General features: G+C 43.8%; 1 protein-coding gene across 1 annotated transcript; it reads right to left on the bottom strand.

Moving 5' to 3' along the window:
- Positions 1 to 51,710: 51,710 nt before the first annotated feature.
- Positions 51,711 to 123,305, bottom strand: LOC120841602 (nose resistant to fluoxetine protein 6). The gene is made up of 15 exons (XM_040212529.2): positions 123,047 to 123,305; positions 90,181 to 90,383; positions 87,625 to 87,745; positions 85,759 to 85,846; positions 85,605 to 85,696; positions 82,522 to 82,698; positions 80,633 to 80,726; positions 76,419 to 76,520; positions 75,814 to 75,979; positions 73,630 to 73,712; positions 71,383 to 71,505; positions 69,244 to 69,364; positions 54,655 to 54,841; positions 53,982 to 54,124; positions 51,711 to 51,893 (listed from the first exon to the last, which is right to left on the bottom strand). Exons 1-15 carry the CDS (start codon positions 123,303 to 123,305, stop codon positions 51,711 to 51,713), a joined length of 2,142 nt encoding a protein of 713 aa, XP_040068463.2.
- Positions 123,306 to 144,179: the final 20,874 nt, after the last annotated feature.

The raw sequence follows: 144,179 nt of genomic DNA, 5'->3' as shown, positions 1-144,179 counted from the left end.
GTCAAAATTAAAAATTCGACCCTAAATCCGTGCCTGAGTTGAGATGAAATCACCCGTATATAAATTTATCTGGGTATTCGTCTTTGCCTTATCAATGAATTTAGCTCTGCCTCATGTCTAATTGGAGAAACAAATTACATTCGCTTGAAGTTAGAAAAGATAAATTGTAGAGCCAAATTTTTTATTCCTTCAATTTGATAAGCTTGATATTTCCTATATACATTTGATATACGACATGTATATTCTAATACTAGACGCGAATAGCATTTGTAAGCAGTTTGAAGAACATAACAGTTAGCATGCCGACGATGTTTGATTAATGAATATTTGATTATTGATTATTTCAGCGTAACGTATTACAGATCAAAACACTTAAGTACTTAAACTTTTTACATCAATTTATTGCGTGCTACCAATTATATACTGATAATTTATGATACGTTGCACGTTGGTAATGCTACAAAAATGTTTAATCGAAATGAATTATCATATCCCATCTCTCACATGGTACTGAACAAATCTTGCTCATCAATCGTACGCATTTTGCAAAACAGCCTGCAATAATCTGCAATAGTTGTGGCCGAACATTTGAGGCATACCATTTCCTATGCCATTCACATATACTAAGAACAAAAGCGGGCCGAGCGCCGATCCCTGCGGCACTCGTAAATGAAATGCTAAAGGGACCGAACATGCGTCGTTACAACAAACTTACTCTGTCCTGTTACTTAAGTAATAACGGATCCAAAATATTATATTTTTATTCAACCCCCCGTGATTAAGGCCATCAATTAATTTTCTATTTGGCAAGCGGTCAAACGCCTTTGAAAAGTTCATAAACACGACGCCGATTTCACCCCACTCGTTAAGAAGAGATGCAAACTTAAGCGTAAACGTGATTAATGGCGTGACCGTTGATAAACCTCGCCTAAATTCATTATAATTCTTATATATAAAGTTATTGTTCCGAGTATTAATTGACATTTTTATAAATTAAGAGTTCCAAAAGTTTGTAATATGGGAATGTTAGAGATATGGGACGGTAATTTTGAGCATTTATTTTCTTTCCAGGTTTGTGGATAGGATCGATTTTACCACATAAACAGTCTGCCGGTAGTTTAAACTCTTGGAGTGAAGCCTGGAATATCAGGTAAATAGAGCGAGATTCCCAGCATATGGCTGGAAAATTTAATTCGGAATATCTTCTGGTCCAGACATTTTTTCACATTAATATTCAAGATCAAATGAAATGTTCCACTTTGCCTCAGCGACAGGCAAAGTGGCAGGGCTTTCTGTTGAATCACATATTGTAAAAACTGACCTAAAATACTGGTTACATTTTCTGGAACTTAATTAGGACATGATATACAACCTCATAATTTATTTTGACTTGGGTAATGGCTTCTTTCCTCGACAAAACAACAACAACAACAATAATCAAAACGTCTAACTTTTTGCGGCGATTCTAGCAAGAAACGAGAGAGCGCATTGCCACAGTAATTTTCTCTAGCTTAAGAGAAACGTTGCTTTAATTTCCCCATACACTAGCCATTTTTGGTGCATCCCTTGTTTTAGATTTCCTTCTATGCGTAACCTTACACTTCAGTTGCAAAATTATCCTCGTTTACCATGGATAGTGCGATTTGCTCTCACGGTACTTGAGGGTACGATGTGACGCACACAATAAGAAACAACATTCCTAAATTTCCCCCACTGTTCAGTGACGTCGCTCAACTGGCTAATGGCGAATTCGGGTAGTCATTCGTCGGTAATCTCTTTTTTTTTTCTGGAGAACCGGCAAGAGTGTTTGCTTGGTGAGTTCTCGACAAGCGCGTAACGTTCGGGTAACAGTTCTCCGGCAGGCGCCGGCAACTTTGCGGCGTTTTTTTCGCCCGAGCTTCGAACGGCCGGATCAGAAAACGCCGTTCAATATCCGGTGTCGTCCCATCCGGATTAGAAGAGCCAATCAGTGAAAAAATTGGGACAAAATAACGAAACTGATCTCAGGTTATTTGGCAGCCACAACTCGAGCCAAACCAAGCCATTGTGGTGATTGTGGAGGCCACAACAGTCAAGCAAAATGGAGGACATGAACGACGTCGCCGATAACCGCGTCCCATATGGCATTGTTGACGCTGTGGTCATAGCAAGTTTATTTCTCCTTCCGTAATTGGACGGTAGTGAGAGCGATGAAACGAAGGAAGGCGTCTTGCTCTTTGAAACAGTCTTTTTTTTTTCGTTTCCTGAGCCGAGACTTAAGATTGAGCGGTACATCGAAAGCGTAGTTGCAAGTTACAGCAACGAGGCGCTATGTTTTTTGTCATTTGTTCTAAGAGCTCGATTTTTACAGATGTCCCCTCCGTTGTTCCGACGAAGCTTCAGGCACCTCAGGAGTACCTGAGAGAAATTGATCATCGACTTTGCGGCATCAAGTGTCTACCCAAAAATTTCGTATCGTGGTGCAGCTCCTCAAAGGCACCTCAATACCACATGATTGTCTTCTTGTAATAAGAGCCTACGATTATGACAGTGTGATGTCTTGAGAGCGTGTTGTGCTATCACCCTTGTAGCTACAGGATATCAGTATTTGACATGCGGCACAAAACGTATGAAGAGGAACGAAACAAGTTGAGTTTTAAAGTTTATTAGGCCTTAATGACTCTGGCTAGCCAAAATATTGGATTTTTGTTCTTCGTAACCTCATTGCCCCCCCCCCCCCTCCCCCCGTACAAGACCTGATTTTATTTTTATTAAGCGCCATCTGATTCAATGTTATTATCATAGCTTTGTCTGTATAAATTCTTCAACTCCAACCGACCATGTTCGTTTCGTAGTTTGTGTGGGATGGAACATCTTTTTGTAACACCGAGCTTTAAGGTCAGATATGCCATATACGGCAGGGTTGAAGATATATCTACAATAGCTACTCGAGTAATTAACCATCTGCTTATCAAGAAAGCTTGATCGTCCACATTCCCCTGAAGCAGGTGAATCCAACCGTAGTGTTTGACAAAAAATGTCCAGCAGCATACGGGAAAGAGATAGTGTCGTCAGCGAAGATTTTGTTTGCTCAAAATTTTGTCACAGGTAGTCGTTCGTGCCTTTTCATTATTCGCTACACCTCGCATATATAATTCTATGTTTGGTTGTGCATCTGCTCTGCAAGCAAGTGCACGCACGGGCCTTGTTTATAAACACTGCGTTGATTCAACTCCTTTTCTGTACCAGAGGCCTGCCAAGTGAGCTCCATTTGTTAAGACAAGCCCTTTCCTGTTATCCTTCCGCGAGAGCTTGCAAGTCAAAACGCTGCCTTCTCGCAATTGCGTGATAGCATGAATATTAAAGCAATTTCAGGCACACATCGCTTCTACGTTACAATGCCGTACAGTTAGGTTGTGGAAACCACTACCTAGAAACCACAAACATCTTCTAATTATGCATTTATATTATTTATTACGTGTCCTAGTGAATAAAAAAATACCAATCTCGACATATTGCCAAAATAATGACCACTCAAATAGTGCCTGCCCCTGTCACTGTGCCAAAGTGTTTTAAATGACACAGTTGCGTGGAATGACACCATGTTGCGAGAAACAACGGAAACGAAGCCAGCAAAAGCGTCTGTGTGGATTTCATTGTTGAGCAGGCATCTAAACACACAACTACGTCGTCAAGACGAACCGATTCTGTTAATTTTGGAAATATCTTCATTATAAAATGAGTTCATGGCGTGTATTGTGCATATCTTTTTATAAAGTTCAAGAACAAGGAACTCAATTATTGTGACTTTTCTTAAAGTTGCCCTTGAAATGAGTTATTGTCATTGGGTTTAATCTTACTGTAAAACAGTGCCCCGTAAAGGCGAAAAAGACACGTCTTCGCATATACTTTATTCGCTGGGATATGCCGGCGATAACCTTCTGTGGCATATTAAGCGCTGGGAATAACTTTCTGTGGCATTTCCGAAGAGAAATGCGCGTGCACCGATTTAATCGATGCTCAAGGAGCTCGCGTGTACGACGTACTTTCGTACCTTGAACGTAACTGCCATAGATCTTTGTCTCTGATTATAGAAGCCATAGATTGAACTCGACGATAACAATGCTTCGTTTTACCTTAAGTACCGGACGGAGTCAAAGCTAAGAGATAATGAGAGCACTAAGACAGCGTCAGAAAGCTTACCAGGACGGTCTTCGTAATGTTTCTGGACATGTTCTATCATCGCCGAACTGGTCTTAAACAGAAAAGGCCCATATACTCGCACTCTTGACGCTTCTTGATTGGCCCCATCAGCTCGTAGCGTCGGGTGTTTGAGTGTTTTTGTGTGGTGTGTGATGTCATTTCTCCAAATGACAGAATGACGAGTTCCGACTGACGACTTCACATTGCCCGAGAATATGCCGCTGCTGCCACCATTGGACCACACTGCAATATAAAGCGAACTAGCAAAAATAAGCCTCTCGTTCCTTCGGTATCATGTTCTGTAGCACGAATCGTATCGTTAAACCTTTGATCGATAATAGATTTTGGTTTTGCAATCGTTCAGAATCACCCTCGCTTTATATGTGGGGCCCTAGTGTTTGTGCGAGGACGGTTGCTCAGATTTTTCAGCGTCGAAAGTTTCTTTTCATTGGCTCCTTAATTTCTCGTGACAGCATAGCCTGCCGGTAACAGCCATATAGCGGCGCCAGTAGAGTGAGAGCCGAAGGTTATACACTGCCTTGGTGTAACTTGGCAAAGGGTGAACGATAAGCCCACCATTGCGGGCCGACGGCTTCGATATCCGCTATGTATACGAGCGCAACGCACACATATGGGAGCATGACGCAGCGAAAAGCCGTATACGTCTTCGCAGTAAAAGCGCACTCTGCTGATACGTAGTCATGTTCTGATCAGACTGCCAGGCCATAGCTTCCGCCGTACTTGCATGATATGTGATCACGGCTTCCTGGCCTACCCAGTATTTCTTGGTTCAGGCACTAGGCTATACAGCGGCGCAACCAGAGTAATATATCGCGTTTGAACAAGGCAGCTGCCACTCCCAGGCGTACCCAATGTTTCTTGCTTCAGTCACTAGATAGCGTAAAAACCAAACAGCACGACAGCTATAGACCAGTGTCTGAAATCCTAGCCCCAGCGATAAAAAGGTGAAACAATAATCTCAAGCGCAGGCTCTTGTGAAGAGAGTTGCTGCGCATAAAACAAGGTTTTTACTATTTACAGCACTCTCGGCATTGCCGTTGTTCTGGGAGCTTCGTGATTGCCTTTCCGACGCTTTTGCACCACGATATGCGCGAAGGTATCTAAAAAAAACACTATAGCAAAAACACTATAGCCAATCAGATTGCGGCATTAGCAGATAAGAGCGCTGAAGAGCCAATCACGAAGCTAGAAGCGTGAGCATGATAATCCACACCCTTCATTTGTCAAGTTGTCTGTGTTTATAGTTTTTGCGAGTCGAGAGCGTCCGATACAATGAATATATTCGACCCATAGCGTTATTATAATGTACGCTAGAGGTTCAACTGGCGCTAGTGTTTATGCGACATCCGGGATGCAAATTGAAGCAGACATCAACCAGCCCATACGTTTGCTGTGCTCCTTTGCATTCCCATGAGAAAACGCGCGTGTGTTTTCTTTGTTCGCCGGAAAATAACTTGAATAACTTCTGTTATTTGGATCGTTCCGGAGCGTATCTACTACCTTAATTGACACTGTAAATGTGTGATAGCTTTAGTTAAGTCATTTTTTAGGGCAGTGAACGATGTTAAAATTCGCTATATTTCCGGCCCAGACCTGTGTTCCACGGCAGCTTGTGTAAACACGAGCGACGTATTAAAACAAAATAACAATCGGAAACAATATGGAGTATGTTCATGGTTCGCCAGCGTTCCGGTGGCGCTTATATATTGCTTATATGCCAGGCTTGTCACTTACTTGAAAATGACCCCGTCGTGCATGTTTACGAGCGGTTAAACATTCAAAACATAAGGAATATAGTACGAGGGCTATGAAAGATGTCTCCTTTTATTCTTTACTATTCCGGGCAGCTTTTATCGGGCACGTCTTTTATGGGTTCTGTCTATATTCAAACGCCGAGCGCTCGGGCGATATTTGGAACGCAGAACAAGCATCTTCGCACATATGCACGAGGAGATAGAATAAGGCAATACTTACTTATTGCAAATCGGACTATATTAACTTTGCCTTCACTTTATTTCAATCGTCTTACATGCACAGGGAGTTAGCGATCCAGAGTTACTAAGTAATTTCTTGCTTTTTTTTTTTTGGTTTTCCACATTTCCTTTGTTCGCTTGGAACGTAAATCCCCTATTCTGAAAAGCGCCGACGCAATGCTCGCGCTAATAGTGTGTTACAGTGTTCATAAATGCATGTATGAAGCTGTTCTAGCACTGTGCTTGTGACATAAATTAAAAAAAAAAACACTATAATTTACAAATATTTTTTCTCTATGTGATTGAGAAACGTTCCGAAATTCTTACTACATTATAATTATTTCTAATATTTGCTCTTAAAAGAAAAGAAAAACGCACCCGTTTTTCCTCGTAGAAATGCATTACGGCAAGTCAGTTTTAAACTGGTTGTCGTCTGCTTCAATTTGCAATGGCACACTAGCTCAAGTTGAACCTTTATGGCGTACATTATATTAACTCCTTGGTTCGATATAGGCAAACTCATAAAAAAGTATGGTCTTATTGACGACGTGCGCGATCGAAAGCATCGCTGTGATTGGCCTTCCACGATTCGCCGAATGTTGATTATGACGTCAGCAAAGGATTTCACATGGACGGAAATAAGAGGAATCCAAGAACTTCCATTTTGACGGTGTTGGCAGTGTTGGTTTCAGAACAAAATGATTTTAATTTTCCACCATGCCCAATACATACAGCCATCAAACTTGTTGTTCGCGAGGTAATGACGTCACGAGAGATAACCATATGACTGCGCCACCAAAACATCTCGCTTGTACTTTAAGGCCGACCACAGCTGACACTGCGATTAGATTAATCGAATCAAGCAGCGCCAAAAATGCATCGTTACTTCACTCGTCTTCATGAGTTTCCTATCACTCGTAAGGATAGAAAACTGGGCAAGTTGGTAAGAGTTCATGTTGAAAAACAGCGCGACTGGGATGAGTACTCAAAGACGAAGAGAAACAAGACCAGCGCTGACGAACAACTGGTTTGTTAACAAGACATATGGAAGGAAGACAATAGAATTAGAAAAAAAAAAATGAAGTCAAATGTTTGCACGCTTGCTGGGCGCCTCGTGGAATATGTCACCTTCTTCTTTTTTCATCTGATTGCAGGACTTCTCTTCTTTCTTTCCTCAGAAACTGGTGTTACCCTAAATCCAGAAAGTTCACTTCGCTGGGGCTCAGAGTCACCGAAGGTTGGCTCTGAGCCCCAGCGAGGTGCCCCAGCGATGAACAGCTGTTCTTCGTGATGCTGTACGCTTCAACCATCTCTCGACATGTTTTGTCTTCGTGTTGATATAATATAATGGTGTCCTCTAAGCGTGGCGCACCCGCAATCTCGGCAATGTACCGCTAGATGTGACTACGCGGTGCCTTCAAGGAGCTGTAATGCTCTCTGAGGCGGATGCTTAAGCGCCGGCCAGTCTGCCCGATATAAGAGCGCCCACAAGAGAGGAATACGGTAAACCACGCCCTTTACGCATGGCACCAACTTTTCCCCGTGTGTTACCTTACATGCGTTATTTTTTTCCCTTGCTTTACTTTACGCAGTTCGTCTGTGAGCCAACCTTCAGTGATTATGACGTCCAGCGAGGTGAACTTTCTGTATTCATTCTTTCTTTCCTCCTGAGGAAAGAAAGAAGACAACAAGTTCTACAATGAGATGAAAAAAGTAGAATGTGACATATTCCACGAAGCGCCCAGCAAGCGGCGCGAACATTTGACTCCATGTTTTTCATTTCATTATCTTTCTTCCTTATGCTTTATTAACAAACCAGTTGACAGTCAGCGGTTGTCTTGTTTCTCTTCATCTTTGTGTCCTCGTCCCAGTCGCGCTGTCTTTCAACATGAACTCTTATCACTGGCTAAACCAATCATGCACAAAAAAGTTCACAGGGCCTCTTATGTTATCTCTTAGACGAATTGAAGCTTAGGCGTCGATGAATTAAAGACAGACACATGATTTACTCGCTGAGTCATCCCTCTTAATGTGTTGAGCCATGCTTCTCAATGCGCTGAGTAATCCTTCTTAATGTGCTGAGTCATCTTAATTCGCTTAGTAATCCACTGAGTGGTCACGCAAACGCTTTGGTACCTTTTGTGTGCCGACGTGTTTTCGCTCAAGGATTTTGAAGGTCGACTGAACGCATAGAGATCATACATACTAACTCTAGAGGAAAAGGTCCGCCATTTTCCCATGCATTCTGGCTGCCGCAAGCGGCGGAGTATGCAGGCAGACCCTCGGGGTCCCACATGGTTACCAACTGCCTTCGATTTCACAAATATATCATCAGAGAAGTGTCAAGAAGTTCAACTGTACGGCCTCCCGTCAACATTAAACTAAACCAGATAACCGGCTTCGGTTATCTGATTTAGTTTCGTATTTCCGGACGCGGCCATCCGCGCCCAGAAACCGGGCAAGTACCAGATTTTCGAGATTTCGACACAAGGGAAGTTAATGCAGAGTAATAAGTATGCTGCTTTTTATAAACCTCAGAATAACTCAGAATTTAGTTTGCAACATTAATTTATCACTGTTTATATTGCGGAGAGTTTTCGGTCCCCGCGATTACCATTGCGACTGTCGTCCTTCAACTGGGAACATTGGTTTCTTTCTCTCGTGTTCTGTCGCTCTCTTTCGCGATCTTTCACTCGGGACCCTGGATGTCGGCGCGCGGGATTTGCCACTCCTCCTCACCCACCTTTACCTTCCTTACTGAACGATAAGACATAAGGGGCTTTCACCTTAAAATAAGAAAGTGCAGGATTACGGGGCATTTAGAGGGCATGATTGGTTCACTCGGGCGTATAAAGACGTACGTCGAGTACCATGACGATGTACGTTTGGCGCTGCTTGGTTGGCTCTCTAAAATCGCAGCGTTGACTGCGGTCAGACTTTGAGAGGAATGGAGTAGAGCCGACCCACTGCGAAGTGACTTAATGAAAACAACTACTAGGCTACGCGGCGTGGTAAAGTTGTAACTATTACGAAGGGAAACAGAGGGAGAGTACGAAATGAGAGCCCGTTGGGGTATTTAAAGCACCGAGCTCTGATTGGAAGAATTAGAGGGTAGAAGCAAAAGCTTGCATCTGGTTCATGTTTCAGTTCGGATACGTAGAGAGTAATGTATGCTCGTTTTTCTTTATACAGCCTAGATTTGTTGATGGGCTCGTGCGTTACCTGTTTATTCACCTCGACGCCAGTGCTATACTCTTCGCGACACATGTTCTTTTCGTACATGATAGTCTTAAGACAAACAACGTGAAAATGGCTTCTCTTGAGGTCTTCAACGTGCATAACTCGATAGTGTCTACGCTATAGCGTGCCGGCACGGTGCTCTTTCATATAGAAACGAGTAAGGGCGGGAATCGAACCCAAGAATAATCCCCAGGTTCATTCCCAGGGGTTATTTCTGGAACGATTCCCGGTAAAATAATCTCAGGCATCTTTTCCTCTAGTGATCCCTGGAACTACGGTGCATTTCCGAACCGTGTGGCTTCGCTGCATTTACTATCCTTGCGCACACTGTATCTAATGTTAGAATCACGGATTTGCTGATAAGAAGAAAAACTTTAAATATCACCCTTTAAATTGTTTACTACTTGAGTAGCAGAGGAAACAACAACACACTTCCCAAACGCTGTTTTTTTTTTTTCGTTAATGCGTTTAATTAACCTCGCTAACTTTCTAGCTCAAAATACTCAAATTTCCGTCGTCTTACACGTTCACTGTTAAAGCAAATGAATTAAAATATAACGCGGAAACTTTTTATGATTATGGTTACATACGTGAGAACAAACTATGGTTGACAAGCATCACATTTTCAGATCACTAAAATACTTAATAGAACAGATATCAACATAAACTTTGACGAGCCGTTTGGTAGTTTCAAGCATTTTTGCAGAAAAATTATAGTGGGAAGTGACGTTGCATTCTCTTTGGTATAATTTTTTTTCTGGGTGTAACGTTGTGCACTTTTTTTCTGCAGTTCAAATTTGCATTGCAGTATCTGTTTGACCTTTTGAATATTGTGTTATTTGCCCATAAACAGAGTGTGCAGATGTTTTTGTTTTTATCTTCAAAGGATTGTTTGACCTGTTTTTGTCAACGCTTCATTTCGTGTTTATTAATTATATCATCAATTATGTTATCTGTGCAAATGCGTTGTTTTATCTCGTTACAGCGGTTATTTTTTATTTATTTTTTTGTTTGATTGTAACTTTTGTTGCTCCATGTTGAACTGTACGATGGGGGGGGGGGGGGGAGGGGGGCAGAGGCTATGTTAGGCACTGTGCCTTTATCTCTACCCCCTCTGCGAAAACAACTCCGCAAAACAAATAAATAAAAAAAAAAACAGCCACTGCATTGGCAAATGTTTTTTTTTATCAGGACAAAGTATTTGTATTCCGGTCGCTTCCGTACACGCGTAACGGCAAGCGAAGGCTTGAAGCCTCGGCCTCTGCAATCGGCACGTGGTGCAAGGCCAGTTTTACAAGCTTAGGCCTCTGACAAGTCTTTCACCAAGGGTCGGCGACTGCATGATTACTCAGATCTCTTGTTTGAGATTGCAGTCCTTTTGTTTTTCCGACGTTTTTTCCCCACTCTAATATAGATACCACAGAGAAAGCATCGTCAAGCCTGCTGGCGATTACACATGCCACAGGAAAAAAACACAGCATCTGCCGACATGTGTAATGTGGGCGGTATTCTTTTGGAAAGCTTATGATTTTCTGTAAAATGTTTAATTGCAGATATACTACATGAAATAAAAAAAAACTGAATCTGAAGAATATGAATGATTATAGAGAAGAAACGATGGCATATATTTGACATGTGTTGCAGATCTAACATTAGCCATGTCAAATTCGGGATGCTCTATTTGAATAAATCGCACCTTTATCTAATCCATTAATGCCCAGCATGCGGCACACGCAAAGCGATTATTGTCGACGTTATCCATTTAATACTTGGCATTTATTTTGCTAAAGTACTTGGCGTGTGTATATTACGAATTTCCTTGCGTTTGGTGCTTTTAAGCCAAACTGTACGGGTAAAAAAAAGAAAAGAAATTTAATTTCGCGTTCTCCATTTTGTTTTAGTTTAGGACACAGATAAAGATACACAAATATTTGGGCAATTTCCTTCCAAATTGTGCAAGAAAGAGTGGTAATGTCTCAAACATTTTTGTAAAACATATATGCTGGGCAAGTCCTTCACTAGGAAGATACTGAAAACCGTTTTCGCGTAATACTTTTGTTCTCAAGCTTTTTGGTGTTTTGGTTTTGGCTTCCAAAGGACCAAAGACACAGGGCGCGTATTTTGGAGCTTCGCCAGGGTGAGTGAGACTGCCTCCGCACAACAAAGAACGCTTTTACATGACTTTTTAAATTCCACTCAAATTGTCAAGTAATCTTAAAATGTTTTGTTGTTTTTACTTATTGTTCTCAAGAACTAAGAACCTGCACTTTTGACAATAATTTGCCGGGTTTAGAGGATGAGAACCTTTGTTACACTTAAATTAATGACATAAGAATTATATCACATAAAATCTCAGACGAACACCTATTCAACACGTATAGTCAGAAAATTTCATCTTGGCGAAAAGGTCTTCGAATACAAGAGGAAACTCTTGATGTACAAGTTACAAACCTTCATTTTTGAAACTAGTTTATTTTTATTATTTTAGTGTTTTTCAAGGGCCCTCAGTATGTCTTTTATCATTAAATAAATATCAGATGTAATATATGGTTGAAAAATAAAAATCCGTACATCTGAGAATACGAAATATTTCAAGTGCTATTTTAAGATGCAGAACTCAATCGCCGTCATTTGTATGTTAATTAATTAATTAATTAATTAATTAATTCTAGGCACTTTGTCTGAGTATTCGTTGGCTTCAATTTATCTGAAAATTAAAAGAAGTAAAGCTGATTTGCGTACAAGGGATGTGGTGTACGAGGGTTTCCCTACACATGCCCAATTTATTATAACTTAAAAAAAAAGATCGCAATTAAAAGGATATCTTAAATTTTCTTATATGGGTTAAACGCTTATAGATATTTCCCTCTAGATGTTTAATGAGGAATGCTACATGTTTTAGAGGAAATAAAATATTTATGATCTGCCTACAGCCCCTATCACAAAATTTCCACTTTTCACAACTCTGGCTTCTACACGCACTGAAAGCCTTGTTTAAAGGTAGGCTTGTATGAATTTGCTCATTTGCTCTTTTTTATTTGTAAATTAAAAACCTCCGTACACTGTATGGAGGCACATACAATCACAAAGAATATTAGGCCAGGCAAGCTCGCGAGAATGTTTAATATAATGATTTTTTTAAAGTGGATTACAACATTATAATCGATGCTTAGCTATTTGCTTAACAGAATATTGAGTAACTTATTATTCTTTTGATCTTCTGAAAGGTGTCAACTGGACGTAAGAATACACGAATAAAGACAAAGGAAAAGGACAAACACACTGCTGGACTAGCAACGATTCACCGAAGATAAACTTCTTGTGCTACACCCGTTCCTCCTCGTCGGGTGTCTTATCATTATTTGTTGTGTTTTTATATTCAGGAGGAACCTTCTTCCTTGAACTCTCGGATCGTTGGTGTTCGTTCTACTGTCTCTTCGACATTCTTATCGTTAATTTTGTATTTGTATCCGTGGTGAAAAGCTCGCTGGGGCGCTTCTGTATTCCTCACTATGGGCAGTGCACGTCCCACCAAGAGCCGCTGAATGAGCTGCGCTTAGATTGTCGGCACTCTGTTCCCCGACATTGTTGTGGGCGCCACCATTTTGATGTTGTGCAGAGCAGACGCAACTGCTGACCCTCATGATTCAAAAGTTCGGCTTCCTCAGCATTAGATTCGGTGTTAGGAAGGTCATGTAATATTGCTTTGCTCTGTCGCGAACTGTTTAAACATTTGTGGAGGACGGAAAAGCGTTTCCTGTGATTTCAAATAAAGCTTCAGGTAACTGGCAACCATGGTTTTAAGCCACAATTTGGCCTAGTGTCGTTACTCTGAAAAGTAGCTTATTTAGTGGCACTAGTCCTTCCACGCGGCTATGTTTTAGTTTTCATATTGCATGGAAGCTTGGCATTGCACGTGCTTACACTAGCACAGGAGGTTGAAGTATCCTCACTCTGGGTTGGAAAAAAATTCCACCAGGCGGCGGTACCCAAACTTTTCGCCGCAAGTATTCAGAAAGCAAGTTGTTCTGCGTTGGCCTCCCGGATCGTTGGTCTTCGTGTTCGTTCTTCAGGTCTTGTTTGCCGTATGGAGTGCGCCTCGTAAGTAAATATTTTCTTTAGGATGTGGAGCGATGGAAGCGACGCTCACGCATTCGTCCTACATCGCGCCAATGGCCAATGCCTCTAGAATTTTACTTCCGAGCTGTTCTCGGTGTATTGCCACGATGTTGATATGGTAGAAACCGGGGGCACATTGGCAGACACGACAGTGCCGCGGAAGATTCACCACATCAACCTCGAGGCAAGGCACTGAAACTGCTCGGAAGAGAAATTCTGGAAGCTTTCACCATTGACGCAAGAAGGACGAATGCGTGAGCGCCGCTACCACCACGCCACATCCCAAAGAAAATATGTACCTGCAGGGAGCAGTCCATGCGGGAAACAAATCCTGAAGAATGAAAACGAAGACCAACGATTTGGGAGGCCAACGAAGGAGTTACCACCTTAATATAGAAATGCAAAAATAATAATACGACAAAAAACCCGGGGGGGGGGGGGGGAGGAGGAGGGGGTGGGGAGGTTTCATATCTCGGAACTAATCAGTGTTGAAGAAGAGGTTTATTTTCAGTAAATGGTTGGTGGGCCTGCTGTACGGTTGTCTGCTTCTCTCTCTCTCTTTCTCGCTCTCTTTTTCTCTTCATTTTTCTTGACATGTTCAGTAGGCATCTTTCAGAAGCATGAATCACTATCTAGCTCAGCTACATGCAGTCACATTGTTTGGAGCTTTCGTCTATAAGTGGTATGACCGAATGTTCTTCCCTTGCCGTGGCGGTAGTGGGCGATACATGCGGTGACGCCACGCGGGGAGTGGTTCCAGCTGTATCGCTACGTGGGGGGACCTTTTAAGCATCAAGCCCCCTTAAAAAACCTCAGGTTGACAGAACTTGAAACGGCTGGACGTGTTGAATATTTCTTTCACCTATTCACCCCTGAAGTTCCTGGAATTCTTTTTTCGAAAATTAATGCTGGCACATCTAACCCACTGTTACGACGCAAAAAAAAGGAGAGCGGAAATATTTTAATTTTATCAATATTATTCAGCACATTATCTGTGGATGAAAACTCGAAATAATAAATTTCCCTCAATTTCCTTTTAAAACGATTTGCAAAGCCTTAAGGGTGAACCGTTGACTATTTTTAACGTCGCTTTATGGTAATAATAAGCGTTCTTGTAAACTTGCATTACTATACGTAGTATACATATTCGTATTTTATGTAATCGTGTGAACAGTGCTTATCACACTTAACTACGCCACAAGGTTAGCCAAATATCGATCCATTGCCTTCTGCACAAAGCTAAATTGATAACTGCAGCAGCTGTTATGTCTTCTCCGTGCTGGGTTGTTATCGGAGTATCTATATGACACCACGTATTTGGACCGTTAGGTCTGCAGGAATAGCACTAAAAATGGTCAAAATGGACCATCTAACGGGGGCCTAAAGTTTGGGGAAACTTGAACTTTACCATGGTGTATGAAAGCTTTCCTTTTATTTTTTAAACAAAAAATGAAGATATGGAAGTTTAAACGATCCTAGCTTTTCATTAGGCTTAGCATGCGTGGCGAAGTGGCAGTTGGAAAGGGCGAAATTTAGCGCTATGCGTGACGACGCATCAGTAATATTCTTGTTGCCCCTAGTGCCACCCTGTATTTGTTGATTAGGCATTTGCTTAAGCTTTTATTTTATATAAAATCTAAGTAATCCAATTGAATAAAACAAAGGCTATTATCGTCCAAACCATATAAATTACCAACAAACGACCGAGTTCTGGATTTTGTACAAAAATAAATAAACACAACAAACTTTTATAACTATTAAACGCAAGACACACATATATAAAGATACAAACCGTGTTTAAAGGGTACGCTTCCTTCCCTTCGCCAACAACTACGTATAAGTGACATTCACTTGACGTCACTCGCTAGGTTCGCTGGCATCGTCCACCACAGTCGCCATTTTCGAGGTCTTTTTCTATCGCGGGTGTCGTCTGGCCGGATCTTTTGAGCGTGATTTAGCAGCATTTTACAACTTTAAAGAGTCTTTTCGACCGAAACTAGTTATTCTTATACTTGGGTGCTTTTCAAACGCCGTAGGAGCATTTTTTGTGTGTTCTAGTTTCTTTTTGTCGCTATCGGACTCGTTCACCGCGGCCGCGTTGCTCCCCCGGCTCCATGAAGCGCTCCGTGTCGCGCGTGCCGTGCCCACGGCGGTAGCTCTTGCAAGAACTGATTTTTCTACTTTGGTGCTTCTGTAGCACGGTGTGATTACTCTTTTTTTTTGTTTCGCTAGTTTCTTTATTGTTTTTTTGTAGCGGATTTTCTGCACTACGGCCGTGTAACCGTGTTGCTCCATCGCCTCTGTGTCGCACATACGTCGTGCCTTCGGTGTTCGTTCCTGTGCAGAAACATACCATGCGGCTCACAGAGTGCGCAGCTTATGAAAAATCCGGCTCATTTTACATTAGCCCAAGCGATTTAAAAACCACATCTAACCGATTTGGCGAGCGGCGCGAAGCGACGGCGACACGCTTCGCTCCCGCTCTGCTGCCGCTCGGTCATTTCTACAAATCCCAAAACCGAGCTACGCGACGAGCGACACTGAAGGGGGAACCGCATGTAAGCGATTTAGCGAGCGAGGGCGACAGCGACGGGAGTCGGCGACGAGCGACGAAGATTTTTCACGCTCGGTCGTCGCGTCGCTCGGTTTTTAGATTTCTAGGAAATGTCGCTAATCACCTTGGTCGCTTGCTCCCGTCATTTTCATGCGGTTTGCCTCGTCGCGCGAGTGACCGAGCGAAAGCGAAGCGGGTCGTCGTCGCTTGTCTCGTCGCTGTCGCCGTAGCTCGTCTCGTCCCGTCGCTCGCTAAATGGCTTACATGCGGTTCAGCCTTTGCACACGGTACTCGACGGCAACAAGGAAACTAAAACGGCTCGCTCCCGAGATAAACCTTTTTCTCTCTTTTGTTCAATTCCTTCAACTATACGAAAGTAGCACACGCTACCAACGTGCGTCCGCGTACCCAAGCCATGTCAAACTGCGACCTCGAAGATGGCGGATCCACGGTCGCACCGCGAGCCACCGCGCCTGTCCGCAAGGACTCCGCAACGCAATCAACGACTGTTTTTTTCAGGAGCGCCCCAGGACTCGGTACTCGGTCTTTTGCTTTTTTTCAGTGTTCAATAATGATCTGCGGGTGGTGAACCCATTAGTAGAGTGTAGTTTTTTGCTGACAATTGTGGCTTGTTCTCTGAAGTATTTTGCATTGCCGATTAGGAATGTTTAAATGATAGTCTAATTAAGGTATTTTCCTGTTGCCGGAATTGGCAAATAAATTTAAACAATAAGTAATGCGTTCAAATGATTCTAACACTAAAGAGGTCTCCACTTGTGTTTCACTACGTTACAAACATAGTTCTTTTAGAAACAGACACTTCATATAAGGATATAGGAGTAATCATTACGCCGAACAAGTTGCTCTGCACATTAATACTTCCCGTAAACAGTGGCCTTTACGAAGGAATACGTGTCACGTACTGTACTGCAGAAACGAAGCTTGTGGCTTACACTTCTTTGTTTCGTCCACTATTGGAATATGCAGGTATTTTGCATTCTCAGACATCCATTGATCAATCCGAAGTCGTTCATAAAAAGGCACTTCGATTCATTTATAACGCATACGACAGGGAAAGGACCATACCATTCTTCTATGTCTAATCTAAATTACAACGGCTATCATGTCGAAGGAAAGTCACGCGCTTTAAGTTTCTGCACAATCTAATGCACGATAAGATAGGGTTAAATTTCAACGACTATCTGAAATACAACGAAAGCCGTGACACATTGCGGAAACAAGAAAATTTGCTTCACGAGTTTGAATGGAAAAAAAAAATACGTTTTTAAATATTCTTTTTTTTTTCCTGGAACTGCCTTTGATTAGAATGACATGCCTTAAAGAGCGACAAACCTTGTTACATATTATTGTTCCGCTAGAGCTTCCGATTATTTGGTATGTAAGTGAACATCCACAAAATTATCGATACTTTTTTATAATTGTTAATTGTATGCCACATTTCGTATTGTATATTTTTACAATGTTTGCCCTGAAAATGTACATGCAGTCGTGCCTTGGCCACAAGATTGAACTGTCCGTGTTCCTGAAATTAATGAAATAAATGAACAAACAATTTACATAAACAAACAAGTAAACATTTTTTTTTTGTTGTGCGGACGGTATCTGACCCTGGCGAAGGTCCAAAACACGCTACATGTGACGATCGCCCAAATCCAAAAACCCACCTTTGGTACTTCAGAAGCCCTTAACTGAACAAGAAAATATGTTACCCAAAAATGGTTTCCAGCTTTGTGGTAGTGAAAACATGTGCCCAGCACGTATATATTTCTTCAGAAATTTTTGGTAGATGTCCATCTGTTGTTGCACGATATGAAATGAAGTCATCCATTTAAAATTGTTACGCCAGGCCCTTTCTGAATTCTTTCTAGCAAAACTAACTCGCTTTTTGCTATTTTGAGGCGTAAATGTCAGAAATATAAATCAAATGCTACTTCCTCGAGTTGTTTTCTTGGTAGACGAATAGCAGGTCTCCAAGACCGCGTAAAAATATTTTTTTTTAACATATACGTAAACTTTAAGCTTATCCTCTGGTATAAATTCAGTTAAAATATCACGACGTGCAATTTACAGAACTAAAAGGCTGTAATATACGTAACGATCGTGTTGGGTTATCTATTGACCCAAAGTGATCAATGTCACCTAAATAGGCCACTGCTTGTTAAATTTCGTAAAAACATAATTTGGCACGCGATTTTCACGATTTTTCAGGGGAAAACGCAAACGTTACGCTGACTAACGACATTGACGCATCTTAACTATATAGGGCGCTTTTAAAGCTTTAGACACTTGCTTAAAAAAATAAGAGAAGCCGTGTAAGCTGCATTAACAGGGTTTTTGCAGGCGAGCTGTTCGACCAAAGGGGCATATTATATCAGGGATTAATTGTTATGTTGAGTCAGATTGTTTACCAAAATTTTTTCACTAACTTTTCAATTTGTGCAAAGACACAGAAGGTTTCAATCAGAAACTTGCTGAATGTAATCGAAAACCACTAAATGAGTACATTTTGTAAAGATTTGGGGCGCTTAAAAGCATGGTGGCGCGATAAATTCACCACTCGTGCAATAGTCGCAATGCTGGCAATGCGAAAAGGCCGATGATAAAAGACAAAAAAAACCTCGCGGAGGGAGGGGGGAGGGGAGGGGGAAGATTTTCTTTGCGCTTGTTGCACGAGTGATAACTTTAGTGCACACCGCGCTTCCCGCGTGTCCTAGTTTTCTAAACATTTCACATTTATTGAGCTTCTATGGTGCTCAGGAAGTGTCTGATTGAAACCGTGTCCTAATATTTGATGATATAAAAGTTAATTACCATATTTAATTCGTTAACCTACTTATTGTCATGATTGTTTCCTATAATATGTCTTCTAGTCGTATAATCACTTGCACAGACTATATTAAAACAGCTTTCTCGGTTTTCTCTTTGTTTATTATATAAAGCCATAAAACGAGCCTGTAACACATACGTGTATAAAAAAAAAAAACGGTTAAGCTAATGTATTTGTTAGATTAAGAAAATAAAACCCTGTTATTCGGTCCGCATAAAGAAACTACGCTTCGCAGAATTCTGGAACTCTGTGTGAATGTGATGCCAGCGATTGTGATAAAGTGTGAAATTTTATAGCGCATGTTACTGTGAGAATCGGCCCCCCATCACCATGAAGGGACGCGGGAACAGACTGTTTTCTTTGCGTGTGTGCGTTTGCACGTGTGCCCCGGTGTGTGGGTGAACGCTCGTGCGAGCTGGGGCAGGGGACATTTTGGAGAAGAGGAAGACGAAGAGCAGAGCACGTGGTGGGACCTTTTTGAGACATTCGGAAATGAGCTTCGCCTGTAAATAGACGTTTTTTTTTCTTCCTCCTATCCGCGGAGTCCTGTCTGGTTTTCTCTTCCGTCAGCGACCACCAGCTGCCTCCGTCGTCGGGTCCCGGCGCAATCTCGAAGAAAGAACATCTTTACTGGCGCAGTCGACAGGATTGCGTCAGCGGACCCCGGCGGCGTGATCTTCACAACGGAATCGGCGGACAGCGACTTGACGCGGCACTGGTGGAGCCTTCTAAAGAGAAGACTGGACCACTGAGCTCCTTGAAGATTGGACCACCGAGCTACTTCGTGGTGGCAGAGCTACCTCTGACCGGATGCCGTCCCACTCCAGCGAGGAACGCTGGAGTGTACAGCTCGGACATCATTTTCGTGCCTGACTATTCTGAGGAGCGGGCTGCGTCTGTGATCCAGCGGCAGTCGTTGACCTTACGGTAAGGTGATTCTTTAACGTGTGCCCGCCATGGATACAGACAGCGCAGAGCGGCAGATGCCGGTTCTAACGCCAGAGCAGGATAGGGTTCGGAATAGGAATGTTGACGGGCCAGGTGAATTGTCACCTTTGAGTGGATTAGTGGCAAACTCGCAGACACAAGGGGATGGGAACGGAGGAGTCCGATCATACAGCTCAATCGAAAAGGAGATTGAACTAGTAAGGGAGAAAGAACGGCTGTTACGTCTCGAGCTAGAACATCTACGCTCAGAAAGCCGAAGGCGAGCCAGTGGAGGCGGCATGGAGTTCAACCTCCGAGATGAAGTTTTTCGCTTTTCGAGATTGATGAAGGGAGTGCTGACTCCCATGCCGTCGTCCGACATATTAGTGCCGAGCTGGTTTGATGGCGTAGAAAACGTTTTCGAGACATATGAAGTCCCTGAGCGGCTCAGAGGATATCTTGTGCGACCTTATTTCACGGAGAGCATGCGTGCTCTTGTGAATAGGCTGAGCACGGGTGAGAGAAGTGGGTATGGTGCGGTCAAAGAGCGGGTCTTGTTAGAGCTCAGACTGTCGCGAGCTGAGGTCTGGAGGCCCTTTATTGAAACCACCACTTCTCTCAAGGAAAAACGCGAGAACCCAAGGCAGGGCATCGTACCTGAAAATTATCGGGTGAAGTGTTTTAAATGCAAGGAATTGGGGCACTATTCCCGCGAATGTCCCCGGACGAAGACACTAGACAAAGAACTTCTGTTTCAAAAAAAAAAAAAGTAGACGCCAAGAAAGTCAAAGTGGAGGAAGATTGCAGCCGTGAGCCCGACAAGGTGACGACCGTGGTGGGCAAGACCGGCGGTAACAACTTGGACCACCAAGGTCAGAAGAGGTGGGACCCATCGATCCGCGAAGCGCCTCAGATTCTGTTACAGGCCGACGACACGGAGCGGTCGTCGAAGAACAATCGCGGCTGCGTGTCTGTGCAGGCGGACGTTGACGGCAGAAATGAGCTGAACGTCTCGTGTGCCTGGAGGACGTCCCAGCGAGCCGAGGATGACCACGACGAGCAGGTGAACGTCGACGACGAAAGGCCGTGCACATGGACTGGGCGGCAGGCATCCCGGTATTTTGACGACGACCCATGTGTGAACTTCGACAACGTCGAGGCCGGTCCCGACATCTTAACTGAATTGCACAAGTTCCTACAAGCCAAGAACGACCACGTTGAGAACATGGGCGGCGGTTACAAAGAAGAACCGAGGATATCTTCTGAGAGGCGGAAATGCCGGCAAGCCGAAGATGACGACGGCGAGAACGTGGACGACGACAAAGGACTAAACTTATCGCCTGGGCGGCAGGCGTTTCGGCGAGCCGAGGACGACGATACCGAGAACATGGATGACGACGAAGGTCCGAACTTATTGCCTGGGCGGCAGGCGTTTCTTCGTGCGGAGGATGATCACGACGAGAACGTGAACGTCGATGACGAGAAAGAACCGAATATCTTGCTTTGGCGGCAGACGTTCAGGCAAGCTGATAGTGACCACGGCAGGGACGTGGCTGTCGACAAGAAGTCGGACATCTTGTTAGGGTGGCTGACGTCACAGCCGGCCGGTGAAGATGTCAGGGAAAGTGGGGACAGCGATGAGGACACCGACTTCGAGATGAATATGTCCCAGAATATAGCTATGGACGCCGATGAAGACTCGACCACCTGCCAGTCGACCACGTATGAGAGAGCTGGGAGTGCAGAAGACGTCGACAACGGCGACCGCCTGCGAGGCCCCTTCCTGATTCGTAAATCAAGACAGAGTATAAACTGTCGTCGCTCTTGCGCGGAGAAATTCCGGAACCAGCTACACACCGTCCGATTCAAGCCCCGCCGAAATCTGGGTGGCTTGAATAACCTGTCGGGAAAGAGGCCTAGGCTAGGAGGCTAGATGCTGCGCTAGTCTCGGCGCGAGATTTGTCACTGCTTTGGAGCCGTGGCGGGCACAGTAAGAATCACTTTACTAGCATGGGATTTGCATTTGGTGTAAATTTCTTCTATAGTTTGGATTCTTATGGGTTGAGTCACTAACTCTGTGCAAAGTGTGACTGATACGTGTACGCGTTTGAGTTTAGTTGTTATATATCATTTTTGACATTTCGGGTCTAAAAAATATACTTAGTCGGGAAGTGTGAGAATCGGCCCCCCATCACCGTGAAGGGACGCAGGAACAGGCTGTTTTCTTTGCGTGTGTGCGTTTGCACGTGTGCCCCGGTGTGTGGGTGAACTGGCGACGCTCGTGCGAGCTGGGGCAGGGGACATTTTGGAGAAGAGGAAGACGAAGAGCAGAGCACGTGGTGGGACCTTTTTGAGACATTCGGAAATGAGCTTCGCCTGTAAATTGACGTATTTTTTTCTTCCCCCCTATCCGCGGAGTCCTGTCTGGTTTTCTCTTCCGTCAGCGACCACCAGCTGCCTCCGTCGTCGGGTCCCGGCGCAATCTCGAAGAAAGAACATCTTTACCTAGATCAAAAGATACAAAGAATAGCAAAATGCCTCTACGAGCCGACGTCCAACTATTCATCAGATCGCGATTTTAGATTGTGGGTGCCTGTAGCATTTACTTTTGTAAAAACATTTGTCAAAAAAAAAAAAAAAAAAACGCTTCCTGTGTTTTTTTTTTTTTTTTTTTTTTGGTGACAAGTTTTTTTTATTGAGGTAAGTTTTACAGGCGCTCACAATCTCAACCTGAGGTTCGATGAAAATTAGGCTTAGGTGAGCGTCGTCTCATTAAAATACCTTTTCTCTTCTTAATATTTTTCTCGAGGTGACGTTCTATGCTCAAAAATTTCGCATTTCAGTGCCAGCGCTAATGTCACATTCTCACTGAGGTTCAATTTTTTGCGATGCGTTTATGCGGCCCGAAAAGCTGGATTTCGTTTTCCTGGTCTAAACCGATAGATCAAAAAGCCACATCGGAAAGTTAATTAAAACATGTCACGTGAAAGAAAAAAAAAAACAAAAAAAAAACCGAACTACGGTTTTTTGCAGGTGGGGAAGCCGCGGAAGAACACCCCTCTTCTTCGCCGCCAGGCAGTTCTAAGTTCTATAACTAGAGAAGAAACAAATCATACAAGCGTGTGGTTTACGAAACGCCACACACACAAAAAAAAATCCGTTTTTTGTTCTTTTTGTTTTCGTATGGTTTCAGATAAAAACGCCCAGCTACAAATAGTTTTCAGAGATGCAAAAATGCATACTTTTTCAATACTCGTGTAGCTATGTTTCAATAAATAAAAATTGGTGGAAATTTCTAATTACATTGCTATCGGTTGCTCCATTGTTAAGTTGCCAGGGCACTAAAATTGCTTGTCAGACTTCAATTTTGCTTTCGGTAATCACAAAGACTACAAAGACATTTTCGCTAGGTTCCAGATTTTAATATATGCAAACCCTTAAAGGAAAGAAAAAGTAAAAAAAAAAAAAAAAAAAGAAAGATCGCTGAAAGGAGTTATAGGGCGCTTCAAGCTGAATTACGCTCATGATTTAAGACAACCCTGAGACTGGGGAAAACAAGGACAAACACGACGAAATCTCAAAGTTGAGATTTCGTCGTGTTTCTCCTTTTCGTTTTCCCCAGTCTCAGGGTTGTCTTAAATCATAAAAAAAAAGATCGCAAAGTGAACAGACAGATGAATTGAATAAAAATGCATTATTTCCTCAAGAAAACGATTAAAACAGTTCATATGATTTTGTAAAAAGAATAAAAAAATCTTTCCTTCATAAGTAATTATGGCCAAGGACGTAAATAAAGCTTTATTAGGCACCATTTGAAGTTTTCTCGGATTTTTGCGGTGGTTCCAGACTATAAACTGTGTTGTGATACCTGATGGACAAAAAAACATGGCTAAATATGCGCACAAAAAGACAGGGACAGAGGCGAGAAACACGTAGACCACAAACAAGCGCAAACTCAATACTTACATTTATTTTGAAGAAAGAAGGACATACAGGAGTGCAACCGGCAGAATCAGCTTGAACGAAGGCCACACAGGAACAAGGGCACGTGAGCGCAAGGGGAGGGGGGGGGGGGGGGTACTCGGGTGCAGCCATGCGAAAAGGATTGCAGAAAAGCCATTTCCTCCTCTGTTAAAGACACGGACGGCTGGCTGACACATTGCTCGCCCATGATACTGATGTTAAATGCTTTAAAGAGTTCCCTGGTGTGTTTGTCATGGTATTTGTCTATTACTTTAGGTTTTTCTAACAATGGTGTACACGAGCAGGCTTGAAAGTGCGGAGTAGACGATCCCCTACCATATATTTTAGAGACAGATTCTGTTCTCGTACCTTGTCGTTAACAAACCGTCCGATCTGTCCTACGAAACATCTACCACGTGAGAGCGGGATACTATAAATGACGCTAAAGGAACAGGGTACATGGGGGTGGAGATGACTTGTTGGAAATATGTTTTCTGATATTTCTTGCCTTAGGTGAGACCTTTGCACAAATTTGAACCATTTTTGGGAGGCTGACATCACTCTGAGGGGACATCATACCTGTAAGCTCAGTTTTCAAGATTTTAGAAAAAGGGAGAGAGAGTGGGGTTTAAAGAAAGGAATGGAGAGGGATTTCGGAGGCAGGTGATTGTGTTGCTTTACTTGCAACACAATCACTTGTGCTGGTCTTTTTCACCTCATAAAAAAAAAAACGCAGTCTTGACTAGACGTTATTACACTCTAAAGCTGTAAAAAGAGGTATAGCTCTCTCCTGCCTTACATCTGCCTTGACAAAGTCGTGTTTTTGTATCACAAAATGCAGTTACAACGCTCCAATTTAGAGGCTGATATAGCATCCCTTCCTCTGGTTTTCCAACGCAAGTGTTGACTGAGCCTTAAATTGAGAGGCTGACCTAACGTCCTTTGTGCTTTCCAACGCAAGTGATGAGTGAGGTGGTGAGCACTTTAATAAAAAAGTGAAGGGAGATGAAAAAAAAATGCACAATTCACAAGAAATGGCGGTAGTTCAGTATATGTACAAAATTACCCATAATCTTTAGCAGGTAACAGGTATGGTGACACCCTAGTGATGTCAGCCTCCCGAAATAGGTCATATTCGAGCAAAGGTACAATCAGAAAACATATTTGACAAATCATGTCCACCTCTATGTACCCTGTTTCTTAAATGTCACTATAGTGCCCCGCTTTAATGGGGTAGATTCAAGTAGAACAGACGGGACGGTGTGTTAACTACAGGCTACGAGAACATAGTATTTCTTGAAAATTCACGGTGGGGGTCACCCATCCCAGGACTGTCAAGCCTACTCGTGTAAAACCTCCTTGGAAAAAAAAATTGCACGAGGACGGTTAAGCTTTGCCTTTAAGAGAGGAACGCGATCGCTAAAGATATTAACCCCCGCTCGTTCCCAATCCGTGTAAGCTGTCTGCGTGGCCTGGAGAGAAAGAGGAACACGCTGTTCAAAACGGTCGCGTTTCGACGTTCTCCAGCGAAAACAGGCCGGCCACAGGCCCGGGAACTGCTGAGGCTTCGAGCAGTACCACTAAAATGACGACTAAAGAGTATCGGACCGTCCTATCCCGTCGACGTACAGGTAATTTGAGCCTCAATGCGGTATTTCTGCACGAAGATCTAGCAGCGAGGCCATATTGAGAACCGTACTTCCGAGACGACTTACGAGACGTAGTCGATCGCCAGGAAATCATCGGGATAGGCTTGTTCCAGATGAGTTCAAAAGGATGATGACTTGCGCAAATGCACACGCGAAGGCCAAACTCGTCAACAAAGTTGAACTCCGCGTAAAGGGACTCAGGTGCCTTATTATTGACCCGGACACCAGATATGTAAAACTGAAGCTATCACAGCTCCTCGCCCACACGAAAAGTCAACGTATCGAGGAAGCGCTGGCACAATTCGGTACAGTTCGTTCCATCGTAAAGGAAAAGTGGAGATGCCCCGGAATGGAACAGATGTAGACGCTAAACAAAGAAGTGACCTTGACGCTTCGTGAAGCGATGAACACAGGCCAACTTCTAAACCAGCTCACAGTCTTTGGCTCCCGAAGCTTGGTGCACGCGCCGGTCCGTCTCCCACTATGCCTTCGATATTATCGCATAGGTCCCATAAGTCGCGAGTGTAGAACTAGCCAATTAAGAAGCCCAAATGACATCGTCCAGGAATACTTCATACCTCATGGACATCAGCGAGGTTGTCGACGCAACAGGAGAGGTCATCGTTCATACTTCCTCGACCGCGAAACTTGAGCTGGAAACTTCGACACAGCAGCCACAGTTCGTCAGCCCTAAGGTGATGAAATCTAACGCAGGACCAGGACCGATAGCACAAGGAAACATAATCAAGGCAACAGAGGAAGATTGGTCAGATAGCGACCTCCCTCTCTAAACACGACTCCGGAGCTTTCTTTCCAACAGCTGCAACCTCGACGAGAACGTCACGCCCCGTAAAGCGGAGCACCCGTCAAGCTACCCACTCCTTCAACAACGACTGCGTCCCAGCCATCTACAACAGGTGCCTCGGAAGACAGAACGACAACGAGAGAGGTGACGTGAAACGCAAGCCAACCACGGTGGGGAACACCCACGGAGCAAGACCCCACAGCCTGACGACGTGATGAAAGACGGCGATGCACTGCCCCCCCCCCCTTACTAATATCTCTCTAAATTTTCCTCTATTCAGCTTCGCTACCATGAACGTCAGAGGACTGTGTTCACGAGCACGACAAACTCAATTGTACAGTCTCTTCCCAAAAGTACATTTCGATTTTTTTGCCATTCAGGAGACAAAGATATTGTCTGATGAGGTGGGGGCTCGTGCACTGGACCCCTTCATCTTAAACTTGAGGTATGTGTTAGTCATGCAGATGAGTTGTCGGGCGGGTGCCTTTTGTTTTTAAGGAAGAGGCTAGGATATACATCACTCTCGCCAGTGGCGTAAACAGGGGGGGAGGGGGCCGAAGGGGCCACGGCCCCCCTCCCCCCCCCTCCCCCCCCCCCAATATTTCCGGGTGGGGGGGGGAGTCGGCGAGGTTACTGACTCTCGGGTTTATCAATATCAGACTTTGTGGAGAAGTTGTAAAAAAAAGGAAATAAAAAAGGAAGGGAATGCAATATGGGGGGGCCATTTATGACATAGTAAAAATAATAAAAAATGTGTATGTTTTACGACTTTTATTTAATATGACTGCAAAATAATCAATTAACGAATATCTTCCTTTACTTCTACTTTTGTTGTTTCACGAGTGCCCCATGTCCCTCTCGCGGAGCCGCCAGGGCTGGTTTGTCGTCGCCACGGAGCGGCCCCCGTGTCCCCTGTCTTAATTGTTCCTCGAGGACCCCGCTCTGGGTGCGCACCATGCGCTGTGCCTCATTCGAGCACAGCGGAGCCCCTCGATGTTTTGTAGCCTTTTTTGTTTATCTTGAGAAGAAGCGTCTGTACTGCTCTTGCACCCCGACGAGGAGTTTGTCTTTGAAGCAGTATCTAGCTGACGGTCGACAGCTAGGGCGAAGGTTTTTAGGCGTTTTCGGGGGTCTATGCACGTGCCCTTTCTTAATTGGATTTTGTATTGTATGTGCTTGTTTTGTACCGCGTGGCTCCCATTGGTCTAAAAAGAGCGATATCTGATTGGCTCCTCGGATAGCGGGAAAAGTCTTAGAAAAGTGAATATAGGCGCCTAAAGGCGCGGGATTTGCGGTTCAAGGTTCGAGTACGGAAGTTGTCATCGGCAGTTTGAGAACCGCGCGAGATAGGGGCGCGAGTGTGCGACCTGCTGCCTCGGGACGAGAGCCAAGTGCAATATGTGAGTGTGTAAACCATTTTACATCGTCCCTTTGTTGCGTTGTGTGACTTCCTTGACTTTCTTTTTTAAGCGGACTTCGGAAACCTTAGAAATCGACAGGAAGGAACAAATCACGTGAGATTTTTGTTGGTTAGATCAGGTTAAGATAAGGACTACTTTATGGTGGAGCAGGGGTGCTTTGTTGCGCTTTTTGGACTCCCAGGAGACTAGAGAGAAGGAAGTGACGTCAACGATACAGCAAACGCAAATAGGATGTTGACAGAAGAAAACAAAATCAACATCCAATCTGCATTTGCTGCGTTGTTGACGTCACTTCCTTTTCCCTGGTCTCCTCGGATTCTAAAAAGCGCAACATAGCACCCCAGCTTTCTAGTGCTTATCGTCTATCCATCAAGATGTACCGCGTTTCTACTTATGCATCATTGTTTCATAAACCCCGATGACGAGGCTTTGTGCATGGGAGTCGTGCTTCATAAAATATTTGTTTTTATGATTCTTGTTTTCTGCTTACTCTGGTGCCTTCTTTCGACGTGAATTGTAAATAAAAAAAAGTAAAATGCAAATTCCTTCCTGGTGGGGAATTTCCGGGGCATCATTTTTATGTATCATAATCATCCCAAAACCAATATGACAACTTTATTTTAATTACTTAATAGAAGAATGCATAGTTATTGGAAAAAAATGAACATGCTTTTATTTTCTCTTGGACTTTCTTTTCTTTTTATCTTGTCCCCATTTACTCTCGTTGGTCCGGCCCCCCGCGAGATGAAATCCTGCGTACGCCACTGACTCTCGCATACCGTCGGTGATGAGGAAAGTTCGATCTGTTGCGATTTTGTGTTGCAAGGTACATGCTGCTTTGATTTGTATCGATGCTCATAACAACGTTCGACAGCGATGCTAATTCTTTGAAAACCTGGCACCATACTTAGATACCGACAAAGATATCATTTTGATTGGCGACTTTAATTGTGTGTAATATACACACCAGTGCTCCCTTCTTGAGATGACAGAAGTGCTGGCAGTCTCAACACTCCCACATAGGAATATCACCTATTTGATGTCGGAGCTTCTCAAAGTACTTCATTCTGAGACACCTACTTTATGTAATGCCAGACTTAGTCGCATTTATGTTTCAAGCTCTGTTGACAAGTGACTGCATGTGATGTGAAACCAGTTCAATTTTCTGATCATTGCCTTGTAGGCGTCCGTATCGGAATAGACGCGCAACGTAAGCCAAAATCAAAATGGGCTTTGGGAAAATTTAAAACGAGACTTTTAGAGAACGCAGATTTTGAAGAGCGTGTGCGCGAATGTCCTCAACAATGCAACAACAAATCATAAATTCGGAATTTTTGTTTAATCAATCTCTTTCAAGCGGGAAGTGAGAAACGAAGCAATTGAATGCACGTGCATTGCATAGTCTCATGCAAAGAAAGAAGAATCTGCTATTTTAAAAAATTTACGCATTCTTCATGAGCTGGAGTGTGAAACACCCGGCTTGTTTCAAGAAGTAATTACACGCGTGAAATGTCAGATCCAGCGTTACGAACAAAACCGCTATTTAGGTGCAGTAGTACGGTCTAGGTTCAGACGATTTCTATCCTCTGAGACACCTTCGCGTCACGCCGTTGACTACGAGATGCGAAATGGACTTTCGGGGAAAGTGAAACTTTTAAATGATAACGGGACACTCTCAGCAGACGAAGACAACATTATGAAAACGTTCGAGTTTCACTGCCAAAACCACTTTGGGCACAAAAAAATCCGTAGACAGTTAGAAACGTCCTTGGACTCTTTGATGCCCCAGGTTGACCAGCTTCAACGCCACCTGCTTAGCGATTCAATAACGCTAGAAGAGGCCTGATGGGTAGTAGACCAGGTACCAAACTCTAAAACACCCGGACCTGATGGACTCCCATTCGAATTTTACAAGAAGTACAAAGAGCAGCTGTCCCCTTTTCTACTCAAGGTCTTCTTGGAGGCTTATGAAGTGGGAGCTTTGCCGCCTACATTTTATAACAACCACACAGTCTTAATTCAAAAAGGTAAAGATCCAGACGAACTCATACACACTTGAAAACTACCGGCCAATTACTTCATGCAATGTGGACTATAATGTATTCGCTAATATTCTGACAAAAATACTTTGGTTTGTTACGTCCAGTGTTGTTTGTGACCACCAGACCAGCGAAATTAAGAGGCAATGTATACAAATTAACATATACAGAGCACGTGCAGTAATAGAAACCAGCGTTATGCAAGCTGCACAAGTTTCCATGGTGCAAGTAGACTTGACGAAAACATTCGACCGGGTGTCCCACACTTTCCTTTTCGCTATTCTTCGTCACGTAAACCCAGGATCCGCAATTTTGAAGGGTATTCAGATATGTTACCGTAACTTTGCCACCAGGCTCATGATCAATGGTTCGCTTTCAAGTCTGATTCGACTAGAATCATCGGTCAAACAAGGATGGCCGTTATCCCATGTTTTATTTTCCCTTTATCTGGAACCCCTGTGTTTAAACATGCTTAGAAATCCTACTGTGGAAGGTTATCACTTCTACTCCACAAAGTTTAAGACGTGTTAGCACACGCCAATGATACTGTCTTTTTTGTTCTGATAAGCGAAGCATAGGCAATGTCTTCACTTTAACTCAAAACTTCTGTGATGCTGCCGGTGCTCTTATTTATAAGATGAAATGCGTTGGCTTCTGGTGCGGAAAATAGGTCACAACACCCTCAGAATATGCTGGCATATCGTTGACCTGCGCTACTCCCCGGTAGGGAGGAGTGCCCCTCAAAATTATTCGGAACAGTGGCAACTACTGGACAGAACGAGTGGCAAAAAATCAAAAGTCAAGCTAACATTATAAAAACAGATCAGCACTTTGTTTTGGGGCAAGCAAAAGCGTGTAAATATATACAGGGTGTTTTTTTTTTATTCTTACACATTTGTTTAAAAAGAACGTGAAAGCTACACTAATGCAGTTTGTGCAGGTGGGTTATACTGTCAGGCGGACATTATGTGGGTGGCTAATCTTTGCGATAAGTCGGCTAATTAAATAAAATTCGTTAATTAACTTTTAAATTAGTGGAAATAAACATTTGGTTTCAATTAGAAACTTGTAGAGCATCATCGAAAACCACTGAATCAACTATTTTTGGAAAGATATAACGCCGGGGAAGCATTTTACGGCGTTCTGTAAAAGCGTTCCATTTGGACGCGTTTCTAGATTTCGGTTTCTTATCGGAGCGCATCACCGCGCCCGCGGTCCTGCTCCCCAGTGGCTGAGACGCGCAACACACGTGCGCCGTACTTACCTCCATTCTACGAGGGAGGCGAGGAGATGGCTTCGCGCCGCGACCGCCGGGAAGCAGGATCGCGGGCGCGTAGATGCGCTCCGATAAGAAACCGAAATCTAGAAACGCGTCCAAATGGAGCGTTTTCACAGAACGCCGTGAAATGCTGCCCCGGCGATATATCCTCCTAAAAATAGTTGATTTATGGGTTTTAGATGATGATCAGCAAGTTTCTAATTGAAACCATATGTTTATTTTCACTAATTAAAAAGTTAATTAACAAATTTAAATTAATTAGCCGACTTATCGCAAAGATTAGCCACCCATATAATGTCCGCCTGGACTTATAACCCACCTGCACAAACCGCATTACTGTAGCTTTCACGTTTTTTTAAACAAATGTGTAAGAATAAAAAAACACCCTATATATATATATATATATATATATATATATTTTAATATGTATTTGCAATTTCAAGCAAAATATTATTAGAAAATCTCTTTGAGATATCTTTTCCTGCACCTTTGTGTTGAAGTATATTCAATCATGGACCAGGACATGTTCTTAGCCGTTTCCAAAAATAGCGTGTCTCACGCACGACCAACTCTATACTTACGACCACTCCATCTGAGCGCTCTCTATGGAAGAGCCTGCTCCCGAGTGAGGGCCGAGTTTTAGCACCGTCTAGTGAGAGGCGTTCTCACTAGGCGGCACGAAAACGCGGTCCTGCTACCTAACTCCTACCTCATCGGGTTCTTCTGTTATCCGTGGGTGCGTGAAAGTTGATCGCGCTTTCTTGTTTCAAGCGCGGTGACGCTGTAAAATGTTTTCTCTATGTAAAGGATACTGAAGGAGTCCTATTCGTTAATTAGTTTGCTTTTTTTTAGTTTGTGCAGCCAACACCAGGTGGTAATGACTGCGCCCGCGCGCCGCCAACGCCATAGAGTCCAACACAACCCTGTGCAGCGCGGAAAAAGACAAAAGACGAAAAAAAAAAAAAAAACGAGTTCCAGGCCCGGTACGAGGCACCGCTGAACCTCGGCCCTCCAGAGGTGCGTGGTGGGGTGTTTCCAGATGGAGTGGTCGAAAGTATAGAGTAGGTCGTGGTCTCACTTAACGCAGAGTAGTTTTTCATTAAAGTCCACACATCAACGTGGCCTGTGAAGCCCTGGCTTCGCGAACGAGGAATTTTAGTAGTATGATCAGTTAATTGTCCTTTTTGTAACCAATCAGAAACAATACAACTTTTCTGCACTGACGCTACCTCCTCTGGGACGTTTTACAGAGAACACTGAAAAAGAACTGGACATCAACGCCTACACAATCCGGTTTTTGCCTTTAAGACCCTACGATAGTTTTTCTTATGATTTGTTCACGCTGATGGGTTTTGCATAGTCTATGGAAGAAGAGAATGATCAACAAAATTACCGATCCACCCCATATTACAAAATCAAATTTTATAGATACTGTATCTCGATCACGGACTGGTATGTTGTCATGGATCGAGGTCTTCATTTATCCGATTTTTAGCTATGCAAGTCATTCTGAAATATTCTCTCCCTTTCACGAGCGTAAACAGATAACATTACTTTGATGTGATTAGGAAGCGATTAATTGTTTGTACTGTTATTCTTAGAAGTGATAACTTTGCCAAACTGTATGCTTGACGTTGTGTCCTGACACCTTGCATTGGAATAAATACAAAACAAGAAAAAAGTATCTGCGTTGCTTAGTCGGTAGCGTATGTGTCTCACAACTAAAGGGTCGTGGGTTCCAATCCCGCCTAAAATTCTTCACATTTCTTTAAAGGCAAATTAAGTTATTTTTAAAGTGAAATTATTTGAGACATGCGACAACGCACAATCAGATTTTTCCCTTCCCACCGACGCCAACGCATGCTTTTCTGCGGCACAAACTCCTTAACATTATCACTTCCAAACCAAGATAATAGCAAATACCGTGACAAACGGGCCAGGCAAATCTTCGAAGCATTTAACATCCGTAGCACGGGCGAGCGATGTATCAGACCAGCCGTCTGTGTCTCTAACAGAAAAGGAAATGGTTTTTCTGCGATCCTTTTCGCGTGGCTGAATCCGAGTGCCCCCCTCGAGATAACGTTTTTGTTCTTGTGACGGCCTTCGCTCGAGCTGATTCCGCCGGTTGTATGGTGTTTCCCAAGTCACCAGGCTCGACTTAACATGAACCGGAAAAATTGACACCTGCACATAGCAATCTAAACTCTTCGTCAAAGGTGTATTTCACAGGTCGGTTTTTTTCGCGTAAAAATATAAAGCGTAGCTCCCTTCCTTAAAAACACATTTCTAAGAAACATGCCAGGGTCAACGGCGGGCGGCGACGCAGACGACCAAGTCGAGTGGCGAGTCGCGTTTGGCGCTCGTATTGATAGATGGCGCTACCTCCATATAAAGACTGCTCGCGATAACCGTGGTTTATTAAAATGAACATTTTTTTTGTAATGTACTTTTGGTTTAAAAATAAATTCGGGATATTAAAATCAAAACTTAAAGTAAAAAAAAAATATAACGCGTTTGCATATCGACGTTGCTTTTGCTGCTAAAGGATTTCGTCTTCGTGTCGTCATCTTTCTTTCGCTGTCGGCTACACCTTCGGACGGTGCTCCCAATGCCATCTATCAATACGCGCGCAATACACACAAAGCAACTCGACTTGGTCGTCTGGGTTGCCGCCCGCCATTGACCCTAGCAAGTTTCTTGGCCCTATTTTTTTACAGAAAGGAAGCTACGCTTCATAATTTTACAAGAAAAAACCGACCAGTGAAATACGCCTTTGACAAAAAAATTATATTTCTACGTGGAGGCGTCGGTTTTTACGCTCTATTTTTGATCGAGCCTGGTGACTTGGGACACCCTATACTTCTTTTTTTCCTTCTTTCTTCAAATATATCTGAGTTGTTAATATGCGCTTCTCTGTTGCGTACGTGTTTCTCTTCTCTGGCCTGGTATTTTTGTGCTCATCTTTAAGCATGTTTAATCAGTACCAGCTCGTCCAACTGACCACCTTACTACAGTTTATACCTGGCGGGCCTGAGTGGCATTTCTACAAGCGTCCTAAACCAATAAACGATCCCGACGACTATCTGGTCAGTTTTGTTTTATGTACTGTGGCTTACTGCAAATACGTGCGGTCGGGCGTTCCTAAGTAATCCTCCCATTCATATGATGGCGCATCACTTATCGTCATATCTTTCAAAACTTCGAGACAATTTCCTAAAGTTTCTTTGAAGTACATAGGCATACACCCAGACAACGCACACACATCCAGTGGACATTCTAAGGAAGTCCAGATTGGGACGTTAGGAATGTCCCATGGATGTTCGAATCAGGCTTTAAAAGCGTCCCAAGTGAAACGCCAAAAAACACCAGTTTGATGTCCAACAGCGTATGTTTTCTGGACTTCATTAGGCCATTACATATAATTTTATACGCGACAACCTACAATGTGGTTATATGAACCTACCTGCGAATAAAAGTTCTAACGAGCAATATAATACAAAATGGAACCTCTTAAACCCAGCACTGCTTGCAGTTGCGACATTTAACGAAGGAAAAGAAGAGGACCTTCGAAGCCGGTGTCCTATTCCTCAGCTTTTTTCTTTAGCTGAGAAAGAGGCCACCGGCCTCGAAACGTTCTTTGTTTTTTCATCGTGAGAAGTCGCGACTTCAAGCAGGGCCGGGTTTAACAACTTCCATTTTGTATTACGGCTTTGTATGGTGCGAACATATAGGCACGGGATAGTCTTGTTTGAAACAAATGAAGCTTTATTAGGAGTATCACTGATAAACATGTCGTTTTGAGGGTCGTTTCGCGAACACGTCCCTCTCTGGCACATTCGATGCCAGAGAGGGATGTGTCCGCGGAGCGAGAGGAGGCACCGGAAGCAGTGTTGTACTCGTTACCGAAATTACGAAATGGCATTACTTTTTCGCTTGGAAAAAAGCTAGCGCGTTACAGGGCTCCGTTACCGTTTTGCAAATGTAACGAAAAAAAAGATCGCTGTCGTTACTTGCCATGACTAACGGGCGTTACTTTTACGTTAGTTTGTTATTACTCTGTGTTTCACTGGTAGTATATGACGGCTGTTAGTATATGACCGTTAGTATATGACTGCAGCGTCTCAACCACAAATGTCTCCACAAGATTGTCGAACCGTTCTTGAGAAACGGGAACTTGATGCATACGGTCGATCTTCATCTGCTTCAGCAAGGGCTCGTCGGGTAAGCGGGTTGTAGTCTCGCTCTTTCGTTTCTTTGAAAGCACCTCGAACTCTAATACCTTCTGCGAATGGAGGGACTGGCGAAAAAAAAAAAAACAATTAGTACTGATACCAATCACCGCTGTTACTTTCTTGTTATCAGTGGTGTGGTACAACGAAATATTAACTATATAAACTGCATTATGAATTGGTACAAACAAAATACTTTCTAAATAAAGCGCAAACTTAAACAGATATCAAATAGGCGTGTTTATATACAACTTCCATGATTGATTTACCCTCCTTCTGAAATATACAAGCAAACTAAATTAAGCCTTTTCGAAGAGTTTTCGCTAGCTAACATTAATGAGCATTGTTAGATGTAGCTGAAAAACAAGGAGACTTACAAAACGAACTCGAAAAAAAGGTGCGTTCTTTTGGCTAACAAAACGTAACCACGATATTTTAACTGAAAAAAGTGACATTGAAAAGTAACTCACCTTAATGTGCTTTTCGATATTAGAGTTGGACTTCCCAGGTGTGCTCAGCAGCTTGAGTTTCGGAATACAGAGTACATTTATACAGCGAATTGTCTAACTTCGTTTACCTCAGTTCAAAACATAGCACTTAGCCCGGGCCGTGGTAACGGAGTTTCGGTGGCTGTTGCCATCTCAGGGGCGGATCCAGACCTCCATTTTAAGGGGGGGGGGGGGGGGGCGGTTCCTCGGTGTAAAACGGCGGGGGGGGGGGGGGGGGGGGGGGCGAGAGAGGGGGAGTGTTTATATTTTTTGTGGAATTATCGTTTTTACTAAACTCTGATAACATAATATAGATCTTGAGAGCTTTTGTATCGGTTTACCTGTCAGGGATGAACTCTTTGAATTAAAACCTTTCGGGTGACCACGCTAGAGGTAAGTATCTCGAAAATTGTGGTGACACTATCCTTTCTGAAATTTGGGTTTCAGACCGACACTACGTGAGCAGTCGATTTAGGGCAGCTTAAAGGCATTGCCTTGGCAGACATTCTGGTTAGAGCTAGTGCTCAACTGCGGCGGCAACAAGAAGAGCGGCTTAAATCAGCGGAGCGAGTACGTTGCAAACAAGCGACAAAAATGGCCCGGCGGCTTCGACGCTGCTCGCGGCGTCAAACACTGTTGACGCAGCGAGCGAAACGAACACTGCCAGACAAGTTCGTTTTTTTTCGCCGTATATTTGGAATGTCCAGAGCGTAGCACATGCGGCATTGCCAATACGAACTCGTGTTTTCACGTGTTCTGGATGCAACTCGAGAGAACGAAAGCGAATAATTGTTGAATATTTTTGAAAGCAAGTTACAGTTCGGCAACTATAACTTTTAAACTTAGACAAGACCTTAAACCACCAATGGATCCTTCCAAATTATATTCAGTTGCACTTTTTCTGGATATTTTCCGTGTGAAAGGAACACTTACTTGTCTCTGGGTATTTAGCTCATTCGTCAGGGTCGAGAGGACAGGTGCAGAGATATGATAAGGCAGAGCGGTTGTAAGGTCGGCGACTCTCAACTGGGCTAAAGGCCGATCACGACTGCAGCATGGATGTTTGGGAGTCGGTGCTCACTTGAACGGGCTCAGGCACTGTCTATTTAATTTATGTCTAGCCGCATCTTTGAAAGGGCTCGTTTTCCTCAAGTCCGTTCGACACACACATATTCGCTCCTGCAAAGCCGCGCGAAAGCTCTGCCGTCAATCCACAGAAGCCGCGTTTAACTGGAAAAGACAGCGCCAAGGGGAGACAAGAGGTAGCGGGCGCCTTTCCTAAATTATGTCCCGCCACCCTAAGTTGAAACGGCATTCTATACAAACAAATGCCTACGGCGTCGGCTTGAGGACCCCGTGTAAGCAGCCTCCAGCCTTTAGAGTGCTTGTACCGTTTATCTTTCTTTTATTAGCTTCCCGCCACGAGAAGTCGTACCGCAGGCAGTATGAAGCCCATTAGAGGAAACATCTCCCCCTTCTGGCGCTCGTCGGCTTCTTTCTGTATTCCGCGCTGCGGCGCTGATCCTCAGTGAGGGATGGAGGCGAGGTCGAAAGCGGGCTTATGTTTAAGCTAAGGTCGTGGGGAAGTCCGGAGCGTCTTCAGGAGAAGCTCAGACCCAGACTACACTGTACCCAAAGTATTTGCTTCCTCTCTCAGTTGAGAAGAAAAGCAATTGGAGACTTGGTTGTACAAGCTGCATCCCCCCCCCCCCCCCCCCCCCCCTGGAACGTCTCCTCCCGGTACGTCCCCTCCGCACTTCCCTCGGCAATGAGCACACCGTGCCAATAAGATACCTTTAGTGAGCCCGTGGGCGACAGCATCTCAAAGCGAGCCAAAAAAGACATGCCAAAAGACAAGTCCAGAACCACGAAGAAACCATCAAACGAAAAGTGATGAAAAGGCGGCCGCTAGAGAGGAAGGATAATCCGCTACCCTTGAGGAAGGCTGCTTGACGTCTGCGTTTGGGAGCTTTCAGTGCACAAATTTTTCGCAGACAACCCCCAAAGAGAGAGAGGGAGACAGAGAGAGAGAGAGAGAGAGAGAGAAAGGGGACTAGATATGTTGAAGGTATTTTCCCCTCGTGCTCGACGTGCTGGCCTTGTTTGGAAGTGTGCCTGCAGTCGTGGACCATGATATTTGGTGCGCCTCCCCACTGTCTCTCCACTTCGAAATTCCTGGCGCCGTCCCTGTCGGGAAGACGCACCGTGACCTTGACAGAGATAAACCCCACTTTGGAAGCGCCCAGCAGGCGCGTCCACCCACCGCTGTTTTAATCTTTTGTTTCTCGCGTCGATTGCTTACATTTTTCTTCGAGCTGACGAAGAACCCCGGGGGAGGGGTGGGGGGTTGCCTGGCGAGGCGTTTGGGGGGGGTGGGGGGGGGGGCGATCGCCCCCACCGCCCTTCCCTTGGATCCGCCACTGTGCCATCTTGCTAGAAAAGTGAGTGGGATATGGCAGTAAGAGGGGTTTTTATAACAAGAGTTCCAAATCGGCATTGTATGTTAGAGGCAGACGTTACATGACGAAGACAACTGTTCACACACGGACTGCTCACAAACAACACACCTCATAGCCACGCCGGTTTTAGTAACGGTCCGTTTTAGGTTACACAAGCAACAAAAAGAGAACACCAATCGCTTTTTATAAACAACAATTATAACCAAAGATGATAATGGGTAATTATAAACTAAGTATAGCGCCGGCCATACTTTGGTTATATTCATATGCGTGCTCGTAGTATATTTAGGTGTATATATGACTAAACATGGTGTCGATTTTTTATAAGCTCTTTACCCTAAGTTTCTCTTTACAACCGGAAGTGTGTTTTTTTTTTTTCACGCCGGCAGCAACAAAGTAAGGGTGAAGCACACAAAAGCCATCCATATCATTGCTACAAATGTGTCTCTCTAGAACAGTGGTTCTGAAATGGGGGTCCGCGAAGTAGTTCTAGGGGTTTGCGAAGCCTTGCCACATCAGGCGAGCCCGGCCATAAAAGTTGTCTTTTTTCAGATCGAGGAGGACTTTTTTCATTTTCAGGCGAGTTTTCTCGTGTGTATGTCTATAAGAGAAGTCTACTTTACGTTAGCCCTCAGTTAAATTCATTTATTACGTCCTTATTGTATTTAACCCATACCTTTCCCTTCTCCCTACCACTAACGGGGTCCTCCATGATCTCCGCTGAATCGCAAGGAGTCCGCGAAACATCGAAGGCTGAGAACCACTGCTCTAGAAGAATGGTACAGTAGCCTTCACACGCAACCAAGAATTGCGAGAAGGAAAAGGCGGGTGCAGCGTCCAGCAATGGATAACTTGGTCTTTGACTGCCAGGAAGTTGGGTGCATGATTTCTCGTGGAAGACTATGGTATTTATGTCTGGCGAACTGCGACACAAAGAAGGTGCCGTACATGGTTGTGACGGAGTCTTTCGTCTAATCTTGGAGGTGCTATGGGAGAAAGGGTGCCCTGAGGATTTGGTGGGAGGCGATCTTCTGAACGGGAGTCAGAGACCGCACCTTTGTAGCACGGCGGCAGGGATTCTAAAAGATGGTGACATCTTTCTGGGTGACGGTCGCCGTTCAATGCTGCGATAACCTTGCCACTTGTTTTGTTTTAAAGCGTGAAAACTCCAACGCTTCAGAGTTTATCCTTTCCGTTGTTGACAGAACAAGAATTTATTTGTTTTGAAGAGAAGGATGGTGACCAGATGGAGTAGCTAGGGACGCTGAGGCAAAATCCTTCGAGCGGCGGCAGACTGTTGCCTTCTGAACGGATGTCTCTTTGCAGCGTGACGGTTGCTCCTTCAGAGTACGGCGACGGTGATTTTACCAGCTTCTTTACAAAGACTGCACCAAGGACACTAAGGCAAAATCCTTCAAGCGGCGACAGACTTTGCCTTCTGAACGGACGTCTCTTTCCAGCGAGACGGCTGCTCCTTCTGGGCAAGCGCGACGGTGATATTAGCAGCTTCTCTACAAATGCTGCACCAAAGACACTTAGTGTTTCTGCGCAGAGGTCGGCCCGCTCGCGGGAACGTTTCCGATAGAGTTTGAAATAACACTGTTTATAGATAGCTTTGTTGGGGTTTCATTGCCTCTTTTACGCAATGCACAGAAAAAAAATAATTTCGTTTTTAAACAATCATGCGGCCATTTCTCATCGACTGTAAAGAGTAGCGGGTCCGTAATTTGATAGGAGATACTGTAAAATAATAACGGTTTTACATGACTTGTTAGTCACTTGCAATTCTAACGAGTACGGTAGTATACGTAATAAAAAAGTAATAAAAAAAGTAACACGTTACCAGTAACGCCGTTATTTGAGACGCGTCAGTTCTAACACTCATGAAGGAAAAAATATACATTTTAGAACGCACCCTCAAAGGCTGTTTATACTCTATCGTAACGTGAACGAGTGCACGCGCTCGTTCACGCTCGCTAACGCTGTCTGCGAACGGGTTGTCTATACTCCAACGTGAAGTTGAAAGCGGCGTTGCGTTGAGCAGCTCGACGCGCGGCAGCGTAACTTACGACGGACTTGGACATGCTCTACGTTCGACGTTGGACGACGACGGCGCCGACGGAGGCTAGCCCAGAAACCTTCACGCGAACGCCTCATTTGGGAATCCGGTAGGCGGGGTCGTTGGGGCGGTCGGAGTTTTCGAGATGCTCATTTCTGGGGTCTGAACCTGTCGTTCTTGCCGTGTGTCGTGTGTGCGTCTTGCTCCCGTGTTGGTGTGCGTATTTAACGTTCATGCGCTTGACTGATCGAGTGTTTGCGTGGACGTGGACCGCTCCGAGGATGCGCTACCCTCGATTCTCGATAGGCCTATCGACCTAACGAGCCGGTTGATGGGCCGTGGTGTTAAGGTGCCGGCAAAAGCTGGAAGCTTAATGACATGGCAAAGGTAGGGTTAATTAGAATTAAGGATGACCAAATGTGTGTACTAGCGTAAAATACTGCTATGATGATAACACACCGGCTATCAGTCAGAAAGAGGTCTCTGTGGAAGATCGAGTGCATCGAATTTATTAAAGCATCCTGGCGAAATCACCGGAGTCGCTTGGCACGATTCCGTCGAACCCACGAAGCAGGTAGGTTCGAGAAACGCGATATCGTTTTGTTTGTTTTTGCTTTTTTGTATTTTTGTTGACATTTATGTGACATTTAGATTAAACTAAATGCTGGTTTTTACTCGTTATCACCATGATTTGCTTGTTTTTAACTGCTAACTGCTACCCGGAATGGTTGTTCTGATGGGTGAGATGGCAACACGAGGCCGAATGAGACTGACCGATTGCCTCTAGGCTAGCTGGCGCAAGCTACCACCCATAGATAACCCGTAGAGACGACGCGGTTACCATGGAGACGCGCACGCGCAAAGTGGGGCAGTTCGTCGGGGGTGCTGGACCAGCGTTGGTCTACGGTGGACTGTAAACACCACAGTTCGGGCGCTTCTCGGCGCGGCGTAGTGGCCGACGAACGTCGGTCTGCGCCGGCGTGCATTGCGTTCGTCGACGATGGAGTATAAACAGCCCTTTAGGCGCCCGTTTCCCGCTCGAGCGGCGTCGCCGTAACTGCGAGTTGCATTATGGTCAAATTTCCCCGCTAAATTTAGCGGAAAATTTTCAATGCTATATTTAGCGTAAGAATAGGTTAGCGGAAAAATTTCACCGCTAAATTCAGCGGAAAAATAATTAGCGGGAAAATTTACCCGTGAAGTTTAGTGGAAACAATTCACCACTATATTTAGGGGAAAAATTTCCCTGCTAATTTAGCGGAAAAATTTCCCCACTAAATTTTGCGGAAATAATACCCCGCTAAAATTAGTGGAAAAATTTCCCCATGCAATTTAGCGGCGAATTTTTTCCGCTAAGTGTAAAGAAAATTTAGCAATAATTTCCCGCTAAATGGGAGGAGAGCAAATGAGGAGAAGGGGAGGGTACAGAGGGAGAGGAGGGCATACCCTCCCCTCCGTACCTTCCCTTTCTCCTTTTCAAAAGCTGCGTGGCAACTGCGCTCTAATTCGGCGTTACAGAAAAATGTAAACGTCCTTCAATTTTTTTTTGTTATCAGCCATAAGGCTATAGATGTGTGCACCACAAGATCATTGAGGCATTGTGGCAACATACGGGGAGGCTGGGCCGCACTATGCGACGGGCCAGCTGAAGGAGCTGCAAAACGAGACAATAGCCTCGTTTACATGAAAGCGACTTCAGCGCATCGACTCCACTCGTTTTTCAAACGAAGCCGACGCGGCAACATTTACATGAATGCGCACCAAGCCCTACACGAAGGTGGCGCCACGCCGTGCCAAAGCTCGAAGTTATGCAGTTCCGGCACCAGCCGCACCCCTCTTTCCGGTGCATCGCACGTGGAGGCCTTTCGACGCGTTCAGTGAACGTAAGGATTAGCCCGCTGTCTTCGGTGCTGTGGAAGAAGTTACGAGACGGAAGAAACATCAAAACCCAAGCGTTTAGAGCTCCAAACCGGGCCGCCGGGTCACTCTGGACCAGAGGCGACGTGTGTGCGCCAGACATGTACAAATTACTCAAGAAAGGTAGTTAAGTTACTGAGTATCGACGCCAGAAGTAATTGGAGCAGAGTAGAAATTACGCATTTGTTATAGTAATTAGGTAAAAAGTAGCTAGTTACTTTGAAGTTACTTTCGAAGTTACGTTTTTATATTTTGTGGTAGCAAAATGAACAGCAGTTTTGATCAATGAAAAACCCTGCGAGCCTAAAATAAATGCAGTCCATTTATGGCTTGCGTTTTCGCCAAAATAGTTTATTTGCTCGCAGAAGCAATTGAGTTTCAAAGTTCTTGATGGGAGAGTTTTTCCCTTTTCCTTGTAAGGACGTCCCCAGCCAAGCTAAATAGACGGTTCACCGATGGGCTGGATGGAACGGCAGCGTTGAATTAGAGAAACAGGCTGTGCAGGGTTGGGTAAGCGAATGTCGGTATCATAGGTGTCCATGACTAAACACGTGAGGTTTGCCTCGGGTAGAAGGTCTTTTATAACAAACTTTCCTCCTTTTTTTCTTTTTTTCGTCAGGTTGAAATTGTTATGATTGGCCCCTCTTTATTCCGACGTCGTTCTGAGAGTACGCTGAGCGAGTGCACCAAACCGTCAAGGGTTCAAGTCTCGCGCCACGACTATGAGATCATCCGGACGACTGCTCATCCCGTTGTAGTGCTAGTGCTACGCTACTGAAAAAAAAAAAAATTGTTTTGGTTTAACAGAAGATGAAAAGAAGTATACTCCGCCGCTGACGCCGGGTCCAACAAAATGGTCTCCCGAGGGTAACTCGCAATCCTCGCCGGCGACTACAATATTCTGATGCGCATGACACGCCTGACAAGTAAATCATTTTTAACAAAGAGGAGGTTTCCCTGGCATGGATGGTTGGAAGGACGCGAAGGATTACGTGAACAAGCATCGTCGCTCCTATTCGCGACTCCAGCAAAACGGACGCCGCCAAGCGGAAAAACCGGGAACCAGTCGGTCCAGGTCGCTCCGCGACCTGGACCGACTGGTTCCCGGAGATTTTCCGGAGCCCATAGCTTCGGTTTCGATCGAAGTCTCCGAAACGAAAGTTGGACATGAAAAGAACAAAAAACACCGGCAAAACAAAACTATGCTCGGCAAGTTTATGCGCACCGGCTACACTTAACTGTCTCAGTTCAAATACCCATAAAATTGGACATTCAACAAAAGAAAATTTATTAAACTGAATGCGCCACCCATTCAGGCGGCGCGGCCGAGCCGACGCGACCTGGACTCAGCTGCCATGTTTGTTTGGTGGTGGCGCCCCCTATAGGTCGCTGGAGTAGCGAATACGGTTGCAGCTGGAAGCGCGAGCGGGCTCCCATGAACGGATTATCCGTGCCAGGGTTTGTGCGCGGGGCAGTCCGGCTTTGCAAAGGCGTATGCGCTGACAACAAGGCAACCATAGGAACAGGCGCCCAGCTGCGAGGTCATTCCAGTGGCGCCTCCCGTGGAACCTACCGCTTGAGTCAGAACTCACTAAAGACAGACAACACGAAAACAACAACTCTCGGAGTGTCGCCGTCTTTCACGGTTGCAGCTGGAAACGCGGCGCCTGCGTGCATTACCGGATTAGGTCAATACCCGACCAAGGCTTGTTAAGCATCTTTTCCTGCGTTCGTGCGTGCCGGTGTTATATTTTGGCTGTTTGTCGCCACCTTGGCCGAAGGACGCCTTCCCGAACAGGGGGGCCCTTTTTTCGGGAATGCCACTTTATCTGCTGGCGTCTTATTCATTTCTATGCTCAAACTTTCGTGATGGGCAAAATTAGCACTATATAATTTCGAAAATAGTTAGTAACTTGAGTAGAAGTTACCTGAAAAAGTAGTTAAATTAAACTGCTAATTATCCAAATCAAGTTGTAATTGAAAGTTACCAAGTTAGTTGAAAAAGTACTTAAACTACAGTAGTTTGAGTAGAGTAGTTGAACTACGTCCAAGTCTGGTGTGCGCACGCTTTGAGGACGCCTCCGCGCTCCGCCGCGCCAGACCTCGCCGATCGCGAGCGGACCAACCGGACCCCAAGTCCGAAAGGCTCCTGCACAGCCAGGAACGGCACCGAGGTAGCAGCTGCTCGTTGTGCACAACCACGCAGTGCTACATAGTGCTCGGAGCTCTCGGTGTAGTTCGTGCTTGCGCTGAAGCCTTTGGGACCCCTTCGGCCGCGCAAGTCGTACTTCGCAAGGCTTGGACGGGGGCCACCCTCAGCGAGCATATCACTCTAAAAAAGTCCGTGCGTCTACTTTCCCGCACAACACTCGAAGAGCCAATCAGCGCAACTTAAGGAGGCAGCTCAGCGAATGACGATGCCGAAGCGCATGTTTAGACCAAAAAACACAGTCTGAGTTGTGACATTAAGCAATGCAAAACGTCACGCTTGCATTGCTTAATGTCACAACTCAGACTGCGTTTTTTGGTCTAAACGTATGTTTCGGCATCGTCATTCGCTGAGCTGCCTCCATAAGTTGCTCTGATTGGCTCTTCGAGTGTTGTGCGGGAAAGTAGACGCGCGGGCTTTTTTTAGAGTGCAGCTCCGCTATATTCCGCTTACTTATGATGGCAATAAAAGCTCGCGTTTGTTCTCGGAAAAAAATTGCGGGCGACCATACGGGACTGCTCCCCACACCGCCGACGATGTTGGCCGCCGCCATGTTCTCAGCTGCTCACTCGCTCCCGCAGCGAGCGCCTTCAGATAATCCTCACCGCTCCAATATGCGATGCGACCTCCGTTTACATGGGCTGAATGAATGCGCACTCGCCATCTTGATCCGCCTCTGTCTAGCGACTTGAATGCGATGCGCTTTCTTTGTGCATTATGCCGTTTACATAGCGCATTGCATGCGACATCGGGATTCGATGCGACTATGTAAACGCGGCTAATGAAGGTTGTCGCTGTTACATCAGTGACTGTTTCATAAATGTGGTGAATGTTTACGCTCCAATATAAACCGCCAGTCGACACAATCAACCCTATGGCAAGGCAGATCCTGGCAAAACTGCGTCGGGCATAGCTGCAGAACACTAGTCTTTTCTATAATTTTTCATAATACTGCAGGGCAGCAAAGTAGGCAGATCATTTCAAGAGACTGTTTAAAAACTCACCGCCACGCTGATAACGCTTGTGTTCTTGCAATAAGTTTAGGGCGATAATCAAAAACGTCTTCGTTTAAACTTTGAACTTAATGTCAACCTTAAACTTAAAACGGTGTGCAGGCAACTGTGTACTATTGCTCGCATAAAGCCAAATTTACCGATTGGCACTGCAGCCATGTATATGAAAACAGTTTTAAAGGATGTCATAAATTACTTTTGGGAGCTGCAAGTAAAGCAATGAAGATTAGTAGTTAGACTACCAAACACCGGCTTCCTACCATCTGCAATGTTGTGGACAGTGAAACTGTTGTAAATGGAAAAAAAAAGTTGTATTCACTCTTACAGTGAAGAGAAGGCCCTGAAAATTTCCAACTGTATATAAAAAGGTCAAATATACTCGAGGCAAGCCCACTTACACATGTAAAACATACCAGCTTGCTGTAATTTCATGTAAGGCCACGCGCCCTAAAAGTAAGATGTTTCTGAGGACAGTCACATACATCTGAATTTTTGGAGTACTAGTTTCAGCTTAGATGGTATTGCAAAAGACGTGAACAATTTAATCTTTAGAAACCAAACCTTACCTGTGTTCCGGCCAAATGCATGACGATTGCACATGAGCACGCGACAGAGCAGCTTCACACATGAATAGTAAAAAAGCAATATAAATTAGTTATTATGTTAGTGCTGCCACTCAGCTCTGTCGCACGACGGACGTGGTGATAAGCTGTCAATTTCGGTACAACACCCATGGTGTGCCCACTTCTCTCGTACGTACCTCGCCTGGTTTTATTTCGTTCTTAAATTTTACGACCTCTTCGAGGGATGGAAGTGCCGAAAAACTTCTATTGCTCAACCTAAGATCATGCAGGATAATGTGAGCGTGGTGTATCTCCAAACAAAAGAAAATTGTACTTACATTTTCTAGTCATGACTGTTTTGTCAGTTTCCTGCACAGCACGCGTTCCACTAGAAATGTGAATGAAAACAAAATAACGCCAACAAAGACAAAAAAATGCTTTCAGAAAAAGTTAACGATGTTCAGGGAAAGCTAAAAAATATATTGAGACGCCCTATTAATTCTTTGCTAAAGGTGGTAGCACCGGATCGCCGGATTTCAGAGTCCAGGGTTCTTCCAGCTCAGTTAACATGCCACCCTCAGCTATTGCTTCATTATGATAATGGTAGCACGGTGGTGGCAAATGCAAGCAATGCTTGAATTACGAAGATTATCGTACTAAATTTCATAGGAATAAAATCATAAAACACAAATTAAAAATTGTTGCTTAAAAAAATGTTCAGTGATTCCAAACAACCGTAATCTCACATTCAAATTCATAGCACACTGCCTAGCCCGAAAGCCCGAGCCCGGCCCGGCCCACGAACCGGGCTCGGGCCGGGTAGCACGAACTTTTCTCGGACCCGGGCCGGGCTCGGGCTTGAACAAAATATTTTTCGGGCCGTCGCGGCCCGGGCCAGCCCGGACCCTGGTTGGGAAGTCGTTCGCCGCAAATTCTAATTTGTTGATAACAAAAAGTGTTCTGATTAATCTTTTAGGTTCAAGCGAAATGCAAAATAACTATGGCGCCATTCAAAAAAGAAAAGACGTTTTAGAAACAAGTGAAATGCAAAATAACTTGGCGCCGTTCAAAAAAGAAAAAAAAAAACAAAAAACGTCTTGCTTTTGGAAGGACTTCACATGAATAAAAGGAAACGTATGGATTCCATCAGCGTAGTGGCAAAGTGCGGTCAAGAAGACGAGGGCATTCCAGTCGCAGGGTGCAACATGAGTGTCTTTTTTCTCTGCCTTTCACACTAAAAGGAAAAAAAAAAAGAAGAGAAACGTGAGCTTGACTTTTCACTTTGTGCAGGGGACCTACTATGCCACCAAAGATAAGCTTATTCCATAGGTACTTTTATGCTAATACAGCCTTTTGAAGATGCACTAGTGGGATTCTGAGTGTTTCTTCACAAAAGCATGTAGAGTGGAAACTTCTCTGTGAAACGAATTGAACGACGAAAAGTCCAATATTTCTTCAAGAATTGCATACAGTAAATAAAATATTGCCCACTTTTTGTCTCTAAATCACTTATGAAGTACATACGTCGCCAATATTCTCAAAAATACATCGTCAAAGTCAAAATATTTATCGTGTCAAATACAAAAATAACAGCAACAATAACTCGGTTTAAGTTTAAAATAAATTTAAGTCAAATATGCTGGCTTTATGCTCAGTCAGTTTTTAGATTAAAGCCTAGGAACTTTTTCGTGCTCATGTATATAATCTGTCGGGCTCGGGTTGGGCTCAGGCTTATGTTAATTTTTTTGTTTGTCGGCCTTTGTCCGGGTTCAAGCTTCTGTCTAAAAATTTTGCTGGGCCAGGGCCGGGCCCGGGCAGTTTCTCTTCCTGGCCGGGTCGGGCCGGGCCAAGAAATTAAATATTCTATCGGGCTCGGGCCGGACCCGGGCCGGACCCGGGCCGTGCCTCTATCGGGCCGGGCCCAGAAAGTCCGGCCTGTGCAGTGCTCCAACACTGCCTGCTGAACCGAAACCGATGACGCTGGCGATGATGATGGCTGTGGATCGGTCAGCCTCAGGACTTTGCGGCAAACGCCAGAGTCAGTCATACACCAGCCTCCACGAGTAGGAGCACACTACTACATTGCGACTACAATGTACAACGACGGCACAACCAAGGTCGCTCATCGTGTCCGTCACACTGAGGAATGAAGCGGCTATGATGCAACGAATACGAACATTGAAAGCTTATGCAGTGAAAGCGCCTGAACAGATGCACTTGGAACTCATTCAAAACAGAAAAGAATCACGCTTTTTTTGTTGTTTTTTTAGGCGGAGTTGTGGAATTGTGTACTTATATTCCATATCCTGGTCCCAAGAACTCCGAGACATTTTTCGGATAGTCCTTCCTGAGACATCCGCGGGATGTCTGTAGGACGTCGGCTTCGGGACGTCGGACTTCAGCACATTTTATGATGTCCACGGAACGTTAGGTCTCGTCTGGGCATAGACGGATCTCACTCAGAACAACGTACCCTGCCTAGGTACGACATGTAAATATGGAAGCATTTTGGAATTGTTTTTAAATTTGATCATAACTCAATTTCCCTGTCAGAACGGCTTGCTTCTCTTCTCGTGCGGTATCTTTCAAATATCACGTTCCTTTTCCTCGAAGCTCTGAAATACTGACATGCGGCGGAATAGTCATCACCTCGATACATGCAATTATCTTACCAGATGAAGTTATATGAAAGCCAATCGTATATAAGTTACCAACTTGTCAGCTGATGGTGTCTTCAGAGCACGCTACAATACACTGTTCTCAGTTTCTGTAAAAGAGGGCGTTTTTTTGGAAGTAACCTTTTTTGTAGAATTTTGAGAATACATGGGTGGTTACAGTCTGCTAACAAATTTCTAGTTGTATATTTTATATATAACAAACCCCATAAAACAGTTTTACGTCTGTCCTAGTCATGGGCGATTCTGGTGGACAACTTTATGCAGTACTATTTGCACAGTTTTACTGAACATTGATGCACAACTAGGAAAATGGGGTGAATCCAAAAGAGAGAAAGTCAGGAGAAAAGGATAAATCCTTGAACTTAAGCCGATGATGCCAGACAGTCTTTGCCAAGATGTACTGATGCCCTTGACCAGTGTGCAGAATACATTTAAGGACTGAGAAGCTAGCTTAATTGGAATATGCTGGCTTCATTTGCGAAAATCGAATTTTTTTCCGGCGTACCCTATAGATTTTCCAATGCACGCCAAAAAAGTGCGACTTTCGTAATGAACCATATTTGTGATTGAACTCTTTGATAGTTTTGATTCAATATAGGGCTGCACATTTCTAGATCGCAATTGCCCACTGTTTTTTTATTTGGAATGTTTTATTCTAGCCATAGATTTTATTCTTGAATTACAATCGTAATTTCGCCTACCTGGCAACAACGTAGACAAAATATTTTCTATACAAGGAGAGAAAAAATTATAGTACGGATAATTCATTGTTGCCGGCCGCCCCCCTCCCCCACCTAAGAAAAAACAACACACTTCAAAGTATTGATAACGTAATTCATAAATTTATTTACAATATGATGGAAAGCCAGACAAAACAAACACACCCGAAAGGGGCACGAAGCTTATTATAATTTGCAACTCCAACCGGAGGTTTTGTTTTTGCAAAAGTAAACCAATTAATGTGTCTAAATTTAATTCAGTCTAAGTCTCAAATTTATTTATTTCATTCGAAGGTAAAGCTCGGAGTAAATATTGCTGAAGTATAACTAAGCTCCTGTGAAAGACCCTTGAATATTTTGGTGTCCAAGTAAAATTGATACTGTTTTAGAACTGCTCAATATAATTTTCATTCGTTTCATATACACTGCAGTAATAATTGTTTGGAAGCTCCTTTCGCTGCATGTTTAAGTGAGATAATCAACTTTAGCTTACGAACGTCAGCTAAAGTCCCAAACTATTTATAGTTCTATTTTGTTCAGTGTTTTTCAATGACGCATATAACATCGAGTAAATGGCCGATGCAAAAAAAAAAAAAAAAAGTGCGAACAACTCAAAATGTCATTCAGTGAACGTAGTAAAGTGCCGGAAGGTAAATTCACACCTCCACACAACAGACACGAAACAATTAACACACTTTCTCTCAATTTGTAAATTCTCGTCTTTCATCATATTCTTAGCAAATATTTTGTCAATTCAAGGACACCTTGAAGTAATTTATCGGAAATGCAGTGCTGAGGGTAAGTTTTCGATTTTGATAACCTTCTTTTTTTTTGCAGGTTCAAATATTTTGTTAGTCATGCATACTAAAACCTTTCGCAGTCCCCTTAAGCTAGTAAGCTTGATTTTTGAGGGGAAAAATTACATTATAATAGACATATCTACACTCCACGCATTATCTATACACAAACATAAAAATATAATAAGGTCTAGCTTTGTTTCAAATGTCTGTAAGTTTTGTTGCCCTATAGTCAGTGACAGATTTGATGATTGGTAGTTCCGTGCTCTTATCAGGTAATGCCACAATCTCATTGGTAAAGTTGCGAAAAACCACTCCCTGCATTTCTTAAAATTGCAGTCACCATAAGCCGTTTTTGCGTTGGGGTTCCTTGAAATATGACGTAGTCGGGTTGGGCGACCAACAATAAAGTAAATAGTTCAAGTATTACTGAAATTCAAAAATATAGTCAAGAACAAAAATGTAGAACTATTGAACCCTCGATTTCTAGCTCATTCCTATCGGCAGATAAAGTAATTTTCTATTTTTCGCCAACTCAGCTACGTCAAGAATTCATATGGTTGCCGTCACAAAAAAAAACATCTATAGTAATTTGAGTTTCGGGTAGGTTTTCTCAAGATCTACATCAAGAAAATCGTTAGCATACTTATTTTTGTGCGTTGATTTGCCTTTCTTTTTCTTAAAAATTTTATGACCTTTTTAATTATTGGTTACTAAGGTAAAGAGGCATCTAGCTTTGCCGACGAGGGTAATTTAATCGTAATTATACACAGAACGTAATATTTCTAACCACAATGTGAACGCGAGAAACCTAGGATGATCACTGCACGTCCCGGCCTCCCATGCTAGTTGGGAATATTGCACAGTGAAAGGATGTTCAATGACTAACAGTGAACAATTTACTGCGGTCTTCAGCTCAGTTTGACCAACAAGGCGGTTCCACAAAACCCCTTCACCTTCCGGCAAGCCGCGCAACACCATGTTGATGAGCAGCGCTCCCCACTTTTGCCATTTGTTTTACACGCGAAAGCTTATTTTATTTCATGCGTGTTGGGGAAGCGCTGAAGCGTGGCCAGCGGCTCTTTTAACCAAAGAACTCAGCGCATACATGAAATCATGGCCATATTAGGGACGCATAAATTTTAGCTTCATCCGATTTCTTTTCTTTCGAGGTTCCTCCCCCAGCATCTATACAAGGGCAATTTCGGTCGTCGTCGGGTCGACTTCACGGCCTCCGGCTCGATTTAAATTAAGTCTGAATAAGGACCGGAATCTATTAAAATCAAGTACCAGATGACGCTCATTTGAGTCGCCGACTATTCTGGTGGCCGCATTTGATCAGGACGCCAAATACTAAACCGAGCTGGAAAGCACTGCATTAGCGCATCGAATGACATCGGACGAAAGTTCATCAACATGGCGTCCGAGGAGAGTTTGAGCTGGAAGTACGTACGTCATGTGAAGCTGCCCTTTATGGTTACTACTCCCTCTTAACCACTCATATCACATGGTGTTGACAGGTTTTTAACATGTACGGTAAACAAATACATAATGCACAATCATAGCTGTGACTTTTCTGAATCGGCGGCAAAGAAAGGTTTGCCGTTTGTTTCTGAAGCTTTCTTGTCTTTGGTTGGTCCGAAGATCAGTTTTTCAAGTTGAATGACGGGAGCCTCGGCGGTCAGGTGGAGCACGTAGCCGAAGAAGATGCTCAGGGCGAAAACGCCGAGCGACGTTGTGAACTGCACATAAACAATAGTTGTGTGTCCTAATATTTAAAAAAAAGAAAGATTAACGCAATCGCAGATCTCGAGCAAGCATTCAAAATATGCAATCAAGCTATTAAAGAGAAGTCTGTAATTCATTTTTTATTTGTTTCTGAAAAAAGAGCCCGTTCATAATTGTAAAGGTTGTCCCAAAGCGAACCTTCCGCTGTAAAACGAGCCAAAAAAAGTACGCCTGCCCATAAAAATGATAAGTTGTCACTCAATCTGCACTGAGTAGGTCAGTTTGCCCATGTGAAGTTTCAAGGCGTAGCTTTCCTTCTGTAAAGAATGGGAGCAAAAAACTGGGATGAGGACGATTCGTCACATGCGCACTCGTCAGAGGAAGATTGGTCACAGGACGATTCGTCAGATAGGAACATTCGTCACAGGATGACTCGTCATGCGGGCAACCGGTCACATCGATCGGGCAGGGGACGGTAGTAAATCGCAAATTTCAACAACTGCCCACATTCCCTGATGAGGAGTTTCACGACTTCCCACTTTCACATAAACCAATGGTTAGGAAAACTAATCTTACAACACTCCTCCGCTCTTACTTTCATTATATTACGAGTCTTCAGCAGGTTGATCTCAGTCGCTGGCTTGAACGAGCAATAATCCGACTGGCAGCCAAATCAGCTTTTACTTTTGCCTTGCATACATCTATTCGACAAAATCAATTAGTATCGGAATTCTTTCTGCTGAATGTGTACGAGTACCCCTCGTGCAGCATCATGGCTCTCTCTGTAGCGATCACCTCCATTATTTTGAATATAATCCGAGTTCAAAAATAGTCGCTCTTATATGGCCTCCACATTCACTGTTTGGGACGGACCCAGAAGCTAAAATGTCTGTTACAAACTATTGACCTTGAGAAGCGAAAGACATGCTAAGATAAGAGGTGACCCACTTTTTGAGGCCGAATTAATATGTTTGGGACCGAACCAGAAGCTAAAACGTGCGTTACCAATTCTTCGCCTTTCAGATATGAGGTGATAAGATGAGATATGAGGTGAGCGACTTTGTCCGCTCCAGCCAAATTGCACAATACATCTTGGGGGCGGGGGGGGGGGGGACCAACTATTCTGGGACCGGTTGGCCGCGTGACGAGTCGTCCTGTGACGAATGTTCCTGTGTGACAAATCGTCCTGTGACCAATCGCCCTGTGACCAATCGTCCTGTGACAAGTGTGCATGTGACGAATGGACCGTATCCCCAAAAAACTTAACGAGGTCAAGGTTAGGCGTGTTCGCAGACGACCGAGTTAACGAGGCTATTGTGTCGCCATCTCCCAATGGGCTTGGCGAGCAGACGACGCACTCTGTCGTCTGCTCGCTGCGCCTATCGGGAGATGCCATAACAAATAGCGTCACTAACTTGGTCCTCTGCGAACGCGCCTAACCTAAACTTTAGCAAGATTTTTGCTCTATTTTTTCGCAATATTATTAATTTTGAAATTTGATGCGATAAAATTGACCAGCTCAGTGCACATTCGGTGAAAATTGAAGCTCTCTATGTGCAGGCGCAAATATTTCAGACTCGTTTTACAGCGGAAGGTCCGCTTGGGACACCCTATAGTTGGACAGCTCCCGCCACATTCTCTTTTCGTTTACACGCAGATGCGGCGTCGTTTTTGGTGTTAAGGAGTTTTACCGACATTCGATTAGTGACACTTCACGAACGAGAGCTCTTAAACAGAACTTCACATAATTGGACCATGGCTAGACTAGTCTAGTGTAAGATCAAGTTTACAAATAAAAACTGGTTTAGCATTGAATTGTTATTAATCAACTCCAAATTTAAACAAGGACTGTAGCTTTTAATTACACCTGTTATTTCTATTTTGAGTATATGCGTTCACATTTACAGCTACTGACTTTGTATAATAAAGACGTTGTCATCTTCTCACTTTGGTGTTTCCATAATTAGTAAGTATGCATCATACTGCCAGCTTAATCATCAATAAAATTAGGTGTACTTCTCTCGACAGTGTCGTAGTAACATTTATTTCATTCGCCACGTGTTTTCTTCTCCCGCCGCTTTCCCCCGCAGGTGGGATCTTACCTGAAAGAATTCATCGGCGTTAAGGTAGGTTCTCAACCGCATCATGCGAAGATGAAAAACTAGCGCTTGGACCAGATAGATGGAAAACGCCAGCCGAGAGAGTGGTATAAAGAAGTTCCACGAGAAGAAGCCGTTCAGGAATCCTGCAGTGCCAAAGCGTGATTTCAAAAAGAAAACAGTCAATGTAGATTATATTGAACCTTCTATTTAAGCAATATACTTAGTAGATTCGAACACTTTGTTTTAAAATGTAGCTTGTTACATCTTTAACACGCAGTAAAAAAGGTTGACTATTAGAAAGACCCAAAGGTATTAAGCATTTTTAGGTGAATCGCGATAAATGCTGGCGTTGGTCGTGCTGAACTAGACAATGTAGTGAGGGTAGGCAATTGTTTTACAAGACTGTAAAGAGTCATTGGGAAACACTACTAAAAGTAACTATTGTAATCATTGCTTTTTGGCAGAGCAATATATAGAAATTACGCATTACTGTTTGGTTACTCGTCATAAATCTGGAGCTTCCAGCACGCCAAACATCGCCCAAAATAGAAAGAAGAAAAAGTTCACATTACATCTAGACTTCACATGAAAAGGTATTTTTTCTTCCAGCTTTCCTATCATATTAGTGTTTTATTGTTAGTGGCACCTAAAAAACAAATGCTTGACCACAGACCTCCTCGTCCCGTGGCACAGGCGTACATGGGCCAGAAAAAGGCTACGGCCCAGAGAGGACGATGGAAGCCCCCATAGATTGCGTTTGGGATGTCGTCGGGCAGGTTCCCCCTGTTCCATGGATACGTGGCGAGAAGAACGAAGCTAGCCAGTACCGTTGAAACAAGCCAAAGAAGTGCCTGCACAATCTGAAAGAGGACGCGAGATTACTTTAATCATTGTGATTGCCTGGAGCTGAGCTGGTTGGTTGTTCATGCTTGTGATATTTGCCAGCTGAACGAAGGACGAAATAAGAGAGAGACAAGGAACATACAGATGCATTCTGCTGGACTAACAACCATTTACTGAACAGCATCTTTTCCTTCGTCGACATTCATTTACTGAATAACTTCTTTCCCTTCGTCGACTTTCATTATTGCCTAGATGAAATAGTTATTCCTCGTCTTCATCTCTTTAGTTTGAAAACCTTGCATCCCCAAAGGTAATGTCATCTGTGGGCTCATTCAAACTGTTTTACACGGAGTGCGTTTCCTAGAAATACCTCTTTTCTTTTGTATGTAGCACGATGGAGGCAGTGCTTACACATTCCTCCTTCCTCTCCTGAATGGCTAGGGACTCTAGAATTTCCCTTGCGATCTGTCTTTTTGTGACTAGCCATGATGGTGATGTTTGAAAAAAGAAGCAGCACATTGGCATTCGCGACAATGCGCTGGAAGATGGCCACTGCTGAACTATCGCAAGGCCAAGCCCAAAGAGTCTAAAAAATCCTGAGATCCGAAACATGGCGCCAGGTTCGCATACTCACGGATTTTCTAAAAGTCAAATGCCCTAGGCACAACGTTTTTTCGAACCACTTGAGCACGTCAAGATATACTACGGATTACCTTTATAAAATGTGTTTTCTTCCAGCATGGAAGCACCATCTGGCCAGGAGACCTACGAAAGAGCCCAAAAGCTCCGCAATTCAGGTCATCGCCGAAGTATCTTTTTCAGCACCAGCACGAAGCGTATTTGAACAAGGGCAAAAAGTTGCCCTCCAACCAAGTCTGAATGCCATCGACAAGGTCAGATAGGTACGACAAATTGCATCCAAAGTAACCGAGGAAGCAATCTCAGAGATCGTCAGTGAAGGACGACTTCCTAGTCGGTGGACGGAGCCAGGGAAATCAAAAGTTTAGTTTCGCCACAACGGTGCGTGAAATACGTCGCAAAGACCTTAGGACTATGTCTCTCCGAGAAGGAAGTGGGTTTGTGGTTATGAATTCGGGGACACTTGAAGAAAAAGCTTGACAAGCAATGGCGAAGAATTTCATTCCAGTAGATCCAAAACAAAGTATATCACCAAAAAGGGGCCATTCTTAAAATACTCGCAGAGGAGCAATGTGGAAGTCTTGTGACAGAGATCAAAGGAACGAAACAAGGTGAACTTTGTGTCTTCGTTTTTGGGCCAAAACACACAATGACGAGGTTCTCTTTCGCGCAGTGTTGTACGGAACGGCGTTCCAAGGAATGGCGTTCCTGGAACGCGTTCCTTTTAGGAGGACCGAAGGAACGCCGCCGTTCCATTTTGCATCGCTGGAACTGGAACGGGAACGCGTTACATTTTAACTGGAACGGAAAGAGTAACGGCGTTTTTTTTTTTCGTCCAGTGGAGTAATTTTTATTTTACTTCGAACAGTAAAATCTTAAAAGTGCAAAAACAATATCTTTACGAAGTGCAAGGTGTCGTTACCTTTTTGGCTACTAATCTTATGGATTGTTTTGTGTGGTCCTCACCTCGCTTGCTAACAGTTTCGGGTGCAGGAGAGCTGGTTGACATTGATTCTTTTTATAGTGCCCGAAACTGCGGTACAAAAAGCAAGTTTTTTGAGTCGTAGGAAAAAGCAAAGAAAGAGGGTTGTTTCAATCTCAGCTACTTTCTTCGGTTCTACGAATCCTCTTACACCCAAAAATCTAAGGCCGACTAAAGTCACTTGTGAACTTCCATAACGAGACCTACAGTTACAAACATCGAACGCACCTTACAAACATTGGTCAGTTAAAAGATACAAAAAAAAATATTTCTTTTCTTGCCCCTTCCCCCCACCTTCAAAGTGAACAAAGCCAACCTTACAAAGAAATATTTGTAGTTTTTAAGACTGACCTTCTAAAGGCCCTACCCTCTCCCCGAATTGTTCGTCTTGCGAACAGCAATATCGAGAAGCAACTGTTGTTAAGTTAGAACAAGGGGCTTTGTTCAATTGAAACGTCTGAGGTTGTTCTTAAACACTCGTACAATGTTGGGTAAAAGTATATTCGGCTGGTCTGAATCATCTACTATAAACATGAATATGGTTAAAAGCTGAGATTTTCGAGCGCAGCTCTTAGGCGCCCGTTTCCGACTTGAGCAGCGTCGCCGTCGGCGTCGGCGTCGCCTTCGGCGTAACCGCGTGGTGTATTATGGGTAAATTTCCCCGCTAAATCTAGCGGAAAAATTTTCCCGCTAAATCTAGCGGAAAAAATTCCCCGCTAAATCTAGCCGAAAACGTTCCCCGCTAAATCTAGCGGAAAAATTCTCCACTAAATCTAGCGGAAAAATTTCCCGGCTAAATTTAGCAGACAAAATTTCTCCGCTAAATCTAGCGAACATTGCCCCACTAAATCTAGCGGAAAAAATTTCCCCGCTAAATTTAGCGGAAAAAATTTCCCGCTAAATCTAGCGGAAACGCGGAAAAAATTCCCCGCTAAATCTAGCTGAAAAATTTCCCCGCTAAATCTAGCGGAAAAATTTCCCCGCTAAATCTAGCGGAAAAAATTTCTCGCTAAATCTAGCGGAAAATATTCCCCGCTAAATCTAGCGGAAAATTTTTTTCTGGGGGGTCACATGACCCCCCAAGGTCAGATGATCCCCCCCCCCCCCGAGGTCACGTGACACCCCCACCCCGAGAACAGGTGACCCTCAGTACCCTTCCCTCCTCCTCCTCAAGAGCTGCGCTCTAATTCGGTGTTACAGGGAGTTGTAAACGGCTTGCATTTTCAACTTAAATATATCAACAAATGAAACCCTGCCTCCGCATATTTTCTTCTCCTGTTGCCCTTCTATGACGACATACAAACTCCTATGTTGGCTACTTATGGGATAGATAAAAAAAATGCTTGATTTAATTAAATATAGTAATTAGCCAAATACAAATAGAACGTATTGTAACGATACGTTCCATTTTTTAAACTATAACGGGAACGAGTTCCTTTTTCAGACGTGTAACTTGTAACGGGAATGCGGTCCGAAAATCGGAAGGAACGAGGAACGAGCTTTCGTACTTTTTTTGAGGAACGTGTACAACACTGCTTTCGCGCCATTGTTTCAGAAAGTCACACTTAGCAAGGCCATCTCTCGATTGTTCTGGCAAAAATACTATCTCAAGTTCAGATAAACGACCCCTTCAGGATACGAAACTCTTACCGCATAATCTGCTTTCTTCAGGAACTGGAATGCGACATCCTGTCAGGCTTTTTCATCGATATTCGCGACTCCAATTCACTATAGGTGGCGCCACTCGTTTTCCGAAATGTCGATTTTAGCGAGTGTCGGAAATGCGCGCCGGTATACCAGTTGCTGAGCCTGTCTACTGTGCTGGCTTCACTGAGCTACATACATGATTCCTGCTTATACGAGGAAGCTAGGGTGTTATGAGCGCCAGTCACCTTTTTTATCCTGAAAACAAAAACGATATTTAGCGTAATATTTACGCCAAAAAGAACGTTTCCATTCTGGAACGAAACCGAAACTAAGCTCTATATTGAATTAAATTTCTCGGTATAGGTGGTAAAGTGGAATTCCTTCATAACTCAAGATGTGTCTCACAGCTTAATTAATGAACTAAACAATTTGCTCGCGGAAATTTGTTTTGCGACGTACGTCTCCGATTCCGCACTTCGAGATATTTTGGAGAGTTCAGTGTCCCATTAAAGACAAAGCCTTTATACCCCTTAGACGTAACATAGAATATTGCTTTTGTTGAAAAAATCAGTGCTGATATTTGTGTGTTCTCGCTATCTTTTTTTGCTCGGATAATTGTCATCTGAAATAATGAACCCCGGGCCTTCTAAGGGGTCTGAGGGTATTTAGATGATTGATTTGCTTTAACATTATTCCATAGCAGAAAAATAACAGAATCATTCTGAATTTTACAAAATCTCGCCGCGGATGATGAATTTGGAATAGGTTCACAAGACGTATAAATTAAGAAACACTGTTCTTACTAAAAAAAAAAAAAACAAAAAAGAAAAAAAAAACAAAGACGGAATCCGAGTCAGAGAGCAGAAGTGTTTTTTTTTTTTTGAAGCAATGCGTCACGCATAGGTGTTTATATTACATCCAGCGCTTGACTGTTTGTCTATCTTGATAAACATGTGAAAGTTTTTATATGCGAAAAAAAATGAGACCTTTCTGGAAATACTATTATGGTTGAATGACAGATGTTTGTGATCGGGGCGTTTATTGAAAGCCTACATTGCGGCAATTCGTATTAATAATAATATTACAATTAAGATATTTTAATCCGTAGTTTTTCAAGCTCTCACATAATCTGTTGCTTATGATCTAATTTGAGCCGAGCGAACAAGTATGGCACTCAAAAATGTAAATTATCATCACTTGTGCCAATTGCAGCAATTTTGATTAACAAGTTATAAAATAAAAATATTCTAAAATCAATTAAATCATTCTATAAGAAATTTGAAAAATCCATGTAAAATCACACAAACTGCAGTGTGTAAAGCTATCAAAGTCGCGACCATTGACCACTGGCAAAACTTCCAAAGTCATCGTCAATCCCCCCGGACCAAATGCCCCAAATATATAAAAAAATTGTTTAGTTAATAACTTTTTTAGAACATTTTGTTTCTTATTTTTGCGCGCCGCCGATTTGCCGGTATCAGCCTTTCCAGTGCTAAAAAACGCTCACCCGCTTGCACGTTTGCTCACTGCAGCACTTTTTGTTGGCGTTGCAAACCGGTCAAGCAGTAGTGAGTTTTAGTATTTCGTATACGAGCGAACGAAAGTGCTGTGTGTTTTCGTTACGGTTTCTACACCGCGCGTGCCCATAATTGTGGTCTTGAATTGGAGCATGGCGACGTCGCGCCTGCACAGCGTGGAGCACGCAGCAATAACTCAAACGCACAACGCTTGCTTTTGCTTCTATGCGCAATACTAAAACTTTCTAATAAGGTCCAATCCGACACCGGCTGCAGCACTACATTGAGACAATGAAGAGGGTTATTTGCATTAGGAAATGACATTTCGCGAGCCATGATCGCGAGCAGTTCCGCCGTGCCCGCTGAGCAGGAGAACCGGGTGACTCCCACTAGAGCGCTTCCCGCTTCCGCCACGGGAGTGTGAACAGCTAGATGAATACGCGAATACAGACATGTACTATTCCATTCCCCATGCCACTCTTCTACCGATCCTTCGTACAGCAATTGACGAGCAAGGCGTCCAACGCTTCCAAAATGCAGCTGGGATGATCCTCGACAGCTTCCTTGAGCTCCTAGCTATCTGGTGTTTGCATAGGTTCCCAAGTTGCCCCATAGCAGTGCGATATATACCTTGCAGCATGCGGGAAGACCATCCAAGATAATCTGAAACATCATCGCATCGAGGCCATCTTTCTATACGTAGATGACTTTCTTCTACTGTGCAACTCTGTAGTAGACGAGCGGGATGATGGGTGCTTAGAAGTAGTCATGCGCAGCTTTGACCAAAGCTGTCCTGGACTTCCTTCAATCATGAACTTCCTGTAAACCAATGTATACGGTTTCTCGATCTCTCGTTAAAGTACACAAGCTCACACGTATGCTGGATGCATCAAGCTAAATCCTGTAAAGGATATCTTCCGAATGATTTCGAACCTTCAAAAATTGTTAAACGAGTATTGGCTACCACAGCTCTTGTTTCGGTACTACAGGAATCTTGCACCCATAGGCACGAGCGCAGTTTTCAAACACAAATCTCTAGTCTTCAAGAATCCGGATACATGAGTACACTTCTGGTACCTGTTTGCGAAATCATCTGCAAGGAAGCACGACGAAAACCAATGGAGACTGCACAACCACCAAAAAAGAAGCCTCCTTAACTTCTAGTGGTGTTGCCTTATATCCACAAAGTTACACATCGCCTGAAAAGGTCGCTGGCCGACATGGAATACAAGTCGTCTTCTCAGCTCCGAATAAGGCATATGCCATGTGCCGCAAGGTTAACGGCGAGGCCAGCAACAACAAAAAGAGCACGTGCGGCACCACACACAAAACTCAATACGTCCCATGTGAAAGCGCTGCTGTTTACAACATTCCGCTGCCATGTAGGAAATGTTACATCGGACAAACTGGGCGCTGTGTCAATGACCGCACCAGAGAACACACCGCTTCTGTGCGCACAATTGCAGCAGCGGGCCATTTTCCAGCGCATTGCCGCGAATGCCAACGTGCTCCCTTTATCTCAAACATCACCATCATGGCTAGACACAAAAAAAAAAAAACAGATCGCAAAGGAAATTTTAGAGTTCCATTGAGGAGAAGAAGGACGAATATGTAAGCACTGCTTCCATCGTGCGACATACAAACAAAAAAAAGTACTTGCGGGAACGCCTCCCGTGTAAAACAGCCTGAATGAGCCCACATATGACGCTACCTTAGGAGAGGCTAGTTTTCTAAACTGAAGAAATTAAGACGAGGAAGAACTATTACCCCTAGGCAAGAATGAAAGTCAACGAAGGGAACAAAGTTTTCAGTATATGAAAGTCGACGAAGGAAAATATGTTGTTCAGTAGATGGTTGTTAGTCCAGCAAAGTGCATGTGTATGTTCCTTGTCTCTCTCCATATTGTATACTACACTCTAAAAAAAAAGGGTGTCATGGGTTACACCCATAGGGGGTGTAAGTGCTTGTGACATATACTACATCCTTTGGGGGAATACATGTGCACCCCAAATATGGCACTACGTCTACACCAGTTGGTGTGGTGCACATGTCCACCTTTTTCTACAGAAATCTCACTCGAAGGGAACACAGGTGCACCCCATTCAATGGTGTACGGCTACACCTCTTTCTACACCCAATGAAATGAAAGGGCACACAGATGCACCCCATTCGATGGTGTACCATTGCACCACTTCATACACCGGCCTCACTCAAAGGGAACACAGATGCACCCCGCTCAATAGTGTACTATTACTCCCCTTTCTACACCTACTGCTCTCAAAGAAACACAGGAGCACCCCGTTGAATAGTGTACTGTTACACCTTTTTCTACACCCACTGAATTGAAAGAGAACACAGATGCACCCGATTCAAAGGTGCATGGTCACTACTTTATTCACCCGTTTCATAACTTCATAAACCTATTTAAGACATCAAGGAAAACAGTAAAAATGTATGCGCCCCGGTGATTGCAAAAAGGCAGGTAAACTGACACACGGGATTGATTTCAAATCTCATAGAAGTTTATTAGGCAGCCTATTCCGTAAACAAGTACAAACTTGCAAGCAATCCGTGATATCTGAAGACGTACAAAGAAGCTGTTACACAACTGAAAATATTACTAAGCAAACAAGAACCGGGGGTGAGTCTTAAGTAGTGTCCATACTGCCAGCAGCCGGTAGAATTAATTCATCGAACGACGTTTCATCGACAGCTCAGATTAGCTTTTCTGTGTTAGCTTCTCTCCTTTCTTTTCTTGTAATGAGCCGCCCCAGAATGTATCCGCGAAGTGACGTGTATGGGTGGGACAGTTGGGTTAACATATTTGTAATGAGCCGCCGCAGACTGTCGCCACGAAGCGGCGCGAACGGGTGGGCTGGGTCGATGAGCACGCGCCTCAGAGCTGCACGCGCGACAAAATGTCCCTACGGCGTGCATTTTGCGTAACGAGTGATGATGAAACGTTAGTTTCGATGAAACGTGTCTGCAAAGCGTGTATCAACGAAAACGTGTTTTCACAAAACACTAGGAGAATAAGAAAGTCAGTATTCCACCTGCAGTTTTCACATGATTGTAGACAGCTAATGGCAGGCGACTACCGATAGAATTTCGGGGAAATTATTCCCCCGGCCGCTAGTAAATAGACACTGCCTAATTCTAGAGCTAATCCGGAACGGAACGGTCAATTGTTGCAAAGGAGTAGGTTGCGGTGCACTTACGATGAAAATACCGGACTTGAAATATGTAATCCGATATATATGTCGACACAGGCACTGCAGAACCACACAAACACAAAAACGAAAAGAAAGGGGTCCGTGAAGATTCAACACGATGTGGCAGAAGCAGTAATTTTCCGAACCGAACACTAAACACATCACATGAATTCCTTGGGCTTTTTTGAAGAAATCCCTTGTTGCCGATATACGCGTAGGACTTTTCAAACACTGGAAATCTTGGTACACTCGAATACGTTGTCGTGGGCGAAATCTACGGTAGCCCCGCTGGTCGCAGCACAGCACACAAGCAACTAGGCCGGGAAGCAGACATTCCGAGGTCGAAAAAAGCTACTACGTCATCCGTGAAACCTTTACAACATGATCACGCTCCTGCCGTTATCCGCGCTCAGACAGAGGAGTCGAGGGATAAAAAAAACCGCCGGTTCATTTGTCCGCCAACTGCTCACCTTCATCCACGCTTTCAGCTTAGGGAGAGAAAGAAAAAGAGTGGAGTAGGAAAATAGCAGCTCCTTCAAGGCCAAAAGGGGGCGCCCTCGCAAAGGCTTATCTTCAGGGGCAACCCAACAATGAAGGCAACGAAAGGATTTGTCGCTTATATCCTCTTGAAAGTTCAACCCAAAGTTAATAGTGCAGTGAATGCTATCCGTGGCCTTGGTTTTCAGGCAGGTACCATGCTTTGCCTTATCTCTAGCCCGGAGACTGTAGTCATGTGATCCAACCCGGAGACCCGATTGGCCTAAAACAGGCATAGCGTCCACTCTACTGTCAATACCGGTGGAACAGGATAGCTCCATACTTCCTAAGAAACTGCCCAACCCAAAAAGTGACCCCCATGGGGGTATCCAAGCATAAGTTGATCGGGGCGCGTGGCTAGTGTGGCGGTGCACTGGTACACCTACAGGTTTTTAAGGGAGAGGTGGATGCTCATTGTCGGTGTACAAGCACACTGGCTGGGCAACGGAGGGTGCGTCTTTCAGGAAAAGGGTGCATGAGCGCCTGATGCACCCGACTACACCCTTTTTTTCTTAGAGTGTATTTCTTCCTTCGTTCAGCTGGCAAATCTCACAAGAATACTTTAATCAGGCACACAAGCCGTAAATTAGTAATAACGTTAATCTTGAGATTCCGTTGTTCATGCATGCCGGCATATTTGCATATTTCCTTGGCATCCTAACAGACACTATGATAGATTAATCAAGGAGCACTATACCAAATAAAAAGTGTAAATACAAAAAATAATCCCTGTTTATATTGATGACGAATAGACCGATATCACTAATCTTTCGACGCATGCGTGACGCTGCCATAACAGTGGTTCATAGGAGCATGGCACCAGTTCACGAGACAGCTCGTGCCGCCTCGTGCTCTTCTCGCGTGCAGAAAGACTACAGTGCCTATCATCAGGGTTGTAAAGTACCTAGGTACAAGTAACTGGAAATCGGTATCTAGGTACTTGTGTTATATCTGAGGTACAAACCTAGGTACTTTAATTTCTCAGTATCTGTATTTACATCTTAGGTACATTTTCCAGTAACTTGTAACTAAGTGAAGATACTTTTTACAGGTACTTTTCTATTCACTTTGTCCAAAATGGTAGAAACTATACATCTTAAAGTATTAACACACTACCATCTGCCGTGATTGACGTTGAGTTGGGTACGACATCTGAGGCACTGACTTGATCGAACGACGTTTTAGCGAACGAAGCCCCGCCTATGATGTTTCATCGAACGACACACTTTAGTGAATGTAGGTGTTCATTTGAGGGAACGGTGGATTAGCGATACCGTTCTAGCGACACCAGTTTATTCAATCGCTGCGGAACTCCGTTTAGTGGAAATAGCGACCTGCTTCCATCATCTCAAACTGAAATCGACTTCATTGCGTGTTTGAAGTTCCTCTGACAGCTACACAAGGAAGAAGATAACTTGAACGATGTGCGGTGTTTCTGCTGCCCGTATCTTGTCCTGGTGGTGGCACTGTTCTACCATAAATACAATATAAAATATAAATGCAAATAAATTATAATTAGAATCGTGAAGCAATGTAACATCCCGTATATAATACAGTTTCCGCTCAATAAATCGGACTCAAATTGTGCAGTCATGAAAACTGAAAAAGTTCCGAAAAAAAAAAAGAAAAAAAACTAATTTTTCTTCTGACTATCTAAAGAAAAAATAAAACAAAGAAGCTTGAAGCCTTTCGCTCGTCGTCGCGAAGGTTAGGTGCATATGCACTCGACTATGCATATGCAAACGACGTCTTCTGGGCCCGTCGGCGTCAGCACCGGCTCTGAGGGCAATAACTTCAATAAGCGAGTTTCGGCGGTTTTGGTGTGACATGGTAAACAGTGGAAGCTGTGGCCTCAGTGAACCAATTGGAGCGTGGGGAAAGGCACGTGAGGACTCAACACCGATGTCGACATCGCATTGACACCAATAAAGCACATTTATCGAACTCGTTTTTGAGTGTATCCTTATTATAAAAAGCTTTACTTCCAATATATTTTGACAAACTTGGGGAAAATAAATAAAGACAGTATCTTTAAAGTAACTGTACCTGTACCTAGGTACATCTTTAAGCAAGTACCTCGGTGCGTACCTAAGTACCTTTTCGTATGAGTAGCTGTAACTGTATCTTAGGTAAATTTTTAAAGTAACTTTTACAACCCTGCCTATGATGTCCGGCGGCGGCGGTGGAGTAATGAAACTGGCTGTGAGATTGGTGTCTTGAAAATCGAAGACGTGTAATATAATCTAGAACGCCACTAAACAACAAAAAAATTTGGCAAACAAAAGTGGCAATAATTTTGAAGAATCAAACAAAGAAAAAAAAAAGAAGACCAGTCACGCTAATGGTAATTAAAAAAGAACGCGAAGTCTCGATGTGTCGTTCAGTTTCTTCGTGCTACCTTCCTTGTGTTAACGAACCACGCTACTTCGACAACATTAGCCTGAATGGGGTAGGTTGTTCTATGACTTTGGTAGATTGCCAACCCACGACCGCCAATTAGTCAGCCTCCTGAGCGGCCCGAGTACCTTTTCCTTTCGGGTCCAAAGGGCGGGTATGTCCTGTCACGACAATGGGTAGTTGAAACCATAGCCGCTAAGCTTCCAGAAAGACCTTGCATCGAAAGCTGAGAAGCTGCTCGCAGATGTACACTGGCAGTTCAAACGGCTCGTGTTTTATCTTATGCCCCAATTGTACGGGCTCTCAAAGTCTGAGTTGCTCTGTGGCACACGTATTTAGCTAATGGAAAAAAAAGTGAATGAAACGCCCCCTCGGACAATAAAGTGGCCTCTAACCAGGATATCTCCTTATTGCGTGGCTCACTGTTCCGCCGTTTTCACGATAGTAGATCAGGAGTCAGCTATACGGAGGGAAAGTGTTCCGAAAGGCGCCTTTTCCCCTCGCAATGCAAGAAATGGTATGCGAAATTAGCGCGCAACCTGGGAAAGGTGCAATAACGAAGCAGTCGAGCGCGCCGTGATTGGTTGAGATGGGGGGGGGGGGGGGGGGAAACAAAAGCATTAGTGTGCATCTGGAGATTAAACGAATGCACGAGCTGGTGCAAGAAACAGAAGAACTTGAACACCATAGAGTAACTGACAACCTAAAGAAAGGAGGATGTCTGCTTTTTATCTTTACGTTTCTTGCTTCGTTCGTCGGTGTTCTTATCTTCAAATGTCCTCCTTTAATTGGGTTTTCAACGATCGGAATTTTCCAAGCTCTGCTGCCTTTCATAAGCTGTCAGTGATTGCATTATGCGTCCAATAAATGAAGGCAGTTACTAAAAAAAGTGCGCATACGCGCCGGGGTATTTTTAAAAGCGCTTGCTGAGCAAGGCTTACCAGAGGAAGCCAAGTACTGTTCCGTCCCGCTAGACTTGAAAATTTATGTCGGTATTCCTAAACCGCTTCGGTGGCTCCGAATCAAAGTGCCGCCCAAAGGATTCCTCAGGTCGCGGGTTTAACTCCCGGCGGAGATGCCAAGCAATCTGACGGAGGCTTTTTTTTTTTTTTTTCCGGAGGAGGCGCCGTGTAACCGAGAATTCGGTTGCACGTCAAAAGAATAAAAGTTGGTCGAAATGATTACTCACTTCTTCTCAGGGGCTTGCCAGATGCCCTTCGTTGGTTTGGCACTTAAACCCTCTTCCCCCCTCCCCCCCCCCCTAAGTTTGGTTTTGTGGGTATCCCTTAGGATACCCCTGAATTCGATCCAAGTGGCTAGATATCACTCGACTCGGAAACAAGACGGTCACCTCGCAAGTGGCCTTAAAGTCTCGCTATCGTTCTCCTACCTCTGTGTTATTTCCAACGCCGATCAGTGGCACAAGTAATTCTCAAAGTGACCAGTGATGACGGATAGATATCTTGGGAATTGTAGTAGTCAAGAATCGTTGTAATTTAAGAAAATAAATAATAAAAAAAACTTCCGGAGAATTTGGTTGGTAACGTATCTTGGTTGGTAGCTCGGTGTCATCGTTTATGCACCGGGACTCATACCGCGACCTCCAAGGAGAACGCTAATGATTGTTGTTATGGTCACATGATCGCTTCCGTCAGCCAGTGAGAGCAAGAAGCCTTCCGCGCCTTCTGCGGCTGTGACATTATAAACTGTTGTCACGGTCATAACGCTTTTGCGTAACGTTTTCGCGTCTTGCAAATTCACCAAGTTATCCTTGACGAAACAAACATGCTCTACATTAAAACGTGAAACTTTAGTCCAACCACCGTTTTGAGTTCTTAACACAGACGGGAATTTCTTTGGCTGGCACCTAACCATATTCATCTCTAACCAGGGACTGAAGTCGATAAGCTGACTGCCACCTCGAATCCTGACGCAGCGTTCGTCTACTCACTGATTGGACACCAAAACGCCTTCCTCGAGTGCCTCCGTAGCACTCTTGATGGGGGGAAAACATCACGCGTTCCGATGCAGCGGCGCTCTGCTCCGTGAATAAAGTGCGCTCCGGGTTTCCCCAGAGAAAGAGGGTAAAGCCGGCGTCAGACTCTTATACATCATACAAAATACAGTCTGCGTAGATACTCCAACGCGAGTCACCATCCATGCTTCAAATGCCGCATGGCAACGAGTTCAAGGAGAAAACTTGGCACGCCGCATTCGAACCACGGAATCGAGGTGACTCGTGTTTGCAGACCGTCATTTGTATGATGTGTGAACGGTGTGACCCCGGCTTAAAAGAGAGCGGCAGAAAAGCAGACGTGCTCACTTTGCTGCAGCGGGGAGAAATGTAGTTCGAGTGTTTGGCTCCCTATTGCCGTGAGCTTGGGCAAGGGCTCTGCTCGGGCGTCGGACGTTCCTAGATTACGTCAGTTGTGAAACTCCCGTGGACTGCACCCCCGCCCCCCTCCCCTTTAAGATCGCCCCCCGTCGTTCGAAGCGCCACCTAGATTTTCCTTTTAAATCTGCGTGTTCCATAGAGTACGGTGAAACGACATTTAAACGCTCCACTTAAAAACATATGTATTCAATACGATACATTGTAGTTAACAGCCATACTCAAAACGGTGGCGCGTGGAACAACATGGGAGGCTCGCCTTTGGGGGGAGGGGGGGGGGGATTACTCGCGGCTAGCAGTGTCCATGGGCAGTTCCGTAGGCGAGCTAATCTAGCAACGTTCTCGCTGGCGTGTTTTATTTGTTATGATTTTCGCACGCTCTGAATACTGCGTTTCGCATTCCAGCAGGCCCGCAGGCTATAAGAAAGTTGCATTTACTTTTCAACCGCAGAATATAGCGCTCATAAATAAGGTATCCACGAAGCGCTTACGCTATTACCGTGCACGACACAGGAGTGCAAGGTCAGCGGTCTGCACGAATCCTACGAAGGGTGCTCGCTGTCCGGCATTGAGCGGGTTCAACCCTGCATTTTCATGGCGGCACCGGATTCTACCATTCGCGCAATCACGTCTCCAGATGTGTACAGATTTACTCCGGACTAACACATCACATTATTACCGCTGCCTTTATTGCGCTAGTACGGAAAGGAGGCAACTTTTGGACTGATCGATACGTTTTTACACCCTCCCTTTGTTATGTAAATTTGAGAGTGCTGTGCACGCGTTAAACAGGCTAAATAAGCATAGTCATTTGCTTGTAAGTCGACTCAAGGTTGAAAAGGGTCAGCACGTAAAAAGTTGAGAAAATGGCGATCTCGCAGCTTAAAGTAAGCTGCAGCTATTAACTGAGAATAGGGGAGGGGAAATATTTTGGCGGCAGAACATCCCGACCGCTTTTTGAAAACACCTACGTGCCTAATGCGCGTTTAATAGCACGGAAAGGTGAATTTTTTTTTTTTTTCAGCTTTTACCGGAGTATATAATAAAAATTATCGAGGCAGGCCTCACGTGTCCTGCTCGACACTCTCTGGCTTACCGGATGAATTGACTTGTCTTTGCACTGGACGGCCGTATGACCGCACATCACTCCGATGAGGTATGAGCCAACGTGCGTGAAGGGACGAAGGTATATCAAAGACATCGCGCGGTCCAATCTCCTGTGCCAAGAACAAAAAAAAATTGTTTTCATGAATAATATAATCATTGGATTGCCCTTGTCTGGGATGCTTACGCATCAGCCTTCACGCATCAACTAATTGCGATTTACCATGTAGAGGGAGAAGACTGTGTTGACATAACAAACGACTTGTTAGGAATGTCGCTCCCGCGTATCTTAACAACGCGACCTAAAAATAATAATTTTACTATAATTATCACTAAAGTTAGTGCATTTTTATGTAGAAATTGCACTAGGCAAAAACCAATAGAAGTTTCGGGACTAGTTTTGTAGCGTAAAAACAGAGGACAGAATGTAATGCTCAAACATCTGTCGAAGACGGGGATCTTCCTGTGTCACTAGTCCAAAGTGACGTCGTTCTGTGAACATTTGAAATTTCGCTCAACGAGCTTGAGTGGCCACGTGCACAAACACAACGGTGATTTCAACGTGTATTGCAAAGCAGACCCAAGAGCGGGCGTCAATTACGCGGTAAACTCGCAAAATCTGAAAAAGAGGCTATTGAAATGACTCGGCAGGCTCATGGCGAAAAAGCAGTGAGTGAATCGTTCGAGCTGTTTTGAGTGGCCCTCGAACTTTAAAAAGTCAGAACAACGATGAGACGGCGAATAACTGGGGAACTAAACGTTTAAGGAGCCGAATTTCTACCCAAAACAAAATAGAAGAACGTCAGCGTCGGAAGCGTCGATGTCGGTGAAACAGCAGGATCGAACCGCTGGGGCGAGACTGCCTTCGGCTCGCCACGCGGAGCCCCTTATGTAGATTCGCGGGCTTCTGGAACAATCGGCCTAGAAGGTTGGGAGCGTAGAACATTCTAACTTCGAATAAGCTACAGGATTCTCAAATGTGGCAGAATGCGACATTTACAGAACTAACAAAATCAACAACATCCGCAGCCAGGAATCGAACCTCGGCTCTTTGCGTGGGAGCCAAGCACGATAACAGCTAGGCCACGGGCACGCTACCTACTTGGCCCACTGCGACCGCGGTAATATCACTAGAAAATGAGAAAACAAATCGCGGAAGGTTGCCGCATTTCTCTTCATCTTCCAGTAATGGTCTGCCATATTTTTATGCGTGAGTGCCATTAAAAACACTTAGCACAACTCACTGATTGTTTGCTAGAAGCCTTCCGAGTCCATCTAATACGTCTCTGCTTGAGATTTGGCAAATTTGATTTTCGCTTCGGTTCGCCCAGTTCATGCTTAAATCACTGATGTGCTCGGGCACGTGGCCAAAAATCTGGCAAAGCGCAGCTTTAAATGTTCACAGAACGACGCCCTTTAATGACTGATGAAAGTTGACTGCTGCGCGTTTATCATTTTGCTAACCTCTCAATTTGCGTAACAAAACTCCCGAAACTTTGTGATATCCCACCTTGTATATGCCTTCGCGGAATGTTTCTGACTTTCCGAAATGTGTCAAATCACAAAAACGGGCTTCACGAATCGCCTAATATTCGCATCCCGTGCCTTTTTTTTTTTTTTCGACCGCGTATTTTGCGCGACTGCTGCCCTCTAATGTTATTAAATTCAGTACAGCCGAGATATGCCGCCTGAGCGCTTAACATTTCACGTTGTCTCATTGTGATCGCATTTTTAATAATGATCATCAATAAGTTAGCATTAGCTCCCTGATACACGCGCTGATCTATTTGTTCTCAAAACGTCCCTTTAAATTATATTCTAGGGCTAATACGGACTCTTATACCGGCCTAGATAACGCTACCCAATCATTTCCATCTAAGCTAAAAATGTAGTTTCCAGCTCAGAGACAAGTTAAAAAATTCTAAAACCCAAGACGGAGGCTACAAAGAGGGAACAAACACAAGACGTCTAGAGGTCTTGTGCTTATTTCCTTTCTATAGCCTCCGTCTGGGGATTTAGAAATGTTTAACTTTAACCAGCTCGCCTGCCTTATTACGTCATCTTCAGAGACAAGTCACCGTGTATATCACTGCTGCACGAGCATCAGGAGAGCGAATAAACTTTTACTTACCCTGCATCGTAAGTCCCAAAGCTAAATCCGTAAAGCAGGTTCCATGAGTGAATTTGAAAGCTAGTTAGGGCAGAAAAGCCTAACACAATGGCCACTGCAAAGCCGCACGCCGTTTTCGGAAACCTGTTGTAAGGGGAAAAAAAAGCGAAAAAAGAGAGCCGGCAGTGCATGAGCGCGTGAGTGTGTGAGTGACAACCCAGCTCTTCATGATGTACGACTTTTTTGTGCACAGATATTTTCTTTTTTTTATGCAAAAATACTTTTCGATTTGTTAATATCCTATAAATTGTGCGATGACAGGTAAAATATCAAGTGAATTAAAAATATCGACCATTCACCCACAGTTCAATCTTATATGAAGTCACCCAACACCATGGTGTTGGGTGTTTTCAGCCTTCAGTTGCGTGGTGTAAACATCACAGGTGTGCAGTGGCTTTACAAACACCATAGGCGTCACTTGCGCGAAGGCGCAACGCTGCTGCAATGACCCTACCTAGCTTTCCACATCTACCTTTCTTTTTTATTTTCTTTGTTAACTCGCAACCTGTTGTTGTTCTGCCCACGCCACTCCCACCATCAGTTGGAGCATAAGATTCCGTAACGTTTCCTGTTCATATATTCCGTCTTACCGCATAAGACGCTACGAGCCATACAAGCCAAAACAACACTGTGTCAGTGTCCCGTGACCTTCAAGAGGGGCGCAGCGACGCGTTGTCACTTTATACGCTGAATTGGCTGAGATATTTCATAACATCCGCTACAGTCCATCATAATTGGAAACAGAGTATAGTGATGTCTAGATAATTGAATCGGACCATTTTGTTAACAGACTACCCATATTAAAATAATACATTGGGAAAATAGCGAAGTGCAGCGCAATCAACCATGTAAAACACCCTCAGGGTGAAGTGCCGCAAAGTTTAGTTTTCATAACCAATATCAGCAACATTAAAAAAAAAACATACATTTTTTTGTGTATTTTTAGCGCTCTATGGTGTTTCGAAAATAATGCGACAAAGTACGGCCACTGTGGATGCGGTGCTCAAGTGCCACTGATAGTTGAGACAGAAATTATCCAACGGTAATTGACTGCAACATGGGCCTTGTCATATAATTATTTGTTTCTAATTTAAAACAATACACCGTAACACGTTTCTGTGGATTTTGAATTATCGGTTTTCAAGAGTTTGTCTAGGGAAGTTTGGTGAAAATCGAGGGTGATTATTCGTTGTAAGTGTCGGTAAAAAGAAGAGCCAAATTTTGACTTTTTCGATGTTTTAAAATATTCCGGGCGCGATGCAAAATACATTCGCAATAGATGAGCGCTAACATTTCTTTTTAACAGTAAACCGAGCATGAGATACTCTGTACAAAAACTTCCATCTTAAAAACTGAATTCTAAGATTTGTTGAAAAATCTCCGAATAATTCCTAAATATAAAAGGGTTGCGCAAGAGCCCAAGGTTGTCATTTTGTTTTACTTAAGATATAAATTTAAATAATACAAATTTAACCACTTCATGTAGACGAGTTGGCGTGCTTTACACATAAAAATATAATACGTTGTAGAAAGTTGCATGTTTTATTCTTGTGGCCCTCAAAGTTGCACCTAGCCGCTATTGGGAAAATCGCTGTTCCACCTCCTCCCAGATGCGGTTTTTTGTTTCCAAAAACAAAGAAGCTTTCTTGCTAAAATGTGGTCTCTTTTGTTTTGTGAGCAGGGCACGTTTTTTTGCCTGATATAAAAATTGTGTTGAAAACAAAAATTGTGCATGACACCCTTATGACCAACCTTCTTAGAACACACACTCTGATGCTGATTTGTAGTTCATTTGTTTTTACTTGTGGATAGAAAAAAGAGGTAGAGTAAATTTTATTCTAGACATTAAAGCAATTAATTCGCTAAACTCTTTCCGCGGAAAAAAATATTTGATACAAGATTACAACTACAATATCAAACAATAATGCAAGCAGCCTGTGCTTTGAAACACTAGCAAGGAAATGGGACTTTTCAAAAACCGGGGAACAATTTGTCATTAGTATTGAGTCAAAAGTGCCAACAGCATTAATACTTGTTTTAAAAGGTTCCTAAGACGTCACACCCAAATGCCTCTAATCTTTGATTGATACCTTTAGTAGTTTGACAGAGATAGGCTCGAAGAGAGTCTTGTCAGTGGAAACTAAAAAGTGTTTCATCACACAGATTGTTTATACGGTTTCCTGAACTAGTAGTTTACGAAACACGTACCTCAAGGAGAACAGAGCCAACGGAAATGCCACTAGAACAAATATCTGCATGTCAGCACTGACATACCATAAGTGCGGTAAACACTGAAAAACAGAAAAGCAAACGCACATTGAAAAGAATTAGAACTTAATAAATCGACTCAACATTAGAATGTATAATATTGTTGCATTGAATCATTTTAGTCCATAGCGGCCTAAAAAAATTCAGAGCTCACGGTTCTAGCCTCCTGATTCCTTGCTCAGATTCTTAATTGGCTTATGCAGCGCCCCTAATGGCAGCCAAGCGATGATAAGATGCTCGAGTGGGGGGTCGCTCCCCCCCGCCCCCCCCCCCCCCCCCCCCGAGTTTCTTAAGCTGTCGATATGCAGTGAACCCGCTTCAGACCTATATTCTACTACTTAATACAACTATTTTCGAACTATTCTGTTGTCAAACAACACCCCTTGCGCCTTGCACAGGATTGGTTTTTTGTAGGGCAACTTCGTAAACTTTGTAAAAAAAGCCCACATAAAAAAAGATATATATATATGCACATATATATATATACTGGCCTTTACGTGGTAAGTCTGATGGACTGGGTAATCGTTCCTTTCAGCTAGTCAACTTGTATAAACTTGCAGCGCAGTAGTGACGGGTCTTCCCCAATCGTAACTGTTTCTTAGTTTATTGATAATACCGGGCTGCGTGACCATCTGGCCTAAGATAGAGGAAACTATTCGATCTTGTTTAAAAAGCGTTTGATAGAACCTATAACATTAAGGGGCACTTAAGTGCTTTTTAAGATCCTTGTTTTGTTCTCATAATTCAATCTACGAGCTCTAATCATCCTAAAAAAAAAAACAAATTGCATTACAAAGTGATTAAAGTTCCCCACACTTACCCTCGGCGCAGAACGATAGATGGCGTTACCGAACCTTGCCGAACATGGCTAGGGTTCATTGTTTTCGGGTAAAACTCGATATTACCCGATTTTTGCACCCCGAACAGTTTTGTATGAATATCGGGTAAAGCCCGATTTCTCCCCGAATAGCGGTCTTGAAATCAGCTGAAATTATGGAAAAAAAGAACAATTCTGGATTTGTTTCAGAGCTGCTTCCTCTGTCACTCGTTTGATGGTAAGAAACTTCTTCGATTTGCGTTACCTCTGCATACATTCGCTTCAGGATGAGTCAGAATGCGGAAATATACTCTGAGATCGAGCACCATTGCTATATCATATACTTATTTGATTGAACTTTGTTCGTGTTAATAACACATTTCAGGTATTTGCCCTTCATAAATAACACCTGAGAAAACCCATTTCCTAAGGGTTTCAGAAAGACCCGATTTCTCCCCGATAATCAGCCTGAAAAATAGCTCCCTAGTTTTACCCCTCGACTATTGAAAAATATAAAACCCGAAAACGAAGAACCTTAAATATCGTTGAACGACGGACGGCGCCTGTCAGTCACTTGAGAGCGATCGGTTCCCGCGCGGACGAGCGGGACTGGTCGGCCGCACGTCCTCGCGGGAATCCATCGCTGTTGATGGACTGACAGTTGCCGTCCGTCTTTCCACCATATCCAGCAAGTTTCGGTAGCGCCATCTGTCGGTCTGCGCCGACGGTAAGTTTTGGGAAGTTTGGTCACTTTTTTAATATGCAAATTAGCTGCGCATGAATATAATGATGAACGTTTTAGGGTGCTTAGTGCTTGTAAATCGAGTTATGATCAGAGAACGATTATCTGAGAAAGCACTTTAGTGCCCCTTTAACATCAAATCTTAAAAATTTCACATGACGAGTTTATCATCGAAAAAGAAAAACAGGTCGTCATGCCAGCGAGATTCACAACTTTTCTTGCGAACACCGTTTCAGTTTTGTGGTACTTTTTAGTTACCCCGGTCGACTAAAGTAAAGTGTTAAGCTGCAATGTTCTGACTTCATCACAGTGTAATAGCATATACTCTACAGTTTTGAAATCAGGAAACAGATTCCCAATAGTCTTTTTCTAAGAATGTAAAGAAATAATAACGCGTCAACTTTATTTTTCAAACTGCCTCACGAATTTAACGTTTGAGAAGGAAACGTTAAGTGGAGAATAATTTTCAAAGGTTCCAAGTACCACAGTTAAAAACCGTGGCCATAACCCATTGCCAGACAACATATTAGAGGAATAAATAGACAGAAAAACATTTCGTCCAAACCATAGTACGGTCTTTCACAAAATTGTTGGTGTGTATGATTATCTTCCACCATCCAGTGATGCATCCGCGGATCATCTGGGTGAAGGTTTCATCATCCGCCGGCCCGCTCGAAATCAATGGCAGCAAAAAAGCCGCCAGTACGACGACGAGCATGGGGATTGTTAATCTGAAATTAATGAAACAGAAAAGAGGGTAGCCCCTCACATGTGTTACAAATGGTCCGTTTTGGCCTGTTTACTCTGACTGTTCCACCATACTGCCTTTTCTTTTTTTACTGATGTAATCTGGCCTGTTTGTTTAAAAAAATGTAAATGAGCCGTAATCAATAAAACAACCACACTGGTAGAGTGGTCAAAGTTATGCTGGAAACTAAAACATATCGCCGATTGTTTTACCCAATATTACGAATGACTATGTGACCTGGTAATTGGGTATTTGTGGCAATCAAACACAAAACAACTTTTATCTGTATTTGCTGAGTTTTGAAATGCCAACAAATGTCCTCCTCATTTTTTCGTGTCCGTCTTTACCGTAAAGGTTTCTGTTCTGTTCTATAAGCACACCAGAAGAAGTCATATTTGCCAAGTATTTGCAGGAATGCTCACCTCATGTATCGTCTGATGGACGGCACTATGTAGACAAGTAAAATGTTTTTCTTCAGAGTGACCTCACGAGAGGAGGTCAGTAAGTATGAAAGCAGGAAACCACTGAAATCATGCGAATTACACGAGAGTTATCAACGCAAAGAGATACACAAGCACAATGAACTGGCTCAAAAAAGTTTTAAATGGTTTTCTTGAGCCCTCTTCATTGGGAATGTATATTTGGCGGCCTCTTCAAAATGCTTTTACATTTGACAAAATTTGAGACGCGTTCGATTAAGATATACTAGATGATCGAAGTAAATAATTCGTTAAATGCGCGTGTATGAATATTATTTAGAAACCCGTAATTTCTTATTGCTGTCGATAGATTAATCTGATATTATGATTTCATTTTGATCAATTAATGACCTTGAATGTAAAATGCAGTGATGGTTTATACACTCTAAATGTATAAGGTAAGTATTTTTATTATCAATCTGCCGCACGTTCAAAGAGCTTTGTTTGGAAGGAGGACCCTCCATTTAGTAAGCTCAAGCAACCCCTACAAATTTGCTTATTAGAACCTAGTCCTCAGTTTTTTCAGTACAGTCATGGCCCTGAAAACGGGCATTCCCAACTTAAAATACCTCCAAGTAATAATTAGAAAAAATTGAGGTCAGGCTTGATTCATTTCGCTTTACTTACCCATCATAACATGAATTCAAGTTTCCATATTTCCTTGAAATTTTTTTATTCCACAGAATGACTTTTTTAATGTTACGCTTCCATCAATGTTATCAAACGGCACTAAACAATTGTGGAGTGTTGTAAACGGGCCTTAACAAATGCCTGTATCCTTCACGGATGCTGATGGTAATGGCATTCTAAAAGCTCAATGAGCATCCATTCTAAGTGATGTTTTTAACAAGGCTTTCATTGAAAGTGGTGGTTTAGTTTATCACATGTATCCATATTATGCTTTCTTTCCCGTCGATCCACTGGTTTTCGATTACAATTGCATTATAACGCTGATCGATAATTTGAAGATTTCTTCCTCATGTAGAGTTGACAACATTTCCTCTAATTTTTTAAGAATACTTAAAATTATGTGTTAATTATTCTTACTAAAAGATTTGAGCAATCACTAAACCTTGGTGTCTTATCGGATGATTGGAAAACAAGAAAGGTGGTTCCGCTTCACAAATCAAGTAACAAACATGATCCTTTCAGTTACACACCAATTTCGTAAACCAACACTCGTATATAATTTTAGACCACATTGTTTATTCTCATTTAGTTAACTTTTTAGAGTCCATTGTTTTCTTTTCACCTTCACAACATGACTAACGCAGAAGTTTGGGCTAGTTGGTATTCATGATAAAAATAAAAAGAGTGTAAGGACACGGACAAGAACAAGAGGGTAGGCGAACAAGGAACAAATTAAAACAGCGCAAGGAGACGGACAAGAACAAGAAGGTAGACGAGCAGCGCCTTGTTTGTCTACATTTTTGTCCTTGTCCGTGTCCCTTGCGCTGTTTCTATTTTTTATTCACAACATGGTTTTCGCAAGACTACTCATATGAAACCCTGCTTTTGTTTTTCACTGACGACCTACTTCCTATTCTTGACCGCGGGTCCGAGGCTGACTGTGCATTTCTTGATTTAGCCAAATCGTTTGATAAAGTTTCTCATAAACTTTTCCTTTTTAAACTTGGCGAACTTAACACGTTTCTTAACTAGTCGATAACAGTATGCAATGCTAACGAAACTAATTTTTTCCTTAGCCTTTTTACCTCTGGTGTTCCACAAGGGTCCGTTTTAGGACCTTTTTTGTTCCCTATTTACATAAATGACTTAGCAATGTGTGTATCGTCCTCAATTAGTTTTTTTTTTGCTGGTGACTGTAATTTATTGTGAAATGACTAACGATTCACGAATCGGATTCAACACTAATTCAATGTAACTTGTGCGCAGTATCCGAATGGTGTAACCTGTGGAATATGGCTTTTGACAATAAGAAATGTAAATCCATGAGGGTTTCACGTCGGAACACCGTCCACCTCTCCATACCCAATTTCTAACACTTTGTTACAGCTCGTGACGTCTTATAAATATATTGGTGTTTACATTACTTCTAACGTTTCATGGAAAAACCATACTGATAATATTATCGCTAGCTCTATGCTCGGATATCTAAAAATAAAAATTTCTTTAGCCCCAATATTATTAAAGTTACTTCTGTACAAACCCCTAGTTCGATCAAAAATAGCTCGAGTACGCCCCATCAATCTGGGACCCTGGATATGCGACGTTTGTGACTAATCTAGAAGCTCTGCAAAATCGCGGAGTTTGCGTTTAACTTATTGTAACTGTCATTGCACCGTCAATAAAACATCTATGAAAGCATCTTTGTCTCTGCCTCTCCTTTCTTTGCGACGAAAAATATCTCGTCTTTGTCTTTTTCTACAAAACTTATCACTTTAACGCTCCTCTAAAAAATGAAAGCCGTTTACAACCTTCTATAACGCCGGTTAGAGCGCAGCTCTTGAGGAGGAGGATAGAAGCGTACAGAGGGATAGGTGACTTCTTAAGGTCCCGTCACCTCAGGGGGGGGGGGGGGTCGTGTGACGTCATGGGGGTCACCGGATCTCGGGGGAGGGGGTTCACGTGAACTCAGGGGGTCACGTGACCTCAGGGGGTCACGTGACCTCGAGGGGTCACCTGACCTGGGAAGTCACGTGACCACGGGGGTCACGTGGCCTCAGGGGGTCACGTGACCTGAGGGGTTCACGTGAACTCAGGGGGTCACGTGACCTCAGGGGGTCACATGACCTCGGGGGGTCACGTGACCTTGGGAGGGTTGCGTGACCTTGGGAGGGTTACGTGACCTTGGGAGGGTCACGTGACCTTAGGAGGGTCACGTGACCTTGGAGTGTCACGTGACCTCGCGGTTACGCCGACAACGACGGCGACGCCGCTCAAGCCGGAAACGGGCCCCTAAGAGCTGCGCTCTAAACGCAAATTATTCCTTAACCACTCAAACATTTTTCATCGCATCCGATCATCATTTCAAGGTTGGCGTTCCTCAATCAGCATACAACGACTCCTTCATGCCAAGAACGTCTTCTGAGAGGGAACCACCTTCAGGAATCTTTAGTAATTGTCCCATTACTTTATTTGTTTAAAAAAGCAGTAACTTGATTTGTTTAAGGACGCACTTTTATTAATAGCCGTCGATTTTTTTTTTGTATTTTCATCACTGCTTTCTATGTTGTATTTTAGAGCGCAGCTCTTAGACGCCCTTTCCCGTCTTGAGCGGCGTCGCCGTCGGCGTAACCGCGAGTTGCGCCGACGCGTGAGGGTTACGGGGGTTAATCTCACGAGGGTTACCCTCACGAGGATCACGAGGGCTACGAGGGTTACTAACCCTCGTAACCCTCACGAGGGTTACGAGGGTTAGTTACCTTCAAAAGGGTTACCTTCACGAGGGTCACGAGGGTTACCCTCACGAGGGTTATGAGAGTTACCCTCACGAGGGTCACGAGAGTTACCCTCACAAGGGTTACTAGGATTACCCTCACGAGGGTCACGATGGTTACCTAGGTCACGTGACCCCCCCGGAATCGCGTAACCTGAGGATACCCCCCCGAGGTCACGTGACCCCCGTCGACGTCACTGATGACGTCACAGGCATCCGGATCGTCATCGGCATCATCACTGATGGCGTCATCAGTGACGCCACTGATGGCGTCACGGGCATCCGCATCGTCATCGTCATCATCACTGATGACGTCATCAGTGACGTCACTGATGACATCAGTGACGCCACTGATGACGTCACTGGCATACGCATCGTCATCGTCATCATCACTGTTGACGTCATCAGTGACGTCACTGATGACGTCATCGGTATCGTCACGTGACCCCAGGTCACGTGACCCCCCCCCCCCGAAGACACGTGACACCCCAAGGTCACGTGACTCCCACAAGGTCACGTGACCCCCCCCCGCCCCCCGAGATCACTTGACTTACCCCCTCCCCGTACCCTTCCCTCCTCATCCTCAAGAGATGCGCTCTAATTCGGCGTTACAGGGAGTTATAAACGGCTGTCATTTTTTGATTGAATTCTTATGTGCCCCACCCCCTCTGTGATGCCCTACGGGCCCTGATGGCACTCAAATAAATATATAAATAAATGTCCCGGAAAGTTGATCAGGTCCAAGAAAACGTCTTACCTGATGAGGAAGAAGGTTGTCACGCTCAAGAATCCATTCGGGATGAAAAGAAACGTGATGTTCTCCGCTGCGCCGGCCGAAGCATACACGGAGTCTGCAAAGTTAGTCAGCACTGATTTATTTTCTTATCGATTATGTCAGAAGAAAACGCGCGAAGGACGGTGGCGCTTTGGGCCACCCGTGTATGCTAATATCGTTTTGAACGCAGAGACGGCGCGTGAAAGCTTTATATTGATGAATAAAACCGTGCTATAAAACACGTCTTTCAATTGACCACTCAGATGAAGGATCGATTTGCAATATTATGACTTTAACGAAAATTTTAATTAATCAATATGGACGTTTTCAGATGTTTGAAAAATAAACCAGGAAATAATATATATATATATATTCTAACAAGCTTAAGGGATTTTTGCACTTTTGCAGGGTGCTTGCAGGGTGCTTAGAGCTTTTGTAAATGCTGGAATACTTTTCGATACACAAAAAAGATGTGCATTGGACAGCATGTTTGCTTGTTTTGTTCGCCTGTGTAGCAAGATAAATTTTATCATCTTCCAGATTTCATTTTGCTTTTTTCAGTGCATTTGGTTTGCCTGTGAAGGGTGTGTATATGACACAACTTTAGTAGTATTATTTGGCGTCGGCAAGATTACCTATACAAACAAAAGCCAAACAGAGTCGGTAACCACCTGCAAGCAAGGACGACTTGTTTGCTAGTTTCAAGCTGGAAGTTTTCTTGTTCCCTTGCGTAAAACGGCTGCTATGGATACCTTGCTCTTAAATGAGTCTTGCCCTTGTTAAAGGTTATTTAATAATACTGGTCCTTACAGCTCTAACGAAGAGCACCTACATTCGTGAATGAACGGTATGAGAAGCCGTTTTTGGCCTCCTCTACCCGGCTTTTCAATTAAACACACACACGCACACACACGCACAGAGACACAACTATGCGGTCTAGAATATAACGTAGCTAACCAAGGCCCACCCCTGGCATAAAACTAAATCATCAGAAAATATTATCTGCGAGGCGAAAAAACCAATTTGTCATACAAAAAGATCATCTGATTGATTTAAATACGTTTTGCTCTGCGGGTCTTCCACTCATGTGTATGTCCTCTCGTAACAGAGCACGCGACTGGAGAAGAAATAAACTGACGGGTTTGGCAGTATACCTTTAAAATAATCCTTGATTTGCGCGTTCATAGCTCCCTGGGCTCAGCGGGAAATATCTGTTGGACGGCCTACAATTCAAAACCCCTGTAGTGCAAAAATCAAGCTTTACCATTCTGGAGAAAAGGATGGTATAAATGCTAAATTCAACTCATTATCACTTAACAGCTTAAGAAACGCAGTGCGTGATTCATCATGTCAATACTTCTTGTTTGGTGATTCGTTTCTTTTTTTTTTTCGTTCTCATTGCCCATTGTGAGATCTCATTGGCTCTGGAGTGATAATATCAGCTAAAGAGAGTGATTCTAAAATGTTTGGGAGTTCTGACCGCCACGCGTTTTTTAAGCTCTCAGTGACTATGCGGGCAGAAATTAAGAGAGAGGAGGAAACGAGAGCGCGCAGGGACGTCAAAACGCCAAGCTCCGATTGCGTGGATTAATGGGTAGACGCAAAGATCATAGCTGTCTTTGTCTCCATTGCACTCGTCGAACGCGTTCGAACAGCGAACGCCGGCCGCCGGCGCCTTGCGTTCAAACGCGATCGGCGAATGCAGTGGATACAAAGGCAGCTAACTTTGCGTGTACCCATTACCCGTTTCCACCAAAACGGGTATTGGGTCGTCTGCTCCTCTCCTCTTGCTTCTGCCCGCATAAGACAGGTTTTGCTCGTCTGTAGAGCTTAATTTGCAAAATAAGATACGAGAAAGAAAATACTCTTACTGAAGAATCCACTGTTGACAAGAAGGTAGGCATGTCCGAGTACAACCCAGAAGGCCATGATCACCTTCAGACCAGAGACGAACTGGATAGGCTTACTCGTGGCCTTGGTTTCCGTACGCAACAGGAACCGAGTATTAGTGATGGCAGAGAACATGAGCATGATGCGCAATGGAAGTCCTGGTGAAAAAAGCATTGGTAAATATTTTTCGCACGCCAATATAATAAATACATGTTTGCGTACGTGTTTTTTGTGTGATATGTTTGTTGAATGCGTTTTACACGGTGAACCAGGAACACCTGTCTGTGCTTTGTTCAGTGGCACACCGTAAACCGTTTTATCAATATTTTATTGCTACGCCGAAGAGTCTGTATATCATTTTTGTGGACTTTACCTGATTGGGCTTGTTATTACGAGTATTATTTTATTGCGGTGTGCCATTATTGGTTTGAATTAAATACTCCTGCGTCATTTATAAACTTCACAATGCAAGTGACAGCCGCTACTACCAGTTTTTTCGGCACTGTGGATGATAGGCAACACGCCGCGGTTTCCGATTCAAATAACTGTTTTCACAGCCCTAGTATTTTGTGAATAAATGAATGAAAAATTAGAACAAATTGAACATCGATGAGTGTAGTGGATCGTTTCTTTGAGTAGTCTTAATTAATCACGGAAATGACAGCTCTATGCTAGCACAAGCCTACTTAAGGAACTTTTCAAATTAAAAAGAAAAAATGACACAGTTTGGTTATGTCTGGCAGAATCGGCATACGTGGAATTTGGAATACATTCTTAGGTCAGAAATGATCGGTTCACTCGCTTGTGTAGCGAGATTCATTCTGCAACATGCGACTACGAGAAAGACATTATTGGTCGCTATGATTACATGAGACGGATATGACACGTTGGGTTCACGTGTGACACATATGGTCTCAATGGTTGTCTCCATGGTCACACTGAAGCCCTTTAAATTTAGCAGATAACACGTTTTCTTACGTTGGTGCTTTTCACATGGCTGCCTTCAAGACGTATGATAGGCTAAAGCGTTTTCTCTTCAAACCAACAACACGCAAAGCAGTGTCAAACCGAAAGTTGTGGTGTGCGAGTCTTTTACGTATATTTCTGTTTACTTTTTTAATAAAGCCGAACAAAAATGCAATTAGTGTCTTTTCTTTTAGTAAAAATAATTCTTGATGTGCAAGGATTCAAATGCGCAAATCTAACGTTCAAGATCTGATTATTTTGTCATTTTATAACGCGCAAAAAAAAAGTTCCGCTTAATTTGTTTCATTACGAAAAGGTAAAGTATTAAAGGCGGGGAGGAAACCATAGGTCCTTATTTTATCTATACGCGGTGCATAAAACTACGCGGCCTCAAATGACAGGTCTTCATTTGCTTTACCAAATATACAGGGTGGGGTGTTCGCAAAAAAAGAAAAACAAAAAAGAAATACGTTTACAGTGTTGTCTTTGCTGCAATAATAAACTGCGCGTTACCGAACGCCCAGTTTCCACCCAGCTTCTGTCCAACTGCAGCCCTGCAGCGGTGAAGACTACATTGCAAAGTGTCAGATCTTGCTGTTATCTGCTTCAAAAGTTACCAACGATTTTTAGAAATATTCAATAGTAAAATGGCGGCCGTAGAAATCCACAAATCCTTGAAGATTAATGGAGTCGACCACCAGGAGGGTTCCTATTTGTTCATTAAAGGGGCACTGACACATCAAAATCATATTTTTTTTATTATCCGAAACGATTGAAAACGATGCCGGGACATTACCCTCAAAATTTGAAATTTGGGAATTCAGTATTTGTGAAGTAAAAAAACAATTTCCAAATGCCGAATTCGAAGTTCCCGCGCGATCGGCGCCGGTGCCTTGACGTCAAAAATCGCGGAGACCTGAGAGTCGATTTTCTTTCACCACTCCCTGCTGTTGCCATGGCGACCCAAAGCGAGGAGGAAAGGAGTGAGCGGCGGCGTTACGGCGGACCGGTTTTGAGCGGTGTCGCCTGTTTTCCGTTGGAGGATACAAATCCAGGAGACGGCACCACAACGAACTCCCGATTTTTGGTATTTCAAAAAGAAGGGCCGTAGTGCGTTCGCAATTGCGTTAAAAAACATGTTTTACGATTGCCGTTATTAAATGTTATAGAGATGTCGCCTACAAAGCTTCTAAATTTCCTGATTTTTGACGTCACCGATCAAAAGAAGCGAGGAGGCGAGAGGCGGGAAAATCAAACGCCAAAAATAAAAAGGCGCGCGCGCGCGCGGGAAAATTTTTTTTCGCGATGCGGTTTTTTTTGCGTGTCTATGACTGCAACTTGCATCGTTTTAGACAATAAAAATAAATACGACCTTTGGGGTGTCAGTGCCCCTTTAAAGGTTTTTCCGCATTTTTTATATATTTCAAAGGAGATTGGAGAACGTTCTGAAGTTTTGGTATCAAGTCTGTACCACTAGCGCTACATATGAGAGCAGACTGAATTTTCGGCTACGCGTATTCTATGTTTGGGGTTAGTAACAAAATAAAAACTCTGCGGATTTTTTTTCTCTTGGAAACTTCCTATTTTAGTAAACCAAGAGATTTTTGAAGATATCTTAAGGGGGGTATATTTTGAAGACCAGAGGGCAACTATTTATACCCAACATAGTACACTAACCCCCCCCCCCCCTCCCTTCTCTCCCCCCCCCCCCCCCCCAATGTTTCGAAGATGAACAAAGGCTTTTATAATATTTCCGGTTTATGCACGGACATTTTTATATTGTGTAATTATTTTATATTCTACAGGTTTTCCAGTCACTTTATAATATCTTTAGGATCACGAAGTTTCCGACCACTTCATGAAATTGTTAATTTTAGAGAAGCTCGGCCCACTTTGATATTTTTAACATCACTAAATTATGTATCAGCTTGGTTAGGAACATATATCTACCCTGCTTCAGGCCGCACAATTGTTAGTACCACCGATTGTAATGTTTTCTTTTTTTGTTTTATTTAAAACGTTACAACTAAAACGCATTCTAATCGGGTGACTTATGGTTCATTGTTATAATTAACAACTTAGAATAAAATGCACTAACCGCGTACTTTCTTCGTATCATAGCTCTTTTGTAGGAGCCATTCCAATACAGTACCCAGGGCAACAAGCACAAGCAGCAGACAAATGATTGCCCTGGAACGTAAAAAGGCTGTTATTGTTAGCTTCCCGTGCATGTTGAAATAAACAGGTATTACATTGACAGTGCTTGAAGAGCTGAAATCTCTTTTGGGTCGTCCGTTCTGCATCCTCTCACAGTGCCGTTCATTCCGTAGACGTGCAGCACTGTAAAAAATGTCAAGAAAGCCTTAAAGTTCGAATGTGCTCTGCTTCTCCGCGACTTATATAAATCAATTTAGAAAGTGTTTCATCGTAAACATCAAACTGTAGGGAGTGCCCTAAGGGCCAAAATTCCAGCCGGCGATTTTGCGCGATGGAAAATGTTTTATCAAAGATATTAACACTATGAAATTGGAGTATATGTGCTGCAAATGTATTTAAGCATAGTTTGTGAAGTTTACTTGCCGAACCAATGAGGGATATCACAACGCCCCAGCGGAACGCTAAAGGTTTATTCACACATTTATCTCGGTTGTTCGCAGCAACCGAAAACGACAGCAACGACAAAGTCGTCGAAACAAGTGCTCGCCACTCTCAACGTGACAAGGGATCCAAGAGGCATACCTTTCGGAAGAAATCATGTTTCGCGGTTGTCGCGGTGTTCCGGATGTTGCTTTCGTTTTGGTTGCTCTGCACGCAACTGACACAAATGTGTGAACCAGGCTGTGGGATATCATTTAAACAATCTGGAGACAATATCACGTGTGATCGCTTTCTCAGCTGCTCAAATCATTACCCCAATACGCCTCCGTCCCACTGGATGCACCTCGGCAGGGATTTGAACTTGATAACTGGGGATCCGCAAGGCACCGCTTTCGATGGCAACATTTTCCGTTTAGCATATACAGTAGAATCAGCTTATAACGATAATAACGAAAATCAATTGTTGTAACCGATTTTTGTTGTGTCTGGACTACAAACTGATCGTTCTTAGTTTATAAATTCTAGAAATTGATCGTTGTAAGCAGTACATAATCATATGTGGTATCGTTATAAGTGGATTGCACTGTACATGTATTAGTGGAATTAAAAAAAGAGGTACCATAACCCCTTTCGATTAAAAGTACCATGCTTAGCTAGATGTAAGTATAATTTTACGTTATACATCTACACAATGCACGCCAACCAGTTGGTTATAGGTGCAAGAAAGATTTTATTGTACATTTGGCATGTATCTGTTATTCTTGATGAATTCAATTTTAACTTGGTCTTATTTACATGTAGAGCCAGAATATATTAGAGTTTGTATATATTTGGACAGTCTGATATTTTATTTGTTTAAGTGTAGCTCTGGCCATTGAAATAATACGGCACGAAAGTGCACGATCAAAACGTTCATGTCAAGACTCGTCCGGTGGCTCTGGTATTCAAAGATATAGTTGATGAGACAGCTTGAACATTTCATCCTGCAAACACATGTGCGAACGACTCGTGCATTGAGGCTGATAATTTTAAGGATATGAACAACATAAAAAGTCCTATTGACGTGCGTATTCATAGCAATAGTTTTAACTTGCGTAGAGTGCCAACCCATTTCAAAATTGTTCTTCTTTAATGCTTAGTTTAGTTAATTTGTTTGCAGACCGAAGTTTCTTTGCACGAATTTTGTGACGATGCCGTGCAATAGAGCTCAGTGAAGACGTACTGCAGTCACCAATATTAGCATATTTAGGGGAAGACAATAAAGGCTGGCCAATAAAGGCAATACGACCGGAGAGGGTTAAAATTAGGTTTCGGGCTGCTTACGGCCGGCTTCGCGGTCGTAGGCAGTCATAAGAAGCCTAAAAACTTGTTTTTATTTTCTCCGGCCGTAAGCAGTCAAAATTATATGAACCAGTTTTAAGAGAATAAAGGCGAACATATGTTGTTTGTTACTACTGTACTACGCTGAAAATAATGTTCCGTCTTGGTTATTTGTCATGGAAAATAGTCAAATTGCTTACGTGATCGTACAAAGAAATCTATATCTTCTGTCGTGCACAATGACGGCGTGCAGATCGAATGTCGGATGTCTATGCTTTGAAAGGTATCACTTGACGTCATCTGTAGAGGGTCAAATCGTCCCTGAAAGAAAAAAAAAAAGAAATGAGTAAAACGTAAAATATCCAAGAAAGTAACAAAGTTAGTAATAAACGTAATCTTGATGGGTGCCTTTCGTTTTCGCACTGTTTTGAAGGTCGTTTTGAGTATAAACCAGGCAGAAAAACAGAGTAATTGGTGATTGTTGAAACAAAGATGGCGAGAAAAACTTACAAATGCTTAATTTTGAAAGATTGACAGATTGGACGAATTATGGCACGACGTAGGACTGCTGCCCAACATAGTCAGCGTCAGCCTAAGAAACGCCTGATATGAACATATGAACATTTTAATGTTCATGCTTCTTGTCTTATAATTTCTTCTTCGGGATTTTATCTGATAATTCTGCAAGCGCATTGGCTGCGAAGCGATGATAAGATGTTCTAACCACGCTACGTCCTCTGTTTTGCACAACTTTCGGAGCGACTACAACTGTCTATTAAGGAGCGCTAACATTGCTGGCCGCTTCTCGGCGGTTCTTTGAACTATATGACGCATTTTCATTTTGGAACGAAAGGTCGACTTTGTCCTCTTCCAAACGACCCAATTGCGAAGTCGTTGTGTACAGCACATTCAATGATTTGAACTCAGGAAAACACTCGTTCACTGACAAAGCTCCTCAATTTCCAACATGTTTCTATCTGATGTATGATTTAGACTTCCACGCGCCAGCTGACGGCCTAAATGAGACAATATTTGTTAGTTTTTATCTCTACGATGAATGTCATTGCCAATTAAGAAACATCGAAAAATAATGGCTAGATTATAAGTAGTGTAGTTTAATATTAAGATCACAGTAAGACGCATTAAACCTTGAAATAATTACGGCGTAAAAACTACAGGCACATGTGATGAGGATAAAAGTTACATCCATTTTAATATGCGACATGCAAGATGCATCCTGCTCAACGAGGTCGAGGGGCTTAGAGCGATAAACTGGCAGCTGAATGTGGCCTCACCCGGGCCGCCGCCATGTTGCACATTTTTTACCCCTAAACATGTGACCTTATAGTTTTACGTCTAGATTTTAACAAACTACCGCACACAGATAATTGCTTAATGATCTTTATTAAAAGTACCGACGAGATAAGTTAAGTTTCGTTTAAGTCCGAAATGTGCTTTTACGACAAAATACTCAGGCAGCTTCGCAATAGCTCCATTATATGCCGTCAGCCGCAGTGCTGTATTTTAGGTTTTTACCGGAGCCCAACAATAATCTATGGGGCTAACAGTATTGAAAAATAGTTTATCGTGTCTTTTACAGTGATGGCGAAAAAATCTTTGCTCAGTTTTGCGTAAAGGTTTCAGGATTTGGTACAGTTACGTGCCGAGTGGTCCAAGTTGTACAACTTGGCGGCAGCCATGGGCGGGGAGGTTAAGGGGGGGGGGGGGGGGGGGAAGGGGGTCACTTTTGTTTGGCGAACGGGATGCCAGTTTATTGTTCTAAGCCCCTCTGCCTCGTTAAACCTGCTGAACAAGTTTTAGGCTTATAAATATTACGAAAGATAAATAAAAAACTTAACGAAATAAAAAAAAATTAAAAGATGTTACGAAACATTACTTTAAGGAAAAGGTGGTGTCGACTATGTTTTTTGTTTACGTAATGTTTGTATGTAAAATATAATACCATAGAGATATCAAAACGAACCACTACGTATGGGTTTATTTGGTTAATATGAAGTTTCAATACAAGGCATAGTACCTGTCCAAACCGATGATGTGAAACACTCGCTTATTAGGTTGACATTTGTTAAAATATAAGTGAAGGCATTTTTGACAATTTTTGTCTGTTTTTATTATTTAACATTATTTATAAATGTGCCAAAACGTAGTGGTTGTTTTGTACCTATATTATGACGAATCTTAGTTTGGTTGAATCATCGATAATTTAAATGCGATATACTTTAATATTTAATGGCAGGATCTGGTGCCTTCACTTTGCAGGTCCCCGGATCTTTCTTTCAGGCCAATCCTTTGCATTTACATGGCCACCTTATTTATACCTTAACGTACTTTGGGATAACGCGTTTTAGAAGGGCAAGTACAGTTTCATATGAATGCATTTCACGTTATCAGAATGATTCCTTTTTCTAAGTGATTGCAACACGCCGCACGTTTTTCGTTTCTATGCCCGGTGGTGGTGCGAAGATCCGTGCTAGCTTCGGCGGTGTGTGGATGATAAACTCTCGGTATGCAAGAGATGTCTTCATAAAGCAACTAGTAACTGTTAGTCTTTATCGGCTCGCGAAGAATGAAGCGTTCAAGTAGAAACTGCTCATCCCATGGACCGAAATAGCGACCATACAGGAAGCTTGGCATTACTTTCCCAGGATCCAGTGAATTTAGTTACTGTACCACCCAGTTGTTCCAATAGAAATCCCTTTGATTTCACTTTGGTATCCAAGATCTCCAACACCAACCGTAAGTTCCCCCGCTTCCTGAAGTTTGACGATCAACTTCTTAAATCCTCTGGTATCAACATAGACGGAGCAGTACTGGCCCTTGAAGTAGAGCTGTCCGTCCGACGAGTACACTCGGGTGTTGAGGCACTGCTCGTAGCCGCCGATGCTCACGAAAGAACCTTCGAGCAGGTTAGAAGACAGCAGGCCGTTGGACATCGCCACTGCACAACAGAAAGAGTGAAATTCATGTAAAGTGGGTCATTATTATACATTGAGTGTCCTCTACCGAATACATATTTTATTTCCTCTATCTGAGGGAGTCCTTATGACAGATTAAGGTAACGAGCATGTTCACTGTCCGTTGCGTTTAATGTTGCCTTTTTCTTTAATGTTTTACCAGCACTCAAGGTAAATATTTATTTCAAAGTGACTAACCATGATGCCACCCAATATTCTGAAAAATAGAATGTCTGAATTTTGTATTATGCATTTGTGTACAATTACTTCCTTGATGCCTGTATGTTCCACCCTCCCTTCACCGGCGAAAGCCGGCCGGCAGTTTTTTTTTAACTAACTAAATATGATAGGGCTGGGCGGCTATTAAATGTTAACCCGATTAATCGCCGCGCCTTAAATCGTTTAATTAAGCAATTAATTGATCTCGTTCATTTATCGCCATAATATATAAAAAAATCAAAATTAATAAAAACACTTTTTTTTACTTTGTTGAATATCTGTTAAACGGCGCAATATAAAACTTAGATTATTAATTAATCTCGATGAGTAATTAAGAACAATTTAAGAAATGACGCATCTATGCCTGGTGAATGATGTTGATTGGGGCGAAGTTCTGGTGGTACTGATGATACTGTTTTTATTGTTCATAGGTAGTGCTGATGGTGCTGATTTTTTTTATTGCTCATAGGTAGTGCGGAGTTCCGGGTTTCGTTTCGACTTCATTTTTACTGCTTTATGGTCGGTGAAATGCAGAGCCAGTGGTTCTTCTGGCGGATCAGCTTGGATCCGCTAGAAGTCGTGGGAACGCATCTCCACCGCTTAAGTCAACGGTTCATGTCAGAAAGAAAATGTGTGGTATGGATCGTGGTTATATAAACAGTTGAGCATTTGACCGCAGCGCCCTCTCGTCTATAAACGTTGAGCCAAGGCATGCCAAGTTTTACGCGATTATATACGCATTTAACCGCAGCGCCCTCTCCTGTATAGACGTTGAGCGGCTACATGCTACGTTGGAGTGTAGCGTAGTGGTTTTAACTGTGTATGTTCCGCGCGAGACAAAGCAAGTGCTACGTCTTTCAGAGATGCGAGTACGAGCATTTTAAATGAAATTGTCAACGAGTATAAGCTGGAAGACGTAGGTGACGTTTTGGTTGACACGGTAAATGTCGGATTCACCCATTTTCAGGGAGATAGCCATGCCCGTTTGGATAGGTTTTATATTTCATCAGAGTTAATGACTGTATGCTCTAACTACTCTGCCTGCCTCCTTTAGCGACCATTGTCTAGTGTCTTTCACACTGGGTAGAGTCAAAGAAAAGAGAAAAGCTTTTTTTGGCAGCTGTGGAAGCTGAATAGTAAACTTTTAAATCATCAAACGTTCGTCGAAGCACTCAAGGATTGCTTGGAAAAGTTCAATGAATGTGATGAATGTAGCTGCGCTTCAAAATGGGACCTTTTTGGGCATGATGTTGAAATGAGAGCTATGGAAAGGCGAAGCGCGACATAGAATTGCGAAAGTAAACGAGAAGAAATGCTGCGAAACACACTTAAGATTTTGCTTGGCGAAGAAGGCCGGACACCTGGGCTGTTTAAAGATGATATTTGCTCCGTAAAAGCGCAACTTGAAGCAATAGATAAGGAACTGTATCACGGGGCACTGATACGGGCGCGAGCGGGAAAAATGTTGAGAGGTGAAGCGCCAACAAAAAGGGCACTCGGAATGGAAAAGAAGTATGCTGGCCGCAATGTGATAGGGGGAATTGAGTGTTGCGGGGTGGTGACTATCGACCAAGCGGAAATAGAAAGCGGTTTTTGTGTTTTTTACAAGGCTCTTCTTTCTTATCGGCCTGTCGAACTTGATAAGTTTAGAAGCGAATATCTGGGTTTTTGCCGCGTTTAGAAGACGACGTAGTATCAGGTTTAGAAGCAGAAGTGACCGTGGGTGAGGTCGAGCGGGCAATCGACGAATTGAATCAAGGGAAGTCGCCGGGCCCAGATGGTCTAAGTGCGGCCTTCTACAAGGCTTTTAAAAGTGAGATTAGTTCCTTTCCGTGCAAGCTGTTTTGTGAAGCTTATGAACAGGGAATTCTTCCCCTATCCTTTTCCCGTTCACATACAGTTTTAATTCCGAAAACCGATGAAGTAGTTAAAAGGAGGCAAGTATCGGCCTACCGCCCCATTTGTTTGACAAATGTAGGTTATAAAATATTTATGAAAATATTGGCTAGGCGTTTGCAGTTGGTTATAAAAGATATACTTGGACCCCATCAGACGTGCGGAATAAAAGGGCGCTCAATCGTGACGAATATTGACGTCGCTAGGAGTGTGCTCGAGTGCTGTGATTGTATGCAACGTGTCGTGGCGCTACTCCAGATAGACCTGGGGAAAGCTTTTGACCAGGTTTCACACGAACTTCTTTTTGTCATCTTGGAGCATGTGAAGGTCGCTTCTGTTATTCTCAAGGGCGTACGCATGGCATACAAAGAGTGCACCACTAATTTTATTATTAACAAATCTGTATCTGAACGTATTTCGGTCCATCGTGTGGTGCGCCAGGGGTGCCCTTTGTCACCCCTTCTGTTCTGTATTTTCATTGAATCATCTTGTATGAGTATACTAAAGAGCCCACTCATTCGTGGTTTTCAACTACAGTCATGTGAAGTACGTTGTCTGGCGCATGCTGATGACATTGCCATTTTCTGTGTGGATAAGAATAGCATCAGTGAGGCAGTTAAGGCAGTGAAACGTTTTTGCAAATATAGTGGCAGTTCCGTAATCTGTCAAAAATGTCTAGGTTTCTAGTACGGAGAGTGGGACTGTGTGCCTAGTGTTTTTGAAAATATTAGCTGGGTCACAAGGCCTACGAAGTACTTAGGAGTTCCACTTGCCAACTACCGTGATAGCGACCCTTATTGGAGAGGGCAGGCAGTCGAGCTGCGCGACAAAGCTGAGAGATGGGCCACGGTTTGTAATTTGTTTTTTGTCAGCAAGCTCTGGTATGTCCTGCAGGTTTTACACTGTTCGCGCGTTAATGTCCAAAACCTGCATCGAATTTTTGCTGTTTTCATCTGGGGGTCGTCCTGGGAGCGGACTGGCCGAATGAACCTTTTTCGGCCTGTCCGTTCTGGGGGACTGTCTTTAGCTCATTTATTTCTGAAGCAGGTTGTAAACAGGTTTATTTTTGTGCGTGAGGTGAACGATAATTTTCTGCGCACCATATGTCAGCTGCGCTTGAGCAGAGCCTTGCCTCAGTTTTTTGTCTCTTCCGAGCATGTCCCCACCGGTGGCATTCACGGCTACTGGCGCGAGGTTGTTCAAGCGACGCGTTTTTTGTGCACTCGCTTTGCTTTAGAATATCTAAGCGTAGTAACGAGGAAAAAATGTATAAAGACCTTCTTGATGTTGTCCTCCCTGTGCCTTTGTACAGGTCATTGTATAGTGTGGGCCCGGGCCAGGATGTGCTTCAGCGCGTGAAAAGAATGTCAATACCGCCATGTGTGAAAACTTTTTTTCTTTAACCTGCATACCGGGGTCTTACCGGTTAAAACATGGTTGGATGAACGGGGTTTATTTGTAGCGTGGGGTGTGAACTGCTTTCTGTGCAAGAAACCAGAGACGGTAGAGCACGTTTTTTTTTTGGAGTGCTGGGATGGGGTTTTCTTTTGGGACATTCTACAGCGTACATTTAAGAAGGCGTTCCCATTGGATTCACACGGTATTAGGTACCTAGCCGTTGGCAATGATGAAAGTGTGCCGTACGACTTGATAATAATTTTGGGGCTCTATAGTATCTGGAAATCCCGCATAGCCGTGCGACACGCAGACATTAATGTAAGACAGGTGCACGAACATTTTTTTTTTTAAATAACGCAGCAAGTGGTAGAGGTGTGGAAAGCCCAAACCTGTGTACCTGATTGGGTAACCGTGCTGGAAAGAGGGGCACAATTAAAATGCTTTTAGCCATATTATGTTCGCCATTGAATGGCAGACTTGAATGTTTTAACTTTTTGTAAAGCTTTATTTTGTGATTGTACCAAATTGGCAATAAAGAAAAAAGGTGTAGCGTAGTGGTTAAGACGTCTGCCTCGTAAGCAAGCGGTCCTGAGTTCCAACGTGCAAGCGTACGTTTTTTTTTTTTTTTTTTTTTTTATATATAAAGTGGGCCGACCCCGGAGGCAGTGTAATCGATGTGAGCACGGACGCCGGACAAGGCTAGACCCTAAGGAGCTTCGCCCCTAAAACACTCTCACTCCCAGCTTATTACTTCAGCTGCGTGAGACAAAGAGGTTCGTTGTACTTTCCGGCAGAAGCGACCTCCTTTGATTGTTCACAATAGTTTCTGCTGCGCTAAACGGAAATTCGAGCGGTGTTGTAGTGGCCGGGAAACGTAGCCCTCTACATTTGTCTGGAGTTCATTCTCACCTCTACAGTTTACTTTATTCTGAAATTCCGCCTAAAGTTTGCTCTACATACAGGTGTACTCATCCATGTCTGCAGGCCGAGGGCGTTTAAATTTTACTTGCTTTTGGTTTGTCAATACATTACTCATGATTGATTAGTCTGTAGGGATCAATTGCCCATCCCTACAGTAAATCAATAACAAATAACTAAAACATTTTCACGAATGAAGGTGATGAGAGGACGAACAGTGAACTGAAAATAAAGGTTTAATTGGCAAACTTGTGCCAAACAAAAAGAACGAGCTTCCAGGCAACAGGAAAGCGGGCGGCGATTCGGCGGCGTAACAGCGAGCGAGAGCGAGACTGACTTGACAAGGTCGCCGGCAGCTGCTTATGTACTGTACGTTACTATCTCGAAGATTCGGCAAAGAAGGTTCTAGCGTCGAGCGCACGGGGCGAGAATGAGCTCGCATTTTCAAGAACAAGCAGGAATAAATTATAAAAGTTACGACCGAATCAAGAATAAACGCGAATATTCTAGAAGCCTGTGACCGCGTGACCGAGCGTTGCTTTCTCGGCCCTGCGGGCGGAGGAATCAATTGAAAGCGCATTGTCCCGATGCAACGCGAAAGAAAAACAAAATGGCTAAACACAATAAAAAAAATACAGTCAGCCGAAATAAACACGCACCATAGATGTAGAATGACTTGAGTCTAACTACATGGGCCACTTCGGGTCGTGGCTGGCGGAGTCCTGATTAGGGGGGGGGGAGGGGATCCGTCGGGGAACATCTTGTGGTTCAAGTCCCCAAGGCGTCGAATAACCTTGTAGGGTACGAAGTAGCGTTTTAATAGCTTCTCACTGAGACCGCGGCGGCGAATGGGCGTCCATACCCACACGCTGTCTCCGGGCTGGAAGTGGGCGTCCCGATGACGAAGGTTGTAGCGACCAGCGTCGACACGCTGCTGGTCTTGAATCCGGAGTCGGGCGAGCTGGCGGACCTCTTCGGCCCGTTGAGGAACCTGCTGGGCGTCATCGGTGCCTTCGTTCGTCGGGTAGTGGGGCAGCATTGCGTCCAGCATCGTCGACACCTTTCTGCCGTGCACCACCTAAAAATGAGTAATCCCAGTGATTTTTTAACCACCGTGTTGTACGCAGACGTGACGTAAGGCCACACCTCATCCCACGCCTTGTGTTCCACGTACACGTACATCGAGATCATGTCGGCAATGGTCTTGTTTAGTCGCACCGTCAGTCCATTGGTCTTGCTAGTGCAATGCTGTGGTTCGACGGTGATCAGTGTGGCTCAGACGGAGTATCTCTTGTGTCAGCTGCGCCAAGAAAGTGGAGCCTCGGTCCGTAATCAAGACTTGGGGAGCGCCGTGTCGGAGGACGACAGACTCAACAAAGAACTTAGCTACTTTTATTCGGTTCCCAACGGGTGGCATTTCGTTCGGCGTACCGGGCGAGCTAATCAGTTGCCATGATTATCCAACGATATCTTGCGTCGACGAAGGGAAAGGTCCAACTAGATCTATTTTAATTCTGCTGGATTGGGGCAGTCGGGGGCGAGATCGGCTGCAGGAGGCCTGCCGGCTTCGTCGGTGGTTTCTTCCGTCGCTGGCACTCTAATACGATCATGTATAGAGGTGGACTGTCTTCGGGAGCCTGGGCCAGTAGTACTTCTCTCGGATTCTTGCGAGAGTCCTGCTGTAGCCAAGGTGACCTGATGTTGGGTCGTCGTGGCAGGTTTGGAATATCTCTTCCCGAAGACTTGTAATGATTACCAGGAGCCACGTCGAGTTGCTGCCTTCGAAGTTCTCATTGTAGAGACTACCTTCCCGGACGGCGAGTGTTGGTAGGGCACGTGAAAAGGCTCGGGGAATCGTCCCCCCTCGTCGCGCAGTTCAGGATCGTCCCGTTAGAGCCTTGCCATGCCGATAACGATCACTACGCCAAGAAAGCGATCGTAGTCGTCGTCGCTGTCTTTGGCACAACCGGTAGGTAACTCGACGGGGTGCTCCGGAGAGGCAGTCGGCGTCGTTGAGTTTTCCGCCTGACTTGTAGAACACAGTCATGTCGTACTCTTGCAGTCGTAGGCTTTATCGAGCGAGGCGTCCCGACGGGTCCTCCAGGCTCGCTAACCAGCAAGGTGAGGAGTGGTCGGTGACGACTCGAAAAGGACTCCCGTACAAGTACGGGCGGAATTCGGTGATGGCCCAGACGACTGCCAAACATTCCTTCTCGATCATCGAATAATTGCGTTCCACGTTTGACAGCGTCCGACTAGCGCATGGATACACGCGCTTGCACCCTCTTGTCGGGGACTAGTACTGCTCTGAGTCCTGTATTGCTGGCGTCCGTGTAAACTTTCGTTTCGGCTGTTTGGTCGAAGCGGCCGAGAATTGGTGGCGACTAGGGTCGTTGCCTAGGCTCACTGAATGCCTGTTGTTCTTCTCCACCCCACTTGAAGTTCACGGCGTCACTCGTGAGGTGCGTGAGCGGTACAGAAAGCTTGGCGAAATCCCGAACGAATCGCCGGTAGTACGCACAAAGACCCAGAAATCTTCGGACAGCCTTCTTGTCGGTGGGCGGTGGAAATGCCGCTACGGTGTCAGTCTTCTCAGGGTCAGGACGAACCCCTTCGCTGCTCACAACGTGGTCTAAAAACTTCAGGTTTGCCGTCGGCGAACCGACACTTCGTCGGCTTGAAGGTGAGTCCGGCGGTCCTGATTGCCTCAAGAACGACCCAAAAATGTCGCAAGTGCTCGCCGAGTTGGCCAAGAATACCACGACGTCGTCGAGGTAAACGAGACAGTTCTGCCATTTTAGGCCTGTCAGGACGGTGTCCATGACACGTTGGAACGTTTCCGGCGCCGTGCACAGTCCGAGGGGCATCACCTTGAACTCGTATAGTCCACCGGGCGTGACAAAGGTAGTCTTCTCTCGGTCCCGTCCGTCTACATCGATCTGCCAGTAGCCACTCTTCAGGTCCATCGACAATAACTATCGGGAGTGGCGCAGCCGGTCCCGTGCGTCGTAGATGCGAGGGGGCAGCCGGATATACGTCTTTCTTCGTCACCGCGTTGAGCCGTCGGTAAACTACGCAGAATCGAAACGTTCCGTCTTTCTTTTTCACCAGTACGACTGGAGAGGCCTACGGGCTGCTTGACGGCTGAATGATGTCGTCGTCGACCATTTCTTGGACTTGTTCATGAATGGCTTCTCTTTCGTTTGGGAAAACCCAGTACGGCGGCCGATGCACAGGAAGCGTATCTTCGTTGGTAACGATGCGATGTTTTGCAACTGTTGTCTGGCATACTTTCGACGTGTCGTATAGCAGTCGCTGAATTCGGCGAGGAGGTCTCTGAGCTTACGTCGTTCCGTGGCACTTAGCTTGGGGTTAATGTCGAACTGCGGCGGCGGCGTACAGTACGGCTGAGATGGCGAGGGCTCATCGAAGATTGCGGAAATTTCAGCGGCGTTCCGGAGTTCTTCTAAGTGACCTACAGCGGCACCTTTCGTGAGGTGGTGCGCTTGCCGTCGAAAGTTCGTCACGAGGACCACAGTACGTCCATTTTGCAGCTCCGTTACGCCCCTTGCGACGCCGATTTCTCTTCCGAGAAGCAGTTGGACGTTGCCCTTCAGAAGGACTTTCCCGCAGGCGACTGCAACGGTCACGACGGGCACAAAGACACTCGACCAAGCCGGCAGTTTCACCTGGTCCGCAATGGTGGATGCTGGCTTCGTTTCGGATCCCTCCGGGGGTAAGGCGGGCTTTCCGAGCGTCAACATGTTAGCTCCAAGGCCGATCACAGCGCCGTACTCACACAGGAAGTCCATGTCAAGGATGACGTCTTTCGCACAGTCGTGAAGTACGACGAACTTGACTGGACAGGTCTACACGTGAATTTCAACGCGAGCAGTGCACTTCCCAAAAGGCGTGATGAGGTGCCCTCCGGCGGTGCGTATTTGAGGGCCGTCCCAGGGCATCCTGACTTCACGAAGGTGGAGAGGGAGCTTCTCGCTTAAAACGGAGTCCATAAGTGCCGACGCGTCGTCGCCGTCGATGACAACATAGAGGTTTTTGCGCACCATTGCAGACTCGTCGTTCTGATGCTTGTCGTCGCTTGAGTGGGGCCCCTCCGACGTTCTTAGAGGATGTTTTCGACGGCCGTCTTTGGCAACCCCAGCTCCAGGGGTTACCGCGCTTAGTTTCTCCGACGAGTTAGGGGAGACAAGCTCTCTAGGTGAAACCTACGAAGTGACGATGGCGGACGTCGTCGCGACGGCAAACGGGAACCGCGGCGGGGAGACGGTTCCGGGGATGGCGACCGGCGGAGGTTTTCGTCGATGTCCCGCGGTCGTTCTCCGCTTCTCAAGCGGGGGGCGTTCGGTGTAAAGGAACGAAGCCCAAGCTGCCGGTAGGGGCATCGCCAGTACACATGGTCAGCTTCCCCGGAGTAGTCACTCAGCGGGCCTGGGTAGGCACTGCGCCACACTTCCGACTTCCTCGGCGCTGCGGGTTCGGCTCGAGCGTACGGAGGTTGATCCTCAGTGCGCTGAGTGTAATGTGGCGTAGGGGGTTCCCACCGAGGGGGCGCCGGTGGCAGGTACTGGCGGGTTGCTGCGGCGATTGTGGGGCCATTGCGGCGTAGGACAGCGTCCGTTCCTCGGGAGCTGGCACGTAGATGGGAGTTTCAGGCTGCAAGGCGCGCTGTACCTCGTCTTGTACAATCTCGGCGACTGACATCGACGCCGGGCGCTCGGCAGCGGGGAGCAGTTTTCGGAGCTCCTCTCGGGCGACGTCCCGGATGATCTCGCGAATGTTGTCGCCTCCAGCGCTGAGCTCGGGGGCGGCGGCAGTGCGAGGGTCGCGGCGTCGCCGCTTCAGTAGTAGTGGCGCGCTCGGGCCGCCAGTGCTTGCTCAATGTTGGTCGCCTCGGCCACGCAGCCGTCAACCGTCGTAGGGGGTTGCAGACAAGGCCACCGAAGATTTCGCTTTTGACGCTTCTCATCAGGAAGAGTAACTTCTTCTCCTCGGAGGCTTGAGGGTCCGCGCGTGTACACAGTCATTGCACGTCTTCAACGAAGCTGGTCACGCTTTCGTTGGGCGCTTGAGTACGCGTCTGGAGCAGGTCCTCCGGCTTCTGTCGCCGGTATTGGCTCTTGAAGGTCCGCTTCAACTCGGCGGCGCGGATGTCCCACGAAGTGAGCGAAGGCTTGTGGTTCTCGAACAAATGCCTCGTGGTCAGAGTGTCGAACCGATATTTTTATCGGTTCGGTTCGGGTTCGGGTTCACGGCTTTCGGTTCAGTTCCGGTTCAGTTCCGAGGCGCAAAAATAACGGTTCAAACCGGTTCGAACCGGTTCGAACCGGTTTGAACCGCTAAATTGAGAATATATTTTCTGCGATGTTCTGTCAATAGGCACTATTTAGGCCATGAAACTAACTGCTGTAAACAATCTGATTTTTGCGAGGACCTATTTTTGAGAATTTCGCGAATCGCCTACAATTCGCGAAAAATGGGTCCCGCGAACAATTTCGGTAAAATGTAAACAGATTGAAATTTATAGTGAGATTCCACCGCGTCGAGAAAATTACAACCCACGAAATATTCCAAAACTTCAGCTTTGACCTAAATCGCGAAATATTGAGCCCACGAAAAATGAGTCGTTTACAGTATATAGTTTTCTTTTTTTTTATCGTTTGTTCAATCCAGTTTTATTTTCAGGTACAAAAATGATACAATTCTGTTATTTATACCTACACAACAAGAAATTAAAATCTCCGTTAACATACCAAACGTCGTGTTTATACGACTCAACCTCCCTTCGTTTACCAGAGTCACATACATTGTACCTGAATCGAAATGTTTTCGCGAAGTGAAGTAGGTTGCCTAAAATACCCGTGACAGGTACAACTTTGTATCGCAGTATTAGATGTTGAATCGTGGTTTTGCCCTTGAACTAAGAAATTAATTACAGTGAATAAAATCATGAAATGGGCACCTCGTCGCCATATATACCATAAAATGTGTTTTACGGAATACATTTCACAATATATATATGACGACGAGACGACTGATCTTAAGGCAATATAATTTTAAAAATGTCACGAGAGTCACGGGACAAGTCCTTCCACTCTATATTTTATAAAAACACTAAGCGACAATCGCAATGCTTTTTTTTTCTAACTAGCATTGTTTGCTCTCAGCACCATGATGCGGGCGACGAATCATGCGAAAAGGAGTGGCTGAAATTGTTCACTCTAACCTATGAGCACCTTCGTACTGAGATCGAATCTGACCTAAAGCAGTGCTTACCGATGCGAACATTTTCTATATTGGATAAACTGGCATAGCCTGGTTCTGAGGTTTGCTCTTGACAAAATGCCGGTCAATTTAATTTGCAAATAAGTATCACCCTCTCTAATTGATGATTTTTGTCAAATAGAACAAAGTGGGATTTCATGCTCTACTCAATTCGGAAGCTACTTAATTGGACACTTTCTGAGAGTTTAAGTATGCAATCATCATAGTTCCATCATTCGTTCCAGTAAAAAAAGGCGATAATAAAAACACACAAAAAACGCAATAATAAACTTCTATATATTTGAGAAGTTATATATGCGTGAGGAACACATATAGTTATTTAAATTAGCTTCACAATAAAAAAAAACATTATTTAAAGCTTTTCCAAATCACCTATAACGTGTCTATAGAGGATAAAAGCGCCGAAAAAGATTTGCAGAACATCTTTCAGATAATTTAAAAATGCATTTACTTATATATCTTTGAGGTGAGGATCTTCTATTTATGCTGCCAAATCTTCAGACAGGAATTAAGTATATTTGTATTATCATCGATAAATTTGACTTTATGAAGTTCACATAACCGCCTGAGACCGACACGGAAGGACGATACTCGAAAATACGCCAGCTGTTGAGTCTTCGGCAACGTGCTTTTGTTAGCTGTTTTGCAGTGTAAAATACTGGGTTGCAGGGTATGCCAAAAAACACTGTGGTCACATGATATATCGCAAGGCAAATACACGAAATGTGCAGAAATAAGGAGATGACACGCAATTTTTTCTAAATAATCCCTGACACAACGCTTTACTGCAAAAAGAGATGCATAGAAATGCATAAAATGATATTCCTAATTAAACATAGATTCCTCGCAGGGCAAATGAAGATTTTTAGAATCCTAATATAAGTCACTTTTGGGCATCAGCTTGCCTCAGCTCGAAACGTCGCGAGATACTACTAATGTTATCTTAGGTTTTACGTGCACTTGTTTTGGGACCTTACTTCACGACTCTCTTCTTTATCAGTCATGTGCTGCAACATTTCATTAGGCTGCCGTATATCATCGCGGGACTGCTATAAATACTACACAACTTTACACCTTGGACGTCTACTGCTAGTGTTGCGAACGTCGCACTTCACCAGAAAGCTGAAGTATTTAACAATGGTTTGCACGTGACGTAATCGCACTAGATACTGGTTGTCATTGCGAGTTGTTCTTGCTGAGAATATCAAATCCGATGGGGCAAAATGCACGCTGCAAAATTTTCGCGCTCAGTGCAAGCTATGTATTTAAGAGGCACACATTTTTCTTGTTGGTGCATCGTCGTTAGACACGGCGCGAGTATCTGGCGCGGCGAAAACGTTCTTTCTGGCAAGAGTATTTTTACAAAGAAAAGTTGTACCAACTCCCCATCTGTCACTATCGTTTCCAGGCCACGCTTTCTAGTCTGCGCCGAAAGTGCGCGATAGAGGAGTCTTTACGACACAGTATGCTTTAAAACTACCCCCCTCCCCACTCCCTTTTTTTTAGTTGCTCCTCAAGATACTTTTTATTCCTCCGGGATTGCCTGCTCCGTATTGAGTGGTGTTCACTCGACAATTGTATTTGTGTCACTCTTAACAGTAATTCTTCCTTGCTTTTACTTTGCACCAAACTGTGAAGGTTAAACAAAATACAGGGCGGTCGAAACTTGGAGAACTTGAGAACGACACTCCTGTGAGACTTAGAGCGGCTGCCAACGTTTGGCTATCCACGTGAGACCACTAGGATCTTTCTTTTCAGCTATCCCTCACGTACACACTAATAGTTCCATGTAACGTCGGACTAATACGTCACATTTAGACCCTTTAACACTTCTATTCTCGGTACAACTTTCTGAGGCAGTTCAGCAATAACGAAAACATGTTTGGGAGCCTCAATGGTGTGCATACATGTAAAATGGGCCGTGCAGCATTTTTTTTACCTTCAGTTCAATAAATACCGCCAAGTTGTAATCCCTGACGTTGATAACTTGCAAAAGCATCCATTAGTTTGTTCCTCCGAGAAATGAGAGACAGTCGAAAGAAAGAAATGAAACAGCTTTCCCCTCCTCAACTCACAATTAGAACTATCAGCCACGTGATCTGATCCTAATATATGCAGCGTCAGTGTTTATCATAGTCATAAGCAGGGTTGGCAAAGCGAAGCATGGGCTAATATTCAGATATAGCTTTAGTTGGGCTATAATGGGGCCCGAGCCCCACTAAAGCGACAAACAGAAACAAACGACAGCGGCTAGCCTTAAACCAGAGTATTTCGCGATTTGACAGGCTTTGTAGAATAAAGAAGGCTATGCTCAAACACGAGTATCATGCACACGATGGTACCATTTGCAGGCTAGTAAACACTCCTGCTAACTTCGCGAGCACCGAACAACTCAAAGCCGTATAAAGGTACCATCGCGAACATGCTGCATGTGTCTGAGGCTTGTCGCTTTCGTTTGCTTCTGCTTCTAGCTCCAGTGGGACTCGGGCCCATCATAATCTTTGAGTTGAACACGAGCCGTCACCCGAATGTTTGGCGATACTGGTTGTCATGAACCAGAGCATTTGACTCGAGATCATGACAATCGGGTACATCTTGGTGTCACGGGACTCTCAGTGCGAAGTTGTGATGTCATGTGACGTCACGGTATCAACAACGTTAATAGATCTAGCGACGTCCTCAATTTGAATCGACTTTAAGCGGTGAGTCACGTGACGTCACGGGGTCACGTGATGTGACATTACTTGACAGCATGTCTTGACATTATGACGTCACGTGACGATGTGACACATGGCTATTCATAGTGCCAATAAGAAAGCGCCGCAAAAAACCAGGATTTATTATACATTGGAATTCTGTATATGACGATTTGATCAATACTTAGAGGAATTCACGTGCAAATTTTTTATTCCCAAATAATAAATTTGTAATACTAACAAAAAAAAAATTACCGTGAACCGTTTTGAACCGGTTACCGCTATATTTTTTTCCGGTTCCGTTCCGGTTCAGTTCCAAGATGGCGGCGAAGATTTCGGTTTGGTTCAGTTCCGGTTCGGCTAAAAATAACGGTTCTGTTCCGGTTTTCGGTTCGGTTCGGTTCCGGTTCGACACCCTGCTCGTGGTGCCTTCCAGCGAAAAGTAGAGGTTCTCGAGGCGTTGCTCAGAATTCCATCTGTTGAGGCGGGCCAAGAGCTCGTAGTGTAGAATCCAGTCCTCGACGTCTTCGAAGAGTTCGCCTTGAAAGGGCGTCGGCGATCGAGGGGCGACAGGCAAGTAAACAACAGGGAAGGCAGCGGCAGGAGTATCCGTTTGCAGGACTCGGGAGGTCATAGTTGGTTTCGTTGCCTTCTTCCTCTGCGGGTACAGTAGAAGTCCGAATTCCGGGGGTTAATCTGTGATGTGGCGGCTTTTTCGGGTCTTGGTTGTCTTCATGGACGGTCTTTTTGAGCCGGGGACTAGGCTTCGACTGCGAGGCCTCGGAGGGGTACGTTTCATAGGATGCGGCAGCCCGCACCTTCATCGGAAATGTTATGAATGAAGGTGACGAAGGACAAACAGTGAACTGAAAATAAGGATTTATTCGGAATCAGCGAACTTGTGCCAAACAAAAAGAACGAGCGTCGAGGCAGCAGAAAAGCGGGCGGCGATTCAGCGGCGTAACAGCAAGCGATAGCGAGACTGGCTCGACAATGTCGCGGGCAGCTGCTTTATACTGTGCGTCACTATCTATCTGGAAAGTTCGGCAAAGAAGGTTCTGGCGTCGCGCGCTCGGGGCGAGAATGAACTGGCACTTCGGAGAACAAGAAAGCAGGAACAAATGATAAAAGTTGCGCCCGAAGCAAGAGTTAACGCGAAAATTCTGGAAGCCCGTGGCCGAGCGTTGCTTTCTGGATCCTGCGTGCTGCAATATTATTAATAATTAAATGTTCTGGGTCTTTTGTTTACTTTTCTCTGTGTTTGCGTGTTTTTTTTTTCTAAATAGGGGTGATTATTTCTGAATGTTGGCCGAGCGTTTACTTTGCTCACCGTGTTGACCCTTCAATATTTTTTTTTCAACTCGGAAGATTATTTTTGAGCGTTGGCCGAGCGTTATTGGATTTCGTCGACTAGCATTGTTGTTGACTTAGGCAGTGTGACACGTGATGTGATCCAAGTTTGTAACCCAAAAATAGCTTTGTAAGAAATTTTTGCAACCTGTCTTGAAGAAGACCGGACTCAGGACGGAACGTCGACTCACTAAATGCTTTGACCAGCTCTCTGTGTACTGTTAGTTTCGAACTGGCTTTACTGGGTAGACGACAGTCGTTGCTGATTTAAGGCTCATGGTAGTTCCGAGTTGCGGCAGTGACGTGGTACGCCATCTCAGGTTGCAAATGTATGAAAGGGCTCGTCTTCCAGATGTCTGGAGAAACACTCCTCCCCTAGGGACAGGCTGCACCGTTTATATAATGGGAATGAGTGAAGATTGATATGTGCAGCTGTAGTCATATTGTGAACGAAGAGAGGAGAAAGTGATTATTGAATTTATTACATTATAGTTAGTGAGAGGGAAAAGAAAGTTAACGAAAGTTTCGGGTTCGATCCCCGCTCCTGGCCCAATTTTTCGAAAGCTCTCTTTCCCTTTCCCTAACTTCAATAAGAATGCAACTGAAACGGAACGGCGGAGGGTGCGGCCTTTTATAAGTGATGTTCTACGTAGAGCCTGCTTGGAACTGATGAAACTGCTAGAGTATAGGAGGGGGTAAAGAACGTCATCATCATGGAACATTCAGCCTTTGACGAAATGTAGTGCAACGAACACTAGAGGGATCCCAGCAAATGAATAAGCTCAGAATACGTTTAGGTCTGAAAAATGCAACGTCCCAGGGGCAATAAACAGAGAGAAATGGTGTCTTAATCTTGCTTGTGCCCATCGTATTTATCGCGTAATCGTACCTTCAACTATGTAATTTGATTCAATCCTTCTACTGTGTGTGGTGATTGAGCCGTCTTGGTGTTCTGAAAACGAACGTATTAAAATTCTTTTGTTTGAGCGCACGGAAGCATGTTCGGTATAGGACGCACCGAAAAACGCTCTCTATCCCCCCCAAACAAATTACACATGTGCTGACGCGCCGAAAACGGCGTTTTGGAATCTTGTCTTGCTCAATTCTACAACGGAGACTCTATTTATTAATTTTTTTGTCTAACCTGTTTTATTTTATTTCGTCATTCGTCTCTTCCGTGAACTGCAGCGTGCAAGTGGACGTATGAGTTCTCACTCGATTTTCACGGTCTCTGGTTCACTCATTTCATAGCTTGTTCTTTGAGTATGTGTTATAACGTTTGTATAATTCTAGTTGTGTATATTGTAACTGACAGCTTCAAAAACCCAGGGCGTGGCTTAGTGCGTTTACTATCCTTACTTCGTGAATCCATCTTCGGCATTCATTTCGGCGTATGCCACAATCCCGTTGACTACAAGAGCGTTTATAAGATGCAGGGGAACCATCACCAAGCAGCCATCATTGTCCTTTTCGGTGCAAGAAACGCAGCTCGTGGTATAGTTAATGTTCATGCTTCTTGCAATTAGGAGAGTTGTTTTTGTTTCTTCACCGGTGCGACTCTACCATACAATTTGTAAAAAACGCACTCACAAAAAAAAAAGTGCTAACGCAAACTGTGGCGATAAAGACCATTTAACAATATCTGAAGACTTCGATCTTAAACTTTCGCTTTTGCTTTGTTGATCTGTCTTTTACTACTGACGTCCCGAGGAAGACAGCGTTGCAATTAGGGTTTCGTTGTTTTTGCGGGTAAATTGTTTTTCGAAGTCGAGGGCTGTTCCTTCAGGGTCTGTTTTCCCCACAAATCTACTTGGGGTGTAGAAGAAAACATGAATCATTTTAGAGGCTTAATGCCGAAGAAACAGAATACGCACATGGGACTCCCGAACATTGAGGTAAAATGCGTGTGACCCGAATTCTTGGAAAACGTCCCGGTTAAGAGAATGAATCAGTGTAAAGCGCCGTTCACATATATGTAACCGAGTAAGACCGAGAGAGACCAGGCCGGTTTTTAAGCCTCTTTCAGCGTCTTAGGACCAGCTCCGCTGCAGCACATCCGGTCCTAAGACGTCGCAAGAGGCTTAAAAACCCGTCTGGTCTCTCTCGGTCTTACTCGGTTGCATATGTGTGAACGGCTCTTTAGTGTGTAATTTCCTTAATAATGATCAGCATGATAGGTGGGCTGTGTTCCGGGGTAAACGTAAAATAAATCATTACGTAAAGATTTCTCCGCAGGAAGCTTAGGCTCTTCGTTTTCAAAAACAGCTCTCAATCGGGTCTTTTTTATTTTAATTCATTTTGTTAAAACCGGTTGGAAGATTACTTCTCAGGATACGTCGGTACACTGCCAAAGAACAGAGCGTAATTATATCTACTGCGCCGAACGTCGTTTAAACGGAAGTTAAGATTTTCCCGTTCATAGCTAGAATTAACAGAATTTAAGACATTGAGATTACCAACGATTGAATATATATGTACGGGTCATTCCATGCCAAACGGCGCAGGCGTGACGCTCGACCATCGCCGATACGTTCGAAAATAATCACAGGGGTTCCGTATGTGTTGAATAGTCACTTGCCTAAATATTTTCGTCCACAAACATTTTTTAAGCACGGTTTGAAATTCCCAGTGAGGCGCGAAACTAGACACAAGCAAAACAATTGCCAAAAGTACAGATCTTTAGCTATCAACGCACAATTTTTTCTGTCCAATTCTATTTGCATTCTTGTGTCTAATGAAGCCGATTCATAATGATATAGTGTTTTTTTGTGTGTTTTTAATCGAAGACAAAATGCTAGAATTGTGCCGTTTTCGAGAATATTTTGTTTAAATTTGGGAGTCTGTATACCCGTGCTAGGAGTGTTTTTCGCATCTATTGTAGATATACTTTTTGTATGAAATAGCTTTTTGCCGTTAGAAAAAGAAAATAGATTTTGTTATATTAAAGCGCAAAGTTGCGAAAAGCGGCATTTCGGTTTCAATTAAACTACAAATTTCGTAGTTAGGTCGGTTAAGTAAAAATATGCCAGACCACTCAAGCGATAGAGCGCCATATAAACTTGTGCTATATAAAATTTACATAAAGTTATGTTTCTTCGTTTTTTTTTTTTAAGCGAGGAAATATTTTCTGAAGTTAAGTGCCCGCGACACCTCGCGGAGCGGTTCCATGCGGCAGCTTCTCCACACAGCACGACGGCGATGGACCTGATCTGAGCCTAGGCATATCTTCTGATGCTCTAAATGGGGCATGAAACTTAGTTTGCGTAGTAATAAGTTGTCCCACCTTATTGGTGCGCTGTGAAATTATTAGGAGGTCTCTTGTGGAGAAGAGACCTATCATTTCTGGGATTAAGACAGAAGACTAGCGTAACCAGAAGCTCTGATGCAGACAGGGCTATCTGGTGAGCGCTAAGAAAAAAAAAAAGAAAAAAAAAAGAAACCTTCTGTACTTAGATCTGTCTGTGGACGCTGAAACAGCTGAATTGCTTATATCTGCAGAATGCACGAAGGAAAAATCCATCAATGTAACCCTGTTTTGCAGTCAATGTTTTCTAGTGGACCGCTGACTGTGCCTGACTGTACGTCAAGCATGTCTGATGGGCCAACAAGTTATTCTGACCGATAGTCAAACTCCAGTCACACTCCGCTTGTCGGCTTTCTGATGGTTTCCTGGTGGCAGTCGGCCGCCGCGAAATGCCATTGGGATTTCTTGGTGGCGATTCTGACTGTACATCGATTGTCTCTGACTGTACGTCAAAAAGCTTTGACGTGCAGAGAGAGGTACGGTCAAAGGACGTGAAGTTCGTTCGGATACCACTATTTCGTCAAATCTATGAATACGAAAAGTAATCTAGGCACTAGAAAACGATTTCGGGACGTGAGCCCATAAAACCGCTGACGTTAGAGATATGACACGCAACCGACCGACAACCTTGATCAGAAGCCCGCCGAAGCGCCGAACACGACACTTCGCTTCGCCCATAGAGGCTTCGCCGAGCTTTCATGAACGATCGCTCTCGACTCGTTTTGTTTGCCCGCTTGCTCCAACCTGTCGATCCTGCCCGGGCTCTACAATGTCTTATGTTTTAGTAGAATTTCTATTCGACAAGACCCAGCCTGTTGTGAGTTCCGACGATATAAGGGACTTTAGCGGTGTAATTGAAGACGAGAAGGTGTACCAGGTCTACTGGGCCGGTGACGCGTGAACAAAAGGATCGTTCTACGACGTGAAAGTACTCTACATGGCAGGTGAGTAGAACTGAAGTACGGCGAGTGATGTACGAGAGCTTTGCATAACATGCTGACGGCTTAATTGCATTTGCAGCCGAAACATCTCGTATAAAACGAATAGTCAAATCGAGTTTCCAAAGCGGTGGCATAGCATAGGGGTTTAGGTGCCCGAATTGTACTCAAGTGGTCGCGGGTTCCATGCACGGTGGTCCTGCTTTTTTTTTTTTTTCTTTTTTTTTCGAACATTTTGTTTTATCGAGGCATTTGGTGATATTTATGAGTGCGTATAGCTTTACTCTTACATAAATGCTGTCCTTGTTGATGAAATTCCTTTGGCAGTGGCTGTCAGACGTCATCTGATGGACCATCAGATGACGTCTGATGGTCCATCACGTTCCACCAAGGCTGCTGACTGGCAGTCAGTGTACCAAATTACGTATCTTGATGGAATTTTCAATAGGGTGGCCTCTTTTCTGCATTGCAAAAGCTCAGGAGTTTCCTGAATCGTCATGCGTTTGTTTGCGGGCAGTGCGACAAAGCACACAGCGTTTCTCTCGCCGGCAGTGTTGCTGTTTTAGCCGTTTTCGAACTGGACGGGAGCTTAACTACAACGTTACTAAGTACACAAGCCCTATTTGCAGAAAAGTACATATTGTAGCCTAAAAAAGAGGGCGTGAGCTTAACAAGACGAATAGTTCAATTACAAGCAGATAGATGGCCCTAGGCGATAGCTAGCACCAGAGCATGCGCCACGGCATAGATAAGCTCCATCGCCGCCGTGCTGTGTGGAGAAGCTGCCGCATGGAACCACTCCGCGCAATGTCGCGGGAGCCCATATTAAAAAAAAAAATATATATATATATATATATATATATATATATATATATATATATATATAATTTCTTGCTTAAAAAAAGATATTATTTCCTGTAAATTTTATAAATCACGAGTTCATATGGCGCTCTCTCGCTTGATTGGTCTGGTATATTTTCACTTGGACCACCTCACGGCGAAGTTTGCAGTTTAATTTAAACCAAGATGCCGTTTTGCGCAACTTTACGCTTTAATATAAAACAAGCTTTTTCTTATCGGTAGGAAGCTATTTCACACAAAAATTATATCTACAGTAGATGCGGAAACACTCCTAACACGGGTGTACAGACTCCTAAATTCAACCAAAAATATCTCAAAAAGAGCACAATTTCAGCATTTTGTCTTCAATTAAAAAAAAAAAAAAACACTATATAGTTTAAAACTGGCCTCATGTGAAGCAATAATGCCAGTAGACTTTTACAGAAAAGATTGCGCGTTGATAACTAAAGATCTGTACTTCGGGCCATTTTTTACTCGTGCTTAGTTTCGCGCCTCTTCGGGAATTATAAACAGCGCTAGCGCGGCCAAAAAAAAAAATCCTTATGGGCGAAAATAATTAAGCAAGTGACTATTTAACGCACAAGGAACCCCTGTGATTTTTTTCTGAAGAATCTGCGATGGCCGAGTGTCACGCTTGGGACGTTTGGCATGGAATGACCCTTATTATCACGAATGATAATTGATGAGGCGACGATAACTGAAGAAACTAAACGTTTCATGGGGCGAACTTGTACTCAAAACAAATAAAACAAAAAGGGGATCAAACGCTGGGGCGAGACTGACTGCAAAGCGCCACGCGGAGCCCCTTATCTACGCTCGTTGGCTTCTGAAACAATCGCCCTAGGATGTTCGGCAACGAGAGCATTCGGTACTCGATCAGTCGAGAATGTTCTCGAACTCACGAGAACGCAATGTTGAAAGAATAAATAAAAGAACATTCTACCGACTGGAATCGAACCTAGACTTTCCGAGCGACAGTCAAGCGCGATAACCATTCGGCCGCGCAGGCGGTCGCTCGCCGACGCGCGTGGCATTACTCCCCCCTTTAAAAAAGGCATCCTCTCGATGCCATGCGAAAGGCAACTAAAAAGACGCAAGACAAACAAAAGAATAGGAAAATACGGAGGCTTGCAAACACAATCCTCTCAAGCGTTGCACAAGATCACAGTTCGCAGTCTTATCGCGCGTAGTACGGCTTGAGGCGCACGACGTGGACGACTTCCGGTCGTGGAGGGCGGCGTGATGAAGTCCGTGTTCCGTCGGGCATCACCTCGTAGTTCAGATCCCTAAGTCGACGAAGTACTTTGTAGGGCCCGAAGTAGCGCTTTACGAATTTCTCGTTTAGACCGCGTCGTCGTATTGGGGTTCAAACCCACACACGGTCTCCAGGCTTGAAGCGAACGTATATCCGGCGGAGGTTGTACCGGGTAGCGTCGACACGTTGTTGATCTTGAATTCGGAGTCAGACGAGCTGGCGAACTTCTTCGGCTTGTTGAGCAACCACCTGGGCGTCGGGGATCCCATCGTCAGCTGGTTCGTGGGGTAGCATCGCGTCGAACATACTCGTTACTTTTCTGCCATGCACCGGCTGAAACGGGGTTTCTCTTGTGGTCTCTTGCACCGCCGTGTTGTAAGCAAGCGTGACGTAGGGTAACACCTCGTCCCATGTCTTGTGCTGTACGTCAGCATACATGGCGATCATGTCCGCGATAGTTTTGTTTAGCCGTTCTGTTAGTCCATTTGTCTGCGGATGGTACGCAGTGGTTCGACGGTGACCGGTGCCACTGAGACGAAGGATTTCTTGCGTCAGCTGGGCCATAGACGAAGATCCACGGTCTGTAATGAGGACTTCAGGGGCGCCGTGCCGGAGGACAATCGACTCGATGAAAAACTTAGCGACTTCAACAGCCGTACCTGATGGAAGGGCTTTCGTCTCGGCGCACCGTGTGAGATAATTTGTGGTGACGATTATCCAGCGGTTGCCTGACGTTGACGGCGAGAAAGGGCCAAGTAAATCCATTCCGATCTACTGGAACGGCGTGGACGAGAGAGAGATCGGATGCAAAAGTCCTGACGGCGTTTTGGGCAGTTTTTTTGCGCCGCTGACACTCATGGCATGATCGAGTGTAGAGGTGAACGGTGTTCGGTAGCCTCGGTCAGCAGTGCTTTTCTCGAATCCTGGCGAGCGTCCTGCTGTAGCCAAGGTGTCCAGCCGTTGGGTCGTCATGGCATCCTTGGAAGATTTCTTCTCGAAGACTGGAAGGAATAACCAACAGCCATGCTGTGTTATTATTGACGAAGTTTTCTTTTTACAGCACCCCTTGCCATATGGAGAAGGTAGGCAGGATTCGTAAGAAAGCACGGGGAACCGCGCTCGTTTGTCCCTCTAGGTGCTCGATGAGCGCTTGCACTTCAGGGTCGTCACTTTGAAGTTCTGCCATGTCGCTGACATCCAGAGTGCCGAGGAAACACTGATCGTCGTCGTCTCCGTTGCATGCAGGACTGGCCTCGACTGGGGCCCTTGACAGGCAGTCGGCGTCATGGTGCTTCCGGCCGGACTTGTACACCACGGTCATGTCGAACTCCTGCAGTCGTAGGCTCCAGTGTGCGAGGCGTCCGGAGGGGTTCTTCAGGTTGGCGAGCCAGCAGAGCGAGTGGTGGTCCGTGACGACGCGAAAAGGACTTCCATACAAATATCGGCTGCACTTTGTTATTGCCCAGACGACAATTGGGGCACTCCTTCTCAGTCGTTAAGCAGTTCGTCTCCACCTTGGATAGCGTCCGACTCGCGTATGCGATGGCTCGCTATGCCCCGTCTTGCATTTGGACTAGTACCGCGCCAAGTTCGGTGTTACTGGCGGCAATGAGGATCTCTGTTTCAGCGAACTGGTCGAAAGGGCCAAGAATCGGGGGCGTCGGGAGTCTTCGTTTGAGCTCATCGAATGACCACTGGTGTTCTTCTGTCCATTCAAACTTCACGGCGTCCTTCGTGAGGTTCGCCAGAAGGGCAGACAGCTTGTCGAACTCCCGAGCAAATCGTCTGCAGTAGGCACAGAGGCCGAGGAATCTTCTCACGGCCTTCTTGTCAGACGGCGGCGTAAATGCAGCTACGGCGCGGGTCTCTTCGGGGTCAGGGAGAACACCTTTGTTGTTCACGACGTGGCCAAGGAACGTAAGTTCGCCATAGGCGAATCGACACTTTTTTGGCTTGAGTGACAGGCCGGCGCTCTTGATGGCTTGAAGCACGGCTCGAAGTCGACGCAGGTGTTCGTCGAAATCCCGTGAAAATACCACGACATCGTCCAGGTAGACGAGGCAGCTCTGCCATTTCAGACCTGCCAGCACGGTTTCCATGACACGCTGGAAGGTGACTGGTGCTGTACAAAGTCCGAACGGCATCACTTTGAATTTGTACAGCCCGTCGGGAGTGACGAAGGCAGTTTTCTCCCGGACGCGTTCGTCGACTTCAACTTGCCAGTAACCACTCTTCAAGTCCATCGACGAAAAATGTCGGGAGTGGCGGATTCGGTCTAGCGTGTCGTCGATGTGGGGGAGGAGCGGATAGACATCCTTCTTCGTCACAGCGTTCAGTCGACGATAGTCCACGCAGAACCGCAGGGTCCCGTCCTTCTTTTTTACAAGGGCGACTGGGGACGCCCACGGACATCTTAAGGGTTGAATGATGTCGTCGTAAAGCATTTCCTGGACCTGATCTTGAATCACCTTTCTTTCCTTTAAGAAGACTCGATAAGGCGACTCGGGGACAGGGAGCGCGTCGTCGTTGGTAATAATCTGATGTTTCGCCATTGGCGTTTGGCGAACTCTCGACGACGTGGCAAAACAGTCACTGTATTCGGCGAGGAGATCAACCAGTTGCCCGCGCTTTGTAACTGGGAGCTCGGGGTCGATGTCGAGCGGCGGGGGCGATGTGCTCTTCTGCTGTGGCGATGAGGTTTCCTCGGAGATTGCGGTAACCACGGCTGGCACCTGAAGCTCCTCGATGTAGCCCACAGTGGTACCCTTCGTTAGGTGCTGCGGCTCCTCTCAAAAGTTCGTCACGAGAACAGTTGTACGTCCTTCTTGGAGATTTGTTACGCCTCTTGCGACGCCAATTCCTTTTTCAAGGAGCAGTTGGACGCTGCCTTCCAGAAGACCTTCACCGTGCATGGCTGCGTCGGTTATGACGGTGACGAAAACACTCGACGGCGGCGGCAGATTCTCATGGTCGGCTATAACTCGGATCGCGGTTGACGTCGTGTTGGCCTCCACCGGCGGCAGAACAGGCTTTCGCAGCGTCAACTGGTTTGCCCCGAGGTCGATGACGGCGCCACACTCGCAGAGAAAGTCCACTCCGAGGATAACGCCCCTCGAAGAGTCTTGCAGAACGACGAACTTGACAGGGCACGTCTCACCGTGGATCTCGACGCGAGCAGTGCATCTCCCAACTGGTGTGATGAGGTGCCCACCGGCAGTTCATATTTGGGGGCCTTCCCACGGCGTTGTCACTTTTCGCAGTCGGTGAGAGAGCCTCCCACTCAAGACTGAGTAGTCTGTTCTGGTGTCCACGAGTGCTGATGCGCCATGACCGTCGATAATAACATTTGAATTGTTGGACACCGAAGCAAGAGCGTCATTGCAATGCGCAGCTTCGGGAGAGTGGGAGCGCTCCGTCGTTCTTGGAGGCTTTTTACTTCGGTCCTCTTCGGCAACGCCACCTCCAGGCGTTGCCGCGCCTAGTTTTCCCGGCGACGCAGGGTAGACAGGCTCTCTCGGCGGGGTCGTGGCGCTGCAGACGCTGAACGCCGTGGCGATGGCGAGCGAGATTCACGGGGGAGAGACAGCACTGAGGAGGGCGAGCGTCGGAGGTACTCCTCGATATCGCGAGGGCGTTCACCGTACCTCGGGCGTGGGTCGTTCGGGTGGAAACCACGAAGCCCAAGTCGACGGTAGGGGCAGCTGCGGTAGATGTGGTCGGCTTCCCCGCAGATTGAGCAGAGCGGGCGTCGGTCGGCCGTTCGCCACACGTCGGTCTTCCTCGGCGAGGGTTGCTCCGGGCGGACGTCCTGGACTTGTCCTTCCTGGCGTCGAGGATACTGTGGCATCGGAGGATTTCGTCGGGGTGGCGCCGTGGCCTGGTGGTTACCTTACGGCGGTCGCCGGGCCATAGCGGCGTAGCTCAAAGTCGGTTCCTCTGGCGTCGTCGTGTTGAACGGAACCTCAGGTTGGAAGGCTCGGTGAACTTCCTCCCCGACGACCTCGGCGAGCGACAGTGAGGACGGGCGATTCGCAGCGGGAAGTATTTTGCCGAGTTTTTCCTGGACGATTTTACGGACGATCTCCCGAAGGCTGTCGTCACCGCTGGCATTCAGGTCCAAAAGGGAAGCAGAGGCAGTTGGAGCAGCAGGCACGCCGTCGATTCGGTGGTAGTGGCTTGCTCGGGCCGTCAGTGCGCGCCCGATGTTGGTGGCTTCACTCACAAAAGTATCGACGGTCGTCGGGGGGTTGCGGACCAGGCCTCCGAAAATTTCTGACTTGATGCCACGCATGAGGACTCGGAGTTTCTTTTCCTCGGCGGCCTCCGGATCGGCTCGGGCACTTAGCCGCAAGACATCCTCAGCAAAGCTGGTCACGCTTTCGTTGGCGCCCTGCACCCTTGTTTGAAGTAGGTCCTCTGCTCGCTGGCGACGGTGGTGGCTAAAGAACGTCCGCTTCAGTTCGGCGACGCAAGACTCCCATGTAGTGAAGGAGGCTTCGTGGTTTTCAAACCAGTGCCTCGCAGTGCCTTCAAGCGAAAAGTAGGGGTTGTGGAGGCACTGCTCAGCCGTCCATCCGTTGTGGTGGGCAGCCAGTCTTCAATGTCCTCGTGGACCTCCCCGTGGAAAGGCTTTGGAGTTTAGGGTGCGACGGGCAGGGCTACGACGGGCGGGGATGTCATGGTCGAGATCTTCTTCTTCCGGTTCTCGGGCAAGACACTCAATTCGGGAGAATGACCACGGGTACGACGGCTTCTTCGGACTTCGGCTTCTTCGGCGAAAGGTAGCCTTCCTGGGCTGAGCACGTCACTTGGCCGGGATGTCTTCGGAGGGGTACGCTTAACGGGCATAGAATGCAATACCCCGCACCTCCACAAAGATGTCACGAATGGCAATTGATGAGGCGATGATATCTGAAGAAACTAAACGTTTAATGGGGCGAACTTGTGCTCAAAACAAACAAAACAAAAAAGGAACAGAAGAAGAAAACCACTGAGCGTCGCGGTCGTCGATGTCGGCGAAACCGCAGGGTCGAACGCTGGGGCGAGACCGACTGCAAAGCGCCACACGGAGCGCCTTACGTACGCGCGTTGGCTTCTGGAAAAATCGGCCTAGAACGTTCGGCGAGTAGAACATTCGGAACTCGATCAGTCGAGAATGTTCTCGAACTCACGAAAACGCAATGCTGAAAGATTAAATATAAGAACATTCCACCGAGTGGAATCGAACCTAGACTTTCCGCGCGATAGTCAACCGCGGTAACCACTCGGCCAGGCACGCGGTCGCTCGCCGACGAGCGTGGCAATATGTAAGCCCAGTTTGGGAACCATTCGCGCAACAAAATATTTACAAAACAAAACGCGTACCAAATAAAGGTGTTTGATTTAGTTTTAGTCGCTATCGATCGAAGACTCTGTCCCCCTACTGAAGCCATATGCGAACCTTTAGCCTGAAAGTTCCAGGATAATGTTAATTCAAACAAAAATATTATATATATATATATATATATATATATATATATATATATATATATATATAAATTAAGACATGGTCATTACTTAATTGATATTCAGAAACACCTTAGATATGTAAACTGCGAGAAGGAAACTAGAACTAAACGCAATAATGTATGGTCACTTATCTCTTTAACACGGACTCCTTTCGAAACCTTTTTGTTAAATGAATTAGCGAATGGAACTCCGTGGATGTTGCAAATAGTGAAACTCTGAGGTTTTGCATTGAAAACAATTTAAGACTTAAATGTATTTGCACGTTTAAAATGCTTACCCATTGTTTTGGCCTCATTGCTGGTAGTATGTTAAGATAAATGAATGAACAAAAAAATTTCGTAGCAATAATCAATACGCAAGATGAAAGATTAAACTAGAAGGAAACATCTGAGAGGCAGTCGAGTGAGCCTTCTTTTTATTTTACTTTCTTTTTGTCAGAATACTACTCGGCCGAAATCAAACAAATTTTTAGATTTGTATAATATACAGAGATAATGTGAAGCAGAAAATTTAATTTACATACTCACTCCAGCTTCGTATGCCAAGTGGCGCACGTTTTAACGCATAAGGAAGTTCTCATAAAATATTATTCTCGCTGTAATGCAATTGGAGCAGATAATCTACAGTCACTGGCAAGGTGAACCCGGCGGGGAGGAGCTTTAGTTGTTCCGCCCCCAGCGCTAGCTACTAACCTTCGACAACGCTGCGGCGTACCGTACACCGTGAGCGCGCTCGTGCAACCAAAGCACAATGGAAGGCAGGGCTATGCATGCTGGAGGCCGGGTGTTCGAAATACACGATCTGCATTTCTCAATATTTCAGTGTTTATTGGGCAGGATATCTAATTATAGGGGGCGCTCTATCGAGCTTGCTGTCCCCACAGCCCGTTGTTTACAGACACAGCTGAACAAAGAAACTGAACCTCACCTAGCATGGTCTGGGCACGAGCGCTTTGCTCTGACCAGATATTTAGTCGCACGAGGAGCAGCCTTCGAATCGTCATCTTTGATTTCTCTGATCAAAAGCAAACAAGAAAATACGGTTTGTTGTCCCGACAACTGAAACGTACCGCTAAAGGCGTGACTGTTTAATCTCCTCCCCAATAGTCTTCTTATTGAACTGCCTGTAAAAGACGAACTAAATTGCCCAAAAATGTGACCTCCAACGTCCCTCCCTCATTTGTGCATAATATTATGCGTTCAAGTACAGTAATATCTCTCGCTATTTTTGGGCAGCTATATAATTCGCCCATGTTATGCAACTTTTATAAATGTTACAATTAAATAATAAATTGCCCCTCGGTGTTTTTCTTCTCTGTCAAAATGTATATGTCGTATGATTAAAATACCGGTAACTGACTCGTTTTTATTTCCTTTCTAGTTTCAATTTATGATCCAATTTGAATGTCCGTTTTGTTTCGGTTAGGGATGGTCAAATACGAATGTCTAATTTGTGTTTGTTACGGTTCCCAAAACACCTGCTCCTGAATTGATCTTGCTTCATTGAGTTTTGACTCCGGTTTCATTCTTTGCGTAAAACGTGACGATAAACGGTTTTACGTGAATATTACTCAAAGCTATCACTGACATGGCTAACGCACGAGCAGAATAAAACAGAAATATAAAACTCAACTTAATAGAGACAAAGTACATTTTCTTCTTAATGGAAATATTTAAAATGACCAGCCACCAGGTGGTGCAAGTCTATTCGTTCTAGTCCATTTGAAATGCAGTGTTTTTGTTTTGTCTATCATAGCTTTCTTTGCACGTCCCCTCAATAAGATAATAATACCTTATTGGTAGTCTGTAGGGTGCCTTGTGAAACAACAGGCATTAACATTCGTAGGCTTAACAAAATTTAAAGAAAAAAGAAATCCGAGGAATCGTCCAGAAACGCACTTAGAACTGTGAGTAAAGCGTGATGAGTTTAGAGAATGATCCTGCCGCTCAGTGTTTTCCGAAAATTAGCATTTCTGTTCTCAGAACTGTTTCTTATCATCGCTTTTTCATTGGTGCCAAGAAAAAGACCGTCTAGTCGACGATATCGACGGTTTTTTTTTTTGAGCGGGCAGTTGGTACATTTGATGACGCAGAAGTTAGAATGTCTGTATGGCTTCTGGTTTTTTTAATGATGATCTAACCAGTACACTAGGTAAGCTTATATTTGGGACAACCTTATTTTTATTCTACTTTCATTACTTATTCATTTATATGGTTGAGGAATCCATTAAAAATTGAGATAGCAGAAACAATAGTTAAAATAGTCGAAAGAGAAATTACGCACAATGAACGAAAGAAACGGAATTATTTTTAATGGCAGATTTGGTAAACTCAGAGTGCGTTCTGGCAAAAATTGATCCGGAAAAATGTTTAAAATCCTAAGATGTAAAACAGGAAGTCAGAGAGCCTAAGCTACTTTTCTTAGAAATTTGCAATTTCTTTATTTGACCAAAAGTAAGTTTTATTGTAACTTACTTACTTACCTCCTTTTCGATCTCAGTAACTGGAAAATTCGAATTACAATCACGTCTTAACTATTGGGTCCAAAACAAGTCACATTTGGCAGTTTTACGTGCCGAACCGACGAAGGGCAACTGGCAGGACTCAGCGGAGGACGGAGCATTATGTCTGGGCCACCTGGAGATCTTTCGAGGTACAACGAAAATCTCGGTTACACGGCGCCTTCTAGGCCGGAAGCCTCCGTCAGATTATGGACTCCGGGGCCAGGATTCGAACTCGTCTCCTGGGGTTCTGTATGACCGCGCCTCGGTTATATAGGGTTACCGACGAGCGAAAATGCGCTGAGAGTCTGCCTCATTGCCCTTCTGCCAACTCTTTGAAAGCGCTGAGGCGTCATCCGAACTCCGACCGTGGACACACTCCTTGACAACTGTCAAAGCCGCAACAGCCACAGGAAGACACACAATATGCCGCACATACAGCCAGGATGCCTTCTGTCATCAGGATGACAGACAGAATCGAAATTATGTCAATGCGATGTGTACAATAAACATCCTATTACAACTCCCGCCAGTCTTTTTTTGGATGATTAAGAATTTGAGACTCAATTGGGCTGATCAGTGCTTGTCAACAAAAATTAATCAACTTTACTTTAAACTGTCGCAATGAAAATAACACAAAGACATTTGGTGATGCTGCGGAAAGGCAGGAGAATTGTACCATGCTCAGAACGTAGGTCCCTTGTTACGCCATTAATGAAGTAGTTGAAACAATGCCACAAAATGTAACGAATGTAAAGCAGCGCCAAAATGTAGCTGCATTACTTTCTGGAAGTAATGCATGCATGCAATTTATTATTTTCGTGCGCTAGGCATTTTTAATTGCCTGCTTCTGTTTAAGATTACGTTTAAGAATACAAAATGAATTGTTTTGTTCTATGAACAACAGCAAAGTAATCTCGAAAAGTGGGGTCCATTGGTAAATTCTACGCACTATTTTTCGACAAGAAATATCTCAGTGAAAAATTATGAAAAGAAAGCATACACACATTCTTCAATACATTGGTTATCACATCGCAGAGCACACTATTTCCACTTCAGACTTTTTTGTAGAAACAACTATGCTAATTTTGTATATGCCAGGCATTTTTTTTTTGTTTTTTATCAACACTGCGGGTAGACTGCATTTCAAAATTTTATTGGTAAATATATTTACTTTGTTTTTATATAGGGCATGATTTCCCCCCACTAATTAAGTAAATTATGAAACCTGATGAATGTTCAAGAAAAGGTGTGAGGTTGGAATTAATTTTTAAGAAGTACGTCTTCAAATAAACTCGAATTCGATTTGCGTCAATTGGTCGTTTTTATGCTATAGCTTCGATATAAAAATACAACATGGAATCACACAGTTCTTGAAGATCTTCTATGGGTAAAACAACCTAAGGATGGCTTTGCAGAACAAGTTTCAGCCGGGTTGTTTTCGACATATTTGCTATGGTGTAAGTTTAGGGACTAATTTAACAAGGTTAAAAGGGATACAAAATCTAAAAAAGTCCTTCAGCCTCATAAATAAATAATCGCACATTAGGCATATTGTGTTATTATGAATAACACATAATTTATAAATCTCTACAAAGCAACAAATGAACTAGAAAAGCGTTTTGCAATGTTATTAATCTATCCGAGTAGAACCGTTACAAAAAATAACAAGCATAAAGGTGGTCAATAACAGCTTCATATGATCGAGCTCTCTTCGTGTTAATTGATAGACAAAAGAAGTACCAAAACTTAATTCTGGTAAAAAGCTATTAAAATAACCCACCTTTAGGTGGTTTAATTCATGCACAAGCAAAACATCCGAACATAAAGGTGTTCAGTAAAATATTATCATATCCACGAATTATGGTTTTAATTATTACACGAGTAAAATATCTAGACAAAGAGAGTAAAAAAACTGACTCCCATATTACACATCTGCTGGATGTAAGGGATACACGAGCAAGGTATCCGGTCATAAGGTTGGTCAGTAACTACTTTTCACAATCCACCTCTAATGGTTTTAATATATAAACAATGAACATATCAAACTACACTTATTGAGTTTAAGCTATAAGAATCAACATCACTGTTACAGCAACAATGGTGTCAAAACCACCTCTCTCTTGCTCATCTTTTAGTGCAAACATATTTTTATCAAGTATTTAAATTTAGTACAAGTCAATACTGCCAATGTAAGCGAACACTTTTCGATTTATATGTTGTAAAATAAATAACTGACTTGGTGATACTCAATCAATTATTTTTAATATCAACAACAACGCAGGAATTAATGTAAAAATTGTGAAAACGCCGGCAAAAGTGTTCACGGTTTCCGTAGTAAACTCAAGACCTGAAACAAAATGAAATGTTTCTTCTTCTGGAGGAATTGGGAATCAACATCATTATTTATTGTACAGCTGTAATTTTTTAAATGCTTGCCAGTAAAATATTTAATGAAATCCAGGCGAGTATCCCTAGACCCCAAAATAATATATTATCCCACCTACAAAAAGCATTCATACCTCAGAAACGTTTCAATGAGAAATGAAAGAGCTATAAACCCTTTATTGCAGTCTATATCGTGTTTCCGCTTTTTAAATAATAAGTTCTGTCATATGTGGTTTCGACCGTTTGTACACTCTAATGCGGATTGCGCGTAATGTCAGTTTTCATTTAAAAAAAAAAAAAAAAAAAGATCCCAGAGAAAAACATGAAACCTTCGCAAGGCCGAGTTAACCGTGCCACACGGGCAACTCGAATGCCATTTACAACGAATGACATTTGAACGATCGGTCAAACAGTGCACGACACTCCGAGCGTGGGGCGTTCCACGCGCAAGAGATCGCGAGCCAATTCGTCTATCACACGAATGTCATTCGTTGTAAACGGCATTCGAGTTGCCCGTGTTGCACGAGTATAAGTCAAACAAAAATTATGAACGCAAATAACGGGCGATAATTACCCAAGTTTGATACCTATATAAACGCTTCAACATTATCTGGATCACATAATTGGGCTATCCTTGCAAATATCAATAAAATATATAACGTGTCTAGTTATGAGAACGTTCTTAGCTTTGTAAGGGGTTTATAATTGTTATCTTTTGCTCCTGTGAGAACAGAAACTGCGCAGTTATATCATAAAGACTGTGCTAGCGAAGCCCTGTGGTTCTTAATCTTTTCATTATACTATTGTTTTATGATGTTCGTCACAAGTGAAGTTGACAATTGGAGAATCTTTAAAATGTACGGATTAACAAAGCTAAAATGTATGACGGAAAAAGATGGCAGAAACACACCCATACAATCAGAAACGATATGCAGATTAAATAAACTTATAGCATCTGCAAACTAGTTAATTAATCCATTCCATGTTTTGTTGCAGTCCTAGATATGGTAAATGTCTGATAATAATGAAGAACTTCTCGCACTTTCTAGTTAGAAGGGTTACAAGTAATCCAAGCCGACCATGTAAAAAAACAGGATTTTCCTTCTTACTTACTTCTTAGAGCCCATCCTTTCTGTTGCTGCAGGCCCATGAAGGTCTTCAAGAGGCTCACTGAGCAGGGCCCTGAGATCTCGGGTCTTGTCACAAGGTCCGAGATGAGCGGCATGCCTACTTGCGCCATCACTTGCATAATCCGATTGAAGTCATCTTCAAAGTTTCTCGTCGTGCTGTCCTCTTGAAGGACGGACGGACGCACCGAACCCAACCACGCGGCCAGGACCGCCAGCAAAAACGGCCACTTTGAGAAGTCCATCGCTAACTAAGCAGCGTTCAACGAAAAAAAAAAATAATAAAATCAAACACACCTCGGGCGGTCAGTTGCTCAAGACGGCACGAAACGCGGCAGCCGTGTATACCCAGGAAAAAAGTCTCCGATCCTCTCAGCTTCTTTGTGGCGCCCCGAAGAATTCGTAGCGGGGTAGGAAAAGAAGGGAGGAAACTAGGTCCTTCTCTTCTGGAAGCTCATCTCGGCTCTGGACGCCCATTCGCGACCGTTGTTGGGCTGCTTACGATCGCCCTTGCCCTTCTTACACTTATAGCTCGAGTACGGCTCTCCACTCGTCCGTCCACTTCATTCAAATTCCGCGTTCTATAGTCGGGGGAAAGGGACCTTTCCTCTGCACCTGGTGGGCTGGGACGTACGCGCTGGCGTAAGAAGGGTTGCTTTTCCTCTATATTCATTCTAATGGCCAATTGACCCAAATCGAACGCATCGCTTCCCAAGGCCGGCTTGATCGTCATATATGATATGCGTTTCGGGGGCGATCGGGAGAGGGGGGAGCCGGCAGGTAGTCCGACTATTTTCGGCAACGTGCGAATTCTCGTCTTCCGAGTTCGCCTTGCGAGTCATCGAGATATCTCTGGGTGCCTCGAGGACCCACGGGTGTCCGGAGTGCCGTTGAAGAGGGGGACGAGTGCCGATGATAAAAATCGCTATTAGGTATTCGCATCGGTTGCGTAATTTATTTCGCGACCGAGTAAGCACTGTGCAAGCCCTCTCACCTGACGACAGCTTGATTTGATACTTTTTCTGCCCCAGGTTTGGCCGCTAATCAGGCTTATTAAAATAGGAAGTAAAACAAATCACATAAAATGATGACCTGCGGTTTTTCAGTTGCCGAGTTCGAATCCCGGCCGAAGTAGCCTAAATTATTTAAGGGCTCATCGCGTGGCTCCGTGCCGCATAACTGAGCTGTCGGTTTTTCGTCAAACGACCCCAGGTGGCCACATGAACGCTAAGACCATCAGAGTACTATCTCCATTTCTTTGGTTTAGTGCGTAGACCACCCAAATTGAATTTCGGAATAACATACAATACGCGTCCAGAACGTTTTTTTTACCTCATAGCTTTGTTTTCGCTTGTCAATATAGATGATCTACGAAAGAATACATGCGCAATATATGACACGATGAAATAGTGCTTATAATTATAAAGGTGGCAAGCAAATTCCAAGAATCTAGTTTTTTGCAGAGCATGGTGAGTTATATATCACTCATATCAATGGCGCGATTGAAGACACCAACGAAAAAGCGCTATTAAGTAATTTCGATATCTGCTGGGACATTCAATATATGAAAGGTCCGATGTGGTCTCCAGGTGTAGGTATTATTTGCGGGTTCGAATAATTTCTCCGGGTTCGGCAGTTCTTCGCTACTTTTATTTATACGAGTTCGTAATACTATTGTCTCTTCCCGATTAAGGTCTGTTTTTTTTTATTTTATAGTGTGCATAACGTCTGCCACCAACAAAATATTTAGTCGTTTCTGTGGTCCTTCTACAGGATCCAAGATCTCGCCAAGCTGCGCTATATCAGCTTTACTTCCTCCAGTTTTCTGAGAAAATAAAACTATGCATTCCTATTGAACGATGGCAACGATTGGTGCTTCTTCATTACGGTTTAACAAAAGTAACAATATGTTTTTTTCGATAACAGTAAAATATTCTAAAACGTTCGAAGCGTGATGATGTTATGTGCCGATTTGGTGTGTATATATAATATGTATTATATGTAGATAACTTAGGGACTATCATGAATGATCGACCAGATCTTAAATATACACACCGTTTTCTGTATCTCATGGATCCCTCATGGGATCCATGAGATCCCATGAGGATGGGATCCATGAGATCCCATCTTCTAGACCATCATGGTCTAGAAGCGATTATTCAACGAGTGCATAAATAGTCTAAGCATTGCAAACCTATATTTCCATATTCCGTGAACTGATGAGTTCCAATTTTGTGAAAGTTATATGACGTCTGTAACGATACTAAGCGGGGATAATGATCAATCAATTCAATGAAATGATTTTAATTTAAGCAAATATTATTAGTTTTAAGTGTTATTTGTGTGCATCGTATAGGCTTATCTAAAGTAGTGTTTTCTTCTTTAACTTGGTGCTTTTAAATATAGTATCCTTAATCTGCCTAATCACTGAAAACTAGGTGGCAGCGAATTTTACCATTTATCGATTTATATTGTAAAACATTGAAAACTAATAAGGAACTTGTCATTTCTTATGTAAACCTCACCATATTAAAACAAATATAGCTTAATTCGTTGGTTCACAAAAAAAAGTTATAATTCGGTAATAATTGAGCAAATCAAAACAGGAGTCATGTCTTTAGTTTAAATATGCAATGCCTTCGTGAAAACAGCCTCCGCATATTTTAGTATCTTCTCGTGATATCAGAATTGTTTTCCGTCGGCCTCGCACACACGGTACCACTGTTATACAGAAGGTTTCTTACATCGTTTCCGCTGTCCCGCAACGTTCTCCGCAATCTGCTTCGAGACCCAGGTCTGTGGACGCAAGGCTAGCGCCTCGCATGCTCAGTACACTCTATAAAATACCTGCACGTCTACTTATAGGCAAAACACTCAAAAGCCAATCTATGCGATTTAGGAAATCACCTCAGCGAATGATGAACCGGAACATCCATTTACGGAACATTCATTTAGTCCTAGAAATGAAGTCTGCGCTGTGGCATTACGCAATGCAAAGCGTCTTACTTCCATTGCGTAATGCCACAGCGCAGGCTTAATTTTAAGGTCTAAACAGATGCTCCGCCTCATCATTCGCTGAGCTGATTTCGTCGACTGCAGAGGTTGGCTTTTTAAGTGTTTTGCGGTTAAGTAGACGCGCAGGCATCTTTAAGAGAGTGGAGTCTTCGTTTCGGAGAGCGTAGCGGAGGTGGGAAAACGGTCTACGAAGACTCCCTATCGTCATCGTCCCTGGGGCGGCTCCAGACAAGATATGAAAAATATCCAACCTTTAACATATAACCCTGTCTGCTTGTTTGTCTGTCTCGTTCCACCTGTATCATGCCGGTTTTATTTAATTTTACTCAGGCGCCCGCTTTCGGGTTGAGCGGCGTCGGCGTCGGCGTAACCGGGCACGTTGCATTATGAAAATATTTCCGATAAAATTTAGCGGTAAAAAAATTCCACTAAATTTAGAGGAAAAATGTTTCAACTAAATTTAGCGGGTTAAGTTTCTCCGCTAAATGTATGGGGGAAATTGATGTCGCGTAACCTCAACACCAATTCAGTTTTCCCGCTAAATTTACCGGGAAAATGTTCACTAAATTTCCCGCTAAATGTAACGCTTTTTTTTTTTCTGAATTTCCCGTAAAATTTAGCGGGAATATTTTCCCGCTAGATACAGCGGAGAAATATTCGCCAAGTTTAGCGAAAATGTCCCGCTAAGTGGGAGGACAGCAGGGGAGAAGGGGAGGGTACAGAGGGAGAGGGGGGCGTACCCTCCCCTCCATACCCTCCCCTTCCCCTCCAGAGTTGCGCTCTGATTCGGTGTTACATGGAATTCTAATTATCGTTATTTTTTTCATTTATTCATTCCATTCGTTTGTGCTTCTATCCATGTACTTACGAGTATTTCTTTTTAATTTTGTTTCTGTTCTGATTTGATTGCATGGATACACGGCGCTCACGCAAAAATGGGAATTAAAAAAAAAAACTTAACTCTTCAGTTTGCTCAGAAGAGCACCAATTTTCGTTCATGTTCAGCATGATAGAAATCTTTCTTGCTTGGTGATTATTTAATGTAAATAAATTGCACATGATAAGCCTCAAAAGATTGATATAACGGTACAGACAAAATATTTGCGGATTGTCCTGGTTTTTCCCGCTAAATGTTTGACTTAAGTCGTGGACTTCGATCGGGAAATCGTGTAAAATAAATTATCTTTATGTTTATTCTTCTCCTTGGTGGTTTATAACTCTACGCGGCATTGCGCCCTCGCATCTACTGTGGTTTTAGTAGACTACAGTCATCATTTGAATATCCCAAAAGAAAAACAAATATGAAACTAAATTGCGTTCTCTATTTAATTTGTACTATTCAAAGCTTGATTTCAAAATGTTGGACATATACTAAATATACATTTGAGCAGAAGACATATTCTTAAAACCTTTTATGTGTAGTCGTGGAACGAAAGGTAATTCACGCGTAATGCTAATGTTTGCAACGAATGGGACTGCTGGCTCAAGGAAAGACAAAAAAGCACGGACGTATGGGCGTCAGATAATGCGCAGCATAAATACTAATTTCAAGCAGTTCTAAAGAGAGCTCGGTTCTGCCAACTTAGTAGTCCAGGCTTGCGTATTGGTTCACCTTGTCTTCAGGCATCACCAAGGTCCTGAATAAACGTGCAGCAATCTTTTTTTTTTTTTTTTTTGCTAACAATACACCACGGGTAATACGGACAAGCGATCGCCTTATTTTCCTGTTCTTTTAACTTAGAATTCAGGGATTGCCAGATAATAAAGGAGCGTAGAGGAAAGTGCTCATTCAAAGCAAGGACTTACGTGGTAGAATTTTGTATCCTATATAAGTGGAATACGACATTACCATACTTTCATCATACTGCTGTTAAAATTAACCCTGACACAATTCTAAAAAGCGTTCTTGTATAGAGGGTCGTAGTCCCTTAGATATAGGGTCGTTAACTTTTGAATATAGCCTTGTAGTCTCTTGGAAATGGAGTCATTGTCAGATAGGGTTATAGTCTCTAATTAAGATTACTGGTGATAAAAGAAGAAATGCCGATGCGCTAAGGTATCGAAAATGTATTTCGCATAAACCCTACAACAACAAAAAATAAAATATGACTGATGTTCCCGGTTTGTGCAGCTCAGAGGCAGCATTAAGGAAACGCTAAGACGAATTCACGCCCCCTCTCTGTGCCAAGCCCATTTTATAAACGGGGTCGGGAAAACGTGTTAAATACATTTTTTATTACTAAGAAATATTAGCAGGATAATTTTCTTTAAGTTTATTAGCCTTGTTTTCAGATCTCCCTCCGCAATAGCTTTTTTTTTCTTTATATATTAATGTCTTCGTTAACATCGGACTCTAAACACTTATGGAACTCATTATCTATCGCAAAACATGTGTTCTACAAAACTTGTTTTTTTAATATGGTGTCATGTAGGGTTGCTAACCCATAATGTTTGAATCTTGTAAAGACTACACTCCTTATTTTGGCACATTCAGGAGCGACCAAATTTTGTTATCTAAATTATGGTGTCTTGTTGTTTAAGTCACCATACTCAAAGGGTGTGTAAAGGCGGTCAAGTGTGAATCTAATAGTTGCTTTATTAACATCCTAGGAATGTTTACGTTATTTTCATGATTCGTTAGGAGCTTCAGTACCTTTGAACGAGTACTTCTGGGTGCTATCCTCAATCAATGTTCCAAGCACGAGACAATCATTAGCACAAAGTTAAATTTATCACATATCGGTTATATGTTTTAAAAAAAATTCAGATATAGTAGCCACATTATATGATAACCTAACGCAAAGCACACGATTACATTTTATGCGCGGGAAGACTGATCGCTTGTAGACCCCGTCTTCCAATCCATATCATATAACGGCTGGTGTTAAATAAACCTTCCTTTTAATTCCACCTTCATAAAACGGCGTGTGGTAGACTTGTTGATATTGATGGACCTAACTCAACTGGTATTTTTATTACAAAGTAAAACATAGTGAGCAAATTTTATCAGATACCAGCAAAAGGCAAGGCCGTTGACGATAAAAACATAACCCTGAATATTGAGCCTGTAGCAGTAATTTTCACAAATATTTTAACATTGATTCCTTTTCTAAACATAATACGTGCGCAAAAACATACTGTTAAAAACTGAAGACACAATATTATAATCCAATCAATGCAAAGGTGCAAGCCAGCTGAACAAGAATTATGAAAATAATTCCGTGGATTGGGAAAACAGGAGGCAAAGGACGAACACAAATCACCAACATAGCCTTTGCACCATTGCATTATTTTTATTATCATATTAACCTTAAAATGCAGGCCGCTCGCCATTGTTGGTGCTAGACTGGTGGCAGGTTAAAAAACCAGTATGCTCCACTGACGTCTAGCTCCTGGTTAGCTCAGTTGGTAGAGCGCTCGACGGGAAATGAAGAGGTTCCTGGTTCCGTTCCAGGACCAGGCGGATTTTTTGGGTCGCGCACCAGTTACCTAGCTGTGTTTGGAGATTTGTGTTTGCCCTTTGTCTCCGATGTTCCCCTTCTCCAGAAGTTATTATCATCATAAAGACACATCTTCCAAATACTGATACATTCTTCTTTCATAGCTACTGCGATTCGCATGCAGTGTCTGCCATTATCTGCTTTTCGTTTTCCATACTTTCGGAGCCATTGTCGCCTCAGAAATAAAGTCGTGATTTAATTCTCAATTATATTTAGACCTTAAGGTCATATGCCGAACAAAAAAATAACTAAGATTGTTGAGTATAACTTATTTCAAAGTGCTGGCCTCTGCCATAGCAGGAGGTGCATAGTGGGACGCTGCTAGCGCGAGTAATCAATATCCGAATTTTTTTTACTGCTTCTTAAGGATCCGACGGCCGTTAAAAAAAAACGTCTAGAGTGTCGAAAGTTACCACTTGGGATACTACTAACCCAAGTGGTGACATCTGATGCCTGCCAATACCCCTTCAAAAGGAAATACGAAAAAGCGCCGGTGCCGATTTCCCACCACGGTGTCGCGTAGTGTACAAAACATCGGGAAGTGCATGTAACTCTCGCTTAGTATTTTATTTAACACTCATCGGAGGACGGGGCCGCCAAACCGGCTGTTCTCAAAATACGCAAACCTAACCACTCTCCCGTCCCCTAATCACAGGGCGACCGCCCGTTGTGAGCTCTTACTTCCTTCCCACTCTGCTCTTTTTGCGTTTGCTCGCGGATTTCCTGGCCAGACTTCCAAAACCCGGGGCAGAATTAATTTGATGTCAAATTACTGCCATTGCCGCTCTCTCGAGAGCGAATTCGTGTTCTCGGATGTGATGCGAAAAAAAGTTGTGTATTGCAGGAACTGCGATTGAACCAAATATAACCTGCCGCAATTTCGATATAATAGGTCGACCAATTTGGTGGTGCCGGCACGTTAGAAGCTACGCGAGCTGTGAAGACGTGGTATAAAGTTCCTCGAGGTAATTATACTCGTCTCAGTAGGGCTTCTGAAACGAACCGGCCTTTCTTTTCCGTGCCTCCCAATGGAGAGTCAGCATGATGTTATCAGACGAGATGGAAAATCCCTAGTTTACGTTTTATGTATGGTAGAACAACAAGCACCACAGACGTCACACTGTAGCGGGGTGGCTGAATAAAGCATGGCGCACACGCAGACCACGTTCTCGAAAAGTAGCCAGGGAATGTCCAAGTCGAGAAAAACCCGCGCAGTGTCTACAACTGGTGCCGAGAAATGTGTGGCACTCTGCGAAGGAACGGCTGGTCAAAGTATAGACGTGGATTCGATCGCTGGCATTATCTGTGCTCTCGCTGGAGCATCTAGAATGGGCAGTCGCTGACCGTTCAAGACCTGAGCGTTGTCAGCGCGTGATATCTAATGTTTTGGCAGCCTACATCAAAAGATCATCCGACGATATCTATTTGTTATTATGCTTCGTTTGAGCTCAAGTCCAAGAGGCAGTTGAAGTCCTGAGCTAAGAGGACCAATCAAGCCGCATCAAAAGAGAAAGCCACTTGGCCTTTTCCGTTTAGCGATGACAGAACGCGTTCAGAAACGTGATGAACACGACGATGGTGCGTTTTTGACGCTGTCTGATTGCTCCCATCAGCTTGCACAGGAGGCTACTAAGGACTTAAAGTGATACGAAGTATATTAGTAACATATCGAACGTCATCATAATAAATTACACTGTGTGGTTTGTTCCCATGGACGAACACACTTTTCACGCTGTTCCCCATCGTCCTTCACCTTTTTTCCTTAAAATGTCGCTCCCAATGAAAGCGTAAACCCTCAAAAGGAAACAAACAAAAACGTGCAGGATACATTAGGCAGATTACCAAAAAAACTTTAAAATTCTTTTTTTTTCTTCAAAAGTTGCGGTCTCTTTTTTTTCAGCATCGTTTGACGCATTTATTTGTATTCAGTTTTTTTAATTTTTTTTATGTGTTTTCTATTGCAACTTGTTTATTGCGGAGGAACTTGTGATTTGTCTACCAATAAATTTCTGGCAGTCGAGTATCGATGGAAACATTAATAACATATCTAGAGTATTTTAGGTCAGTTTACGGAGGATCACTCTTCATTGTACCGCTGCTACTGAGCATCTTCAGAGACTCGACGCAGAATTAGTGCTTCACAAAACTATCTAATAATTATTATTGTAACTCCTTACAGACTATTCTTTTTATCGTTGTGTCATTAAAAGCATTTAGACTAGCCATGCTAAATAGTACTTCCGGATATTTTCGGACTATCAATAGAATGTTGTTGCTCGGTACATTGCACAGGAAGTGCTACCCGAACCGCTTGAGCTATTCATAGTAACTTTTAAGGTTTATATAGCGTTTCCACTGTTTAAAGTGTAAATAGTACAATGCAAAATGTGGGATCTCCACGGAAGGAAGAGTATATACACGATTTTTATTCCCAGTATCTTTTTAGAGCTGTTAATCGCAGGCAAACCGAGCACGTTGTCAATGTGAGGTCAAGTCGTCCTAACTGGTTGTAATGAATTTCATAAACGGCCATACGAAGCGAACACGTCTTGGGTCCGCTTCTTTTTTTTACATCAGTATCAATGTCAGTGATTTCAAATCTTGATCATAAAAATATTAATATTACTAAGAAATATTTTGTCTCAGAATACTCTGTTTTTGTTTGTATCTGACTCAATTTGACTCTACAAGCAACGCGTATGAATCAAGTACCCGTTGCGTGACCCGTGACTGGAGTCCATGGACGCCTAACTTGAAGAAAAAGATAAACGTAATGTAGCCCCTTAACGAAAGCATGGATATTTGACTCGTTCAATAACGTCTAGGTCTGCATGCATACCTCCTAGCAGCGTTATCTTATAACCCAATGAGTTTATCTGCTGTTTACAAAACTGAAAACAAAAATCCAAGTGACGCGAAACAGCTCCATGCTTAGATGAACAGGTCATTTTGTTTGAAAATGCGAATCCCTCAAACCCTTGCACACCCTTTTACCCTTTCTATTTTCTGTGAAGGAACTACGCTCGCGTACAATAGTGCTCTGAAAAGTAGCGAGGCAAACGGATGGGACGCGGCCCTTTGCGTTGAGAATGCCAGCGTGCGTTTACAAATTTATGATGAGGCAACTTTATATATTATTTTTCCAAGATCAAATATTTTAAGATGCCTTTTGCCGCCTTTACATAGACGAGGGTCAAAATCGTATCTGTGCAGCGTATGAACGCATTATAACTTTCTGCTTGGACAGGAACATTTGTGAGCTCCTTATTTATTACAGATATTTTGTTGCTTGCTGTATACCTCTGATACTTACAGAAGTCTGTAGAATCAACTACCAAGCCAGAATTATGATTTTTGTTAGACATGTATCACTTAGACTGACGCTTGAAATTCAAGTTTAACAGGTCTCAAACCAAGAGACGTTTCATTCAAAGACGTGTTTAATTATTAAGGCTGGGCATTTGATCAATTAACCTCCCAATTAATCTATTAATGCCTTAATGCCTTAATCGCGAATAATTTTTAACCGGTTAACCGTCGAAATTTTGACAAACATAAAACAAGAAAAACATTAACGCTTTAACCACGCATGCGTGGACTAGTGCACCTGTATGAAGGCAAACTTTAAGTAAACCGTTGACCTAAAGAAAACTGTAGGGACAAGATTTGTATCTCCCGGGAACAAGTGAAGGAGTTTTTATTTGTCTCAGCCAGCCACTTCAACTTCGTGCGAGTGTCAGTTTAGTGCCGCTGAGACAATTTTGAAGAATCAAATGAGTTCTCTATTGCCGGAGAATATCAACAAACTTATCTGCCTCTGCGGTTGAAGTAATAATGTGCTCGTATGGGTGTCTTTTGACTGTTCTAAACTACAGATTGATTAAAAATCGGAAATTGTACATTCCCCTTTTTATCACATATTCAGCAAAGGCAAAACATGTAATTTTGAAAATTTTAGCAATTATGTATGGAAATGTACTAAATCGATTAATTAATAAATTAATCGATGAAACGGTAGCGAGGAATCGTGTTGAAATTTTAATCGAAGCTCACCCTTACTAATTGTGCTCAGTTGACGCTCATTAATGTGATGTGTTTATACTTGAATTCCAACTTCAAGTACAGTTTGAATGTTTATTTCTGCAGGTTGGAAAAGGTGCGTCAGCTAGATTGGGAAACTAATAACCCCAAAGTGTTTCCCAGTGGGCAGTTGGTTCCTTTTTTTCACCAGGAAATGCGCTGAGACGAAGGTTGACGAACTCCGAACGTGACGTGCACATCAAAGCGTCCCACGGCAGCAAGGTTGTGTTTTTGTGGCCCGCTATATTTTTTGGAGGACACCAGGCAGTGGGGCACTCCTGACCAACAGGCTCCTTTTAGAAACGCCACCATTTCTTTCTTTCCGGAGACAGAGAAGGACGCATTCGCTTTCGAACATAAAACTACGGAAAGTCGTTCTGGCGACGGGGGATTCGGGCTCCGTCTGCAAGCAGATTTCTGACATCCTGCATAAAACTTCTGAGACGCGAGAAAAAAAAAGACACTAGGAGGAAGTTATGGTAGTGACAACCAACCAGTAACAAACGGTCGTCTGACTGAATGTAGCTTGGAATATTGTACACTAACACCTGTTTCCTTCACTTTACAAGGGAAGGAAGCGAGTGATTTTGTGAGAGAAGAAAAGACTCAAGCCCCTGTAGACATCTAAGAGCGCACCCAGCAACTTTTCGAGCAGTCGGTTTTAATGTGCAGAGGAAAGATATCTAAAAACCGGTTTTAGTCTAGCCTTCATGAAAATTTGTTTTAAGTCCAGGAAGTCGTGTCTTATCGGAACTTGGTACCAATAGTTATCTTGCTGTAATTCGTTTAAGAGCGAGCACTTCAATTAATTACACTGAAGTTTTTGCAGACAACGAAAGGATGGCTGTATACGAGGTCTGGCCACTTAAAACTGGCGTTGTTTGAAACGAACCCTTTTGCCACTATTCAACAATTGTGTCTTTAATGTGCTTGCGTTTTCTGTTTACACTGTGCTCCATTTATATTTTCACTTCTGTAAACAACCTTGAAGGTCGCCTTATCTTTTTGCAGTTTTTTGTTTATTCACCTCGTCAGTGAACTTAAACGTTTTTCAGTGAATACTTAAAGTTTTGGGATAAAAAGCAATCACATGATGTCAACGCAGACAAAAATGGAGAGCATTTGAATATTTGAATTTGTTTTCCAACCATTAGATATTTTACTATAAAAGCTTGGAGCAAATGAAAGTACGAAATCACCGATTTTTGGTTTTCTTTCTCAAGCTTTTTGGAAAGTCTAATCAGGATTATTATTAAATTTGATATGGTGCAACTCTTCTGTACAGCTTTGGTTACCAAATCTCTCATGCGTGATTATTCTTTGTGCTCGAAAAAGTTAGAGTATTCCCGCGCATAAGTTCATGCTCTGTTTCTGTCTCATACTGAGAAAAATATAAGATTCATGGCGTCTGATGACATTTTCAAGAAAAGAAAGTTACTACTGTTTTTTCTTCGTATTTTCAAGATTCTCAAAACATATTTGTTTTGCGTTTTTGTTTATTGATTACACTGGGGAGTATTTTTCTGTTTACGTAAGTCATGTTTATTTCGGACTCCAAAATGTACGGTGCGACCTCGTTTTTACTCGAATCATATCTGCCATTATTTTGAGGCAAGCATGTCAAAATATACCATGCAAAACTTAATTTTTTTTTTAATTTTCATTCAAAATTTGTTGTTTTTATCCCCTTTGCGATCTTGTTCAGCTCTATATGGGTGGTTTCATCTAAACTCAGGCACGGATTTGGGTTCCAATTTTTAATTTTGACCAAAAAATTATCTGTTTTGGGGAAAACCCTTTTGTGACAGGGAGTGCAAACCGCAAGTTTGGGCGATTTTTCGTTCTCAATTAATGGACAATTTGAGCAGCCGAGGCGCAAACGGACCTTTCTATCGCTTGTCGGAGGTGTCATGTTTCACTCACTTCAACTTTTTGCCTTTTTTTGGTAGTGCAATGTAACTTTTTTCGGCCACTCTCAGAATAGGGATTATTTATGGCCAATAATTTCATTGTGATAATTTATCTTCAGTTTTGTTTTAAATATTGTCAGTGTGTCTCTTTGACAATATTTGTCAAAGTTTGACCAGCTCTTTTGTGTGACCAATTTGAGATATCGTGACATATTCAATATTTTTTAGAAATCTGAGAGTAAACTCTTTCTATTGATAACAAGTTTAACGTTTTGTGTAAAAAAGAAAAGGCAGTTTATTCTCGTAAAGCAAGGACTATTTCAAAACTTTTGCGAATTGGAGGTCGATTTTCTTTAAACAGCCCATACTTTTTGGCTCATTTTTTTTCTCTAGCGAACTACTGCAGTGTTTTATAAGGTAATACAAATATAACATGAAATATTTTGTTAGTATGGTAGCTATGAAAGGTTGAAACCTGATTTTGTTTGACTGTTTTGTCAGTAATTCAACTTACTCGCAAAAATACACTCATTCAAAATGGCGCCTCTTATGTTTTTAATAGATATCCTGGGAAGAAACTTATTCTGTGATAAATAATTTAAAGGCGATTATTTATATGAAATACATTTTAGAAAATTTGCCAATAAGACGTTTTTGGACGATATTTTTCAAAGTTTACCAGCTCCTCTGTGTGACCTATATGAGGTGCCTTAACATATTTACTATTTTCAGAAAGTTTAGAGTATACTCCTTTTAATGTTAACAAATTTGATGCTGTGTGTAAAAGAGCAAGGACCTATTTTCTGGTAAAACAAAGAGAATTTCAAACGTTTTACGAATTGGAGATCGATTGTCTTAAAAGCCTACCTTTTATTTGGCTAATATTTTTTCTCTAGCTACCTATTGCAGTACCTTATAATGTAAAATAAGCAGAAAATGTAATATTTTGTTTTTATGGCGGCTATAAAAGCTTAAATTTTGGTTTTTGTTCACTTGTCGCCCAGTGATACAAATGTCTCACAAAAATACACTAGTTCATAATTAACTCCTCTGAAATTTTTAGTAGATACCTGTAAATGCCTTTAATAAAATAAGATTCAAACGGCGAATTATGCTAATAAAGCATTTAGGTCATAATATCTTTAGTGTCTTTTTTTTTTGTTTGTTAATTGTCAAACCCCCTATCTATGCAATATTTGACGAAGTTCAGCCAGCTGTGCTGTACGACCTCATCAATATATTTTTATGACCTTTACATCACCGTAAAGCTGCAACTAGGGCTTAAATACAAATTAAGGACCCAGAGTATTGAAGACCTGGACTTGAATATATCTATATCAATATCTTTTTTCAAGAGCTTCTCATTGCGATATATTTTACCAAAGTTTGTAGCCCATCCAAATGTCACAAATGCAGCTGTCATCTGGCACCATCTATGAGTGTCTCGTTAACACTTCCTCCTGAAATTGGGCAATATGTTATTGCGCCAGGACTATTTGCGTCTTCAAGGTCGTTCCGTTTGTCGTCGGGATTTGGAGGGGAAACTCCTCCCAAAAAACAGAAGTTTTTTTGTTGTTTTTTTGTTCGTCGGGTAAGATATTTTGCGAGTAGCGCGGGTGTGATTAATCAGTTGTCAATCGCCCGAGCACGTCGTTGGGACGGTGTTCCGTTCATTGTTGGTGTTTTAGGATTGCACTAATGCAAGTAAAAGTTTTTCTTTTTTTTGTGGCCAAGTTATTTTGCGGCTAGCGCGGTTGTGAGTAATAAGTCATAAATCGCCGGAACGAGTCGTTGGGAGGATGTTACGTTCTTTGTTGGCGTTTTGGGTCACGAAAATGGGGGTGAAAGATATCACGGTTCAAGCGGGCCTTGCGTGGGGACTGAAGTTACCAAATGCAGGCAAACAAAAGCTACAGAAGCGTCAAAGGGTCGATACTGTATTGCCATTTCTTTCTGTTCGAAGTAGGAGAGGTGATTTGATCTGGCGATTTGAAATATTCTGCCGAGATGCATTTAAAACGTTTAGTTACCTTGAATGCGAACGAAACATACGTTAGTTCGTCGATTTCATTGTAATTCCGACATTCGCTTTGCATATCAACTTGCGGAGGTTGATTTCTGCCCTAAAATAGCAAAAATGGCTAAAATCTTTTCGGTGAAGCTAAGAACAGAACAAGCTTTATGGTGGCAGGCGTCACACATTTCCATTTGGAAGTTGTGAAAGTCTCGCGCCGAAGATTCTTTGTTCGACACCAACCAACACATTCTTGATTCAGTATTTTATGAAATAGAGGCGAATGTTTAGACAAGAACCCGCATACCTTTTATTGTGGTGCTCGTTGATTGAACCGTCTTGGCCGCGATGAGCACTTGATCGGCTGTTACCGTTGGGCGGCGGGACAAATCTCACCGGAGAACGGCCAGCGGAGATAAGCTCACCGGAGATATATAAGCTCACCGGAGAGAAGCTCACCGGTTAAATGCTCACCGCAAAACTGACAAATGCGGCGAAAGCTCATTTACGAAATATTTCATTCAATATTTAGAATTGAGTATGCTTGGCATTGTTCGCACTTTCGCACTGCAGTGTGTGTTGTTCTTTTCTTTTTTTTTAAATTCACGTCTGCTCTTTGCTTACCGCTCATGCTGCACTTTCTGAGTGTTCGCATATTTGTAATACTAAGTGTACTCTTTCAGCCACAGAAGAATATCTTGCTTTCCAAGAAAAAGGGGGACGAGGCAGGTGAACCCACGATGTTGCGAAATGCAAACCATAAAAGAAAAATATTTTTTGTTGTTGCTTTTTTTACGTGGAGAAAGGACATTGTTTCAAAAGCGCGTTTACATGAATACGACTTCAGCGCGTCGACTCCAATCGTACTTCGAATGAAGCCGACGCGGCAACGTTTACATGAAGGCGCAGCAAGCCCTACGTGAAGGTGGCGCCACGCCGTGTCTAAGCTCAAAATTAAAGCTGCATTTCCGGCACAGGCCGCACCACGTGACCATATTTTCCGGTGCATCGCACGTGAAGGCCTTTCGACTCTTTCAGCGAGCAAAAAGATGGTCTTACTGTCTTTGATTCTGTGCAAAAAGGAACGAGACGGAAGAAAGATTGAATCCCGAGCGTTGTGGGCTCCGGGTCGGGCCGCCAGGCCACTCTGGATAAGAGGCGACGTGCGTGCGCACGGCCTGGCGATCGAGATCGTTTCCAACCGCTCTGAGGACGCCACCGCGCTTCGCCTCGCCAAAACTTTCCAACCGCGACCGGACCCCGAGGCCGAAAGGCTCCGTCGCAGCCAGGAACAGCACCTAGGGGTGCTCGTTCCGTGCTACCATGCAGTGCTCGGAGCTCTCAGCGTCGTTCGTGCTTGCACCGAAGCGTCGGACTCCCTGAGTCGCGCAAGTTGTACTTCGCAAGGCCTGGACAGGGGCCGCCCTCACCGGGCAGCTCAACTATATCCCGCTCACTTATTTTGGAAATAAAAGCTCGCGTTTCTTCTCTGCAGAAAACTGTGGGCGATCACACGGGACGGACTGCTCTCCGCCGCCGCCGACAAAGTTGGCGGGGGACTTGCAGGGTCGAACCCTTCGCTGGTAACCGGAACAAAAAGACGAGCTTTTTCTTTATTTTTGTTTGGTTATAGCCCTACATCGCCTAAGCAAATGAGTGGAAAGGCTCCTCCCCAGTGCCATCTGGGTTCTGGAAAAGTTCCTATCGGAGATGAAATTCTACGGCGGTATCCTTTTAAAAGGGCCCTCAACGACATTTTGCTTCTTTTTAATTTACACCGAACCTGAGCGTAGGACGGGCATCGGATTCTCTTGTTATCAGCGCTAGAGTTGGATACGAAAGCACATCGCCTCACAAGGAGAGCAATTTGGCAGGTTCGAGAAAAATATTGCGAAATCCATAATGCAAGGAAAAGGTCTCCCCAGTTCCTGTACTATATCTCACAATAATCTACAGAGAAGAAGGACAAGCCCATGATCTTTGCTCAAGCAGAATGCTTCTGTGTTAAGAGAACCCGCCCGCAAAAGGCACTTTCCAAAGCCATGCTCTCGCACTTTTGCAGTAGTCAGCAGTGCGGAAATTTGGTGATATGGAGCATAGACCAGGCGCCATACCGGTCATGATATTTGAACATCAATACCTTGCGCGGCGTATACAACGTTGGGCCACAATAATGAAGTAATTTAGGGTTCACAGGTGGTCAGTTCATCAGAAGTATGCTCGGATGCCACCACGGATTTACCCCAGGCTCCACACAAATGCGTTATTTTACTGAAAGCATCAGCCAAGAGCTATTTCTGGTGGCCTGCAATGGACTGAAACATCGGGGCCGCAGTCGGAGCTTGCATGTATGACCTGTTTGGATCGAAGTAGTATTTTTACTCATTAAACGTGAGTTCTGGCCGAACGCTGACGGGGGCGGCAACACACCAATCATTGGACCCGAGCCTGATTCTCAACGACTTTCGACACTTTGATTGGACACTAGGCCCAGCCGACGGTCATCACAGTGGGATTGAGCGTGAACACAGATTGGACACGAGTGCTCTGACAGAATTCAGCTTGGCCTCGCGTCCAATAAACGCATTCAAAGGCCATCAGCATCGCGTTTCATTATTGCCGAGTTGGCGCCATCCGACAGCGATGGCGTTAGAAGAATGAGCATGAGAATATTCGCAGGCCTTGATTTTTTATAAAAATACTTCGGCCTTTCTTTTTATTCCACCTAAATAAGATGCATTTTCTGAATACTCGGACTTTAGTTTTCGCGGAATTCTATTTATTGTCTTGAAATTGAAATCAATTAATGAGAAACCCGTAAGTGACTATGATGCAGAAACCAACATTTAAATTTTCGCGCGCTCTTCTCTGATGTGACGTCACAAATGGTGCCAACTTTCAGGTCGCCCAGGTAGTTCTAAAAAAGTATGTCGACCGTTTTTTTTTTGTGTCGTGCTTCTCAGTGATTGGGCTTCCAATGATTCTATTCCCACCATCAAACGTCTTGTAATCTAATCAGCTGGGAACCTTGTTTATGGCCCACTTTTGTACCATCTATGTCGATACACTTCAGTGAAGACGGGTAAGAAACGCACACAAGCTGCTGAATGGCATCCCTAATAATGCTGAAACGTAGAAACTATAAAAAACCGACAGAACAGAGACTTTGTTGTTCTGACCGTTTTTTATTGTTCCTACGTCTCAAGGTTACTATGGACGATACTCCCGTGTTGCCAGTATGGGCTCTACCTTTAAGGAGCACGATGATAACTAAATTTAAAAATATATGGATTTAGCAAAATTTGTTTTTATTTTTATTTTTTTGTTTACACAATACTTAAGCGATTGGTGCAGCTGCGTCTATCGGTGTTTTGAGCCACTTTTTAGGCAAACCAGCGACTATAGAAAAATCCTCCCGGTGTTAACATAAACCAAATCAACTCTCTGACAAGAGGAAACCGCGATGGCGATGCTCTCGGCACTGCGCATGCGCAGATGCTTCATCTAGACCTGGCGTGGGCAAACGTGGGCTGGCTTATAAAAATGTGCTGGTGTAAAGCGCTGTGGCAGGTGAGGGAAGATTGTGGGAGCCAGTGGTTTCCCTCCCCCGAGAAGGCGTAAGCCGCGTATGTTCCTGGCGAAGCCGTCCGGCTTCGAGCCTGGTCGCTCCGTATCGTGTCGGGGAGAGTACGCCACCTTGTTAGCCTACCCTCTCTCACTCCTCCGCGCGTCTCCCCTTTTCGGGGGGTCGGCGAGATCGCGCGGGACAGTTGGGCCGGCCGCCCGGAGTCCTAGATTGGACTCCGGGCGTTGGGTCGAGTCGCGGCGTGAGCTCGTCCGATCGGCGATGAGTCAACTCTAGCGTTTCCCCTGGCTCTAACAGTCGGCGTCCCCTCCTCCTAGTGCACGTCAGTCTGCCGAAAGCCCTGGCCCGAACTCTTTCGACGACGTGTAGTGGCGTGAGCTCGGCCCGCCGGCGATGACTCCGCTCGCAATACTCCTTTGGCTCTCAGGTCGGCGGGCGCTGCGGGCACACTGTGTCCACTGCTCCCTTGACCGCAGTGTCTTGTTGGGAACCCCTGGTACTCAATAAACGCTGTTTGATACCGGGATCATCGTTGTTGGCACGGCGTTGGCCGAACCAGGCGCGGCGACCGCCCTCGCTGGTACCCGTCGGCCGTGCAGTGGGGCGGTCATCAGATTCTCCTTTAGAGCACCGGTACCCGGGCGTAAGGGTACGTAATCCTGCCTTCCTTTCCCCACAAGATATAGAGAGAATCACCAGGGTTGGGTTGGCTCTTATCTCGAGCGGTATAAAGGAGGTCGGGGATCGGTGAAAACTGCCAATAAGAGGCGGAATCATTTTTTTGGTACAGAGGCGAAGTTCTTTTTTGTTATGAACGCAAAATTCTGTCCTACGTAAAAGCTTTTTTTTTTTTAAACTGTAATTAGGTTACATTATGTGCAAATATGTGGCTTCTAGGTGATCGCTGTCAAGTGCGCTGTCTTTGAATATAAAGGCCGTGTGAATGGTAATAGTCTTTTTACAATAAAATAACGTGATGCGATAGTTTTATGGTTGTCACTAGGCACTGGAGTATTCCAAAATACAAAGTTTTGCGATTTACACTTTTATGATGTTCATGGAAGTATAGCGCTAAGCCGGTCCTGTATTGCAAGAAAATTGCAGTTTATGGGTTGCTTATCACGTTTCAAGCACCGTTAACATGCGGTGGTGGGCTCCTCTTCGTCGGCAAGTTGATAGGTCCAAAATGCAAGCTTGTTGAGGGGATCATAACTGCATAAAAATATCCTTTTGAATTCTTTTTTTAATTTTAAAGTATGCTATTGCTTAAAGTATAAGTTACGAGAAGAATTCTATTTATGTACCTTTTACAGGAGAAATGCAACTCGGACTATCTTGATCTAACTGTAATTCTTTTTGAAGCTGCGTACGGAATCCTTTAGGTACGAACGTTTACTTGTAATTTCTTTATGTCAACTATTTTCAAATTTAATTCTGTACAGTTAATTGAGTATGGCACAATGGTTTATGCAACTCTATCGTTCGTAAGGAAATATTAGTCAGGGATGAACTATTCACTAAATGCGCTCATTAATAGGGGCTGCAACATGTAAACTTACCTTACTCCCCCTGCAAAACAAGCTCTTAGCTTCTAAATCGATTGAATTAAGTCACAAAATAAAACTTCTAGGCGAACGAAAACTAAAGGTGCAATAATAAGAAAACCATGAGTGCTTCGTAGATTAGCGCAAATCTAGACTACTCACTTTTCGAATTGAAGTGGAATGGATCTCCGCCGAAAATTTAAGAAGCTTTTGACCTGCTTATTTTTCAAAATTTAAGCCGATAGCTCGATGAAGCTAGCTGACTAAGTATGATGGTCTGGATTATTTTGTGTGTTCTTTTCACACTTTCACACTGATCTCTGAGATCGACTGAAATGAATTTAACACTATCATCTTGAGACCACGCTATTTTATCGTCGTTTGCTTTGACGCCTTTATTGAGCGCAGCCGAGCGCCTTTCATTTCGAACACTGCGCCATCTGATGTATACTCCGAGAAACGAAGAGTCGCTCGAGGAGGTTGGTTTGATTTCGGAGCACTGGAGGACGCGATGAAGCGCAAAACTTGCTGCTGAGCTTCCAAGGCATTTCCATTCAGATATTTTGATCAAGTGCTGCATCAAGTTTGGTCTACTCAAACACGCTGTCAGTTATAATTCACGAGAATTAACCAAGGACAGAGGCTTCACTTATTTGTATCCGCATCAAATTATTTTAAAATTTTTTTTCTTAACATAACCAATCAGTTCAAGTCTTTTCTTTGATGTCTAATATAGATCTCTTCTTTGAAAGTTTTAGTTTATAAAAAAAATACAAACATTTAATAGTTTTTTTAGTTACAACTTTTTTTAAAATGTGAATGTTTTTTTTTCTTTTTTTTTTTGTCTACCCTAAATTTTTGAGATGACTGTAGCTTGTTTCTACACGCAGATATTTTTATTTCTATTACCTATTTATATAAACAAGTTTTAGAAGTACTTTTATGACGTTTGTCATATGACGTAGCCAGGAGGGAGGCCCATGGGGCCCGGGCCCCTTGAGAAATCTTCCATTTTGATGGGACCTCCTCTCCCCCCTCCCCTTCATACGGCATTTTGTCATGGACGCCCCCCCCCCCCCCCCCCCCCCCCCCGATACAAAATCCTGGCTACGTGCCTGATATGACCTTTACAAAAGCCGGGGCTTGTAGTTCTGAGTCATTACATAATTATTGTGCCTTCATATAGTGCAGTGAAACCACACACTTAGAAATACATGCATGTGCCGATACTCTCCAAAACAACACAATAAGGCAATCATATAAATCTGGAAATGTGCAAGTTAGGCCTAATCCCACCCCAAACATTCAATCATTGCTGGGACTTTGAGCAAGTAAAATGCTAGGCACAGTGTTCCAAACTCAGTGGAATTTCGCTGTCGAAAAATAGCTTTCCTCTTTATCAGTTGGTAGATCCAGTTAACGTATTAAAGGCAACTGGTTCTTGGCATTTTTTTTGCAAAAATAGGAGAT

Source organism: Ixodes scapularis, unplaced genomic scaffold, assembly GCF_016920785.2.
Source record: "Ixodes scapularis isolate PalLabHiFi unplaced genomic scaffold, ASM1692078v2 PGA_scaffold3__209_contigs__length_174095766, whole genome shotgun sequence".
In the NCBI taxonomy this organism is placed as follows: domain Eukaryota; kingdom Metazoa; phylum Arthropoda; class Arachnida; order Ixodida; family Ixodidae; genus Ixodes; species Ixodes scapularis.
This window is presented reverse-complemented; position numbering and strand designations above follow the sequence as displayed.

What these genes read in the sequence shown, in the direction of transcription:
- LOC120841602 (XM_040212529.2), bottom strand. Translation starts at nt 123,305, where the DNA reads ATGGACTTCTCAAAGTGGCCGTTTTTGCTGGCGGTCCTGGCCGCGTGG. An exon ending in TGATACGAAGAAAGTACGCG is followed by an intron (nt 82,699 to 85,604) that starts GTTAGTGCATTT and finishes TTTTTTCACCAG; the next exon opens with GACTTCCATTGCGCATCATG. An exon ending in ACAACCTTCTTCCTCATCAG is followed by an intron (nt 76,521 to 80,632) that starts GTAAGACGTTTT and finishes GCATGATTTCAG; the next exon opens with TGGTTTCCTGCTTTCATACT.